The following is a 143,874-nucleotide window of genomic DNA, read 5'->3' as shown; positions in this document are numbered from 1 at the left end:
ACGGCCCTGTTACATCCGGTCCAGCAGGGGGCGCTGGTGACGACGGCAACACGAACGACCAGAGGAGACGGAGAGGGCGCAGCGATGGCGGTAGATTTGACTCCCCGCTTCAGAAGACTCAACAGCCAAACGAGCAGTTTTCGTGAAACGAGTCAACCTGGTCAGTGTTACACATTTCAAACTTTAAACCAATACATCGAATTACAAAATGTATGTGTGGTTCGATAAATCTGGGTAAGAGTGGCGACGCGTCTCCGGCAACCAGCACTGACGACTCCGTCTTGTCCCATGTGAACGAACGCCCTTGGGACCTGTTAACCAGTAAATAATAATAATAATAATAATAACAACAACGATCAATATAAATCATATGGTATTACAATAATAAGTAATTATATGTAATTAATAACGCAATATATTAAATAGACTTGGCGTTGACACGGCCGATAACTTCGCATTCTATAGCAATTTCTCTTTGCTTCGTTTCGTTTTGTACTGGAAATACTGATTTAGAGTTTAGAATCGCTCTCTCTATTTTTAATATCTCCGATCTTTCTTCTATTTTTAGTTCACTGACACTATAGTTGTACTACTTGGGTGTCAAATGGGATATAAATATAAATAAGATGTTTCCATACTACTGATTCTCAACCTTTTTCACATCAAGGATACACATTTGGCCTGGGCCCCAAATCAGCGAATATTTCTTCTGTTAGATATGAGTGAGTCCAAGCGTCCATACCGAATCTATACCGTAGTTCGAGGATAACAATGAAACTCTGATCAAAACAGTCGTTATTCTACGTGCTGTGATGGTGCCGCAGTCCTGTAAACTGTAATAATGGGAAAGTTTTACTAACGGTGCTCCTGCTTCACCCTGTGGAACCTCCTGCAGGACCCCTAAGGGGTCCCCGGAGCCCACCGTGAGAATTACTGTTCTAGACTGTTGATCCAATTTGGTCAAAATCATAAGCCATTTTTTTTTGTTGTTTTTTTTTTAATTGAACGCTCGTTTATTTGTATGGTATGTTTGGACCCATTAAAAATGAAGATATTTGCTAATATTGAACATCTGTTCTAAACCAGCAACCATCTGTCATTCATACTCATGGCACGGAACCCTCATTTTTATTTATTTTTTTTACTTATCATCAGGATTGTCTGGACCCTTCCGTGCCACACACCTATGGCGTAACATCATCCAGGCCCTCCGGGCTCAAGTGGAGGTGCGCCGGCGCCGGAGGCACCTACGCGTTCACGCCGACTGCTTCACCGGTTCGGATGCGGTGGACGCTGTGCTCAGTTATTTGATGCAAAATGTCGTGTTTTGCACCAGCGAAGTCTCTCGACTCAAAGCCACGCGGCTCTGCCAGGCACTGATGGAGGCAAAAGTGTTCGAGCCGGTGGGCACTAAACTTTTCCGCGGCGACAAAGAGGTGACCTTTGAGGATAGCAGCTGCGGTCTGTACAGGTTCCTAGAGTGCAAACATTTGGCCCTCTCTGCTGCAAAGCACTGCAGCCTTGACACCGAAAACGTGCCTCCAGAAGAGCTTGAGACAAAAAGGAGGAAGGGCTCCAGGTTGGTATTTTTACGATGCCCGTTTCCTTTGTCATGTCCAAGGTGGTGTGAAGGACGTAGGCCTGAGTGTATTTTGCCCGTTTGTGAAGACTGTTGCTTCATTGTCCTCAGGCTGAGTGAGCTGAGGACCATTTCCAACCCCCTGGCAGTAGGATCATCAGACAGGAGAGTGGAAAGGCTGCTGAGGACCGTTAATCTGCGTCCCTCGCTCTCTACAGCTCTAGACACCCCCCACTCCTCTTCCTCTTTCCTCTCCAAAGCAGGTCAGACTGACTATATATGTCATTTATATATCAAATGAATATTCTACGTTGGATGGCAAAGAAACTAATTTGTGACCCACTGTAGCAAAACCTGCATTGTCGCATATTTATATGAAGCAGCCAAATAAGTAGTGTTCTAGATTCGTGTTCCTTTATGGTTTTATTTTATCGCTCAACGAATTTTCAAAGCAGAGTTTGACTTATAAATAGCAGATGAATGTTAAATCGTGGAGTTAAATATTCTCGTTAGGTTGCATGGGAAAACACAGTTCACTTGCCGAGATGCAAAAGCCGATCGATGGTTTCCTTTAAAGCGACCGTCCAGGTGGAGATCATTCCTCCATAATCCATGTGATGTGAAGTCACAATGTGACACTGTTTTGATAGAGTTCAAATTTTAAATCGTACTACTTTTACACACACACACACACACACACACACACACACACACACACACACACACAGAGACATCATTGTGGAGGGGGCGTATACCACTGAAGAAGTCACTTCCGTAACTTAACACACTTAACTAACTAGATAAATAAAGTGAAATAAAATAAATAAATGAATCATAATTATAACAAGATTTATAATTACAGTAGTCATTATGACAGGTATAGCAGTAAAAACAGGAATAGTACAGGAGATAGACATACTAACAGGGTAATGCAAGCACAATATTATTCCTTTACATATTGTTACAGTGCACTCAGCCTTTCTGGTGGTTTACCTACACCATTAGTGGTTTATAGATACACACAGAAGCTCTACACACCCACCAGGGCCAGCGAACACAGCCAACAGCGCCAGGGAGCACCCAAGACCCCCACAGAACATAGCAGCTTCAAGCCTGATCAGCATTTATCAAAACGTAGTATTTATTTTCCTGAGATTAAACATAATCTTTTCTGAGGGTAAGTATGATGAAAGCTCTCTAAGCCACAAAGATACATCAGGAGGTTCCCCACTTTTCCAGCGAATGGCTCTACATTTATTTGCTGCAATTAGGGCTAGCCTGATAAAGCGAACATTGCACCTCATATTGACTGGTAAAACTGAGATGTCGCCCAGAAGTGCCAGTCTCTGGTTAGTTGGGATCGCCACCCCCATAATTATTTTTATGGTATCCAAGATAGACCTCCAGTATTGCTCCAGACATCTACACGTCCAGAACATAAGAAAAAGAGTCCCTGTTTCAGACCTACATCTAGGACAATATTCTGAGTAACTGCTACTAATCTTATGGGGGCGTTGAGGTGTTTGTGTCGACTGTTATAGGAGAATGATTGAGTTGTCACAAATCTGCTTCCATTCAGAGTCCCCGAAAGCATAGCCAATGACCATTTCCCATTTAGCCTTTACATTAAGAACTTTACTTTCTGTAAGGCTCATGAGTCTGTTAAAGGCAAAGGATAGAAAACTTTTAGAGTTATGTTTTTCCTGCATTATGATATCCATCTGGAGTTCCTCTAACGGGACAAGTTTCCCACCCTGCTGCACTCTAATATAATCTCAGAGACTGTTCAATTTGTTTCCACGCTGGAGGGTGTTCCAAGTCTTTAATCCATGTCCAAATAGCTCTGTATTGAGCAGCCAGATAGAATAAATGAAAGGCAGGTAGGTTTAGCCCTCCTGGCTCAGTGGGACAACATAGGGTTTAAAGCTTGACTCTAGGAACTTAATCCTCCACAGGCATCTTGAAATCGGTCTATCCAATTTTTTTAAGGAAGGCTTTCGGGATTCGTGTTGGGAGTGCTTGAAAAAGATAAAGGAATTTGGGTAGGCTATTCATTTTTATACAAATTATTCGTCCGATTAGGGATAAAGGTAAAGACTTCCACCTTTCCAGATCTACTTCCACTTTTTTAAACAGGGGGTCATAGTTGAGGAAGAAGATTTGGTCTGGCTTATAGGATTAACAATGGAAGGGATGTTTTCCCTTGGTAATACTCTGATTTGAGAGGCATTATTACATTTTTTTTTTGTGTTTACTTTGTCTCCTGAGATACAGCTATATTCATCCAATAGGGAGCACAGGGCAGGGAGAAATGACACCACATTGGTCAAGTACAACATAATATCATCAGCATATAGCGAGATGACGTGCTTTTCCTGTTTCACCATAACACCCTCTATAAAACGGTGTGTTCATTAGCAATGGTGAGAGGTTCAATTGCCAATGAGAAGAGAAGCGGAGACAAGGGACCACCCCACTGTGTATCACGTGACAATGGGAAAAGAGAAGAGATATTGGCATTTGTTCGAATTATAGCTGTTGGATTGAGATAGAGCATCTGTATCATTCGTATTAAATTTGTAAATTTTTGTAAAACGGCAAAAAGAAAGGACCATTCTAAACGATCAAATGCCTTTTCAGCATCCAGTGAAAGGGCCATAACAGTGGTATTGATTTTTTTGGCACAGTGAATATATGTTGAGGAGTGCATGCTCTCAAGTGCATGCTTAAACGTATCCATCAGTGGTGTAATCAGATTTGATGCAAATGCTTTGTAGAAGTCCATAGGAAACCCATCTGGCCCTGGCGATTTTCCTCCCTAAAGCTTTCCTATTGCACCTAGAACTTCCTGTTTAGTAATGTCAGCCTCTAGACTGTCCCGTGCCTCCGCAGTCAACTCCGGCGTGGTGAGTCCCGCCAAGAAGTTATTCATTTTATGAGTATCTACACCCTGAGAGGAGTAAGTTTAGGATTATGAACTACAGTGACACCATCTTTGATCTGAACTGAGGGGATACATCTTGAGCTGTCCTCATTTTGGATCTGCCAGGCTAGTAATTTACCACTTTTATCCCCGTGTTCATAATACTTTTGTTTAGTTCTGGCCATTGCATTTTCAATCACTCGAGTGGTTAGCACGTCATACTCAATCCTGTTGTCGTTTAGCAAGTCAAATGTCGTCTCGTTTTGCGTTTGAAAATGCTCCTTTTCAAGATTCTTAATCTCTGATTCAAGTGTTTTGGCCTTTAACAAATATTGCTTTTTTTCCCATGATGCATAACTTATAGTCTCACCACTTGAAAAAGCCCTTAAGGATTCCCACACAGCAGTTGGTGAGGCAGTCCCTTCCTTAATGCCAAGAAAACTGTCAATGTTGTTTTTTGATAACTTTAACATAATCTGTGTCATTGAGCAGGTGCATGGGGAATCGCCATAGCCTGACTACTAGCGATGTTCTTCTGAGCCATCAACAGCATAAGAGGAGCATGGTCTGAATGAGTTATAGGTAGATATTCACATGAGGATATGAGGTGGACTATTTCAGCGTGAGCAAGAAATATATCAATTCTGGAATAGCTTTTATGACCATGTGAGTAAAAAGAATACTCGCGCAACAATTTATGTCTTTCCCTCCAGGCATCTACAAGTTTGAAATGAAACATTTCTTTATGGAGTGCCTCAGCCGCTTGGGTTAGGATTCTGGGATTAGAAGATGACCGATATCTCCCTATAATAAGCTTATTAGAAGGACACGCAAGTGTGAAAAACAGACTTTGGAAAAATTCAGGGCAGTCATAATTCGGGCCATAAATATTAACTAGTGTAGTAGATTCACCTGCTATGGCACCTTTAAGGGTCAAGTATTTCCCCTGTTTGTCTTTAAAGTTATCCACATGCAAAGGGACATTTTTACTTATTTATGTGGCAACTCCCCTAGATTGGGATGTAAACGATGAATAGAAGATCTGCCCCTGCCATTGACGTGTCAGTTTGGCATGTTCAGCATCTGTTAGATGTGTCTCCTGTAGTAGAGCTATGTCTATTTGATGATTTTTCAGAAAGTTAAGTACCTTTTTAGGTTTGGACAGATTGTTGAAGCCATTAGTGTTCCATGTCAAATACCTAAGCGCTACAGTTGTCATTTCCTGTAACTATTTTTCCCATGAGGTAATATAAGATCCAATAAAACCAGTCAGGATATCTAGCCCAGGCCACTGCTTTATCTAAGCCATTCATTTCTATGTCCTGTACCATTGTTGTAGGCAAATATAAAAGTAGAAGGAAAATAAATAAGGAACAAACAAAAAAAAAAAAAAAAAAAAAAAAAAGTCTAACCAAACCCTGCATGCCCCCCTTTTTACTCCACATCCTCCCCAACTGGGGAAGTGCCAAAACCTTAGTCTTATTGACGCTTTTTTAAATGCAACTGTAACCCAACCTGCTACATTATTAAATGGTCCCAGTCCTCCTTAAAAACTGAAATAGTCTATTAGCCTCATCCACTTGTCATTTAGCCAAGTTTATAATAAAAATGTACACTCAGTTGAAGCGAAAACACAATTTAAATGTTTTATGAAGTAGGACAATTCCCTAAAATAACATCTAGGGAGGATATTCCGGCTACTCTCCTGGTGTGAGAAACCTGGAACATCAAACACACACAAACAGAATAGATAAGGGAACCACCTCAGGATATTTTCAATTCTTATTAGTGCTATATGTAGGTTATATCAGACATATACTGTTAACAACCAACCAACCAGTTTACAATTACGTTAAATAACTGGATACTACTCTACTCTGCAACAAGGCAACCCTTTACTATATCAAGCTGTTGATTATAGTTTATCAGACTGTCTTTGTCTAAATATTTGCATCTAGACAGGTTAACTGAACTATTTAGCAGCCTGCATATATCAATGAACGATCCCTCTAAGTGCAGTATTACTAAGCTGTGTGCACGGGGCACCCCTTGTGTGTATCAAGGGCACCTCAGCAACATTTTCTTTTCCAGTGTTGCTCAACTAGGTAGCAATGAAAGATGGTTGGAAACCATGTTGATCTAAAGAGATAACCAGAGAAAGGAAAATATATACCAACTTGGATATACCAACTTAGAGTAAACTGGTGCCTGCGCACGGTAACCATTTTGTTCTACCACAGAAGATTATTTTGCAGCATATGGTAAGAGTCTATATGTATGTTATAGCTCCTAAGCATCCCTCCAAACACATATTTGTAAACACCCGCCAGTAGACTACTTACATTAGGGATCCACGATGTAAATAATGAACAGTTCCAAACAGTGTCCAAGAAAAGAAGAAGCGGTCGACCAGGCTCGTCTAAACCGACATGAGAATGAAACTAAAACGGAATACAAAACAGTGCTCCTTCTTGCAAGACAACAGGGATCCCATTTGAAGAGTTAAGTTAACACACACACACAAAAATCCTCGGGCGATAAAAAATGTTTAAACAGCAAAACCGTGCTATTTGGCTTGTTAGTCTTGCAGCACGTTCGGGTGATATTTCTTCAGGTAGTTTTCAGCAGCTTGTGGTGTTGTAACGGTGCACCTTCCTCCCTCTAAATCCGTAGTAAAGGTGGTCGGATGCAGCAATCTGAAAGTAATGTCCTTTTCTTTGAGTTTCCTTTTCATTGGAGCAAAGGCTTTCCTCTTTTTGTACAGGGTTGTAGACATGACTCTGAAACTCATGATAGTGAAATTGCCATATTGAAGTGAGCTTTTGTTCCGGGCTGCATCGATGATCTTGAGGGTGTCGGGGGCACTGAGGAGCCGGATCACAATGGCACGGGGCCCGGAGCCGTCTGCTGGGCGCTGCGTCAGCGACCTGTGCGCCTGTTCCACTTCGAAAGTTTCCCCTTCTAAATCGAGTATCTTAGGTAGCCATTCCTGTATGAATGCCACTGTATTCTTCCCCTCCACTCCTTCTGGAAAGCCAACGAGCCTCAGATTTTGTCCACGGGCTCTGTTCTCTTGGTCGTCCGGTTGTTCTTTCAGCTCTCTAATTTCGCCCTCTGCAGTTTTTTTTGTCGTCGTCAAACTCCTGCTGCATGGCGGCTTAGGAGTCGTCAAACTCACGCTGTTTCCCCTCGATGCACTTGACTCGGTGACCAATTGCTTTGTTGTCCCTGGCGAAATTCTCAATCGTTTCAGACAATTTAGATGAACGTCCCTCAGTCGTGGTCCCAATCCTCTGTATTCCTTTCTCCATCTCAGATACGAACCATTGTGGAGGTTTCTCACTGGATTCGCCGCCATTGTGGCTAGTTTTAGCATTTGACGGGGGTACTTGCCCACTTTTCTCGTTCTTAGTTGTTGCATCTTCATTCTTAATAATAATAATCCCGTTTTCAGTGTTATCACTTAGTGAGGCAAGGGTGGCATAAAATGATTTCAGTTAAGAATCAGTAAAAGGCTTATTTTAGCGAGCTATTGAGGGGAGGTTGGCGCCACACATCCATTCTCTATGACTCCATAACTGGAAGTCTCAAAGTAAAAATTAAATTCAGTCAATACCCTAAAAGTATTGAATTACTATGATGGTATATTCTAAGTTTTAACCCCTCAGTTTATCCCTTTCTTCCCATGTACGCCCCACGCCTGTCCCCCCTCAGTGGTGGACGCTGTGTGGAAGCAGCAAACTCTGCTCCAGCTGCTGCAGATCGTGGATATTCCCGTCCTGGACTGCATCCTAACCTCCCCAGCCAGAGCCCCGCCCCAGGCCAGCAGCGTCCCCCTGGGCGCCCACCACCAGGATCTGGTCTTCTCCAACACCTGCCTGGACCGAGAGCTGCACCAGACCCTCAACCTCCCCCAGTACATCCTCTGCCTGACACGTCTCACTTTTGAAATGTGTTTGAATGTATTTAAATTGCAGTTAAAATGCTTTGGGTCATGACACGCAGCTACTGTTGACTTTTGACAACAGCTCCCACACAAATCAAACACCGTCATCAAGACTCTGTGCCGGTCTAGGTGAAACCTCTGTGTTTTTGGCAGAGTTTTTCTTCCCTTTTAACTTTGAGGCTGTTAGACCTTCAATTCTGTCTGTCTGTACAAGTACTGCAGTAAGGGTCTTTGTAACATTCAATCCGCATCACTTCCTGCAGTATGATTATTCTGCCAGTGTACTATCCAGTTTGCATTGTTTAATCGCTTTTACGCTCAAGAACGAACCCCGGTGTATCACATTCCCTTCCTCCTCAGGCTGGACGATTGGCTGTCGGCTGCAGCGGACTGCCTGGAGCTGTTCCCAGACCAGCTGATTGTGGCTGCAGGAGAGCAGCTGGGCCAGCAGGGTGCTTTGGAAGAGGGGCAGGCTGAGGGCGTGGCCACCCAAAAGAGGCTGCTGTTTGACATCTTGGCCAAGCACTATGCCATACAGGAGAAGGCTCCACTGCTTTCGGGACGCTACTTGGACATACATGCTGCAATAATGGATCTACTGGGTGAGGCTCGCCGCCATGAACGGGTCTTGACTGGAGATGCACCAGTCGACCGGCCATCAATCTGTTTGGTTTTTTTTTCCTCCATCAGTCAAGTTTATTTACATAGCCCTTAATCATAATACAGTCTCAAAGGGCTTCACAAACCTGAGAAGCGAACACAAACAAGTATTTAAAAAAATTATATTCGAGCAGAATCGAAAGCTAATGTAAATTGAACAAACTTTTTAAGCTACGATTTGAAATTGTAAGTGAATGTAATGCAGTTTAAGCCATACAACTTCAAGCCATACAAGTCCACTCAGCGCTACGGAACGCAGCACGTGTCGTTGCCCGCCAGCAACGTCACTGGGGGGGGTGCTGAGGCAGACACCGTAGAGCGGCGGACAATGCTCATTCACTTGCCTGCACAAAGAGGATGTATTTGGACGTATGTGTGCAACATTTTTATACTGCACACTGCATACTAACACTGCACAAAAGTCATTTTAGTGTCACTGTGCTGTCATCCAGTACTGTCCGCACCCCCAACACCCCTCTAGTGACCTTACAGCGCTCCATGCACACAAGCTGCATTGGAATCATTTCTCAAAACAAGTCAGACCATCGTGTTTTTTGCTTTAAATCTTGAAATTGTACAATACACTAGGATTGGTAAATTCAGAGAACTAATTTCTCCCAGAGGGATTAATAAAGTATACAAAAATTGAACGCAAAAACAGCTGCAGATGCTAAATGTATGTAGCATCTTTGTTTTGCTCGTTGTGCTTAATATGCAGTTGTTGCATCTAATTTCACATGGCTACATGTGAAATTAAGTTGAAGTTCAGTTGGGCCTGTCATGTAGTCATTCATGCATTCTTTTTTTTTTTGTCTGTTGATTAAAAAAAAAAAAGAAAAAAGAAAATGGGTATTGGAATCGGTCGATTTTCTAAAAAATATAATAATAATGGGAATCGGGCATGACAAATCATGATTGGTGCATCCATAGTCTTGATATTAATGGTTGCCTCCAGCAACCAGATTTGGCCCATTGCCGACCATCTTAGGCAGCCTGGATGCCCTCGTCATCAACTACGTTTCATGTGTAAAAACGATATACCTTTCTGTCTGTTTAGAAACTGAGAATGCCATAATCAGACTTATATATATTTTAACGTAGTGGCAATTTTGCCTACCACACGCCACCCAAGTGGCGTTTCAGGGACATCCGGCAGAGAGACACAGACGAAGGGGTAGAAAACACACAAGTTCATTCGCAAGGTGTGAATACCTGTGTCCACCTGCTCTGGGGCTTGATAGAACAAGCGCCAGAGCAGATGGACACGGGTAATGACAGGGCTCCTCTCCCCTGCGTGTGTGTGGGGATGGGGGTTTTACTTGTTGCTTGTTAGACCAACCGACGAGGAACAGGTATGCAGCCACTCTAATCCTGGGTCCCCATTGACCTAGATCCAGGTCAGGTAAGCATACCATCCCCGCACCACAGTAGTTTTACTAAGTTCGAACTGTATAACAATTTAAAAAAAATTCTGTTAATTAATACGTTTTTCCCTTTTGTGATTTCACTCTCTTGGTATTGACATCTAACTATAAAGGAAGGAATGTCTGTCCGTCTGTATGTCCTTTGATTATCTCGACAACCATTTATCCGATCTACTTCAGACTTGCCGGGTGTATCGCTGGGAACCCAAGGATGTTCAGTGTCGAATTTGCAATTTGGATACGCGACACTTGCAATATTAATATACTTGAAATAAATAGCGAACAACGAGCAATCGAGGGGTGGGGCTTCAGCGCTCAGAGTCACAAAGATTGTGTCTGACTGCAGCCAGCATCTCATCTTCCATTGTGTAAAACAGGACTGACACTTTGTTTGACCGTGCCACTATAAAGTTAGGAATCTCTGTTCTCTCTCTGAATGTGCTTCGATTATCTCGACAACCGTTTATCCGCTCTACTTCACACTTGGCGGGTGTATTGCTGGGGACCCAAGGACGTGCAGTGTCGAATTTGGTGCAATTTGGACACGTGTAATATTAGACTTTGAATAAACAAGTGAACAGCAAGCCGCTCGGCGGGGGCTTCAGGGCTCTGCTGCTCAGCTCTGTGCTACAGCGGCATGGGGCTTCAGGGTGGCAATTGAGTCACTTATGTCCTCAGTGCAGCCCCAATATGTAGTCAGAGCCAAAAGCACGACTTGGGTGTGTTTTTTTTGTTTTGTTTTTTTTGTGGAAACTTTACATACGCGTGAACTCAGACAAACCTGCGGAGGGGGGAGACGTTGGGGGAATAATAATGAAATGTGTATAGTTATGTAATTAGATGTATTGTGTGATGGAAAGTCATTTTTAAAGTTTTGCTCCTAAACTCCCACTCACTTGTCTTTTCAGATGCAGGGAAGGTGGAGGAGGCAATGAGGGCATCTCAGCTTTGTCTCCGCCTGCTGGAGACGAGTGTCAGGGACGAGCTCCGCAGACTCTTGGCCTTCATGGCGACGGCAGCTCAGCCAAGTGCCTGCCGTCTGCACAAACAGGTAGCTGACAATTGGAACCAGCAGGCAACCATACCTTGTACCACAAGCCCTCTTACAGTGTAAGACTGGTCTAGTTTGTTTGATGGATACATGAGCTCTCTGTTTTGGACGGCGAGAGAAAATGCAGATGATCAAGGCTTTGAATGATGTGTGTTATATAAGACAATAGCCTTTTTGTATCTTACGTAGCTTTTTAAAATACATTGTCTTGGGTTTTAATGACTCATTTAAAGCTCAAAATGAAGAGACTGCTCTTTAACTGTAATACTGTATCGTCAACAAGACCAGAGTATTGTGGTGTGCATTATAGCACTGTAACATTTTATCTGTAACGGGAGTGTGTCTGTTAAATCATTGTATGAGGGAAACGCCAGGGGATATGATTGGGGGGCATTATCCTGTGAATGACACCTAACCAATGGCAGACAACCTCTCATCGGTATAAAACCCTCTTCAGCAGAAGCAAGGACAGGCTGATCAGCATCACAGTTTTGAAGTGCGTTTCTGCAGAATAAATATCTTTAATACTCTCAGTTTGTTTTCTTGTAGCGAACAGGTTAACCTCACCGACCACGCAGTGAGCATTCTCCAACGGGACCGATTGGTGTGCTTTTTCACAGATCGATAACAGGGTCTTGGTCATCCGGACCTTTCAGAAGGCCATTGTCCAGAACCACGAACTTACCCGATCCCAGAGCGAGGCCCTGGTGCTGTTCCTCATGGATCACCACACTCAGCTCTTCAAGGTGCAGCACTTCTGTTTTTCTATCAATGGTTTGTTCTTGTGAAATTTGCGTTTCACAAAGACGTACTTTGGTTTGACTGGTATGTTTGCCCACTTTTAGAAAGCCGTACCATGTGTTAATAACTCAGTCGAAGCAGACAGCAGAGTGAGCTGTCTAAACTTCCTGTTACATGTATTATGTTGTATGCAACTGAGAATTTACAAAGTTTGTTTAGTACAGGCTGTGGAAAGCCCAATGTTCTCTTGTACACACTTGTTCGCAGACTCCCGCTTCCCTGATCGAAGTTGTAAGGAAGACTCTGAGGAATATGCAGCAGGGCAAAGACCCCGACACCATTACCAGTAAGTCAGCGGCGACATCATCAGAACAACACACAGAATGACTCAACCTTTCCCACTCCAGCACTGAATCTTGTGACGTGTGTAATGAATCATACAAGACATGCAACCAACGCACCCACCCCCCTTTATCCCTGTGCTGTGTCCTGCAGCGTTCACCTTCTGCCAGCAGGTGACAGCACAGCAGTATGAGGACCAGCGGGACGCCAGCACCCTGGAGAGCCTCAAGCAGCTGCTCCAGCATATCTCGCTCGGCGACAGGCTGCCCGCCAAGGAGCGTAGGCGGCTGCTCAAGGAGTTCCAGAAGCACCATCCCATGGTCTTCCTCCAGCACTTCTCCAGCACTTTTTAAGAGAACACCACACATATAAGATAAGACAACACTTTACATATCCCGGAAATATCCAGTGGTTTGAATGCGTGAGGGCAATTGAACCCAAGCCTGGTGCTTGTTTTTCCAATTTGAATACAAAGTCATTGTTTCACATTATTGAAAGCATGACGGGCGCTTTGAAGCTCATTTGAAATGGTACATTTATTTTCTTATCCTTTTATTCTTCCAGTCTGGACTAGATCAATTGAGAAATTAATTCAGTTTTATATCCAGCAATGTTTGCATGGTGCTGTTTGCTAAAATGTTTTAATTGATAAATATGATCTGATGGTGAATATAGAATATATTTTTATGCTGGTTTAAATATGGTCACCTGCTGTAGGTACATGAGTGATGAACACTTCTATCGGGTCTTTATTGTGTATAATTCGTAGCTGAGAACGTTGGTTCAGCGAATACATATCGATGTCATATCATCATATCAATCCACACATTTGGAATGTTGGGTATATGTGTTTGTATCAAAGATTATTATTTTCCTGTTTCCAACAAATGTCATTTTTGTGGTTCTGACCTAGAGAGGGCAAGAATTTGCACACTAGTCTGAAAATGTGGCATTAACTGGACATTGGAACATTGGAAGTTCTGGAAATATTCTCTTGCTCTTATAGGTCGTTGAATTTAAACTGCTCAGCTTTTGTAAACTACTAATTGGTTTCAGAATTTGATGTTGTTTACTTGTCAGATAAAATAGTAACTGTATATGAAACGAATTATATGAAAACACTGGACTATTTTTAACACTTACCATATGGGGATATCTTATTTTTAAATCGAGCACTGCTGTTTGAACTATTAAAATTAATCTTGATTTGAGATGGGGAATTAAGTATTTAATTTTTTAAGGCTAAACTTTGCTGGATTTGACCTATATGTAATTTAATTGTCTGCATTTATTGTATTTCAAATGACTGTTTAACACCATAGGTTTGGTGAAATGTTTTATTTTCTTATTCTAATTGATGTGACCTAGGAATTTAAGGATTAACGCTTGAAAATAATGGTTTCTAAAAGTAATTCAGGTTATGTTTATCACCATTTTAGTTTAAATGTGTGCTTTGCTGTGGAACTGCAAAAAAGGTTAATTTGCTTCTTTTTTTTTTTTTTTTTGTTTGTTTTATCGCTTTTTATTTCTTAATTTCACCCCTCGGCCTGACGCTAATATCCCGCCTTGGTTTTCGTTTCACTTTTTTTCTTTTATCGCTCTGAATAGTTGTGTTAGGATGCACTTTATGATCGTTGTACCAGCCATGACAAACTCAAATTCAAAACCACTAAATAAAAGCCTCTGTATTCAATTTGTATTTTTTTTTTATTGCATTTTGCGCTTGTTGTACAATTTTAGTTAGGATCGGTTATCAAGTAATTACAATAATGATTATTTATATAGTTGAAATATAATAATGAATAATGCTCAGTATATATTTTCAATTGAAATAACCTGCAGTGGATATTGTTTTAGGGAGCGCGTACGCGGTCTCGTTGGATGAAACGTCGTCACTGACTCACGTGACTCGCGTGGTTTAGAACACAAAACAAAAACCCACCCCGGAAGTAAGTCCGCTTCCTAATGCTAAGCTGCTAAGCTAACGTGCGCTGGTAGACATGGAGGCTGTTTTCCACAGCCGCCGCTGACAGCTGGATCACCTGAAAGTCTGCTTGGAGCCGGAGCAACACCGAGATCACAGTTGATACGAAGGTAAGGCGGCGGCGGCGGGGGTTGAGAGAGTGTCCGCTTTGACAACGCTGCTGGCGAAAGCAAAGCGCGTCGCTTGATCAGACGTTGGTGCCGTTAGCTTGTTAGCTTAGCACACCTGGCTAACGGTTAGCGGACGTGCTTGCGTTGTGGGTCCGGACGATTGGCGCAGCAGCAGCAGCAGCGTCGGCGGCGCCCGGTAAATGGATCGTTCACAGGTGCGAAGTGTTCTGCGGTCAGTTCGAAGTGTTGTAAAAAATAAAATAAAAAAATAAAGCCAACTGTGTTAGCAGACTCCGCTGCGGTCACAGGTGGATTTGAAACGAACAGTAGTTGAGCTGAGGTTTAGCTGTTTAAACGCAGGGATTGCGGGTGTTTTTACAACTCATGCCGTCCTACGCACTTCCCTACGTGGTGTTATAGAATTAACAGCTAACAATGATCAATACTTAATCTGAATAGTATTTTATTTGTAGCTTTATTGTATGTTGGCTTTTTTTTTTAAAAATTCTTACCAATATGCTCTGCCACTGCGATTTCTCTCCGGGGATTAAAATATCGATCTATCTATCTATCCCTCTATCTATCTATCTATCCCTCTATCTATCTATCATCCCTCTATCTATCCCTCTATCTATCAATCCCTCTATCTATCTATCCCTCTATCTATCTATCTATCAATCTATCTATCATCCCTCTATCTATCCTCTATCTATCTATCCCTCTATCTATCTATCCCTCTATCTATCTATCCCTCTATCTATCTATCTATCCCTCTATCTATCCCTCTATCTATCCATCCATCTATCTATCTATCTCTCTATCTATATATCTATCTATCTAGCAGGTTAAAAAGAAGCACGTAGGAGGTAATTGAGGGAGGGAAAGATGCAAACCTCCATGAAGTTGTCATCGCACTTTCGGGACCAGATAAACGGGCAGACCATGGCGTGGTGTCAAAGCAGGATCAGAGAGTTCCCCGTTTGATGTGGCTGACGCTGATTCATGCGGGCGACTTGCGCTCGAGTGACGGAAGTTTTGTGCTTTAACAACCCGTGGCTGTCTGTCTTCATGGCAGGCTCCTGTAAGCGCGCGCGGCGTTCGCCTAAAACAAGGTGAACGATTCGATGTTTTCCCAAGAACCATGGCTCAGTCGCTCCTGACGTGTGTGAAGTGAACGTGGCGTCTGCATTTGATGTGCATATTTCATTCTGTCGCTCGGTTCTCCGGCGTAGTACTCCGCTTTGGCTGATTTTAGGTTGGTTTCTCGTGGAGACTAGAGAATACTGGCAGATGTATCGATTTGTGCAGTTTTTCTTCTTTGTAGATTAGCGAGCTGACGGAGGCAGGCACTGTACATTTTTATTGGACGCTTGCTTGTCAAGCTAGAAAGTTGCAGGATGCCCCCTACCATAAGCTCTTTACTGGGCTTATGGAAACATGCACGGTTATATTCCTTGGTCTCAATGTATACGTTTCTTTGTCTCTCCCGCGCTCTCTCACTCTCAGCAGCTGCCGGTTCAGCCCCCATTATGGAGTCCATGCTGAACAAGCTCAAAAGTACCGTCACCAAGGTGACCGCCGATGTCACCAGTGCTGTCATGGGCAACCCGGTGACTCGGGAGTTCGAGGTGGGCCGACACATAGCGAGTGGTGGGCCTGGCATGTGCTGGAGGATCTACAATGGCACCAAGAAGTCCACTAAACAGGTGTGTGTGTGTGTGTTAGACTAGTGAGCAGCAAGGTTTTTAACCTGCTTTTAAAAGTGTTGAGTGTGGGGGCCTCTCTCAGGTTCTCGGGCAGGGTGTTTTCATTTACTTGGGGCATAGATACAGAAGGCAGCCTCCCCTGCTTTAGAGTTGGTACGAGGGATGGTTAAAAGACCACTGCCTGTGGGCCTGAGAGTTCTTGCTGGTTCGTGTGTAATGAGCATTTATTTTACATACTGCGGTGCAAGGCCATTAAATCAAACATTATACCTTCCTTGTCGCTGGCACATCATTGTTTCACTACAGAGAGGGAGGGGCTAAGGTGTTTTTAAAGCGTCTCAGAGCAATCAGGGAGGTGTGGCCAGAATCCTGGGTAGGGCTAGTATATTGGCTAACCGTACGGGGGCAACACTCACAATATTTTACATCAGAAATCTTAGTTAATGTCGCTTTAGAGAGCTATTGCATTGACTATGCATGTGCTGCTTATAAGTTCACTAAAACATCCATGTGTTGACTATCTACAATTTATTATATAAAAAAAAAATAAAAAATGCAAATTCTGGTGCTTTGGCCCTTCTATTCCCAGGAGGTCGCAGTGTTTGTGTTCGATAAGAAGATGATCGACAAGTACCAGAAGTTTGACAAGGACCAGATCATCGACTCACTGAAAAAGGGGGTGCAGCAGCTCACCAGACTGCGGCATCCCCGCTTGCTGACTGTGCAGCATCCCCTCGAAGAGTCACGGTTAGTGGAAGTGCTAAGGCGCGCGCGGCAATTTTCATGTGCGAGTGCATGCCGAACCCAATCAGGATCAAAGCACACTGGCCACTGAATAAATTATAGTCCTTGGATTCTCGCCTGCTCTCGCCCCCTCCCTTGGCTCATGTCGACTTTCTCTCTCTCTCTCTTTCTCTCTTCTGATGCTTTACTCACATTTTCCCTCCGGTCTGTCCTCAACATCACAGAGCAGTTGGTTCAAATTGAACTAATGTATTATTTGCACGTTCTCCCCTCAGGGACTGCCTCGCGTTCTGCACAGAGCCGGTGTTTGCCAGTTTATCCAACGTGCTGGGCCAGTGGGACAACCTTCCCAGCCCCGTGCCCACGGACATAAAGGAATACAAGCTGTACGACGTGGAGACCAAGTACGGCCTGCTGCAGGTGAGGGTTTAGGCCACAAGACGCATGGTGACGTGGCCAATCAAAGTGGCCCCCGCTCAACACAACACAGGATCAACGCGTGTTTTCTTGCTTCTGATTTGATCGATATTCTCCATCTTCAATCCCCCCCCTCCCCCGTCTCTCCCCCCTAACCTTAGATCTCAGAGGGCCTGTCCTTCCTCCACAGTGGAGTGAAAATGGTCCATGGCAACCTGTGCACAGCGAACATCATTCTCAATAAGAGCGGCGCGTGGAAGATCATGGGGTTCGACTTCAGCATCTCCTCCCTCAACCCCTCGGATGCGCAGGTAACGCTTTTTCCAGCAGGCCGTCCATGAAGATCGTTGGTGAAGTCAAAAGGAATGGCAAACTCTCTGGTCATATGCAATGCATCCAAAATGCTTTTATAATTTTATATATTAACCGGGGATATAATAAAATGATCGAAATGTTAAAACTTAAAGTGTGAATTTAAAAAAGTTGTTCTAATGTAGTAGTTATTAGCTTTTTTTCTTGTAGTTATGAGGTACCGATATCTAGTTGTGTACTCGTTGTGATTCTTTCATCATGGGTAGTAGTTTAAAAAATATCCCTTTTTTTTTTTTTGCCAATTCCCACATTTTTTCCCTGTAGGTTTTGAGGAAAGTCGCTGCAAAATCAAGCATTTTTGGTCGCCACAATCACAAAAAACAGCTGAAATCTTGGAGGGACTGATCAATTATCATTAGAGAACAGTCATGTATTTGAGTTTACAGCTCAAAAATCATGTTCTACTTCACTGTACCTCTTTTTAATATCACCTCTGCAGCGTTTGGATATTGCCGGCATCGGTTCTCCAGTCTGTGTCCGTAACCTGGCCCCTCTTTGTCTTCCCTCCCCCTCTTCAGCCCAAGTACACGTGTAAGGAGTGGGAGCCCAACCTCCCCCCGCTGTGCCTGCCCAACCCCGAGTACCTGGCCCCCGAATACATTCTGTCCGTCAGCTGCGACTCCGCCTCCGACATGTACTCGCTGGGCGTGGTCATGCACGCCGTCTTCAACGAGGGAAAGTCTGTGTTCCAGGTCAACAAGCACGACATCTTCAAGAGCTTCAGCCGGCAGCTGGACCAGGTGAGCGAGGGGGTGAGCGAGGGAGGCTTTCGGGTGGCGGGGTGGCTTGTCCTTTTTTTTTTTTTTGCAGGGTATCTCCAGGAATGTCTTAAATTCAGCTTTATAAATATTAGGCCTCAAAAGGCATTTGATAGTCTTCAATTTTGATTTATGAGGTTAACTTCAACAAACATTTCATGTGATTTTATTTATCCGTATCTTTCTTTTTTGTCAAACTTGGTCAAGTTCCTCTGCATCAAAGTCAACATTTCTGATGTTCTAAATCCTAATTCTTAACACAGTCCTACTTTCCTTCGTACTTGTCTTCGAGCTTATCTCCTCGAGATGAACCCAACTCACTTTCTACCTACCTGTCTTACTTATCTGAGAGGAAAAAGTGCGGATTTATCCCAGTTCCTTTACCTCTTACCCCGTGATCTGACCTAAAGGGAACTGTTCTAATATGTTTCATCATGGATTCATCGAATTCATAACCTACCCTATTTCTGTTTAATGCTCATCCGGTACCCTGTACCAAATATACAGTTACTTACCTGCAGTAATTTATTGAATCGGTCTTACATTTAGTTTAAATTTGTCCCAAGAAGTTGTCGAGAAGTAGCCAACGTCACTTTTCACTCTGCAGTTAAGCAACATCAGTCCCGCGCTGTTGAACAAGATCCCGGAGGAGGTGCGCGACCACGTCAAGATGCTGCTCAGCATCACCCCCAATGTCCGGCCCGACGCCGACCAGATGACCAAGGTCTGCACTCCGCGCTCCTCCGATGACGCGCCACGTCATCGTTATGTCACGCGCTCGCAACCCCGGGACTCAACCCGTCTTGCTGGTTCTTTTTGCGTTCTTTTTGATCCAGATCCCTTTCTTTGACGATGTGGGCGCTGTCACCCTGCAATACTTTGACTCGCTGTTCCAGAGGGACAACCTGCAGAAATCCCAGTTCTATAAAGGCCTGCCCAAAGTCCTGCCCAAGCTGCCCAAGGTAACTGCCTCCATTTGGCCCGAGACCAGGGCTCGATCCATAATACAATAGCGATAAACTGGTTGGGAATGATGCAGTCACCAATACTTTTAGTTCAATATCTTTTAAGCAAAAAGAACAATACATATATGAAACAGTCATATGCATATAAAATGGCTATGACAAAATGAGGTGTTTAAAAAAATATAAGTAAAGACCATTAACTGCTGTGGGAACAGATGTAGAAAGAAAAAAATTGAACATATTTCATATTAAAAAAAAAACAACTCTCAACTGCAAACAAAAAATGGTAATGCCACTCAACATAACTCTGAGGCCATTTTTCCAAAATGTTATTCATTTTTTCATAACTTGTGGTGAAATTGAGAAATTCAAAGAGAACTCCTCAGTGCTTTATTGAACAGAATTTCTCCAATCTACCAACTACCAATATCCAAACTGCTTACGTAACTGACACCTTGGGCCAAAATGAGTTTTATAGTCAGTATATTTTACAACTTTCTTTATTTGTAAGCGAAAACGTTAATGAGTTTGGCGCAAAAAGGTGCAAGTGCACAGAGCTGGGGTGCTCATGCCCTCCCTGCTCCTCTTTCCAGAGAGTGGTGGTCTATCGCATCCTACCTGCACTGATGTCGGAGTTCGTCAACCCCGACATGGTGCCCTTCGTGCTTCCCAACGTGCTGCTGATCGCGGAGGAGTGCACCAAGGAGGAGTACGTGCGCCTCATCCTGCCCGACCTCACGCCCGTCTTTAAGCAGCAGGAGCCCGTACAGGTAGCCACAAACACACACACACACCTGAGACCTGCTTTTCCCTGATGAGGCGTTGAATGCCTCATCAGGGCTTGCTAGTACAGCACAAAGCAGCATTACAGTTTTAGGATCAAGGTGACAATGGTGTGGGGGTTGTCGCGGCAACCCTGATCCTTGGCTCAGGGGACAGGGGGGGTGGTCTTGTCAGATGGACGGCGTGCTTGCAAGAATCTGCTGTGTCAAATAACCATGAGCAAGACACGGAAGTCAATCTACACTGGTTAATGTGGTGTGTTTTCTGGCAGATGGCCGCCGGAAAAAAATTAAATACTCAAAAAGCTGCATTTGTTAATTTCTGATGTAAAACGGCATTCCTTGCTCCTCTCTGGTTCTCTCTATCACACATATTTTCATCGCACGAGCAAAACAAATCAATCATCCAGGTTTAACGAGCGCGACACACTTTTCCAGATGCAGCGGAGGATTTATTTGAGATAAGTTGCACTTCTCCACAGCAGGGACTGAAAGACGACCCTTGACAAACAATCATGGATTAATGCACAACATAAAAGCTAACAACGTCACCAGGGGTTGGCGCCGTGGCGCGTGGGGACCTACGCAAAGTCACGCACCTCTGAGATTTTGGGACTCAATATTTATGAAATATTCATGACAATATTTATTTATGCGCAATATTTTAACTTTTTCCCGTCCTCTGTGACGGAATGAGCCGGGTGTTACGGAGCAGCTCAAGTCTGGTGCAGATATGTACAATGACACGCATGTGAAATGACTAAATAATACTAAAATTCTTATATCTAACAACCGACACAAAATTATTAAGTTTGATATATTTTATTGGCGTCATCACTTTAGCAACATACCAGCTGTTTCATTTTGCCTTACCTCTTTCTCACTCCGTTTTTTTTTTTTTTCCCCTCCCCCCCCGCGCCGATATCCGTTCTCGTCCACCGTTGTTCATCTGAACGCAGCGTTAGTTATTGAGCGTCAATAAACATTTAGTTTCCGTCTCGGCATCAAGAACCTCCCGTTTTCTACGCGCGGCCATGTTTGTTTTGTCGTTCTTCCGGAAGCCTCCGTCTTCTTCTGCTACTACTTCCTACTCCTCTGGGCATTTTTTTCTGGACTGCCCCCCCATCGTTCCGGTGAGTACTACTACTTCCTGGCTGGGTATTCTTTTTTTTTTTTTTCCCCGAAAGGCCCAGCGCCCCGCAAAGACGCCTGTTGATACTATAACAAGACCACCGATTGTTCAGTTCGTATCGATGAGACAAAATCTTAATCGATTCAATTCGCAGTTAATCGATAGTCGATTAATGGACTAATTTTTCTTTCTATTTTCCTCCTCTGCCTCCTCAGGCTAGCAATATGGTGAGTGGTCTCTGCTGAGAGTGTCTACTAAATTATTTTTGTTTGTATTATTTTGTACAAGTTAGAACACCAGATATATAAACCCTGTGTAATCCAAGCCTCCCTCCACGTATTCACTAGTGCACTGTTAATTAGTCCTGTGTGTTGTGTTTCCTGCCTGCGTCACCCCTGGCCGTGCAGATCCTGCTGATCTTCCTGCAGAAGATGGACCTGCTGCTGACCAAGACGCCAGCAGAAGACATCAAGAACTCCGTTCTGCCGATGGTCTACCGGTCCCTGGAGGCCCCCTCCATACAGATCCAGGTACTGGGTGCAGAACCCGGGGAATTGCATTTATTTAGGCCCCAGGAACTTATTGAGGCGTGCTGTGCCGTGACAAATGTAGTTATTTTTTTAACCTTAACTTTGCGGGTAGGAGAATGACAAAATGAAGTGCAGACCACAGCGTAATAAAATGGGGAAAAAACCTTTAATGTTAATGACACTGTCTATTGTATTGCCTGTCGTTTTGAAATAGTTGTGTAAATACTTCATGTCTCACGTTTAATAATCTTGTTATCTCTGCCCTGCCAGGAGCTTTGCCTGAACATCATCCCAACATTTGCCAACCTGATCGACTACCCCTCCATGAAGAACTCCCTCATCCCCCGCATCAAATCAGCCTGCCTACAGACCTCCTCACTGGCAGTCAGTTACCCATTTGACTCTGACTCATTTGTCACATTTCCCGCCTCTCTACCCTTATACAAACTCCCCTTACATCTGCAGTGGATCTTTGTTTTTGTGTCATTCATGAACCTACATTCCCATTTAAATGATTATTTTTATGGGAAACCTTTACTACCAGTCTGCCTTTAGTCTCATTCTCAAGATTGTCGTGTGCCTGCAAACGGTGCCACTATGGTGTTCAGCTTGACTTGTCTTCACGCCGGCCTGTGTTGTTGTTCAGGTGCGGGTGAACTCACTGGTGTGTCTTGGGAAGATTCTGGAATACCTCGACAAGTGGTTCGTCATCGACGACGTCCTGCCCTTCCTGCAGCAGATCCCCTCTAGAGAACCGGCCGTACTCATGGGCATTCTGGGTAAGCAACGGGCAAACTGCCGTTCCCCAACCTCAGCCGTTGATGTGATCACGTGATCAATAGCTTTTTGCCCTCTCCCCCCTCCCCAGGAATCTACAAGTGCACCTTCTCCCATAAGAAACTGGGCATCCCCAAAGAACACCTCGCCACCAAGATCCTCCCGCACCTCGTCTCCGTGAGCATAGACAACAACCTCAATCTCAACCAGGTACGCCCCGGCGCGACCAACCTCCGCGCTCCTCGTCTCGGCGTCTACTCTCCTCCCGTTGACCGGTTCTATGTTCTCTGCGGCAGTTCAACTCCTTCATGGCGGTGATCCGTGAGATGCTGAGTCGCATGGAGGCGGAGCACAAGACCAAGTTGGAGCAGCTGCACGTCATGCAGGAGCAACAGAGGTGACGGGTCGAATTAAATTCACTGCGTACTGAAACGGGCGCGATTTTGGGTAATGACAGCGGTGTGTTGAACCGGGGTTCCTATCCATTCACTGATTTCTGTCCACGCTTTGCCGACAGGAGCTTGAACATCTCCGGCCACGGCAACCATTCGGAGGAGAGCAAGAGCACACCCGGCTCTGGCAACCAGGTAAAGTCGTGAATTCGGCAGCAACCGGGAGCAAAGTGTAGAACTCGTGGCAAGAGTTTGGTTTTTACTCTTCAGCTGGTGAGTGCCGATCGGTGTTAGTTGATGTCTCCCGCTCATGTTTGCGTTTTCCGCTTTCAGATCGATGACATCTTCGGTGGCACGGGGGTAAATGGGAAAGAAAACGGACCTTCGGCGCAAGCTCCCCAACCCAACAGAGTACGGCGTAATCCGCACACGTTAAACCGGTTTTCTAAATGTCTGAAGGTGTTGGGTTTACTTTAGTTCGGTTGATTGTTTAGTTATTGGTTGAGTTTGCTTTTCCTTATGCAGATGTCACTGACGCTGGAGGAGAAGCAGCGTTTGGCTAAGGAGCAGGAGCAGGCGGCCAAACTGAGGAACCAGCAGCCCTTAGCCCCGCAGAGTGTCAAACCAGCCCCAGCCAGCAAGCAGGTGAGACACGCGTATACACACACACACACACACACACACACACACACACACACACTTCCTCATCACCTATAGTTCTTAATTTCTCCTTCTTCTTTGTGGCAGGCAAAGGATCTGACCAGCTGCCTTCTCAACAACATGACCTCTCTGAACAGCCTGTCTCTGGCCAACTCACCCCGGCCGGGCCCCGTCCACGGCTCCACCATCTCTGCCTTCCCCTCCCCCGCGCCCAGCCCCATGATGGGCTCCATGGGCGCCACCGTCTCCAACGGCTTCAGCCCCGCCATGGGTTACCAGGCGGCCGGGCTGGGGATGAGGCCTCCAGGCCCCGGCCTCTACGGGGGCATGGCGACCACCACCAGCACCCCGAACTTCGGCGCCCTCGCCCAAAGCCAAGGACCCCGCGGGCAAGCCGGCAAGGCTCCTGACTTGTCGGCCCTGGACAATCTCTTCACCTCCAACAAGCCCAAAGTCTCGCTTAACCAAATGGGTCCCGTCCCTGGAACCAACACCCCCTGGCTGAACCAGTTTAGTTCAGCTCAGACCACTCAGACTGCCCAGGGTGTGCCACTGGGCATGGGAGGGGCCCCCAGTGGGTTTGGGATGCAGGCCAACCCTTTTTTCAGCCCACAGAACTTTTCTCAGCCCTCCCCGGCCCCTAATATGAACCAAACTGGTCTTAAACAGAGCGCCTCTGTCAACAATGATCTCAAAGACTTATTTGGATAGATCCAAACGACAAGACGCTGGATATCAGCCTTGAATTCCGACAGTGAAGGACCATGTGTTTGAATGTGATAATTATTCATTCTGTTTGAGGGTGCTGGATTTTTTTATTTTTTATTTTTATTTTTTTCCCGAACCTGATTTGAATCGCTGTTCTCACACTCATCCTGTTGAACTGGCTCTTTGGCCTCACTTATTACCTTTGAAAAGTAATTCCACAACAATTTAACTGGATGGAAAAGGGTTGTGTTGGATTAGTCTAATTCTGTATTTGTGTTCTTAACAACACTGGGATTTTCCTACTGTTTTGTACTCGAGTGTTACTGTTGACATTCATTCAATTTGCCCACAAGGTTATGTGTTGAAATGCATGATCAGAAATATACTCGCCCGTCTTGGACTTTCTGGGTCGGGATTGGCGCTTGATTGTTACAGACATTTGTGTATATCAGTTAAATTGCTTCATTTTAATTTGAATACTTTTCTGGGTGAGTCACCTGATAAGTTAAGATACGCCATACGTCTAAAATGCTGAGAGCATTGGCTGACAAACGAAGCATCCATTGCGTTGTTGGAGCAGGAAGTGTAGCCCTGGCGACTCTCAACTCACTCGTTCACGGTCTGAACGGCGGCGGATGTAAGCCCCGTTGAGCGCCGTTTCCACGGAGACACATTTTGCCACCACAGCTCTGTTAGTGGAATCCGATTGGACTGATAATCACACTTGCACTTCGTACCACATCATCTCTTATCCATTCACATGCAGGTTAACAAGGGGTGGTCTTAAGGGTTCTGCTGGTTTTTTGTTTTTTTTTGAGGGGGGCGGTTGTTTTTTTTTTTTTTGTTTTTTTGTTTTTTAAATGCGGTTGTATACGTACAGTGTAGCTGTGTCCTCATGAAGTTTTGAGCTAGACACGTATCACTTGGTTAGGCTTGTGTGCCTTACACGGGTGCATCATTTTACGCCGAAGCAGAGTTCTGTAGATGAAACTGGAGTTCAATTTTTCTTTATTTCTGATTTGTATATCTGATTTGTCTGTCTGTCCTATCGCCATGGAAATCTGTTGTTTTGTCGCCGCGTGTTACTGAACTGACCAAAAACACAAGGAATTATGACTTTTTTTTTTTTTTTTTTAAGCTTCTTTATCACAGTGATTCCCGATAACATCCGGTGACCAATGTTACTTTGAATTCCAAGACACCAGACAATTGATCTATTAAGTTGAGCACTTTTCAGCTTGAGGTGGGGACCTTTGCTGTTGATATTGTGAAAAATAATATAAAGTAATTTAGCTGTGGACCACTCTGCGAGGGTGTTCTTATGTTTTAACAATTGAGGGGCCTTAGGTGTGATGTGCAATAATCTTCGTGATGAAGCCGGTGCAGAGACACGACGCGATTTTAAGGGAATCGAGTGGCCTTCCGTTGGTTCTCCCCTTCTTTGCACTGACCTACTATACCTGCCTGAGGTCTGTGAGATTTACAAAAGAAACAAATTTGAACTCTTTCTCATTCTGAACTTTTTAATGCGGATTCTGCTGTTTTTGGGGTTTTTGAGATATGCCATGAATGATGTCCAAGATACCACTGTAGAACTATTGATTACATAATGGAGTTTCATTCACTACAATGGATGTTATTTACCAAGTGTTGTGATTTTACCAGTACGAGGTGAGCTTTCAATTCACACACAGCGAGGCGTCATTGGCCTGTGCAGCAGGACGACCCTTTTCTCTCTCCCCTCGGACCCCATCTCACTTCACCATGTCTTCAATTGGCCGAATGCTTTTCTCGCCTCCATGGAAGCCCCAAGAAGACAATTTCCATTTTAATAGTAGCTTGCAGAATAGAAACGAGCTTTCGGGGCTGGGAAAGCTGGCCGACCCCGAAGCAGAAAGCAAAAGCATATTCTTCTACGAGAATTGAGATCCTTTGTATACTACTGCTGTTCTATAAGTTATGTGGCCTCGACGAACCTTGTCTTGTGTGTTAAGGTGTGTTATCCGAGGTGGATCAATGGAAATCTGTACATATATATACGAAAATACACAATCTAATATTCTCAAGGTGTGATCCTTTTTTTTTTTTTTCGATTTTGTATTTTTCATGGTCCGTGCACAGTCTAGTGATTATAGAAATGGTCAGTATACCATTTCTATTGTAATTATATCTATTACATGTATATTTATCTGTTGCAGGGGTGTCTGATTCTTGTTTTGATCAAATAGTTCACAGAAGCAACAAATGTGAATAGAAGTGACTCAAGCGTGGCAAATATTCTCTTTTAAAAAAATACCTTAAAATAAGTCAATTTATTTATCCCGCATTTTCAAATGCGAAGTCCGTCCCTCGTGACCCTTCACCAGAAACCACCCATTTATATTTGAGGGATGTCTGTGTCCTCCTGTCCTCGAGGGGGCAGTAGTCAGACCGTGGAAGCAGGAGGCGCTCGGTTAGGTTCCCTTGGAAGGGAGAACGGGAGGGATCGAGGTGCACTTCATCAGGATTAAACAAAACCGTTAAAATAATAAAAATAAATATAAGGGGGAGAAAGATGGAAAACACGGACCACGTGTACACCACTATGAACAATAATACTCACAACCCTCTATCTACATTTACATTTAGTCATTTAGCAGATGCTTTTATCCAAAGCGACTTACAAGGGAGAATAACATTCAAGCTACATTGCAACAGAAACATTAGTGTAACAATAACTAAATACTGCTAAGTAATTTTAAGTTAGGAGAGGAGGTGCTCTCTGAAGAGCTGGGTCTTCAAGTGCTTCTTAAAGACAGAGAGGGAGGCCCCTGCTCTGGTGGTTTTTGGCAGCTCGTTCCACCAACGTGGAACTACAAATGAGAACAGCCTGGATTGCCGTGGAACCTTCAAATAATAAAGGAACCTTAAAAGTCAAAAGGCTCTCTCTCTCTCTCTGTGACTCTTTGAAAAAGCAATATGTGGTCGTTTTGCCTGGCAGGGCCAGAACCTCAAGAAGAAATACAAGGTGCTCCATTTACTTGGACTTTATTTCATCACGATATAACATCGGATTTACTGATATAATATGAGATTATCCTCCCTTCTCTCTCCCTCTCCTAAATGGTTTTCAGGAGCTGAAGAACCCTCCAGCGGGGGCGTGGATGTGCCCCGAGGCTGGGCGGTGCTACCAGCTGCTGGACGACGCGGTGGAGCGTCGGCTGGCCGGCAGCGCGCCCATCCTCAAGGTCTCCCCCAGGGACGGCGGAGAACATTACCTCGCCGCGCCCAAACCCCAAAAGCGCCGGCTCTCCGGGACGGCGCCAGGTTCGGAGATCGAGGTTTCCCTGAGCGGCGAAGACGCGCCGGGCCGAGAAGAGGAGGCGCCGCGGGGAAGCAGGGAGGTTCGCCATGCAAGACGCGGAGAACGAGCGGCCCTCGCTGGAGAGCGAGCGGGCCGCCGTGGAGCGCGAGAGGCGGCTGGCGGGGTCGGAGAGGCCGGTGCTGCAGCGGGAGAAGGCGGCGGTGGGGAGGCAGGCGGCCGCGCTGGAGCGGGACCGGGCCTCCCTGGAGCGGGAGAGGGCCGCCGTGGAACGGGAGAAGGTGGTGATGGAGAGGGAGAAGGCCAGAGCGGACGCCGCCAGGGGCCGCCTGGCACTGGACGTGCGCCGAGCCAGGCTGGAGAGGGTCGCGGCCGACGGAGAAAGGACGGAGAGCGGCGCGGCGAAAAGCAGAGACTGCGGCGGCACAAAGGACCCTGAGGCCGTGAGCCGGCTGGAGCGTTTCCTCAATGCGTTTGAAAAGCTTGTGGAAAGTATTTTTGACGGAAACAAGAAGGGAGCGCCATCGCTTGCCGTGCCAATGTGCTGTCAGGCAACTTGCAGAGAAATGATTGGTTTGATATGTGACCACACGCCTTTTTAAGCGACTTTCAATATCGTTATAGCTATCGTCCAACTGTCTGAGTAGGTCAAAACTGGAAGGGCCGCTCTCCAGATTTACTCCCACGTTGTTGCGGAGGTGTACACTGTTGGGCCTCTCACATTATATTAAGTCGTCCCTTGAACCATGAGTCGATAAGTCGTCAATGAAAACGTTAAGCCACCCCAGGTGTGGAGAGGTCATCAAAACAACTTTATTCAAATGTGGTTATTCCATACAGAGCACACAATAGCGAGCTATTATTGTTTTTTATTACCCCATTCACAATCAACAACCCCCCCCAATCCCCACTCCAAATCCAACAATAATAGACTCTACATTAGAGTGTTATTTATAGGCTATTGTGCATGGTTAAAACATTTTGAAATGAAATATACCAAATATTGCAATTTGTGTAAAAAAAAAAAAAAAAAAAAAAAAAAAGTTTTTTTTTCGGAATATATATTTTTATATTACAGTACAGACTTTACAACAAATGATTGTGTTTAAATGCTTATTTTATTGCATTAAAATACTCAATTTACCTTTCATTAAGCTCCAGCTTCAATACGGTTATGCTAGACTAATGCACATGTATCTCAAAAGTGTTAAATTGGGCATTAATATTAATATTAGAATTTCTTTACAAAACAAACATATTTAAACATTTCTGGATGTCATTTCCAGTCTCGGAACATACACAAAACCGAAACATGCTGGCTGTCTGGAGGGTTTCATACATTTTTCTGAATGTCTATTGTCTATTGTTTGCTCTTTTCAATCTTGCAAAAAAAAAATGCAGAACAGTTTGGATTCTGAAAAGAGGTTGTGTGTCCTAAACAACAATGAAGGATGACAGTGTGTGTGTGTGTGTGTGTGTGTGTTGATCCGAAGGTGTGTGTCCGGCTGTTAATCCGGCTGACAGTGTATGTCGAGTGTGTTATTTTTTTTTTAAATACAGTTAACGCATGTACAGTTGCACTAAGCTGTACTTTGCACATGTGTCAGGAGGCTGGTGGTAACCATCTGTGTTTGACCATATCGCTAATCTGTAATTCAATAATTAGGCTTGTGTGTGGTCTAGTATGTGCAAAGAGCCGGGTCTGTGTTTGATAATGTGCAACAGGTTGTTTATATAGCATCTCTGTGTTTAGATTAAATCCCCGATGGGTATGCGGGGCAGGCAGATGTAAGCCTGTGGGGTCCGGCTGAGGTTGATGGGGTTGCCGTCCAAGCGGATGTCCTCCAGCGCGTTCCTGATGTAGTTGAAATCTCTCAGGTTGCAGAACGTGTCGGCGTGCATCATTTGGATGTTGTTTCGCTGGATGGGGAGAAACAAAGGAATGTGTGAGCAGCCGTCTCCGTGGCTGCTGAGGTAGTCTAAGAATAACGACGGTCAGGTGTTTCCCCGGAGCAGAGGCTCGCAGGTTAAAAAGCCTGCGAGCCTCTGCTCCACTCCGCTCATGGCAGATGGTTGAGGCCTTGTACGGTGCATGTTTGTTTGACTGCACAGCTGTGACTTTCCCCTTGGTCTCTGTGATGAACAATAGTTCCCGACTCCAATGGTTAATAATAATGATATTAGCTGCTACATTTGCGACCAGAAACGCGGTACCTGTAGATGCAGAGATCGCAGGTTGTCTGGTAGAGGCACAGGAATATAATCAAGGTGGTTGTCTGTTAGGTACAAGTACAGGAGGCTGGCCATGTCCTGGATAACAACAAGAAAACATGATCCACATTATATATATAAGAGCAAATGTAACAAGGTTGTAAAAAAAACAACAGCATCATTTATAAACATTGCAATAAAAAGCGGCAAAATAATTGACTCAGTTTCCCCTTAAGGCCTCCACCCACCTGGCCTTCATTCCCTTTATTAATATGTCAGATTGTGCAGTGGGAAAATCCTCATCAGCCTTAACCTGTGGGTCTTGAAGCTACTCCGCTGTGATATTGGGATTAGTTGAAAGACAAGGCTGCGTCCCACATAAACTGACCCTGCTGTATATGATGCTGAACCAAGGCATCCTGGCACATTAATGAATGGTGTAAGGGAAACTGGCACACTAGCATGTCATTGTTTCATACCAGGCTCCTATTGGTGATTCACCAGCATTTGCGGCATTGTAGCACCAGCCCCACTGGAAGATTATGGCCAAATTTTTTGAAACTGAACTTTATCGGAGCCCAAGACTCAAGTTCAAGTTCAAGTTCAAGTTCAAGTTCAAGAGACTCAGCAGGTAGCAGGCAATCGGCCGTCCCTGACATTGCCATATTGAACGACCCAAGACAGTGGACCATCAGTCACGACTATTTTGTCCAGTACATCGATTTTTCGTCCGTCTAAATACGCCACAATAGCACATTGTGTGGAGAACTTTGTCCTGGGATCATGGACAGTATACAGGAAGTCCCTGCAATCACGGACGATGCGGCATCAACTGCAAACGACTGGAATGTTACATTGCACATCTTGCAGCTTTGCCTACCTTGAATGCCTCTTTGTGAATTCCCCTGGCGCCGATGTTGTTGTGGCTGGCGTCAATCAGAGTCATGGTGACCGGCAGGGCGGGCAGCTGCGAGATGTGGTTCTCCCGAATCACCAGCTCCTCCAACGCGGGCAGAGCCGAGAAAGCGTTGTCGTCAGTGGACATGATCTCGTTGGCGGTCACGTCGATCTTCTTCAGTTTGTCTGGTGGGCAGATTGAAAGAAGGGGGCAACACACTCTGAGACAAATGACTCCAAAATCAACAAGGGATGAAACAGTGCTCACCTTTTTAATTTTGCCTGTGGCCGATCAAGTCTCGGACATTCAAATGAACTTACTCATGGAGGCAAAGTCCGATTTGTTGATCTTGGTGATTCTGTTGTAGCGAGCGTAGAAGTGAGTGGTCTCTTTGGGGAGAGGTGGCACACTGTCCAGCTTCAAGTCGTCACAGTAGACGGAACTGCCAAGGCACGTGCATAGCAGGCATGTCGGCATACCTGAGGCACAGGATCAAATATAATGAAGGACAGAGAGAGGGAGAAAGAGAAGGTATTAAAAGAGAAGAAATACATTTGAGCTGAGCATTGGTTGACCAGATGCGATGAAGACATGAATCCAAAATAGCCATCAGTGACCTTCACCACAGGGCTGGGATAATCCAAGTTATGGACCAGGACTTTGGATGGGATGAAAACCCACAATCCTGAGCACGGATCACTACATTTTACAGGTGCCTGACCACCCTTCGGGTTCCGAAAAGAGCGAGAGCAAGGTTCTTCATTACTGACCTCGCCTGTCAACTTCAGGCTCGTCAGGCTCATCAGGCTCATCTGGCTTCTCAGGCTCCTCGGGCTCTGGTAACCCGGAGCCCACTGACCCCTCTGTACCCCCAGTACCCTCCTGAGGGGTTGTTGGTGTAGTTGGAAGCAGCTCCTCCTCTTGTTAGAGACAAGATTAGGTGTTACAGAGATGGGTTAGACCAGCGGGGACATGGATGAATCTGACAAACAGAAGCCCGCTGTTTGTCTCAGTGATAAGTTACATGAATGAGCGTCATTAGTCACTGTTTCCAACAAGACATTTAACTACAGAGTGTAAGTTAAATCGGAAAATGGGTTTGCAGTGTTAATCAAATGAAGTATGCCATCTTCAGTTGTTGTTATATGCAATGTGCTTGTTCGCAAAACCACCTAGAACCTAGTCGTTACCAGCGGTGTCTTGATTTTGATACTGGGTAAAATATTGTCCAACTTTGCGGGGCATTCGTCAAATTTTTCCCACGCAACTTAGCAAAATTGTATTTGTGACGACCGTACATCCTGTGCTCTTCTGACTTGGATACTGACCTTCATCAATGTCAGGGATCAGTACGACCTCAGGCTCCTCTGTGTCTCCAGAGCCAGAGGCCCCTGAGTCTCCAGAGGCTCCTGAAGCCCCGGAGGCCCCAGAGGCTCCGGACTCTCCAAAATCTCCGGAGTCCCCTGAGGCTCCTGAGGATCCCGAGATCTCCCCGGATGTACCTGATGCCTCTTGGGGTATAGTGACGGGAATGAGGGGCAGCTCCTCCGCTTCTTAAAGCCGAGGTGGGGGGTTAGGGAACGAGTTAGGAGAAGGGCACGATGAACATCATATGAAGCCACCAATCACACTCACAGATGAGATGAGATTAGACACATGGTTAGGCAGACAATGGGAACGAGAAACAGAAAAGACAATGACAAAATAGAAGATTTGCGTAAAAATGGTATTACCAGACAGAATGGATTATCAACATTTAACCACATTTAATTAGAAAGTAGTTAAATGGACAAGAAATAACAGAATGACTGTAAATTGATCAAGTCAGGTTATTTTTGTTATTTAAAGACTCGCGTTTAAAATTACCTCTAACTGAAAAACTGTTTTTATTTTCCTGTTCCTGAAATAACAAGCATCCTTAAACACTCTACTCTTCTACTCTGTATAAGTTTAGGTACTAACCTCCAGGTATCAATGTTATCCCCAGGTCCCCGGACTCGCCAGAGTCCCCAGAAACCCCGGTGATTCCAGAGCCCCCTGAGCCCTGAGCATCCCCAGAGATTCCAGAACCAACGAGGTCCCCAGAGCCCCCAGAGCCCCCAGAGCCCAAAGGAAGATCCCCAGAGCTCGGGAAGATTTCTCCAGAGCTCCCAGAGCCCACAAGGAGATCCCCAGAGCCCAAGAGAAGGTCCCCAGAGCCTAGGAGGAGGTCCCCAGAGCTCCCAGAACCAAGGTCCCCAGAGGCTCCCGGACTCCCAGACCCCGGGAATCCCCCGGAGCCTGGGGAATCTCCAGATCCTGATAGATCCCCTGATCCCCCAGAACTGAGGAATTCCCCAGAACCCCCGGAGCCTGGTAAGAGGTCACTTGAACCCTCCAAGCCACCGGAGGCCATCGGGTCTCCTGAACTCTCGGACCCAGAAGCCCCAGAAGCGCCTGAAACACCGGAGCCCTTGGAGTCCCCGAAATCCCCGGAGACATGAAGGATGTCAATGGGCGTCAGACGCAGCTCCTCCTCTTGTTAGAGACAAGATTAGGTGTTAATAAACAGACAGATTAGACCACAATGGACCAACATGGAAGCAGTAAGTTGATGACGACAATGATGATTAGATGACGTATTACTGTAGGTGTTGAATGGACACAATGAATAAATATGACACATTTAACCAATGACAGCTAGTTAAATGGAACACATGCACAGGAAAACGGCAATGATTGACGGAGGGGCGTTTCCTTTCCCAGGGCCGTGGTGTAGAGGACAGTAGTTTCACCCTCCCGTGGATAAAGTAAGAATCACAACAGCGTGAAAAAAGGTCGCTGTGTGTGCTTATTCAGACCTTTCTGTGTGTTTGGGCCCATAAGGACCCCAGAGTCTCCGGAACCCTGGGGGCTGAGCTGTGGTTTCAGGGGTAACTCTTCCTCCTGCTCTTCCTCCAGTGAGGCCTCGGGTACAGGGTAGCTATAATCTGGTGGGGGCAGTGTTCCAATTTCTATCTGAGGGCACAAGGACAGAGGAGCCAATCTATGTATCAATCAATCAAATTTGTCACAGACGGCTAGTGAATTGAACAGGAAAGCAAAAATGCCATTATATTACGTTTTGTCGTCATGATTTGTTTTGCGTAACAACAAACAAAATTCACCCTGTTCGTCTGTGTTACTTTGAATGCACTTTGATTTGCATGCAAACAGGATACACAAACAGGAAAATCAAGACTGGAGTGATTATATGCAACATGATGAATCCAACAGATGAGACACAAATCATTCACACAGTTGGCTATCATTATTATAAAAAAATATTGAGAAACACGAGTGTAAAAGATCCACATTTCCACTTTGGGTACGTAGCCTAATATTTCCAACAAGCACTATTGGGCACTGACAAGACAAACAATAATATGGGTATCATACTGAATTTTGTGTTTTTTTTTGTTTTTTTTTTGATCCTCCATGTGAGGAAGATTCTGTGAAATTTCACCCGTCCTGTTTTATTTTATTTTTAATTTTTTTAGACCAAAATATAATATTCTGACCAATAAAATTAACATTCCTTACAGTCTGACTGAGACACGTTACTGACAAACAGCTGCTAAAGAATCACGATACGTGGAAACGATCATTTGATGTTGAATTAGAAAACAATAATGAATTAGTGATCATGTGATAGCATATACACCAATCCATCACAACATTAAAACCAATGACAGGTGAAGTGAATGACATCGCTCATCCTGTTACAATGGCACCTGTCAAGGGGTGGGATATATTAGGCTATAAGTGAACAGTCAGTTCTTGAAGTTGATGTGTTGGAAGCAGGAAAAATGGACAAGTGTAAGGATCTGAGAGACTTTGACACGGGCCAAATTGTGATGGCTGGACGACTGGGTCAGAGGATCTCCAAAACGACAGGTCTTGTGGGGTGTTCCCGGTGTGCAGTGGTCAGTACCTACCAAAAGGAAGGACAACCGGTGAACCGGCGACAGGGTCATGGCCTCATGGGCTCATTGATGCACGCGGGGAGCAAAGCCTAGCTCGTTTGGTCCGATCTCACAGAAGAGCTGCTGTAGCACAAATTGCTGCAAAAGTTTATGCTGCTATGATAGAAAGGTGTCAGAACACACAGCGCATCACAGCTTGCTGCGTATGTGGCTGCGTAGCTGCAGACCGGTTAGAGTGCCCATGCTGACCCCTGTCCACCGCCGAAAGTGCCTACAATGGGCAGGTGAGCATCAGAACAGGACCATGGAGCAATGTTAGAAGGTGACCTGTTCTGATGAATCACGTTTTCTTCTACATCATGTGGATGGGTGGGGTTAGGGTCTGATGGAGCATCTGTGGGATGTGCTGGAACAACAAGCCTGATCCATGGAGGCCCCACCTCACGACTTCCAGGACTTAAAGCATCTGCTGCTACTGTCTTGGTGCCAGATACCACAGGACACCTTCAGAGGTCTGGTGGAGTCCATGCCTATATATAACATCCACTTAATTTAATGGAAAACAAACTTATGTCAGGATTAATTGGGAAAGGTACATTAGAGTTACAAATAATTGTTCGATTTGTGGTATCGTCCAAAACGTCAATTTTGCATCCTGGAAGGGGATGTGGTTGTTCCTTACCTGGGAATACAATATGTTCATATATTTTTTGAAATCCATATCTGGGATAACTGCAACTTATTTATTGATTGTAGTGCAAGCAGAGGCTTCTGTGAAATCTCTTCACCTTCAATCAGAGGGTCAAGGCAATACAATCAAGGTTTGGTGGTTTCAGGTGGATATTATTGTTATTACCCTTCAAAGATCTTAAAGTATGAGTAAAACTCCTTGGGTCAATGGAAAAATACATTAATATATACCAATGCTAGATGTGCATCATGTCAATAACTCATTTCTGGCTTTTTATTGAGAAAGTCCAATGTTGAAATTGAATGTGCTTACAGGCAGATGAAATACTGCCTCCTACTGATAAGAAAGAGGAATTTCAACACCGGACTCACTTTAACAATGGCAAATATTAGCCATGCAGGCTTTAATTTTAGCAGATGTTCTCTTCCTCTCCGAAATGCAGTCATATGGTACTGTGTGCTGCGGTAAAGGTCATACCGATGGTGAATTTGAGACAAACTGCAAACGCGCTTCAGGACCTGGGGCACGATGAGCTTCCAAGTCGGGTAATTGCAATGAACGCCAATCGAGCAGCGTCACATCGGTTTGTGAGGAAAATAACAAGATTCAAGTATAAGCAAAGTGCTGAAAACGTGTGAACTCAAAGTGCTCAGGCTTCTCCTTCTCATTTTCCATGGCTGCCACTTGGGTGAGTCACTCCGATGAGCCTTGCCCCAAATGCAGCGCTCTAACGGAAGTTTTATCAGCGTCCACTAGAGGGCGACGGACACCCACAGACAGGCCCAGGTAATACCTGGCACCGAGCTCAACAAGGCTGAGTCAACCATCCTGAGAGGGAATGGTCCTTGTGGAACCAAGACACACATGGTAGCAGCGAGAATCCATACTTCACCGCTGCACTTTCAACCACGGCGTTCAGCTTTCCACAAGTTCACCGAGAGGCACCGGAAAGCGGCGAACGGCGATCGATACGGTTCATTGGCAGCACACGGAACGCAGGACACGCCAAACAAACAAATGAAAAAACAAAACAAAAAAACAACAAAAAAAAAACCAAACACAAATCTGCCTTGTTTTTTTTTACCGTCGGTATTTCTTCAATGAGGCATAAAGCAGATATCTGGAAGCGATCGTCGCTCTGGCCATCTTGGCAAGAGACGGTTTGGGGTATAACAAGGTGGGCCTTTGAAACGTCTCGCACAAGGTTCGCTCCTTGCAGCTCGGCGCTGCCTTTCCCTCCTCCCCAAAGCAAACACACCAGTCCCGCGGGGGGAAGGCGAGGTGAATGCCTGGCCGCCCGAAATACGGAGGAAACAACTTTCTGAGAAACAAACACCAGCTTGGAGGACGCACGGGGTTAATTTTGCAAGACACCACGTTTGGGTTGCAAAATATGAAGCGGCAGCGAATATCTGGAAGACGAGAGCCGTGAACTGGCCTTGATGGGCCTATTCTGAGCCGTAACCCCCGCCCGAGAATGGATCATTTTGTCACCTAGAATTGAAGAATCGACATAAATGATTCCCCCCCGCCGCGCGCAAATGGATGAAACTCACCAAATATTCGTTTTCAAACATTCAACACAACGCCACGCCGTCCCACGCGGCACGTCGTGATTCCCGGGCCGATGAATCTCTGGAGCTTGACCCCCAGAGCGTTAAAAACGATTAAAGGGATTAAAACCCCAACACCCGGATTCACCCCCTGCTCCGGCTGGCGACCGACCACAAAAAGAAAGTCGCACGAGGTTGCACATGCGACTTCCCCCGAGGAGAACCGTGAAAGAAACGATGAAGACTGCTGAGAGTTAATTAGAACCAGTTGGAGTCGCGAAAAAGCGCTCCGGCTCCTTCCGGCCTCACGAGACCCGTGAGACCCTCAACAAAAGACCGACATTCGGTCCCGTGCAACTAAGTAAGCAAGACTTTTTTTTAATTTTTTTTTAACTGCTGCGGGACCTGCTTGGAGAACGGCTGGGATAGGAGGCGGCGGCGGCGGCGGCGGCAGCTCTCTGTCGGAACACACTCGATCCCCCCGAGGAGAAAGCAGAACCCGTGGGAGAGATCTGGACGTGGAAAGCGGAGACTCAGCATTCCTCGTCATCATCATCATGGCTTCGTTTCTCTCCTGACTCACGGCATGTGTGTGTGTGTGTGTGTGTGTGTGCGTGTGTGTGCGCGCGCGCGCGCTTGTGTGTTTAATCGTTTCAATCCGCACCCTAATTAAGCCCCCCGCCCCCCAACTCTCTTTGACAGCCCCACTATCTGGAGATCTACTCTCTGACCTTTCAAGGAGACACCGTGACACATCCTTATGCAATACAATATCAATCAACACCGCGGCGATGGCGGTTCCCGCTTTGAGCATTTCCCACCGTCCACCGCTGTAGGGGGGGAGGGAGAAGGACGCTGAGGTTTGAACCCGGCCGATTATTTCCCTGCTCCCCCAGCCCGAATTACCACAAAATCTTATGTAACGTTTTGCGTGGAACCAATGGCATCCAATGGTAAACCATGACAGCAGCACACATTCCCATGCAGAGCTGCTTCTCGCATCAAGTTCCTCCAGCCTCGCAACGCGTCGCCCGCTTTGTTTCTCAGAATGTGAGAGTATAACGCGAGACAGCAGCAGGCCCTACGTGAGCCAGGTCTTCTGGGTGGGGAGTGAGCTGAAGGGAGCGAGGTGCGAGTGCATTCCAGATCAGGTTAAGCCTGAGAGGGCGGCCCCTTCCCGGGAAAGAAATCTGCCCCATCACGGTCCGCCCTCACGCCATCCTGACGGCGCTCTGGCCGGAGCGATAAAAAGAAATCAAACTTGGAACACGGAACTTGGCTCAGGCCGGGCCTTCCAAACGCCGCGGCGCATGCCTGGCGCCGTCCGACACGCCACATCTCGGTCCGGCCCGAGGGAGCGGCCGCTGGCGTCCGTTCTCCCTGGATGCGGCCTCACCCGCCGCCGCAACCCGTTCCTCACTTCGTCGCTCAGGTTGCAGCGCGGAGCCGGTGCGCTCCAGCCTCTGACGTGAGCCGAGGCTCCGATCCGTCCGCCAGGCGGTGAACCGCTTGTCCAGCAGAAAACAGCTGAGGTTCTATTACTAATACTCAATTCTGATTGGTCGACAGCTGCATCAGCTATCTCTGAACAACGACCGCTGTTTTGCGATAGCGACCGGCTGGCCCGCGCATTATCTCTGGAGGCCTTGAGACTGTGTGATAATGAACATTTATGCATTGATGGTGACTTCCAACTGTGTGATGTATTTCCTCTTCCTATAAACACTATCAAGTTGGCTGTGAGGAAGTGTGGCGGAAGAGGACCTCCATAGGGTTCCATACATGTGAATCAAAAGCTTTTACACAAAATCCTCTCCTGGCGCTTGTGGCGCATCTCTTTTTTGGAAACTCGTGAAAATTAAATCAATATTTTTGTGACGCCTCGTTGAAAAGGAGCTTTATCGCCACGCTGAAACACGGTGCCGAGCCAAGTCCCACCGAGGTCTACTCGCTGTGTGGGCTTTGGCCGATTTTTCCCAAAACAGCCGTAACCTACACAGGAATGTATAATGCAAATTCTACAATGCCTCATCTGATTCTGTCTAGTTCCACCCTCTCATTCTGTCTGAATGAATAAATGATGCATCTCCGGCCGGTGGCGGAAAAATAGTCCAATAATCCAAACTTATCACGCTATCATGATATGAATTATTCACATTCACCTTATTGCTGTGTTATTCCCCCCCAAAAAATAGGACTCTGCAGGCATTTGTGTGAGATAAAATCATCAATCAATCTTCCGTCTGCCTTGATATGAGGTGTTAAAAAAACGATCAACCCTCAGAGATTTATTTGAGCAGATAAATCAGCCGAGGAACCTCCCCCAGGGCCCAGAAACGGCTCGACTCTGCATGTAGAACGGATCCAGCCAAAAACGGGGTTTTGAACGGCACACACAGCGTGAGCAGACAGGGGATGGCACCGCAATGGGAGTGGGTTTGAATGATGGACGGAGCTGTAGATCGGGAGCCGGAACGGCTCTCTACTCCCTGAACTCGTTGAACCAGCGTCTGACCGGAGAATTCGATTCCTTCGGTCAGAGGACGCGACAGAAGTGGCGCGTCAACCCGATTCAAATAAAACGGATTGCGGGAATGTGGTATGCGTGTTTGGGGGGATACGTCACTTCCTGTGACTGGAGCAGTTGTACCCACGGCATCACTAAATGAAAGGGCCAAGATCAAGACATTGGTTCATTTCTAACAGTTCCAGTTCCTCTGAGTCAGACGTCACTTCAACCGCTAAAGAGGTGGAAAAGGAACATTGAGTGTAGGAGGGACGCCGATTCTCGAACGTTCTCAACAGATCCCAGCGTGTACCCGGGAAAATGAAATTAAACGACTCAAAGATTCAGATTCCACCGCCAAAGGTCATTTATTTCACTTGGAAATATGAATAAAGCCCAAAACGTAGGGCGCAAATTAATTGCACTGGCGGGAAAGGCTCGGGGGCCGCCTCGTCTCTTGGTTCTTACCTGGGGGTCGTCGATCAGGCTGTCCTCGTAGTCGTAGATGTCCTGGTTCTCTAGATCCGCATCGTAGTTGGTGCCGTAGTACGACTCGGATCCCGCTTGCCGGGAGAATCGGGGCGAGGCCACCGCCACCTTGAGGACGAGGAGTCCCAACAGCAACCGCACCAGCATTCTCATAGTCCACCTGGGGAGGGACGGGGGGGAAATGGGCGGTCAGTGGAGAACCCGGGACAACCCAGCGGAGTGGACTTCACTGTGACGTTGGTAAATCTGCGCCATGAGATCAGGAAATCAACATGAAGAGCTGAGGCGTCCAATCCGACCCACGGGATGATTTGGGAGGAAGCAAGATGAATAAAAATATATATTTTTTTATAATAATATGAATAATATTTAATGTTAACCATTAAATATTATTCATATTATGACAAAAAAAAAAATTGTATTTATTTTTATTTTATATATTTTTATTCCCCGTAAACCTTCAAAATGAATAACATGAAAGACTCAATATGAATGGCTCTGTCTCATGTTCTCATAAGAAGCGTACATTTTAGTAAATATTGACTCTTCTCCTTCAGTCCTCTCCTTCTTCAGGAAACAAAAATGAAGTTCAACTCGACTTTGCTAAATTAGGTTCCTTCACTTGGCGAAATTCCTTTTGTTTTTTTGTTCTTTTTTTTTTCAAATTTCAAGGTAAAACATCTGAAGGTCCCTGTGAGCTGCAGACAATCTGAGCAAAGTAATAAAAACAATTTAAATAAAATGTCATATCCAAGCCCAAAAGTGTTTTTTCGGGCACCGAGTACAAGTAATGTATTTGTTTGTGTTGTAAGCATCGGATGAGACCAACGTTACCATGGCGACAGGAGGCTATGCCGACGTCGTGTACGTTTTCGAGGAAGAGGGTACCCAAAAAAGGGAACGTACCGACGCGAACGGAATTAACTCGCAAATCAGACTTCATGTCCGGTCGCCTGACACCGGGGTGGACAAGGGCAGAAGTTTGTTTGTTTGTTGACTTGCTTGGATGGGATGGATCAGGCAGGATCAGCTCGTTTGGGGCAGGTAGGGTTAGGGTACGTCCATTTGAAGCAGTCTGGTTTGAAATGTATTGTCCACCGCACCGGGGAGCCTGGGCTACTAACCCTAACCCTAACCCCAGGACGAGGGACTCCTCAGCTCATTAGCCAGGTGCGGACAGTCGGCCGGGAGGGAAAATGAACGGCCGTCTCCCTCACCGTTCAGCGGCGGCAGCCATGTTTAGATCGACGGCATGTTCAGGGGTCAGAGGTCAGGGACGGTCAGTTAACGCGCCATGAGAATACTGCCGATCGGACCGGAGCAGGGGTTCTTTGGGGGGAAGATCTGGCCGATCTGGATTTGATTTACATCCTCGAAACCAGCTCAGTTTAGCGCACGCAGATGAGATCATGTGGTTTGAAAACCCGGTGGAGGGTATGGAATTGGGGTAGCGTGTTTTGACAATGGCACCTGACTGCACCTCTGTGCCGAAGGGAACTTGTGGTCATTTGTTTTTTGTTTTTTTTCCTTCCCCTGTGCAGGTGTAGCAACAGCTGAGGCCGAGGCAATAAATTGATCGTGTGGATCTCGGGTCCAGGAGGAGGGAGAGAGAGAGAGAGAGAGAGAGAGAGAAAAAAAAGCAGAGACGCTTACATTTCGAGTCCTCTGGGCTGGGGCAGAGAAGTGGAGAGCGAGGGAGGGAAAGAGAGAGGGAGAGGGAGAGGGAAGAAAAAAAAGAGACGGCAGCGAGATGGAGAGAGAGGGAGACGTGGACAAGGCGTTGGCCCTCAGGGTTAGATGGAGAGAGCTAGACTGGGAGACAGCGATAGAAAGAAAGGGGAGGGGAGAGAGGGAGGAGGGGGGGAGAGAGAGAGAGAGAGAGAGAGAGATGTTTCTCGCTTGACTCGACCCCTCGCCCCTTCACAGAGGCCCTTTATGAGCGCCGGGTCCCTGCCTGTCTCAGCACTCAAGCTCAAAATTCCACCGAGGTTTGTGGACAGGATGGCAGTGAGTTACGGCTACAAGGAAAAGCTCCATTCAGCACCCAAGGTGCTCAAACACACACACACACACATACATACATACATACACGGACACACACACACACACACACGTGCACACACGGACAGACACACACGCGCGCACACACACACGCGCAGACACACACACACACACACACACACACACACACACACACACACACACACACACACACACACCCACACACACACACACACATGCACACTTGCAAAGTCAAACAGTTGGACACTCTCCTCCAACACACCTATCTTTCAGAGAGACCTCTGCTCCGCTGCTATTTTTGGGATGCAGACAGATAAAACACAAGCCATGAATCGTGAATCGGATATTGTGTCGATATGCGACGCTCGCAGTAATCCCAGATGAACGGCGCAGAAACAGATCTTTTTTTTTTTTTTTTTTTGGTCCGGGTGACTGGTGGGCATTTTTGCCCCAAATGGATTTTCTGTCACTCTTCATAACATCGTGAAGCTATGAGGTCCAAGCTGAAAGAAGGACTATGCTTAAGACAGAGGTGTGCCTTTATGTGGGCCATCATAGCGTACAGTGTGTGGAAACTGTGTGTGTGTGTCTGTGTGTGTGTGTGTGTGTGTGTGTGTGTGTGCGTGTGTGAGTGCGAGCGTGTGTGAGTGTGTGAGTGTGTGCGTGTGTGAGGGTGTGCGAGTGTGTAGTCTACAAACTGCCTCTGTGTTATGTTTGGCTTTGCATTGGGCATTCCTGATATCCAGTGATTCTTCCCCCTTTTCCCTTTAAAGCCACAAACAAACTCGACTGACTTCCCTTCTTTACTGTACCAGTCGAGACGCAAATTGGTGCATCGGTAAAAAAAAAAAAAAAAAAAAAAAAATCCCAAAACGGTGATGGGGGTGGGGGGTAGGGGGGGGGTAGGGTCATCAATTCTATTATCATAAGGTTAGGAGAAGAAAAAAAGCCAAACCGCCAAAACAAGACAAGATGGAACTATAGCACATCTCTATTTGCAGCTATGGCAAATTGAGCACAAAGGCAAAGTTAAAAGGCGCATTTCAGGTAGAATTGTCCAGAGCGGCGCATCTGATTAGGAAAAGTTCAACCTGCTTGACGACGGACAGGACAGGAGAGTCATGCAGCCGACGTGAAAAAATAAACAATCAAACTGCAAGACATGGCACAGGATAGATGCAAGAAAAACGAAAGACGTGTGTCAGTTTTCCAATGTGTCACCTGCTCAACACCTAAACTGCCTTGTCACAAAACAGCAGGCCATCACGATAATGACTGCCACGCAAGGAAAACAACGTGCTCCAGACGGATACAGAAGTCCATGAAATTTATTACCAACAGTCACCGCTATTCACCCGTTAGCCTAGGCAGCTTTGGTCGCAGCCATCCTACAGCAAAGCCCCCTTCAGGAGGGTCTCAGGTGGGTCTTTCCGCCGCCACCAAAGCCCCGTGGAGCCCGCGTGAAGATAGCGTTGGGAACACTTACCTCTGTCTCCTGCTTTCCCGAATGGTCCCTTCAGCCGAGATGGAGATGCTGAGGGCTCGGGGACCTGGCCAATGGTGAGGGGTCGCGCAGGGTGCCCTGAAGAAGGGGAGGAGGGCGTGTGTGTGCTTTAGGTGCGAGAGCGGGGGCCTGCCGTCTGTGTGTGTGTGTGTGTGTGTGTGTGTGTGTGTGTGTGTGTGTGTGTGTGTGTGTGTGTTGGTGTGTGTGTGTGTGTGTGTGTGTGTGTGTGTTGGTGTGTGTGTGTGTGTGTGTGGGTGTGTATGTATGTGGAAGGTCTGTGCTCTTCAGCAGACCTGAGTGCCCTGGCGCTTATGTGTGAAGGTAGGCACTGAGACCGGTCAGAGAGCAGCGCATTGCTTTTGGTCACCGCAAGTGCACCCACCCCGTCGCATTTCCCACACACCCACATGCACGGATCTCTCCAACTAACACACACTCACACACATGCACTTGCCGACGCATGCATACGCTAACCTCGGACAGAGTGTGAGTGTTGGAAGACCCCGCTCTCCTCCCCCACCAAACTCAACATTCTATTTCATCCCCTATCAACAGTACCCTTTATTTTTCTACAGAAGAGCCCAATCAAAGCAAAGTATTTGTCTGCCTTATCCTGAGGTGAAACTCTGGCGTGTGCTTCTTTCATGTATTGGGGGCGGGGGGTAGTCCACAGGGCCCGGCACACAATGGGGCCTCTGTGAGGAGCCCCTGTTCGCATGGTGCTGAGAGGAAGTCCCTGCGTGGAGGAAGGCCCCTGCTCCCGGCCGCGCCGCGCTCTCTTCATGCGCGTCACCGACGGAAAAGAAAGGACGATGGATCGCGGCCTGATCCGGGATTCGGTGTCGAACCGCCTTCCGCCTTTCGGGCGAAACACCAATCGCAGATCGGGGATCGGTCGGCTCGATCCATCGGTCGGAGGCGGCGGGTGCTGCGCGAAAAGGGGGAAAATAAAAAGGCGCCACCTGGAATCTCCTCCCGAAGAGACGGTCTCTTAAAATACCACTTACACGCGCGCGGACAAAGAATCCTTCTGTCTTCAGAACGTACGGGGAGCTGTTTCGCGTGTCGTCCACGTTGGCCTCAATTCCATTTAATCTCCTGGCTGTTCGTTTTCTGTCACTGCCTCTTTGTCTGTCGGTCAAACTGTCTTTGTGTCTGGGCTCCCTCTCTTTTTTTTTCCACGGGGGTATTTGGGTAATATTAGAGTTTGTGATGAATGAGGGAAAAGGGACCCAGCTGGAATGTCGGAAATCGTTCTGCACCTGCTGTAGGCCGCAACCTGTGTTCAAGTTACTTTCGCTACAGATCCTTGCGCCGGATTGGCGCACGAATGAGCCAGTACGGCGTAAAAACATGCACGTATGAATGCTACGCAAAGGGGCCCTCGAAAAACATTCAGGTTTCAAACTCTAAAATAGACACGATAGAGCTGGGAAATGGAATACCGTCAATCTCGTTGTTTTGTTCCTTCCTCTATAAAATCCCCCGACGAAAAACAGAAAATCGGGATTTGGGATCAGGTGTGCATAGAAAACTGCATTAAAACCAATGATCAGCCAGCCATCCTATAATCTATATATATAAATAAAAAAGAAATCATGAACAAGTTGATGAGCTACAGTGTATGTGTTAATTGACATAAACACCAATCCTTTCAAACTACTTTAATATCTTCAATCTGCGATGGGTGTTTATGGTCCTGAGCAAAAACGGGAGGGATGTGTGTGAGTAATTCCCCAAATGTATGATTTATGTATTCCACTGAGAGCGAAAGTGTTGCCGCTGCAGTGTGCCGGCAATATTAAAGAAATAAATAAACATCGGTTCAGTACCTATTTATATATATTCATATACATATTTGTTTTATTCAAATCAATGACGTTACAGTGACATTTCTAAAAACCAAAACAATAATCAAAAGCATTGTTGGCATTTTAACAAATTGTTGACACATTTTTATAGTGAGTATGCTAATGAAGAACAAATGATTAGTCTTTGAGTTCCCATTATTTAAAATTAAATAAATTACTTTACTTTGTACTTGTTTTCAAAAGATAGCCTATTCTTCTTCAAACGAACCCGTCTAAAGTAATGACAAGTTATACAAATAAATACTTAACTAGGAACGATAGAAAAAGCTGAAAGGTGATGCATTGGGTATTCTCTGACAAGCGTTGTCCCGGTAAAACAAAGACAAGGACAAAGAGTCAATGTGCTTTCAATACGTGCGCTCACTTCCATTTAACGTCATGCATTCAGTCCAGGCACAATTAGAGCTCAACAGAGTATTTTGTCACTTTTTCTTCATGCATTTTGACAACCTGACTAATGAGGCAAAGTAGCAAAATAGACTTGAAGCGTGAAAAAAGCATAAAAAAAAATAATTTCCTTTTATTTTCAAAATTCTGCGACACTGATGCAAAATTTAAGTGAACCGCATTTGTTTTCTCGCATGCAAATATTGCCGATCGTTGTCCAGGGTCTTTCGGACAAGTATCCGATGGGTAAAACCTATCGCCACTGGGAATGAGTGTGGTTCCCTCTCAGATGACGATGGAGGTCAGTAGACGGAAGCACAGGATGACGTCGCTGGGGATCGGTGGCTTGATGTCGTTGCCGTCTAGCCGCAGGTAGCGCAGTTGAGGAGCGCTCGAATCAACCGCGGCACCCAGTGACACCGGGCAGATATCGGAGCCGTTCACACCTGCAGAGGTGACGCAAAAATAGGGAACTGGTGAGATTTCTTAAATGAATCTGTCGTAATCCTTTCGAGTGTGTCTAATAGATGCATGAAAGCAATGTCTACACTTAATAGCAACGTCAAAAAGCTATCTAGATTTCCTGCCGTTAAAATCTCAACCATCCAGACTTAAAACCAAAGCAAGACCCTAACCTTACACAGTCAGGTTGTTACTACGCTCTCAACCAATGGTTATACTGTATATACTGCATTGGAGACAGATAAATGTGCCAATGTCATGGTTCTCTTGCTTTTGAAAATACAATCTTGCCAAATGTGGACTGAAAGGGCCATAAAGGGTTTGCATTTTTCATTGATTATATCCAATCACTGCCACTGAAATTATTTCAAAGATTCAAATCTTTAAATTTAGACCATACAGTATAAGTGTGAGAGCGCGGTTGACCTGGACGAAGGAGAGATACTAAGTTGTGTCATTGGCATTTGAGGCCGTATGAGGCGGTGTGAGCTTAAATAATCACAGACTTACTCTTAATCTTGTTGTGGTCGAGATGTAGATGTTCAAGGCCTTTGGGAATAGTGGGAACCTCAGTCAGCTGGTTGTGGGACAGCTGCAGGTCCAAAATGCTCGAGATGTTGAACACATTCCGGGAAATCCCGCCGTCGCCGAGCTTGTTGCGGTTGAGCCTGACGAACGCCATCTTGGGCAAAGACTTAAAGTACTCGGATGGGATCCTCTCAATGTTGTTGCCGTCCAGGTAAAGCTGGGTGGTGGAGGGTGGGAGGCCCAGGGGCATGTTGTTCAGCTGGTTCTTAGCGAGGTTGATCTGCACCAGGCTCTTCAGACCCTTCAGGCTCACCCCGGTCACGCCATCGTCCATCAGCTTGTTCCCCTGGAGGTCCAGGAGGTTGAGCCTTTCCAGGCTGGAGAAGACTCCCGGAGGGATCTTGGAAATGCGGTTACGAGAGAGTCTCAGCTGCTCAAGGCTGGACGGGAGGCCAGATGGAACAGATGTCAGGAGGTTGTCATCCATGTAGAGGTGCGCCAGATGAGACATTTCCTTGAGGGCACCTTCCTCTACCCCATCATTGGTGATTTTGTTGCGGTTGATGTTAAGCCAGCGCAGCTCTGTGGCATTGCGAAGGGCATCTTCAGACAGAACTTCAATGAGGTTGTTCTGCAGGTATAGGTACTGCGTGTGTGGGGGGATGTTGGGGATGTGCTTGAGGGCTCGATTGTCACAGTAGACAGCACTAGGAAAGTTAGGCGGGCAGCGACATTGCTGGGGGCAGGCCTGGATTTGGGCCAAAAAGTCCTCATAAGGCATGTCTTGAGCCAGCACTGGTCCGAAGAGAAAGAAGACAGAGAAAAGGCTCAGGAGAGGGGCCATTTTGATGCTCAACCTATGGAGGAATAAGAAAAAAAGTTAAGTAATAGACAACTCACTTTATTACCTCAATGACCACACAAGGGATATAGTACATCCCTGCATGCTCCAGATATCTAAAATAAAGAGGAGCCGATCGTTATAGAAAATGCACAACATTTCAGACTTTGTGGGAATAGGATCACACCATAGCTAATGACTTACACTCCATTTGTACTATAAATAATGCCTGTTTACCTTTTGCTGCAGGGTGTACACATGCAATGACGTCCTATTTTACAGGCAGTGTGCACAGTATGTGTAAAATTACATATATTTATAATGCAAAAAATCTGTTCAGCAAGTACATTATTGATTACCGTGAACACAGTGACGACGGAAAGATTTTCAAGAATTCTACTTAGTCTGTGAATGATGGATAAACCACTTTGAGACTGGATACAGTGCCAGGCCAACTTTAATTGGATTAGTACTTGGCTGGACAGCATTGTGGCTGTGCATCAAGGTAGTACACTCCATGTGGCCGGCCATTTAAGGCAAAAGGGCAATTTACCGTACATCATGAATTGGGGCCTAGCCTGTTTAAGCCAAGCATTGAATTAAATGAGGGGCCTGGTAAAGCCTTTTTTAATATAAGGGTGAAGCCAATGCACAAAAGACAGATCCCAAGAAATTGGCATATGTGCCTAAACACACATGCATACACAAATTGCAGTCAACCATGGAATAATGGACAAATTCATGGATACAAATGAAGTTATTTTTACTACAGGCATTACAAGTCCAAAGTGCACCAGTCAGCCAGGTAAGGTGGAGAAGAAGTACTGAGGAAGTCAATAAATAGAAAGTAGGCAATTTAGTGAGATTGACACTGCTTGGGAGGCCTCTTGAACAGAGAAAACACTGAACCAAGTCAACTTTGCTATCTCTCCCTCCTGCTATGCCCCATAATTCTGTAATGGATTATTCTCAGCTGTCATCTGGAATTGGTTTAAATTCTTGGCACTTGCTCCGTTTTTGTCTGGAAGTCATTTCGGAAAGGGCCAGCCTTTCCATGGATGGGCCTACATCAAAGACGGGGTCTGCACACCTGCTTTTAGGGAGCTACCCCTGCCATCTTGTTCCTAACTGTACCGGGTTCAGAGGTGAGCAACCCTGCTTCACCTTGGAGCGGGGTTGCGGGTGTGGCCAGAGGAAAAATAGTCCACACGCAACCGGACCGCTCTGCATTTACTCAAATAGGGCCTCGCCTCTGTATAAATGTTATCAACACGTACATCATACCAGGACCTGTACGAAATTGAACACATCTTGCTCCCTGCAAGATAAACTTGTTAACAATTCTTAAATAAAGTCACAGGACAAAAGCAGAAAAAAAAAAGAAATCGATGTTCCCTTGGGATGCAAACATTCTCTTAGCCCTAAGACAGTCTCACCTACCTTAAATGTTGCGTGTTTCTCGTATGTCGCCTGTGTCCTCACTCAGCAAGATGGCAAGAGTAGTCCCAAAATGCTGAACACCACTCCCTGACCGGTATTTGTACCCCCGCCGGCTTCATTCAACATGCGCCAGTCCCCCCCGTTGATGACAGACAAATCTCAACTCGTCCAATCAGACAACTCAGATCCGAGGTCACGATCTGGTGGTTGGACACTACACTAAGCCATCTTAGCTTCAAACATGGCCTAGTTCGAAACAGGCTCAGGCTCACATACAGTATGTGCTGTTTGATGGCTAACCTGCACACATCTCTCCCTCCTTCACTTGGCACCGTTCTCTGTTTGTAAGTCTCCATCACAAATCCCCTGGAATCCTTTGCTGCCCTCGGTGCTAATTTTGTGCTGCAGCTGTGGCGGTGAGTTTCAGGTCAAATAAAGACCGTTAGATATAAACTCAGGTGTATACATCAGTACGTTTTTGTTAATGATACATTACAATACATACATAACGTTGTTGGCAGCTATCGCTTCAGTGTCCCAGCATGTGGAATCTTTAAGAGCGTTCTTGTTTCGAATAGCGATGGCAAAGGCCAGAGGATTATCCCGACTGATTGGTTACGTGAGGATGGGAGCATTAAAAGCCACGCAAGGCGACCGTAGAACATTGTCTTATGTCCTGAGAGGCGTAGTTGTGATCAGCGGTTGATCCAAAAGAATGACTTAATAAAGTACGGGACACGGCTGTAATCCGCTGGCTTCAGCCAGATATCCAGTCGTGGCTCCTCAGAACATCTTTAGAGACGGTACAGTACATTTAAGACGTGCACACGGCATGCGAGTGGAGAGAGTTCTGCGACATTCACTGTGGGCAACCGACATCAAATACCAACCTTTAGTGACATCATATCAAACGGTAGCCTCCTTGTTGTTCAATATAGTGGATATTAAAAGGCTTTGTCTCAATCAGGGCTATTAAGTTGCTATGGACGAATCCGGCAAGCAATTTATGCCCTTCAATATTTAGCGACGTGCCAAGACATAGAGTTAATCAGTGTACTGAATGGAGAAGTGGATTGTCAAAGTTTCATAGCAGCCTCCACTGACAGATCGAAGTAGCCTACGTGGATGGTATTTAATAAAAAGAATACTGGCTTATGACATCGGCCTTTGGAAAAGACACCACTAAGAAACAAGTTTCAGTAGTAGCCCTAGACATCCTAAAACGACTTTGGTAGAAAATCATTATCAATAGGTTGGATTCGATCATTTCTTGTGTCTAAACCGTACACATTATGAAAGTGATTAAAAATGTTAAATATTCAATGAAATATTAAGAATTATATACAATTAAAAATATACTATATATCTACAGGCAGCAATAAACAGGGTCCAGTTTAATCATGTTTGGTAGATAGTACCGGTTTCCCAGGTCTGGTTAAACACATTGTATTGCACTTACGTGACTGAATGTTCCTCTCGTGTTGTTCGGTTTAAATAGGCGTTTTCGCACCACAGGAATTTTTTCATAGTTCTAAGAATTTTTGGAGGGACCGTCCCTTTTTTTGTGTCCCCACTGCAGGAACGAGGAAGTAGTTCTTAGAACTCTGTTTGGAGGAACTTTTTTAGCTCCTACCCCAGGGCAGGGACTGACCGGGACAAGAGGAACCGTCGGTGTCGTAAGTGCCGGTGATGGGTCTGGAAGTAGGTCCACGGTCCCTCGCCCCTGAGGACAGTCCACCTGGTCGAGTCACATTGCTCTGGGTGCGGAGCAGCCTACATACTGTACACTGAGCGGTTATAAAAAATAACCAATAAAAATAGAAACAAGAAAGGTGTTTTAACAATTACGATCATTACTGGATCACGCTATGCGGACACTAAGGAAAGGTTCATAGAACTTCCTGCAAAAGCGCCTTCTGTGACCGATTACGCTTTATCGGGGTTTTGTTAAACGTGGTTTGAGTGACAGTTTTCCGAGTTTTCACTCAGCGCAGCATCGGCTCCAGCTGTCTGTCTACGCGTCTACGTGGCTGTGAACGCTATGCTGCCCACAGAGTGCAAGTCACCGGATGCGAATGACTTCCGGGAGACGAAGCTTGGAGTTATATGACTTTCAGATGATGATGTCACAGAGCACCCCTCTCCTGAAACCGATCAAATTGCGTCAGTGTTCTTCAACTTCTGGTAAATTTACAACAGTTTTTTTTTTACTTATTTCTGCTCCAAATGTACATCCATATTGATCAAACTTGAACAACAGACCTCAAACATGTCCGTGTGTACTGGGGTTGCCGTGTTTCAGATACTTTTAGCCCGAAAAACAGCAAGAATGTAATAAATAATAATAGGGTTCCAGTAATGGAATCCATGGTGTTTTGTTGGTGGCCAAGATTATTTTCTAAATCATCTGTTATTGGGAACAAAGCTCTATCTGATTATGATTTTGATGTTGTGGATTTTGCGTTTGTTTTTTGTTTTTCCATATATATTTGTTACTACAGATCAATCGGGAACAGCAGCAGAGACAGTTCTGCAGGACACCATGGCCTCCTGCCAGAGTGTGGTGTGGGTCATATTACATCCGGCTTCAGAAGTCCCCTAGCTGCCTCGGATAAATGCATGTATGCATTTCAAATATTGGAATTTCCTTTCAAGAATTTTGAATAAATGTATTAGAGAATTCAAGGACTCAATGTGGGCACTATTCCACATCTGTCTTGTTTTTATAAGGACTTTTCACATCAACACATGCTGGATGCAAGAGATGTGCATTAAAATCAACACTCAAATCAACACTGAATAAAATGGCGAGAATGAAATCAGAGTCATTCCACTGTGGTTTATGCTGGTCTTGCATTATTATTTTTTGGTTCAAACACTAATCATAAGCAGTGATTGCAGTTACTAGGTAGCTTAACATTTGCAAAGGAATAGCAAAAATCTATGAAAAATATTCAGACTGCAGAGAATAATGACTCGACTCTTTGCAAGTAATGAATGGAGAAAGGAACACATTTCAATAAATGATGACTCGGATCTTTTGCAGCACAGAGGACATTTTACTGAAGGAAAATGTTGGCTTCAGCCTACTTGACGGACTAAGGAGAAACACATGTATAAAGAAAAATAACGCTTCTTTCCTGGTTTCAGGGGACTTGGTGTCTAAGTCAACTACGTAAATGACACCAGCACATTTATCTTCTTTTCAGGTCAGTTCTGATTGACGTTTTTTACAGAAATCCAGTCTTCTAAACTAAAGCACTTGGATGTTGGAGCAATTACTTTAATCATTCATCAATCAATTTTCTTCAAAGAGAATCAGGCAAAAACCACATTTCATTATGATAGATTATTTGGAATCCCTTTCCAAATGCTGTTTGTGATTTCCTGAAACGTTATGTATGTGAATGATCAGAAACCGTACTTATTGACTTTTTGGAATGTTTATAGGCGGCACCACTGTGAATTACACAGTACACGTTACATTTGAGATAGAATACAAAAAACAACAATCCCAGCAGATGTCATCTGAAACAATCTGCCCGACCAAAGCATATCAGACTCAAATACTGTAGAGGATTAACCAAAAAAGAAACCTGTAACCGTTACCTGGTGTGCATGGGTCGCATGGAGCCAGTGGATCTTTGGCCAAACCTCAAGGTAGCCTGGTCCTTGTATGACGCCTATCAGCGATTATCTGCTGTCTCACCGGTCTTCCTACGACTGTTACCTGGCCTTATTTGACTTGAATAGTTGTTGGTATGTTGGTCCCCCCCCCAAAAAAGGAAAAAAGGCTGCGCCTTGGGCATGCACTAGTCGAAAAGAACCAAACAGATTGTGCGCTGTCAGGGAAAGTCGACCGGGGTTTGAGTTGGGATGTCCTTGTGGAGGTTGCACAGGCTACTTTTTTGGCTGCCCGGCACCCCCACCACATGCTTTGGTCTCCCTTTTTTGTGTGTAAAAGTGAAGTCATTGGCGTGGCAGTGGTGTAAAACTGCAGATGGTGGTGGTGGTGGTGGTGGTTGTGGGGGGATAAAAAGTGCAGCCTTCCCTCGCAGATGGACAGCAGCACTCAAGTCCTCGGCTGGTAAACGAAGGGTGGGCTGACTTCATGGGGGTGGTGCCCCTGACCTTTTAATGGCTCATTTGAGCACCTGGGCCTCAACCTGTATTTGCTGACTGTCAGGTGAAGCTATAGGTTGGAGCTGATGGGTGGGGGTTCACTCCGGCATTTGCAATACAGCCACCTTTTTGGAAATAGACAACCCATTCACTTTTGCCACTGTGTTGATCCAGCAGTCGCGGCCAAGGCACTGAGCAGCTTAAAGACAAGGCCCTGCTTCTAATTTAGTTGCTTCAGATTTGATTGGATTTTTTTCAAATAGCAGTTTCTTCCCCCTCTTTTATCATTCCCCTGTCATCCCCTTTCCCCTAGCATTCCCCACTTTGAGTTTAAGTGTGTGTGAAAGGCCAAGATGGCCCATCTGGATCCCACATCTGAGACGGGAGCGCCACAAAAAAGACAGTCGATCGAAAGATACTGTAGGTGCAACGTTGGGGAAGCGAGAAGTTGGAGAGAAAGACGAAAGAAACCGAGACTGAGAACTGGTATGGTTCGGTGATTCCAGAGTGTGGTTAAGAAACAGATATGGGTCCAAAAGGGATGGAGGGAGGGTGAGAACAGCTGGAGAGGGACCGTACTGTGTCCTGGTCCTTGGCGTTGGATCGCAAGGCCATAGCAGCTGATTATACTTTCAGGATGTGAGCCCAAAGGTTTTATAAAGGACTTTATTGTCTGACAGGGCAGCAGGAGCTGCTCATATAAGGGGATAGCCAGACGGAAGAGGAGGAAATTGTCCTAAAGCTAGGATTGGCACAAGTGAGCATGTACTGTAAAAACATGTCAAATGCAAACACAGATGTAAAAAAACACATATAACATGGTGTAACAGTGATAGGCATTGGGGCGATTGGTAGTTTTGCACCATTTCACAGCGAGCAATGTAACTGAAGCAGATATTTTAAGGGCACATTTGAGTGTAATGGTATCGTAGTTGTGGATTCCTGAAACTATTTTTTCAGCGAACGTTGAAAGACTCCCACTGTGTTGCATTTCCACTAGTGGGTCAAATTTGAAATATAATTGGCCTTAACAGCCTGTTCTAATTAGAAGAATGGCGTGGAACATCTGGCAGCACTTAAAATGAGAGCTATTAATGCTGTTTAGATAATCAGCTACTCACCCTAGCCTGAAAATACTGTCTGTTCTAATGGGAGACGTGTGACTCGTCAGTGGAAACCCGGGTCCCGGCACATATGGTACATATCAACCAGGCAAAGCCGCTTTGCAACAGGCCGTTCAGCGCTCTGCAACTGCCACATTTACAGAGCATTAAGCATTGACATGTGATCGGAAATCATTAAGGCCCGACTGATGTGCATTTTATTTTATTTTATTTATTTATTTTCACCGATACCGGGACCGAGTTTAGAGGGCAAAAAATTCCCATAACCGATATTATATGTTGATATTATTTTAGACTAATGCACTCCTGGTTTCGTTCCAAAAAGACTTTCTAAGACATTTTAATGGCACAGTTTAACAAAATGTCAATGATTCAGTCCTGTGTTCCACAATTAAAGATTAAACTTCGGGTTGAAGTCACGCACCGGGGAAAGACAATCTTTGTGACTCAGTTGCCGAGCTCTGAAGCCCTCACCTTTACCAGTGAGTTGAAGTTCTGGATGTTGCCATGTAAATAGACAGGAATATCCGTGTATTATTCCATCATTTTATATCCCATTTAGAATCCAAAATCAAAATCAGAAGTTAATTACTCTTTTCCCCGCATGAGGGACCATGAAATGTTTTGAGTGTGGACCCGCTCCGTGGGGACCACAGTAGAGAAGCCCCATGCTCCCTGCCGGGCTACGAACCACTCCAGCACCGCCCCAAGCCGGTCTCAGAACCGGAGGAGCGTCTCCGCTCCCCGCCGCTGAAGGACCGGTGCGTGCACTGTGCATCGGGCACTGCTGTTGTTTTATTAGCGGGTTTACCCGGGTTAAACCCGCTAATTTTAGTGTAAAAACTTGGATATAATGAACTCAAATAACAGTAACACAAATCATCATCACCAGTTATCATAAAAAGCACTGGTGCTCTCACCAGTGTTCTTTATAGTATGCAAATGTTCATTGAAAAAATCTAAAATTAAAATAGCATTTTAAAATCCCTCATCTTCATTCATTACTGTTGTATTTTTGTCTTTTTTTAAAACAGATACAGCACAGGTCAAGCAGTGACAGGGCATGTTGCTTTAAGAAATTGCATTGTGGGTAATGTAGGAGCCCAAAGTTTGAAATCCATAAATGCACAGGGTGTTTCGGAAGGGAAATTGGAGGGAGGAAGCCAGTTAAACTAGTTTAAGGTTGGATCACACAGGACTCAACAAGGCACTGCTCCTGGTGGGGAGAAGCATGTGAGAAGAATGCTCTCATTGCAGAACCACAGAGAATGTTGAACATATACTCATGGAAAATGCAATAAGTACAAGGAAGAGAGGGAGCGGCTCCTCCTAAGGATCGGGGAGACAGGTAGAGATTGGAACCTGGAGGGAACACTGGGGACAACTGGAGAAGGGGTAATGGGCGCCGAGAAAGCTGTCGTCGAATTTTTTGAAGGATGCAAGGTTATATGATAGGGTCTAGCTAATTCTATATATTTAGTGTTAATGTATCGATCTAGGTTGTTTGTTTGGGTATATAGTATTTCTCCATTTCATAATGTAGTGTAAATATCTCTGCATATTCCGGTACAGCAGGTGGCGCTATGCACCTTCAGCCTCAATGCTTGCAATCCGCTATACAACGACAAAAGAAGAAGAAGAATGTAGGAACCGTGTTGTCTGGCGGCTGGAGGACGATGGCGGAGAGATCGCTGATGAGAGCCCATACACGTGTTGCCTGTTATTACTTTGTCCTCAAAATTAGAAAGTGGCTGTCCTCCTACCTGCAGTCTGGTGTCTCCGTGGAAGGAAATCACTCCCTGTGGACGTTCACAACAACACGTTCCATTCAAAGGGATTAAACACCGCATTTCCCTCAGAGACATTTCATCAACTTTTTTAACTTTTGGGACCAAAATAAAACTGACATGATTCAGACCTGTTGCCCCGGAGCTGCAGGCGAACTCCATGTGTGAGGACACAAACACTGTATATGTTTTTGACTGACTTGGGGGTGAGTAAGGAATGTCAAAATTTTAATTTTAAGCCCAAATCCCTAGCAGGGGTGAATATCATGTTATAGTAGGAGGCCCCTTCCTGCAGTCAATTCCCTTGTACTAGTGATGATACATCCTATGTTGCTGGTGAATTTGCTGTGGTTAAACCAGCCATTCCCAAAGTTAAGAATGCCGCTCCCCAATTTGAAATCTCAAAATCTTCTGCGGCCCACCCAAACCTTTGATCACAAAGGTTTGGGTTTGATTACAACACTTTCAAAGTCATCAGAGAGCTGTGCTGTTCACATTACACAACTTTCATTGGGAATCTTGAAGACACGACTGAACGGCGACAGGGGGTCGCACAATACGAGATGTTTCGCCGGGAGGCATCCTAGATGAGTCCGTCGGTCTCCAAACTATGCTTTGTCACAAAAACACACGGGAGGAGCGACACCGGAAAGGACGTGGTACCATGCGTGGGACAGGATTATTTTCTCTGCAATAAACAAGGGGTCCACGTTGTTTGACTAGTAATTATTATAATAACTTATACATTTTTTATAACAATAAATAATATAAAACTACTACTACTACTAACACTACTACTACTACTAATAATAATAATAATAAGGAAATATATTATTATTAGTTATTGATTTATTATTATTAATCCATAAAATGTCAGACAGCACTTCCGTCTCTCCTTCTGGACTCCTCCCCCGCACTCCGCGTCTGCTCTCCTTGGCTGCAGCTGCTTGCATGGCTCCCGGACAGGACCAGAGATCTCGACTGCTTGATGTCTCCCGCGTCTGCGTTATGTGAAGGTGGGTCGATGGCACTGCGGTGCAAATTGATAATCCATCCACATACACATAACAATTTGTAAAGCAAAAAATTTAAATTTAGGGTTTACAAATAAAAAAAAATAGGTCAGATTAATGAAGAATATGTATTTTAAATGCCTTGGCTTTGTCTTATTAGTTCTGGTTACTTTTTTACAAAATGTAAATATTTAATCATAAATATTTTATGGTAATTTCAAACTTAACGACCAAATAGAAAATTAAAAACATTTCATTTATTTATTGGAAGTGACCTCTCGCGGCCCACCGGCATAACCTTCACGGCGCGCCAGGGGGCCGCGCCCCACCCGCTGAGAAACACTGCCTTAGACCACTGAGAACAACAGTGCTTTGCCAAAATGTTCAACAAGAACAATTGAAGTGTGTATGCGGCCATCTCGGAAGGTTTGCGGTCGATACACGAGACGGAGGTGGGGGATTTGCAAAATCCGAAAACATTCTGAAAGCCGAGATATTTGTCCAAACCCTACAACCCCGCTCTTCCTCGGGGACCGGCAGATATTTTCCCCGACCACCAAGTGCAAGCCTGGGCAAAAGCTCAACAGTTTACTTTTGAACCAAGCCAGCGGCCACCAGAAAGCATGGCGGGCAGGTCATTATCACAATTTTGTTTTGTTTCGGAGTAAATCAGTGCATCCGCGAAGCAACGGATTTGAGTCTGCAACCCCAAGCTCGGGCGTGGTCACCGCCCGTGGAGCTGACACACCTCCCGACGGTAACAGCGGTCTTTGTCTCTAAACTGCGATCACAGAACGACGTCGGTCTCTGGAGCCCAGCTCTTCCAACGCGGCCACATGTTGTTTAGTTTGAACGGGAACATAATGCTAGATCGACTGCGCAGTAGCTGCTAATTCAGCTCAACCTGTGTGTCCTTTGCTCTTTAGTTATGCATGTAAGTATCGCATTTGTTTCATTTTCGTTCTATTAACCGATCGGTCGACCTGTACAATTGACACGGCTTCACTACTTATCGCCGTTTGGCCCCCGCTTTAGCTGGCTTTAACATTAAACGCTTAGCATTTAGCTTCAGCACTTTAGAATCTTCTATCGGGTTATTCGCGAAACGCTGCGTCGTTTTCTCCTATCGTGTCTGATGTTAAAAGAAAACGTTGAAAATGTTTGCCTGCCACCAAGTGACAAAAGGTTTCTTGTCTGTTGATGAACAAAATGTCTCAAAATTAGGGATTGATTCCATTTCATTGTACTCAAGTTGACAGGTTGTTAATGGCATTTGGAAAGAAATTATTAAACGTTATCCGACCATATCTCTTAATAATATTGTAGAGTATACTGTATGGTGCTTGTTGACGTGATGACTCCATCTACTTTCCATTCTCGTGGACGATTTAGCCCCCTCGAAAGCAACCCCCCTCCCCCCGCCATAGTTAGCTGGAGCCAGGCCTGTGTTAACCTGTGTTTTACAGACTTGTAAACATGCACTCTCAATTCCCACAAGCAGAGTTGCAGTCGTCTTAAAAAGCGAACTCGTACAATGTAAGTTGGAAACGTTGTTTATTTAACTGTACCCTCAGTAAATTCACCAGCAGTTACTGAGTCATAGGCCACAACAAATCACGATGAACCGGAAAGGGAATCAAACAGAAATGTAATATGCTGATAACATTGATACAGCATTTGATTGTCAACATGGCACGGTTGAATATAGGTTTTTTCGTAGACAAGCATGTATCAAACATGGTAAACAAGGTAACAATGAACGCGCCATAACTGCAAAAAAGCCATAGTTTATTTTCAGATAGAGAGTTAATAAGAGTTTTTACCAGTAAATGCATGCACATAATGCAAACGTGTACAAATGAGCAGTATGTATAACAGTCGTCAGCGATGAACTGGCTGCGTGAAATCAAACAGACTCAAATGTGTTTTCTGAAGAAAAGAAAATGTCAGCAAGCTCAGCAGAGATATGCAATGTAAGAAGCCATTCTATTTACATAAGGATAATACCAGTGTTTTTTATTCTTGCCTTATAATGTACTGCTATACACTATCAATAGTCCCCCCCCTCCCAATTTAAGCATTTGCTTTTATTGACCCTAAAATGATCCTTTCAATGAAAAGGGTGAACTACGAGCAAACAATGCAAGCCCAGAAAAAATTGGAAGAGAAATAAATTCCAAAGCCCGGGCTTATTTCAGAGGTGCGCCAAGACTCAGAAACACTGGCATGTCCTTTAAAACAATTGGATTTGTTGGAAATGTTGAAAAAAGTAACTTTCATAAAATCCCGCCATGAATTGGATAATGGAGAAAAAAAAAAGCTGAATTCTGCTGTTTTACTTTTTATTATCTCCACCATTTGGCATTATACGCCTTAACACAAGTATACAAACTAGCTTTCTCCTTGCCTGCAGGTTTTTCGCACAGCAACATAATATCTAAGGTACTCACATTAAAAAGCATAACGATAAAAATTGGAACATACAAAGACAGACAACACAATTTATGACACAATGATAAAGACATGGAGATGCTTGCTTCAGTCAATGTATACTCCATTTTGTCTGTACATACAGTAAAGCAAAATACAGTATGTATTTTTGGAATGTATAGTGTGTATTTAAGTAAAAAAATCGATTTGACCAAAAAAAATCTAGTAAAAATTCAATGATTTAACTATTTTTCAATATACTCGCTTTCTTATTATGGTAAGCTTTGCACTAGCTTGTAGAATAATTTGCCCTGTACAATACTGTCCTTCAACAGACACTTTTATACATAAAGGCATTGGCCAGGAAAGTGATCACAATGAGATGCCCCAAAATTGCATATACTACTAAGCATGTCAAAAGGTGCAAAGACATGCATGCTATATGGAAATCAGGATATTGCTACAAGAAAATCCAAAGGGCTATGGGTTTAGTTTAATCAAGAGAGCAATAGAGGGACGTAGAAGGATACGAGGGATGTCTAAGGGAGCTCCTTTACTCAAACATGATGTCCGTGACAACGCGCAGGCAGCTGGAGATTTCAGCAGGCATGTCGCCTTGGGTAACGTTATTACCATCCAGACGCAGGTGCTTCAGTTTGGAAAAGCTCATGATCCCAATGTACTTGCAGAAGCTTCCAGTTTCGATCTCTGCAAGGATTTAAAAAGGAAGGGAAGTAAGTGACAGAAAGTAAAAGCTGGAATGGGCTTTGTTCTTTAACTCATCCATTCCTCACATTAGATATGCGCCCTGAAAACGGCTTGTTGCAAAATGTCTATTCATTGAGCAAGACATGGGAAGATATATGGTATGGCAGTTTTAAGCGGGCATCAAAAAATACAGTGGAAGATTGGCATCAAGCCCACTTACTGTTGATCTCATTGGCCTGTAGGTATAGCTGCTCCAGCTGCTCGTTGATCTCAGGGACTGACTGCAATTTGTTGAAGGACAGGTCCAGCTCCACCAGCGATGTTGCGTTAAAGGCTCCAGAGGGGATTCCTGAGTCCACCACCTTATTGTGGGACATCCTTAGGTACTTCAGCCCTGGCAGCTTGTTCAGGTAGCCTGCTCCAATACCATCAATGTCATTGAAATCGGCATAGAGGATTTCCAAGGAACTGGGGACCCCAACGGGAAGCTTCTTCAACTTGTTGTGACTCAGATCCAAGGACAGCAGCTTCTTGGGTCCCTTAAATGCCCCGGAAATGGCTTCGGAAGTCAGCTGGTTGTCCTGGAGGTTGATAGAAGTCAAGTTCTCCTTGTCGCTCAAGAGTCCGGAAGGGAACTTGGTCATCTTGTTGTGCATTATCTTCAGCTCCTCCAGGGCTTTTGAGGGAGGTATCACAGGCTCTGTGAGTTGGTTGTTGCTGAAAAACAGCTTCTCCAGGGCGGTCAGTTTGTCGATGGTGCCTGCGGCGATCTTGCTGTTGGTGATCTGGTTATTGTCCAGAACTAGCCAGCGGAGATCAGCGGTGACATTATCAAACACCCCAGCCTTGATCTCATCAATCTGGTTGTTGTGCAGGTACAGGTACTTGATCCCAGTGGGAACGGCAGGAACAAACTTCAGTTTGCGGCTGTCACAATACATGGCACTAGGGAACGTGATTGGACAGTCGCACTCTTGGTTACAATTAGGCCCAGATGGCCCATGTTGGGAAGAAGGGTGGTAGTCGTAGTCGTCAACCTGTCCTAAGGCCAGACTGACCAATGCCGCCAACAAGGGCACACGAAGAGGAAACATGGCTTCTGTGGTATTTAACCATAAAGGGGGAGCAAAGGGAGGAGACAAAAACACAAATATTTTAGGTTAGCAAGGTACGCACTTGAATCGGAGGCTGAAACATGAAATTCAATAGTTTCAAAACTAAAGTAATCAATCGAAGAAACATGCAAGAAACATGAAAGTTGTGTGTAACAATCTATACTGTAGAGTAATATACTTGATGTAGGGCATTTTGATAAATGTATTTCAGAACAACATCTGGAATTCATTGATTTGTAATTATAGTCCATCTCTGTCACACACAGACATATAGAAACACCCACAGCACACACCACACCTCCAAACAGCCACTCCCCCATCCTAACATTAAAAAACTGCAACGTAGGCTAGGGAACCACAGATCACATAAGACAGTTCATGACATATGCGGTGTCATTATTATTATGATGAAATTATTGATTGATTGAGTGAAAATAGACAGAATCTGTACATATAATTCAAAACACAAGGTGAAGCATAATGCACACCACATCGCTCACAGCTTGACATGAAGAACTTCACAAAAATGTGGAAATTAATTAATTATTGCAATCTTGCATTGCTATAGGCTACATGTATGCTTATTCAAGTATATATTAATATACATACATGTATAAATCATTGCCATCATGTTAAAGAAAAGACTAAATACATCAATCATAGCCTGTGGTTAGGTTCGCGACCTATTTTGCATAGATGAGGGTGACATTCTTTAGTAATAGTGGCTTCAATTACAGCTATAAAGACACTGCATGAAGAAGAAAAAACAACATGGGAGTCTTCATAAATGCAGGCTAGCATGATATTTAACCGCCTTTGGTTTATGTAGCCATGGCGTAATTTCACTGGTGAGCCATGCAAAACATCCTAAAAAGCTATGGCAGGCAGCCATCCATCAATACACTATTATTTATACAAGAGGTAGATGAATGCGTCCAAGTGGTGTTTTTCCTAAAGTTATTTGCAAATCGCCAGACTTTATACTGCTCCAATATCATTCACATATTGTCTCACTCACACACTGTTGTCCCTTCCTTTTCCATGGAAAAACCATCGGCCGCTGACCTGGAGCCCTAGCGGATGCGGCTGATAACCTACCAGTCCAAACAGCCATAATCAGACGGGAAATCGAAAATCTTGCGAGCTTACCTGTTGTTCTTGCTCCTCGTGCGTGTGGAGGTGGAGGGCCAGTAGGTAGAATGCCGTAGTGCTCAAAGACTAGGAGTCTCTGGAGGAAAAAACAGAGTGGGAGCGAAGGACAGAGGGGGAGGAGAGAGAGAGAGAGAGAGAGAGAGAGAGCGAGAGAGAGCGAGAGAGAGCGAGAGAGAGGGGGTAGATGGAGAGAACGAGAGACAAAGAAAAAATGAGTGGGAAGGTTTTCTCCAGCCGCTTGAACCGCAATCAGCACCTCACAGAAGTCGAAGGTGTCATCGGTGAGGTTGTCCTCTTGGTTGATTTCCAAGCTGTACGTTCTGTTGCTAACCGGAGGCAGGTGCAGCGGGGCAGCCTGAGATACCGGGGATCTGCTCTCTCCTTTGGAGACGAGTGAAGAGAATTCCCCTTTACACCACCGAAGAGCGCCCTATATAACTCATCGACACCAACTCAACCACCCGCCGCCCCAACTAATTTCCCACAAACAATCCCCTCCCATCATGCAGTCCCATACCTCTTGCAAACAAACCACCTATTGTGCATTTAGTCTTCAAGCTGGTCTTCGAGCCTTCCAAACAACCCAAAATGTTATTTTATTTCTCGTAAAAAGACCCAATGGTGCTACCGAGACGGGTCAGTTGGAATTGCGTGTGGAAAAATATATAACAATGCCTGGCTGCCCTTTGGCCCAGACGCCACAGTTATTATTCAGAGTACATTCTGCAGAACTACTTGAGCTGAAAATGAGGCCTCGGAAAATTTGACCAAAACGCTTTGGGAGAGGGCCAGGGAAGACTTGCATAACACTCGGCAAGGACCCACCTCTTCTCCCCCTCTTGTCTCTCTGCCTTTCTCCCTAATGTGTCTTTCCAGGACAAAGCCGCTGTGGAGAGAAGGTAAAGGCAAAAGCAGATGCACGTCCAATACGTCCCACATGTCTTCACTATAAACCCTAACCCCCCTCCCCGCGCCGTTCCTCTGACTGACAACCCCATGTTTCACCCTCCACATTCCTTCAAACCACCTTTGTACACATTTCTGGGGGAGTCAGCCAAATGTTTCCCCCATTTGCTGGACGTGCATCACGCCGTCAAAAGCGGCAGGAGTGGTGGTCTGGACTTAATTGGTCGCAGACCAAGGTGGTGTATTACATTACGGGCAAACTACTCTCTTGGAAGCCATGATAAATGTGCTAAAAAGTCTTCAAATCTTTTTCTTTTTTAGTTTACATTCCGCAGTTCTCCCTGTGGTTGTATCAAATAGCATCCATCTTGGAGATAGAAAAAAACATCGCAAAGACCGAACAATTAATTTAGTCGCAGGATAAATGCTTATTTATTGGTCCCCATCAGCCATACCTTTAACTAGAACAACTCTGTATTACCAGCCACTTCTCCCTAGTGACATCTGCTACAGCGATCCACTGATGGACGACCTCAGTGCAGAGCCGTTGTCCGAAAGTCTGTTAGGGGATGGTGGGATTGACTGGGGTCAAGTATTTACTGGCCCTCAACAGTCAGTTAATTCATATTCAAGACATTGTTAACAGACAAAGGGCCCTGTGCCACTTTCCAAATGTATCTGAACTTTCTGTCTGTTTCATTAAAGGATGAAAGAATCATACCGTGACAGTTCCAAGGATCTAGCAATAAGATAAGATAGGATAGGATAAGACTTTATTAATCCCTGGGGGAGATTCAGGGTAGATAGTTGATGATAGATGACAAAGACAGGGTTGATTGGCCCAAGGGCCGATAAGGGCCACCCCAGTTGATCTTTTAATGCTTTTAACATGTATTAATTCGTACCTGAACGGCTCTTGAGCCCCATAACCAGCATGCGTTGCAAACTCAGTAAATGTAGTTCTGAGTCATACCATGAACTAAAGAGAAATGATTCAAAATAATTACCAAATAAAAAAAATGAAAAAAAAACCTTTCCATTGCTCTGCCTTTTCCGAGTGTATGTTTTTTATTATTTTTTTTCTTCTGCTGTTATTGGAACCGTTTCCACTTCCAGTGTTTGGACGTTTGGACGTGTTGTTTAGTCGCTCTGTCTCACCACCATGCAGCGTGTTGACGTCCACCTCATGCCCTCACATCCGCTCCATCAGACCAAACAGCTGACATGGGACATCCAAAAACGTTTGCCCTCCCTTAAACGCTGAAATATTACCACAACCACAGATGGGTGGTATTTCTGTGTCTCCTATTTGAAATTACTTTTGACTATTTTGTAATCGTTATTTGACAGAGCTGGAAAAAAATCGAATGTGATTTGTAACAAGATACTTTGCAGTGGAGTAATTTTGTATTCTCAAAATACTTTCTCCATGATTCATAAAACATTGAAAAAGCAAGCCAGCACACGCTTTCTGCCACAACCTGTGCAGTGGACAATCCATCAAGGTAGACATTTGATCCGAACTGCAATAACTATCTAAAATATATCTTACTTTTTAGAATATACACAAGTTGAATGCCATAGGTAAGGGCTAAAGATTAAAACAATCCATACATGTGGCCCAGTGGCTAAGGAAGTGAGTGAGCCAGTAAGCTAGCTATAAGACTGGTTGGCCATGGGTAGCCAGCAAGTGTTAGCTAGATCTATCATTTATGTCTGACTACACATTGCATAATACATGGTGGTTAACATTATAATATATCAAGCTGGTGACGCTAGCAAGATATTAACCGTGTCTTCTGGTTCAGTTTATACATAGCACAGTCAATGATGCTATCACCATTACTCGCAAATAATATATTTCCCATTTATGACAGTTAATGCTGTCTATTTGTAAGAAAAATATGTTAAATTACATTACATTAAATATACAATTTTCAAGTATGCCAAGTTTATTTTTTTCATCTACAGGTGGCCTGGTAGGGGGTCATTCCTATGTTCCCAGGGTCCTATGTTCCCAGGGTTCTATGTTCCCAGGGTCCTAAGTTCCCAGGGTCCTATGTTCCCAATTTCCTATGTTCTTAGGGTTCTATGTTCCCAAGATCCTATTTTCCAGGGTCCTATGTTCACAGGGTACTATGTTCCCAAGGTCCAATGTTCCCAGGGTCCTATGTTCCATGGGTCCTATGTTCCCAGGGCCCCATGTTCCCATGGTCCTATAATCCCAGGGTCCTATGTTCCCAAGGTCCTATGCTCCCAGGGTCCTATGTTCCCCAGCTCTATATAGCGTACAATGGGAACCTGAAAAAGGTGTTATCCCTCTCTGTATTTGCTTAATATGTCATGGGCTATTGAAATATATATATATATATATATAAATATAAATATATATAAATATATATAAAATAGTTTTTTTGTTTCCCAGCACTGCCATATGTCTCTCAATATAATAGGCCTACACTTAAGGAAACTTATAAAATGGCTGGAGTCATGAAACCCCAAAAGGTCATTGCTCAATGGTTCCTTAGGTGAAAACTAGCCTACTATAAATTAAATCGAACTTATCCAGTTTGTTTTTGCCTCCAGGTAGCATATGCTAGTTTATTAGACAGACATCACTCCTGTCTCCAACAAGGAGACGGAAGTGAAGGGAATTGGAGGCCTGACTACACAGTACAATCAGGGCTTCAGACAATTCACGTCAGACTGGAGAGCTGTTAGCCGGTGCGTCATTGAAATTACGTAGAGTGGGTGATTTAAAGCTGGAGTTTGAGTTAAGCATAAGTGAGGGCTTGGACATGTTCGTACTTAACATTTTGTTCATTTTTTGACTGTTAACTGTGTTTTATAGGCTACAGTATGCTCAAAATAGCACATAATGGGAACCTGTCAAAGACATTCCCCAGCTTTCACTCTGGTCCTGAATCAGTAGATCATAAAGATATTCTGTTTTTATGTAATCCACATTCATATCTGAAGGCTTTCTGTTCACCAAGTCCACCAAGTCCACAGCCAGTCCTTCAGTCTGTTTTCAACAAGTTCATTTTAGCCACAAGAAGCCGGAACTATCATTTAGTACAGTCAATGCGTCAAACAGAGACCTACACCTACATTTAAGCTGGAGATAGGCTTCAGCAAGATTGAAGCTTGAAGATTCACTGTTAGCATGGGAATCTAGAGTAATTGGAACGAAATTATGCACAAATATAGTTACAGATATGTGGCAGTTTCGCCTACCAGGCGCCACCCAAGTAGCATATACAGGGACCTCCGACACAGAGACACAGAACACAAGGTTGTAGACACACCAGTTTATTGTAGCGAGAAGGCTAGTTAGAATTAGCCCAGGAGCAGATGGAGGTGTGTCATGACAGGGTCTCCTCTCCTGAGTGTGTGTGGGGATGGGGATTTTACCTGTTGCTCGTTAGACCAACCAACGGGCAACAGGTATGCAGCCAGTCTGATCCTGGGCCCAATTACCTAGACCCAGGTCAGGTGTGGCTGCTCAAATCACACCATCGGCACACCACAAGATATTAACTTTAATCAGAAAATCAGAATGGGTGTTTGTTTGTGTGGGCATGTTCAGGGAACATACCATGGAGTTGAACATAGGACTTGGGAACATAGGACCTTGGGAACTTAGGACCCTTGGTACATGGGGCCTTAGGAATTAAGGGCCCTGGGAACATAGATATGCTCCCACCAGGTGGACAACATGTCTCATCAAGTAAATAATGTTCAAGCAGAACCAGCAAAAAACACAGATGGAACAACAAATGGAACCAAGTATAAATCTCTGATGTTAGATGGGAAGTTCTTCAGCATGGTCTCTCAAACAACCAATGGGAAGGTTCAGGAAGAGTGTCAACTGTGCACCAAAAAGAAAGTAGTAATATCTGGAACTCTGGAAGGCACATCAAATTTCAAAACTAACCTGAAGCAACTGCACCCTGAGAGTCTGAATTATTTTGAAAGGCACAAGGCAGAGTTTACTTCTTGGTGGTAAGAAGACAAAGACAAACCGACAAAGGCGGACCCGCCTCTTTGAACACACAGTTACACTGGGTAAAATAGAGTCTCTCATTTATTTTTATGTAGTGGAGGGAATGCATCTTTTGTCCACATTTGAACAAACTGAATTTGCTTAACAGATTCATGAATTAAGCCCCAATGCAACAGTGATTTCCAGACAGACACTGCGAAGGAAAAGAAGCAGATTTCAATGCCAAAAAAAGGGATGTGAAAGAGAAACAGTGCAATGTCTTTGCACCACTGCTGACATCTAGTCCACTAGTAAGACTTGCTTAATGGGTGTAACAGCAAACTGGGTCAAACCAGATTCAACTGAACATAAATCAATTGCTCTTGCATGCAGACATTTTCCAAATCCACACCAATAACTAAATAAGTACATAAATAATGGGAACATAGGACTTTGGAACATAGGGTCTTGGGAACTTAGGACCCTGGGAACAAAGGGCCTTAGGAATTAAGGGCCCTGGGAACATAGATATGCTCCCACCAGGTGGACAACATGTCTCATCAAGTAGATAATGTTCAAGCAGAACCAGCAAAAAACACAGACGGAACCACAGATGGAATCAAGCCTAAATCTCTGATGTTAGATGGGAAGTTCTTCAGCATGGTCCCTCAAACAACCAATAGGAAGGTCCAGGCAGAGTGTCAACTGTGGAACAAAAAGAAAGTAGTAATATCTGGAACTCTGGAAGGCACATCAAATTTCAAAACTAACCTGAAGAGATTCCACCCTGAGAGTCTGAATTATTTTGAAAGGCACAATGCAGAGTTTACTTCTTGGTGGTAAGAAGACAAAGACAAACCCACAAAGGCGGACCCGCCTTTTTGAACACACAGTTACACAGGGTAAAGTAGATTCTCCCATTACTTTTTATGTAGTGAAGGGAATGCATCCTTTGTCCACATTTGAACAAACTGAATTTGTTTAACTGATTCGTGGATTAAGCCCCAATGCAACAGTGATTTCCAGACGGACACTTAGAAGGAAAATAGAAGCAGATTTCAATGCCAAAAAAAAGTGATTTGAAAGAGAAACAGTGCAATGTCTTTGCACCACTGCTGACATCTGGTCCACTAGTAAGACTTGCTTCATGAGTGTTACAGCATACTGGGTCAAAGCAGATTCAACTGAACGAAAATCAATTGCTCTTGCATGCAGACATTTTCCAAATCCACACCAATAAATAAATAATGCATAATCCATAAATAATAATAAAAATGCCTATTTTTATTTTTTTAATCAGTTCTAAATAAATAAATATAGTTCAGTAAATAAATTGCCTTTCATTTTTAAAAGGACGTTTTTAAAAAGACATTTTTTATTATTTCCAGGCAAATTAATTTCATAATTCCTCATTTATTTATTTAAGGGGACTGTTATTTCATAATGCCACGTTAATTTTTTTCATGGCACATGATGATGAATAGGGCATGGTTATCTCACAGATTCAGAGCCAGAGGAGAGAGGGGGCGGCGCCGCAACAGTGGTAGGAGTGATTGCTCGGAGCTGGTCCTCAGCTCCCAATACCTCCTCAGTTGGAGCCAGTGGCCTGTAGGGAGCGAGCCGGTCACGGTGGAGGGCCACCACCCGGTTCTGCTTCACCAGCCGCACCCTGTACACCACGTCCGACAGCTGTATCAGCACAATGCAAGGGCCAGCCCACTGGCTCGACAGCTGGGGGGAGAGGCCTTACTTTCTCTCCAGACAGTAGGCCCACACCTGGGTCCCGGGTGTAAAGTCTGTTCCCTAGCTACGGAAGTCATAGGCCGGCTTCTTTCGGGACCCAGTGTTACTCTTTTCACTCCTTATGTTTGGACACAAACTCCGTTCCCCAGTCGACTTGGTGTTCCGGCCACCCCAGGGTGCGACTTGTCAAGCAGAACCGTAATCACCTCCCTCCTTACCGGCCCCTGGCTCTAACCGAGGAAGTATCAGAGCTGAGGACCAACTCTGAGCAACCGCCACTGTTGCGTAGGTGAGCGCCAACAGCAGCACGGTTTTCCACGTCTCTCCGCCGGGTCTGAATCTGTGAGATGACCGTGCCCCATTTATTTGCATATAACAATTGGAAATGTGGCATCATAAAATAAAAGTGCCATGAAATAAATAAATGTACCATTATGAAATAAAAGTCCCCTTAAATTAATACATGTGGAATTATGAAACCAAAGTCCCCTGAAATGACAAAAACAATTTTTTTGAAAAACATTTAAAAATGACAAACTATTTATTTATTTATTTATTTAACTATATTTACTCATTTATATATTTATATTTACATTTATTTAGATATTTATTGCCTCATTTATATATTTCAGGATTTATTTTATCTGCATATTTAGTTATTTATTTAATATTGACTTAAATGGCGTTCCACAGAAATCCACTGAGATGTCCCACTCATACTCTCCGCTTAGCATGTAGCGCCGATGCAAAGCAAGCAATGAAAGGCTCTCCCACAGTCTCCTGCCTGAACAACTCATCCACAGGAAAGTGCTCACCTTTGTGGATTGCATCAAAAACACCCAAGGCAGCAGAGCTCCTATTGGAAGTGACAAAGGAACAGTTGGAAACACCTTGCCCAACACGTTAGAATTCTCTGTACGACAGTTTGGATCGGCTGCGCCGTTTAAGAGACAAACTCCCCGAAGTGATGGCAAAACGTCGGCTCCCTGCATTCGAAGAGGTGGAGCTTGACTACCTGGGAGAGTACTGCAACATCCCGAGACGTACTGTCTTGGCCATAGATCGGCTACAGTGTCAGGTGTCCTGATACTAGTGTACAGTATGTTGAACTCATTCCCACCCTTCTTGCTGTGCAATCCAAACTCCACGACCGACAATCCTCGAAACCTAAGGCACACTTCTTCCTTGGGGGGCTTTGGGAAAAGGTTCTGCAGTCTTCTGGGGTCGACGATGGATGAGAACGAAGCCATCTTGGCCACGGTGACTCACCCGATCACACAATGCGCTGGCGACCACCACGATTGTCAGGAGAAAGAAAACGGCAAATTCACCAGCTCACACTCCACCCAGCTGAGGAGCTCGTCCCGGTGGCAGAGAGTGAAGCGGCTTCCTGCTACGTTCGAGAAGACTCCTTTGTTTTCTCAGCTGAAGAAACCGAAGTCTGGCAAAGACCAGAGATCCCAAGCCACAGCAAAGCTGGGTCAGAGACCCTTCATTTTTTCGGAGCGCATCCGAATGGACCTGTTTTCTCCGGAGCTGTACCCACTGATCAAGCTCCTTTTTGCTCGATTAAACACAACCCTCCCCTCTTTAACTCCGCTTGAGAGACCGCTCTCATTTGCGGGAATAATATTCCATCCGCACAGGAGGCGGTTAATGCCAGAAATGTTTGAAAAGTTAGTTGCTCTGAAAGGCAACTAAACAAGGCCACTTGAAGTGGTTGGGTCTCGACTGCCATGTCTTTGAATTGGAGAGAGAACACGTTTCTATATACTGTACAAGACATACTGTTTTCAGTATTATTTTTTATTTTACTTTTTTCAACAGTTTTGCTTCCTTTGCTTACAATTGTAGCATTCTACCTCCTGTTCCTCCTTCCTGTATGGTTCAAACTCTCAACAGAGCCTTGATCATAAAAATCGGAACGTTCTGGCATTTTTTACAAATTCAGAATGCCAATGTTACAAATGAATTTTCCTTTATTTTAAAATAAATACTTTTATTTGAGGGGTATTTTGTATTTTGTAACATGATACATTTCGCTGTTACCCCATTATGCATAGTGGTGCATAGAACTGGAACAGCATGTATCAAGATATTAATTTGGATGGTTTTCCTTTTGGGTACCTGGAGCCACACGTTGCTCCCTTTCTCTGCAGCTGCAACAGTCCAGCAACAGTCCATGGACATGGGATAAAATGCTTTGTTTGACAGTACAGTATGTATTTTTCTGTTATATTGATGATATTCATAGACATTTGCAAACATTTGATATTGATTCCCTTGTGTCAACTCCATGATAGTCAGACAACATATCAAAAACCGACCTCGTCGATATTTAAAGCTGCATGTGATGACTTTTGGTTGGAAAATACTGACTTCTAAATACTTCTAAATCTATAATTGACCTTACTAGGCCCCATACCATCACCATAACATGTCACAGAAAGTCCTTTAGAGGCTGTGTACTGGGTAGTACACTGACGGGAAATATTTGAGGAGCACGGGAAGTAGCGCACGGAATTGCGTGTCCAAAATATCGGTTCAGAAACCGAATGGTTATTCGTGCCGAGTTTGATGGAGGAAATTCTTCAAAGTTGTTTAAATGATTTGTCGGGATTTGCTTGTTTGGAAATTGTAGTTAAACAGAACAGCCGCTGCAACTGACGACCTGAGGGAACCGCCAATGTCCCAAAGCTATGGATTGACAGTCAGCAGACCATGGATGTACATTTTAATCACATTATTTTCCAAAGTAGTATATTAACCACTTGCAGAGCCACTGGTTAACCGGTTTCCCCGCTGACAGGGAGTTTCAGACAATTTGGCGCCGCTTTAATCAGCTCAACGTGGTCTTACGTAGTGTTCCCTCCCATCCCAACGCCACCGCTCTATTGGATTAAGGTGAGGGCACGACATGTGGTTTACATGGAGAATATCAGAGCTGAGCTCCACATGGGGCAACGCAACTGGAAATGTGCTCAACGTTAAAGTAACATCATTTCAAGTGGAGGTCTGATGTGACAGGGCAAACAAAAATCATGCGATTGGATTAGGAGCAAAGTCAAAGGACCATACCGCTCTTTTCACTCGTCAGCCAGCACACACTATATTACCCCATTTTCCGATGATTGCTCACAGTATTCGATTTTTGAAAATCCTCTTGATTTTCAGGTTTTGGAAAATTGGAACGATACGGGGATACACATTATGGTCAAATTTGCTGTATTTCGTATTTTTTTCATTCCAATGGTGTTTCGGCCTTTTTCAAAATGCAACGGTTACCATTTTTGGCAGCAGTACCGGGAGATCAATTCAAGAACTTTGAGTTAGGTTTCGCACCATATCGTTCAAATGTATTCCGATGAGACCGGAAATCACTAAAAAAGTGAGCTGTCATCAGGAAAACGGTCCTCCTCAGGAAACCAGATGGACGCACAGACATGTGAGGAAACATGGAGATATTTTGAGACGTCTTGGCACCGGCACACAGAGGCTTCCAACAAAGTCTTAGACGGCGCCCAGACACCACCTCCTGTTCCCCTCATGTGGTAAACACTGGGCTTAGCGGGGAGAGGCTCATCCTCTGGCAGGCCTCGCCGCCTCGGCCCCCACGCCGACATGCGAGCTGTCACATGTGCTGCAGGGCCAGAGCCGGCGTGTCCCATGACTCAAGCACACACACACACACACACACACACACACATGCACTCACGCACGCACGCATGCACGGACGCACACACACACACACACACACACACACCAAGCTGGTTAAAGGCTGGACGCTCTGCGTTTTGGGGGCTGTGTTTGTCTGGTCCCTGTACTAAGGCTTAAAACGAATACCTATCTCACGCATATGCACACACGCGTGAAAACCCAAAGACACACCCATATTTTTAAGCAGAATCAAAGGCTTTTCAAGAGGACACAAAATTACGAGGACACAAAATAATCAAGACGCTAAGTTATGAGATTCATTTTGATATTATGAGGACACTAAATTCAGCTTATGATCCCAATGTCCTCTTGATGCTGGTGGGTATTCAGGTGGGTTTAAACCAGACTGTATATTGCCCACACACACACACACACACACACTCACACACACACACACACACACACACACACACACACACACACACACACACACCCACGCACAAACACATGGACACACAGGGGCATATTCACATATCTACAACACACACAAAACACAACACCAACAGTCTCACACACATGCAAAACCAACACACATCCTTGTGACACACACACACACACACACACACGAACACACACACACACACACACACACACACACACACACACACACACACACACACACACACACACACACACACACACTCCCTCATTATCGACGTGTGTCTGTGGTCACACTGGATGCTCAGCAGGGTTCTAGCCCAATGCTTCACCACATGGCGAGAAGGCTCAGTTTACCTCGGTTACGTAAGACAGACACTTAACACACAGACAGACCAACTCACACATGTACACACACACACACACACATACACGTACGCATACACACACACACACACACACACACACACACACACACACACACCCATACCGCCTTTGACGCTACACGCATGCGCATCACGCTTACACACATTAGCACACACCTGTAAGAACCCACGCTAAGATGCAAAGATATGCACAAACATGCTCTGACCCAGAAAATATTTTTTTCCCTTTTCACACAGACACATTATTGGCTACAAGCCAGTACTTAGTAAATAGACGGGTGTTGAGGGGATCAAGTTGCACGGGGCTTGCGTCTGGATATGATGTATGCCTCGGTGTGCATGTATGTTTTCGAGAGAGAGAGAGAGGGAGAGAGAGGGGAGGGGGGAGAGAGAGAGAGAGAGAGAGAGAGAGAACACATTCAGGGGAGAAGGCGGGAGGTGCACTACCGTGATCCACCACATGGGGGCAACACATAGAAGTGTACTGACTGTGTGCGTTGCCCCTGCCGGTTGAGCCCACCCACCAAAACCTGCGCCACCAATCAGGTCGCACAGCTCGCGTTCCGAGCCAACCAGAAGTCATCGCTTCTTTTTGTTTGTTCAGCGCTTCTTTTTATAGCTTAGCCACCACCGGCACAGTCTGTGTCATTTATCACCAGAGTTTTTCTGCTAATAGGTCTGAAAGGTACTTCACATAAAACTTTTCGGTTTACGTGTAATGGAGAACAGGGGAGTCTGTGCTTATCCTGCCTCTGCCTGGTTCTTACTGTGAGGGAAAGGCCCTTTATTTGGGATAAATGGCTGTGAATCTGGTTGTGTGCATTATTATTATTAAAAAGAATAAATAACGAAGTATATCATACTCCGTCGCCATCAGAATACATTGGCAACGGATCAATTGAAAGAGAATGAAACTGTCAGGTTGTCTTTGTCCGTCTTGTTTAGTCTGACCAGCCAAATAAACAGGTCGTTTTTCCCCTGTCCTCAGAGAGAAAGAGACGATATCTTTTCATTTATATTGCCTTTTTCTATTTTTTCTTTTTTTCTTTTGCCTTTTTTACAGTCTAATAAGGCGGGATTCATTCTGCAACACACCTCCGAAATCACGGCCCTCGCCTAAGTCCTTTAAGGAAAAGGGTCAAGGAAGCAGCTTTGTGTCGTAACGTCTGGCTCTATCTTCATCAGTACCAGATGGCAGGAAAAAAAACAACACAATTTTATTTTGAGAAACCGGACAGAGCGTTTGATGGAACGCAGAATTTATTGGGGAGAAATGAAACGTGGCCATCGGGTTGAAATGTGTTCTCCACTCCTGAAGACATTTTAGACTTTTTATTCAACCATTCTTTTATTTATTATAGTATCCCAGGTAGTGAGAGGTCATACGCAACGTCAGATGTATTTCAACTGTAATTCTGCTCAACTTGGCAAGTTGGCCACTAATATATCAAGAATATAGACCTGCAAGCGTAAATACAACTTCTATTCAATGGAGACCCTGTGGTCAGATTTATAGAGTCATAAAAAAAAAAAAAGAGAAGCTTAATTGCAGTCCTTACAGTCCTTACTTCAACATTTGGCGCTTATTGCTCCCAGTGTGCAGTCTCCAAACCAGCCCAGACAATAGCGATGCCCATTCCAACTGACTGGATGGTTAATGGATTCAAGGCTGCTTATAAATAGATGAATTTTATTCTTTGGTGTCATTTTCACTTTTATAATCTCTAACTATATCTATAGTGCTGTGTTGGTTTGGCTGTGAATAAACCTTATCGTACGACTAGAGGTATAGTACCGGTAGTCGCGGTCTTGCTCAGTGTTTCATTGTTAGGAGCATCTCACCTGTTTCTCCTCTTGACCTTGTTCACCTGGTCACTCCATCCTCCGGGCTGTGCTGTAGCCGTGACGGCGCCATCTAGTGACCAGGAGCCCCGGTGCCCGTTGATGTAAGGCTGCTTGTGCTTGCTACACCCATCAAAAACTTGCTCCTTTTTCATAAGTCATTTTATTGTTGTTCAGGACACCTTGGATGGAGCCCCTGCTCCTGAAAAAAGGAACACCTTTGTTGCCGATATATTAAGTCCGAGCTATGGTAAGTGCTTGTGCCTTTAAGCAATGAGAGGTGTTTTTTTTTTTTTTTTATACAGCATTTATATACAGCGTCTATACATAAAACATTCACACTAACATAGGTGCTGCAGGCATGCCAGTCTACATACACCCTCCAATGCTTTGCAGACTTTCTTGATAAACAAAAAGAACAATAAAGATGTAAAGAAAGAAGAATAAAGATGCATTCCAGAAATGAAGAAACCACCTGCTTTGCATTAAAAGGGAGGGGAAAAAAAACAAAAAAAAACCAGCATAGCATGCATATAGATCTTTGGGAATGGCTTCTGTTTAAAACATATAAGGTTTATTCTACATCTTTAGAAGCTGTTTTCACCATTGGTTTTCAATGAAACATTCAAATACGGGCAGTAGATGGAATGTGATGAAGAAATACATTTTCAATAAATTGAAATAAACGAAAAAAACGAAAAACTCCCAGAACTACATCGACACTGAAGCAAAGCACAAGAAATTGCACGGTGATACAAGACACAACACTTTTATCTCTACTAGAATCGAGGACAGTAAAAATAGAAATGTAATATTCTTTTTAAAGGAGTGCAGTATGGTAATGACACACTCCCAAAAATGCTATTCCTACAACTAAGGTAATACATAGAACAGTCTAGCATACCAGTTGGTTAAGGTATTGTAAAACCCGAGTTAAAACCCCTTCGCTGCCTGCTCTACAGGTCAGCCTCCTTACATTAATCACGCGGTGGCTTGGGGTTCAGAAAGCCTGGAATTGTAGCTTGAACAATTTTCCGGTTCATCATTTTGCATCTGTGTGTTTCGTTTTTTTTTATTTTTTATTTTTTTTTAAGTGACGTATTCCGAAGCTAGAATACCTCATAAACTGAGGCGAATGATCAAATGCTCAAATCTCCTGTGCGGGATGATGACGATTAACCTATTATCATAAATGCCGCCGTTAACGGTGGACGTAGCTGGTGACGACCGTAAGCTGTGAATCACTCCCGTAGCTTTGAACGCCGCGTCCGCGCGGGTTTTTCCTAACGCATCCGAGTCGTCGGGCGGATCCTTGCGGATTTAAGGAAATTGCCATTTATGGGGGAAGGCGGGGGGGTTCGTAGATCAGTGTTGTGGGGGGTGGGGGTGGGGGGGGACTGTGGTCGAACAGGCACACGTTTCATACGCTCAACACCTTTCGCGCACTCATTTAAACAAACGCACACGTTTCCGCCGAATGGGGGCCAAACGGGGCGGGGCGTGGTGGGGGTGGGTTTGGGGGGAGGGGTGGGGGTGGGGGGGGGGGGGGGGGTTGGGGGCGCTCTACTTCTTCCTGTAGTTGCCGAGCTGGATGGCGGAGCGGTCGAACACGCAGCGGAAGGTGATGGGCTGGACCTCCCAGTAGGGCACGGGGTTGCTGAACAGGCTGATTCCAGAGTACATGGCCTTCTTGGTGTTGTAGCTGGGAGGGCAGAAGTCTTCTGTTCCGACGGCCGCGATCTTGTTGGCGTGAAGGTAGACCACCTGGCCGTGCGGCGCGAAAGAGAGAGAACAATGGGGGTCATCGAGGGCCACTCAAAGGCTTCAAACAAACCGACGGGTCCGAACGGGCTGGGCTAGGGCTGGCGTTAGGGCGACATATCGACCCGTGAGAGCCCTAACCCCGACCCCAAAATCTCCTGCACGTTGATGCGTTAGAGTGAAATGGACGACATTGCGAGGTGTGCGTGTGGTTGTTCTGCTCTCCCCCTCCTCCGTACCTGGATGTACTTGTGCTCAGGCAGGCCAGGGGGGACGCTGTTCAGGGCGTTGTTGTCCATGTGCAGCTCCCTCAGGTGGGGGACATTGGCCAGGGTGCCGTTTTCCACCGAGCTGATCTCATTGTAGCTCAGGCCCAGCCTGCGCGGCGTCACAGGCGGGTCAGAAACGAGATAGGAAGGAATGTCGAAATGCAGGAGAAGGCAAGGAGGAGAGGAAAAGCAAACGATGTGAGTCATTAGAGAGTGTCGCAAAAGACTTTCCAGCCTTGAGAAAACAGACCTAGGAGTTGATCCGCCGCCTGGGGAATTCTCGTTTAATAGCCTTGATTTTGTAGCTGTTGCTTTTACTGTTAGTCACAACCTTTGACCTTAAAGGGAATGAAAAGGAGTGTAGAGCACCTCGCCATTAGGACAATATTTATTGTACACCCGCAAAAGCTGATGGAGCCAGACGATAAATAAACGATGGCATCCCGTGTGAATTGAGAGTGCAATAAGCAAATGACAATACGGAAAAATATCCCTGCCACCGACTCCGCCGACTGCACCGTCCTGCCGTGTTGCTCAACTCTGAGAAAGTGGAAAATTAAAGCGTTGTAAGCCCTCGTCCCTTCCAACATAAACAATTTGTTCTGCATGAAAGTTTTCTTTGTTTGAGATTGGAATGCCTGTTACTAAACCCCCCCCTCACACACACACACACACACACACACACAGACACACACACACACACACACACACACACACATACACACACACACACACACACACTTCCCCACCATCTGAGCGATGATCTTCATAAACATAGCAGGTCCAAATTTTATTTTGTAAGCAAAACAGTGATTTTGATTATCCCAAAAGTACTGTTTGGGACTGTGCTTTTTTCACGCCCCTTATAATATGAAACCATGTCATCGTGCCTTTGTGGAAAGTGGAGTCCAAACATTTAAGTGAGAGTGTAAGCCACCGGCTGGATGGATAGACAGATAGCGTTTCACTGTTGATAAATAAATACAAATTTTTTTTTTTTTTTTTTCCAAAAGGTTCATTACTTAGCCAGGTTCTTCAGGCCATTCAGGCTCTCGGCGGTCACCTTGCTGATCTTGTTGCCGTCCAGGTGAAGCTCTGAGAGGGAGCTCGGCAGTCCTGGCAAAAACCACAAGGCGTCGGCGTGAGCGGCGGCATCGACAAAGTGGCAGGTGCGCCGCGAGGCTCACGCGCACAGCGGCTTCTTTCAGATTATAAGGTGCTATCTATCTAACCTCCGCTGAACCTCACTTTGGTAGTGTGTGGAAAGTGCACATTTGGTTCTATCGTGTAAAATACATTTCTTCCACTCCGGCCATTAACTAACATCCTTTTTGTTTTACCGTAAGACATTTCTCTTATCCCTTTTTCTCAGCGTTTTTTTTTATGTATTTCTTTTTATATATGTTTAAGGCTGTAAAAGAAGTGGACATTCTCTCCATCTTTCAAAATGAAAATAAGAATATAACCAATTATGCCATTCTTGACTCTGGTAATAGAAGTGAACACACCAACATTACGCAACCTCTTAAAAAGTTCCTAATTGTATCAAATAAATATTTGTGCAGAATGTTCAAATTTATTTGTCCCACTGGATGCTAATGACCCAAATTCCGTACATCAAGAGAATTCCGTTTTTTTCAAAACCTTATAACTTTTATCCGTTTACTGTTAAATATTGAGGCCATCGTTCCGCTGCAAATCTCAATACAAGCACTGCATTCTTGTGGGAGAGGATGGTTGTTTTTGGCCGAGCTCAACCGGATAAAATTCCAATTAAACCACACCCGTCCATTTACAAGGTATTTGAGGAGATGTTTTGTCCGAGAGGGGGGAAGGGTACCTTTGGGGATGGCTGTGATGTTGGTGTCTGCGATGCGAATGTACGAGACCCGTTTCAGGTCGCCGAAAGCGTTGTCCTCTATTGCGGAGCCCTTCAAAGGGTTGGATCCCAACTCTGGAAAGAAATGACAAATAAAAACAATGAACAGAGATGGTGGAGCACGGATGGAGGGAAGTTGAGGTAAGGAGACGCCCAGAGAGAGAGAGAGAGAGAGAGAGAGAGAGAGACGCACAGACTGCATTTAGTCATGCACCATCTCCTCTCAGGATGACAAGATGAGTAAATAGTTTGCTTTAGCCAAGGTGAAGCGAGCGCGGGCATCGCCGCCGTTTGCCGCAGTGAATATTCCGATTTTTTTTCAAGACGGTAACATGATGGATTGCGACATTTTCGGGAGATTAGTTTCGCTCTTTTTCGTTTCCGCTTCGGCAGGCTGGGGTTACTCCGGAGGTCTGGGGAAGGATGAGTCGCGTTGTCAAGCTGAGGACCGAAGGAGTAGCCAAGGAGAAAGACGGGCAAATAATCACGGATTCCTTTCTTAATGCGGAGCACAGACGAGCAGATGTGCAGACGAGCAACGTTGTAGGATACTGTACAAGCGACAAGCCGCTATTTTCAAACCAAATAGGCCGAAAAGGTACAAGGGGAAAAAAAAAACACGATGCACCGTTAAACTGAAAACCGTCTTGGCCCTGATCGAGAACATTCTTCTCTTGATTTGTTTGCGGTTACCAAAGTTATGAGGATTTCGGCTCCCGGGGAGAATGATGGTGCTTACACAGAGCGGGTGGGCGCACGATCCAACGTTAAGCCGCGCATTCCTCTCTAAGACGTCCATGCGATCGGAAACAAGCCGCTCCGTACACGGATAGGCTCTCCCCTCGGAGAAGCCTCCTGCTCCACTCACCCATGACGATGACATTGGACATGCTCTGGAAGGAGGCCTTCTTGATCTTGGTGATCTCGTTCTCGTGGATGCGCAGCTCCTGCAGGCTCTTGGGCATGTTGGCGGGCAGGTCCTTCAGCAGATTTTTGGACAGGTAGAGACGCTGCAGCTTGGTCAGAGGGCTGAGGGCCTTGGCGTGGATGATGGTGATCTTGTTGTTGACGAGGATCAGGGCCTTTGGAAAAGATTCGGGGAGAGAAGTGCGGAGACTTCAGGAGTGTACATTTCGGGAGGGACTGGTGGGTACATATCCCGGCTAACTTTGACGACCGACCAAATGTCCCAAGCAATGTTTTTTATATACAAAACCCCAGAACTCCTTTCTCCTTCGCATTCATGAGTGAGCTAAGCAAGTTGAGATTGAGTGTGAGTTATAAGCTACCGTCGGAGAATGACTCAGCGTCGTCTTTGACTTTTGCGATGGCATTTCTGTGGTTCGGTCAAGTTTGTTATACAGCCTGTCAAATAGAGTCGTAGATCTAACGGAGGTCTAGGAAATCCACGTGCAGCTTCTAATATTAATCCAACCCAATCCAAGAGAGATATTATTCCACACAACGTCAGACATTCTGATGAAAGCCAAGGCCCTGTGATGCGTGAACCGAATAATTTGATGATCTTTCACCCTCATGTTTATGTTTGAATGTATGTTTATCGTGTGTCTCAAATGCGGTAAATACTCTAACCCCGTCAGAAGGGAGGCGTCGGCGCCACAGAGACAACTGTTATCCGCTTCACCAGTAATAGCACTTTATCAGGAAAAAAGTACTCCCACTGCATTCCGATCTCATGCACAGCATGCAGATGGGAGGAAATGTGGGGTAAGTGCTGTGTCCTCTTTGAGAGGCCAGTCCTGTTACAATGCTAACAAGGCTGGCCATCAAACGGAGGTATTTATTACAAGCACAAAAGCTGCATGAGGGTTTAAGGCCCAAGAGGCGAATAGTTTCCATGCACCTGGGGACGAAGGGAGCGGCGCTGTTAGGATCCAATGGTTTAGGTCATAAATGTGGAATGGAGCCTGAGTGGAGAACGCGGAGCCTTCATGTCTCAGGGCAACTGAGAGGATATTTTTTTAATCCGAGGGCGCTCATTGTTTTTATGAATGTGCATCCATATGGACGGTTTACTGACCGCACCTACTGCCACTGCCACCTGCTACGCTGCTTTATTATATTGACCGTGGCTGCCTTTCACTTTGTGTGCATTCTTGCAGGCAAGGGCGGAAATTAAATAAATAAACACATTAATAAACAGATATACCTATGAAATAAATAAATATGTCTATGAAATATCCTTAAACCAATAAATTAGTCAATAAATATAAAAATATGTAAATAAATGTAAATATCTATAACATATAAATGAGTAAATATAGTTCAATTAATAAATAAGACTGCTTTTATTCATTTAAGGGGGCTTTTATTTCATAACACCACATTTCCATCTGTCGTATGCAAATGAATGGGGCGTGTTTATCTCACAGATTCAGAGCCAAGGGGAGTAGGCGCTACCGCTGGCGCTCTCCTACCGAACCTCAGCTCCTGATACATCCTCGCTTGAAGCCAGGGGCCGGTAGTGAGCGAGCCGGTCAGGGTGGAGGGCCACCACCTGGTTTCGCGTGACCAGCCTCAACTTGTCGAGACGGTGTCCGTGTCCAAACATAAGCACTAGGCTTTACTCTGCACTCCCGCAGCGCTTACGTTTGGACACGAACTCCGTAGCCAAGTGGACTTCGTGTTCGGGCCGCCCTCGTGATCCCCAAGGTGCGAGGTGAGCCGGGCCTGGGCTACCTCCACAACCTCCGTGAAAGGCTGCGGGAGGTCCAAGCCTTACGACGCCCACTGCCCTTATACAGACTTTGCACCCGGGACCCAGGTGTGGGTCCGCTGTCAGGAGAGAAAGAAGGGCCTCTCCTCCAACCTGTCGAGCCGGTGGGCCGGGCTGGCCCTTGCACACTCCTACCATTGTTGCGCAGGAGAGCGACAACAGCAGCACCGGCTCCCCCTGGCTCTGAATCTGTGAGGTAACCACGCCCCATTCATTTGCATATGACAGATGAAAATGTGGCATTATCAAATAAAAAGTCCCCTGAAATGAATAAATGTGGCATTATGAAGTAAAAGTCCCCTAATATAAATGAATGTAGAATTGTGAAAATGAAAGTCCCCTGCAATGAATAAAAGTACTCTTTTGAAATTCGCCCTTTTTTAAATAAATAACTAGGGTAACTAACAGGATTTATCTCATAGGCATATCTATTTATTTATTTATTCATTTAATATTGACCAAAATGGTGTTCCAATGGCGACTCCGCCACAAACAATGGAAACAGCAAAGTATAGAGGAGCACATGCATAACACAAATACATTGAATGGAGGTTTCTTATAAAGTGCCAGCTAAATAACCGTGAGGCAAATGATAACAAATAAACAAAATAATCTTACGGGTTCACACTTAAACTATAGCCCACCGTTTTGGGAGATTTTATTTTGCCAGGACAGTGAAACAAAAGTCCAAAATGGCCCTTTATTTTGAGCTACACCACAACACCCTGTTTTACACAATATGTCTTCATTTTCATCTTAGCGTTGGCATTCGTCATTAAGCGGCGGACAGTTCTTACGTGCAGTCCCTTGAGGTTTTTGAAGTCGCCCTCCTTGATCTCGGTGATCTTGTTGTTCTGCAGATCCAGCAGCGTGGTGTCGCTCGGGATGTCATCGGGAACACTCGTCAGACCTGACCAGAGAACAGCAGGAGAGAGTTCCCTTTGTGATCTCCTGGTTTGCCACCATTAGAGATGTGTTTAATGTGTGTTTGCGCGCGGGGGTGAGCCGGCGGAGGCCCTGGGCTCTGCGCCGCACATGTGTTCTCTCGCTGGGAGAATAGGGAGTTTGCGCCGGAGCGTGACTGACAGCCCTGGTTCTGGTGGCGAGGGGTTAACCGCACCGTGACCTCAACAGGAAATTGACACAAAATGGCAGCCTCCCGGTCTCCAGCTTCCCCTGCGACCGAGGTTGGAGTCCACGGTGGATTTTCGCGATTGGATTTGGATTTTTCCCTTTCTCTTAATATCGTCATCCTAAATGCCAATGAAGTTTTTTGGAAGTTCGTAAAAATTTGACCGAGTAGATAATATGTGATAAAAAAGTGCGCAGAGAAGAGGAACCACTGCCGATTAACCTTACTCTTAAAAGCCCCAAACTATAGACTGAATTAAAGTGTAAAATCTCATAAAGTTCTAAGATTGTTTGTGCAAAAGCTGCACCCTATTCACATGAAGATGAGGTGGCGACGGTCATGATACACACATGATACATCTGCACGCTTGCGAAAAGGACAAATTCACCCCCCAATGACCTGGATGGGGACAAACTAGGTTACAGATGCTTGACCCACATAACCAAAACCTCAAAACACAGATTTTCACGTAAAAGAAAAAAAACAAAACAATAGCCGAATGTGTTGTGCGGTGACATTCCAGAACCGCGGACTGACTCTTGTGTTTTGTCCGGAGGCGCGCGCGGTGGAAATTGTCCCCGAAAGTAATTTCCTTTGGAGTAAAAATCGCTGCATACCTGCATACACTAAAATAGCTCTGCTAAGACTTTGGCGGATCGGAGATTTATTGGGTTTTGCGGCACAAAAAAAACAACAAAAAAACTACCCTCGACTGTTTTGCTCTTTTGCTCGCGAAATAACACCCAACGGGAAAGTCGAGATTTCTGAGGACTGTGTGTAGAGTTAAACTGTTTGATCACAGGGGGATTAAATGTTCTGTCTTCCAGGTGCACATACTTTGCAAACACTTTGTCCCGGAAGCGGCCGACTGTTTTGGCCTCGGCGAGCGCTGCCTTTCTGTCGACTGTTCTGCAGTCTCTCACAGCTGTTCTGCGGTTGATGCCTTCATTGCGTTTCTACTCTCTCCCTTATCCCTCCTGACCCCATCGTCCCTTCTCTTGTCTTTGCTTCCACCCTCCGTCCTACACAGTCATCTCTCCCCCCTTAGGCGGAGCCCTTTCCTGGATGTCATGGAAGGTATTATAGCCACAATAAAAAAGAGAATCGTCTGTGTGTGTGTGTGTGTGTGTGTGTGCGCGTGTGTGTGCGCGTGTGTGTGCGTGTGTGTGCGCGTGTGTGTGTGTGTGAAGCTAAATGGAGGACGAGTTGCAAATCAAACGTGGGTGGATATTGAATTCCGATCTTATCTCAGTTTAGGATGACATTTAGGATTTTCTTTTTGTTTTTCGAATTGTATTTAGCACAAAATCCCATTATTATCCTAGGACAAGAACTTAACTGCGACCGAAGAGTCATAACTCCAATAAAATATCCCAAGAAGAACGTTCCGAGTTTGAAATTCAAGGTTTCAGGGACCACTACTAAAGAAAAAGATGCCTGTAAACTGTTAGAATCACAATCATCTCCTTAAGTTAAGGTAAGATGGGAGGTCTAAAATAAGATGGGACACAGCCGTGAGTTTAGGACTTTCCTCTGTAATAGCAAGATACGATTTTCCCTGTCTTTGAATTGAAGATAAGATAGGATTGATCTTATTTCCCAATGTGGTCCCTTGGTTAACTGAATCGAAACATTAAACTTGTGATGTCTGGATATAGATCGACAACGATGGTGCGGGTGGGGTGGGGTGGAGGTGGGTGGGTGGGGTCTATCAAAGCGGGCTCTCAACTTCAACCTCCATTGCCGTCCTTCTAATGAAAGTGGGGTGATTGGGACACCAGGCGCGTGATTGGACCGTGGGTGGTTTGCTTTTCACATCCCGGCATTAAGGACAGTATTTATGTAATTTCCTCTCTCGCTGTCTCTGCGCTGTAATTTCAGAGGATAGATGGAGGGGAACTCTATTTATCTGGCTCCACCATCAAAGCTCTGATGGCCCGGTGGGATTTGAGTGCCTTTGAATTCCTTTGTTTTTTTTTTTATACACATGAGAGCAATTGTGTGCACGCAAGTGTGTGTGTATGTGTGTGTGTGTGTGTGTGACTTGACTTTTACCCAAAACTGGGCAACACGCTCTTTTATATCAAATGTTTAAACTGCACACCTGTTTAAAAAGGTATTAAAAATGGAAAGTTCCACCTCCTGAGCAGCTGAGGTGTGTCATGAGGCGGTTGGCGGACCGTCTCACTTTCTCACCCAGCCGTCTGCTCTGCCTGTAAAATAAAGTCGTGACTGTGTATAAGTTATTGTATCTGTGCATTGCTCTGTCCCCAATGTGTCGTCAATGTGTCCTTGCTGTACAGTGTGTTGTGCACATATGTGAATTTGTGTGCATGTGTGTGTACCCTTGCTTGCGTAGGCGTGTGCATGTGTGTGTGTGTGTGTGTGTGTGTGTGTGTGTGTGTGTGTGTGTGTGTGTGTGTGTGTGTGTGTGTGTGTGTGTGTGTGTGTGTGTGTGTGTGTGTGTGTGTGCGACGGCATGTGCATTGCCTATGAGTGTTTGCGTGCAGAGCAGCAGGTCTGGGGAACAGATGCCGGCTCGGGGCCAGAGGGGCCGACGCCGGAGATGAGAATCCAGCGCTTGAGCTCTCTCTCCTGGGAGAGGCCGCCGCGAGCTGGGGCCCACGGCTGGAGCGGTGAGGTAATGGAACTGGCCTTTTCCTGAACATCACTCTCTCCATCTGTCTTTCTGACTGCCTGTCTGACGCTGCAGCCACCTGTCGCTCTGTCTGTCTGCCTGCACACTTTACTCCTTCAACAACTGTTGACCGACGTGAAAATGCACCGTTATTTTTATCATTTTTCATTAGATGATGACAGTGGAGTTGGTATCTGGATGATAAATTCCAAATTCCGAGGTTGAAAAATGTTATAAATACTTATGATGACCCTATTCGGGGCATTATCTTTGCCCAAATGACAATGGACCAACCTCCAATTTATTTGTCAGTTTTACCCCCAATGTTTGTGTGTTTCTCGTGTAATCTTAATCTTCACCACCAAAAAACTGAAGCCAAAGAAAACATGAAACATGAATTTTCAATAGCTGCACTATAATAAACCCAATAGTATAATGGACAAATTGAGTCTGGGAACTTGGGGTGAAAACCAAACCAGCCAAATAAGGCCAAATTAGCCAAACAAACAAAGAATTATAAAGTGGATTCCTTTAAGGATTCTCAAGTGAAGCCATTGTTTGAAGGGTTTTAGCGAACCTGACTCAAGGCTGTCAACATGGCATGTGACTGGAGGAACTTGGGCGAGCTCTGGCTTTCCTCCAGTCGCTCACACTCGGTCAAATAAGACAATCATCGTAGAGCGAGAAATGAGTTTCGAATGGGGTTTTCGAAGCATGTGTTCATCGCACCGAGGCGATGTTCTCTGGAGGAATTAACAAGACCGTGACTGGCAGATCAAACGGCCCACAACAATTGGAGCGTCCCCTACGGAATTTGGGGTTGGATGCGGGAGACACCTCCATGGGAACGAGCAAGACAGACCCTGTAAAATCAATCACTGTCTCTACCGGGAAAACGACTCAACCCAGTAAAACAACTGTACTTACATAACCAAACTCAGCTGTTTAACCTCGACCAGAGGAAACCGAATACAATACCAAGGCTGTGGAAAAGCAGCTCTATACGGCTGGAGACTATAAGTTGCAGACCATGACCTGGCCATAACCCATAGTCTTCAGTGGGAATGTCCTACCGAGATCGGAGCATTGCAACACCCGCAGGTGGCACTGGCAGCGGAAGGGGCATTTGGGTCCCTCGGGCGCCCTAGGACCGAATACAGTGACATCGGGACCCAGGGTCGGATCGCCAGAGCCCGGCTCGTCCTCCATCATGAAGTCCAGGAAGCCGGACTGGCGGAAGGGCAGCGCCCAGCAGGCGGTGGCCAGGAGCAGAGAGAGACAGGCCGATCTCATGGTGCTGCTGGCAGGGAGCCTAGGAGGAGGACAGAGAGGGCAAGGGGTCAAAGGTTGAGGTCGGAGCCCTGTGATTTATTTGTAATGCCTTGAAACCTCTCTCGCGGCCGGGCCGGCGACTGTGCTTTAAGTACCCGCAAAAAACATCACAGAAAAGACAAACGCACAGAGAAGAAAGGCTAAGCAGGAACCAATGAATGTTATTCTCCCTTGTAAGTCGCTTTGGATAAAAGCGTCTGCTAAATGACTAAATGTAAATGTAAATGCAATCATGGTCGTTTCTGCTTACTGGCGGTGCATCAAAGGTGGAGGGAAAGAGGGATCAAAAGAAAGGAAAGAGTGAGAGTTTGCAACACTGGCAAAGCAAACGCAAGACACATAGAAAAATGAAGACCGAAAAGGGCAAAGGGTAAAAGTCAGAGGTTGAGGGGCAGAGGCCGCACAGGCTAAGCACCGGGGCAGGAGCCGTTTAGTGGGTTCGGTCAGATAATGAGCCATTTAACTTGTCACCTCCAGTCGAAAGTGAGCGGGGACGGTTTACAGCTTGGTCCGAAGGAACATTTATCAACGTCCCCACTTTGGTTGAGGGAAAAAACCGCCAGCTTGCATTGGAGTTGTTTAAGTATTAATTACGGAATTATATAACAAACTAGTTAAAATACCTCATGCGACAACGCACGGCTGTTTCATTTGAAAGAAAGAGGAGTTTGACTTTTTGTTTTTGCAATGCACAAAATAATCCGTCTCAAAATTCACGACTGTAGATGCATGATGCAAGATCCTTAAACTGTACATATATTACGGTTAGATTTTGTTTTGTGCAGTACTTGCCAATGATCGGAGGGGAGCAATGTACTTTCCAGTCTAGGAGGTGTACTTTACTGAACAAAATAAACAGCTATTGTCGGATACAGTAGAAGTATTTATAAGTGCCAGCGTTCGTTTTAAAGGAGATCATCATCATTTTGCGATCACCACAACCCGGTTCTTTCTCTCTCGCTCTCTCTCTCTCTCTCACACATACACACACACACACGCACACGCACACACACACACACACACACGCCCACAAACACACATACACACCCACACACTCAGATGCAAAGCTGGAACGCAAAAAAAATTGCCAGCGTCACAAAGGATCTGGGAGCAGTCGGTCCTGCAGAAGAACTTAGCCTAAATATCATGACCTGGAGGGAGGACACAACTGAACCCAGACCAGCTGGCAGCAGCTGAAAGGGACACTGGACTGGTTTGTATCTGGCTCAATTGCATCTGTATGTGTGTGCGTGTGCGTGCGTGCGTGCGTGCATGCGTGCGTGTGTGTGCGTGCGCATTTCAGAATGTGTCTTGCAGTGAATTACATGAGCGTGAACGTGTTTCAGAGTTAAGTTAAAGGTAATTATGGATGTAATGCACAAGTGTGTGAGATAATGGGATGAAAAAAAAATGGGAGTCTGTGGGCTGACTCTGTGTGCATCCAGCGTGAACCCGACGTTCGGGGTTGCATCAGGTCAAGGGGATCATGCTTTGAGGCTACAGAACCTCTACACAAGGAGTAATTACAGCCCTAACCCACAAGACAGAAACCGCAGCGGCACACTGTACAGCTTCGCTGCAGTACTGCCATTTCTTCCCTTTGTGCAGCTTTTGAAGGCACCCGGCTTTCGGTTCAGCGAGAAAGATATTGGCGAAATTTCTCCTGTGAAAACAACGGGGTCTTTGTTTGTTAGCACGCAAACCTGCCCGAATGGAGAAGTCAGCGCGTAGAACTTGGGAGTTTTTGTTGCGCCGTGAGTAATGTCTAGTTTCTGTTTTTTCGGGGCGGCATATTTGCCATTTCGTGTCACTTGGAAACGTGGAGGCTCCATGAGAGAGGGTGAGAGCTGTTAAAAATGAAAAAAAGGAAAGAGGGGGAATCAATCCGCAGCCACGAACTCTCGACGGATCCAGGAAAGCGACTGCATAATCTTGGCTTTGTCAGACCCCCTTATCGGAGCGGAGCTGAAGCCTCCGATCTAATGCGAACGCCGTCTGCAGTCTTGGCCGCGGCACATTTGCTTGCAGGGACGCCGGATTTGGCGATCAACACTTTCCCGGGGTCAAACGGTCTTTGTAGGGATGGAGAGTCGCTTTCGTCAACTCTGGTGTCTGTAAATCAGGTTTGCAACACATGCTGGGGGATTAAAAAACCGCCAGGAGAGTCGGCGAGAAGGATTTTAAAAGGCAATTTTGGAGGCTTCCCTGAATTTTTCCTGATAACCGCAAAAATCTTGCGCGGGCGCAGGTCCTGTTTCGGTCATTTGCGTGTGACCTTTTGGACCCCTAAATCCCCCTTATTCTGACTTATCGCCACAGGCCCATAAAACAAGGACACACAGGCGAGGAAGCCGTGCAAATGAAAGGAAACAAAAAAAAAGTTGCGGAAGATGGCCCCCTCCTGTGTGCCCTGCTCCTTTTATCCAGGTCCTTAAACTTCTAATGCAAACTAGAACTAAACCCTGCAGACAGGGTGAGCGGAGAGCAACAACACTGAGATCACTGAGGACCAGAATCTAAAAGCAGCATCCCTCTCGTACCTCAACACTGATAATACACCTCGACAGAATGAAAGCAGAACCCCCCCAAAAAATGTTGAAAGACGTGTGTTTTAGTCCGGCTTTAAAAAAAATAAAAACACAATGTTGCCGTTTGGTTGGAGGCTGTGTGAGGTCCGTCTGAAATGCCGACCCGAGTGCAGAAGTCTTCACAGTTTAGATAAAGCGCGGAATGTGTGGAGGCAGAGATGTCAGACAAGCCGCCATTGCCCCGGGCGTCGCGTCTCTAATTTAGCTGTCTGCAGCGGACCCTCCCCACCTCCAGCGGAGGTGGAGGAAGTGCGGAGGATGCGGAGCACGACGCCACCCGCCCCCCCCACCCCCTCCTCCTCTACCGGTGCACCTGGTGCATCCACAGCGGAGGCGAAATCCTTAAACAACATATTGCATGTCGGAGTGTACGTGTGTGCCTGTATGTGTGTGCGCACCAGTATCTGGAGGGTTAACATCAGAGCGTGCTGGAACATGACTCAACCGCACGACTCCAAACTTGCCGCCGTCAGCAGTTCTTACACTTCCAAAAAACGAGTAACTCTTTCAAGTGCAAAGAGGCAATTCTGATAAAAAAAACAAAAAAATGTGAAATAAAATAAAAAAAATGTTGGGTTTGTTTGAAAACTTCGGCATTCCTCCTTGTTCCGCGGGACAAGGGTTAAATTAATATGTGATACAAAATTGATCCCGGAATGCGGGAAATAAAACCTCCTGTTTTTCGGGAGAGGAGCCAGAGCCAAAGGTCATGCGGCTCATCAATCAACGTCTTTCTACAATTTTCCTTTGAATTCCAGAGAGAGAGGAATAGAGAGATTTGATATGATACTGGAGGTGCGAGAGCAATCATGGCGAACCACCTTCCCTGTGCTGCAGTTCAATGCAAAATACATTATGTTCCGTAGCGGTTTGTCACTTTTCCGACACATTTCAGGCTTTTTCACCGTTTTGTTGAATACACCACTTTGTTCAGACTTGCGGCTGTCTGTCGTGATAACAACGGGAGCTTTACTTCACTGCACTTGCCCCTGCGTTGGATGAGTCCCTCCAATTACCCCAAAATCGGGCATTGCGTGTTGAATACTACACGGTTTGTGTGTGTGTGTGTTTGTGTGTGTGTGTGTGTGCGTGCGTGTGCGTGCGTGTTGGTGTCCGTGTGTGCATGTGTGTGCATGTGTGTGTGTGTCACAAAGTGTGTGTGTCAAAGCTTTTCTCACTGTGTCTTTCGCACCGACACAAACCTTTAGTGTTTGTGGACTGATGCCTGTTTACCACAGAGGGAGGGCGAGGTCCTACAGGCACTGTATGTATTATTCAGGAATTATGATTATCTATGTTGTGCATGGCTTTGGAAAGACAAAAAATAAATAAACAATTTATAAATATTGACAGATTAATTTCTTTGTCTTCAGACCTTTGCCTGGGCCCCCATGTGACCCCAGGCAACTGCCTCGATCTTGATGTTGCTCCAACACCAGTCTCACACGCATTTTTTATTCTATGTTGTTCCTTGGAAAATAAATCTGCCGCTGTATACGCAAGAATAAGAACCGGCCTCCCAACAGAGCTCTGGCATTAGGTGCAGTCGGACAGAGGTATTCGACTAGTCTTACATTCTGGGCCATGAACATAAGAGCTTCATCGGGACCTTCTTTTATTGAAAGACGATGCTGGAATTTCCAAAGACTTTTAATGACAAAGGCCCCAAGCGGTGGCTAAGGCAAACTCAGCTTTTGACGAAACTGAGCTTTTTTTGGGCCCCAGAACAGAGTTTAGAGGGAGGGGTCAGAACTCGGCATGGGCATGTGTGTGTTTGTAGCGAGTAAAATGGGGAAAAGAAAGGACTTCAAACAAGCAACCACAGTCTATCATCTATCAGATTCCTCCTCCTCCCTCTCCATGCACCGCGAGGGGTTGGAGGGGTTGGAGGTCGATGGTTCTGCTTGGAGCCGGGCCCCTGTCTGTCCTCCTTTCCGTTCCTCTATGCCTTAACTCTTAACTCACCCTACTTCTCTCGCTGCCATTGGCCAGTGTTCAGTTCATAATGAGTTCCAGACAGGAAGCACAGAGCGCTGGAGACTCACAGTATCCATCAGCTCACATCCTCCAACTCTTAATTCTCCTAGCTGTCTTACTCCAGATCTCGCCACCGAAACTCTGGTCTAATCAAATTATTCAGCCACCTGAAGGGCTTGGACCCTATCACCCCCACACACACACACACACACACACACACACACACACTCGGACTCTTCAACCCGGTCCACCTCCCCCATTTCACCCCAAACTCTCCGCAGCTTGTGTGTGCCTTCTCAGAAACTTTGTCAGCCATGAATCTTGGGATGGTATTTACAAGGCTACAGGACGTTTGAAACACGTGTTTCCTTTTTGAACCTATCAGAGAGTCAATTTGAACTCCATGCTCCACACGATCTGCCGAATCTGTGTACTTTCCGAGCTCAAACGTGCGCGGCTGGAGCCGCGCAACGTCGTAGCCGTCAAACGGTTTTAGGGCCAAAAAAAATCTGCCTTCACCGGGAGTTATCCCGAATGGCTGTTGCTCAAAAACCGGCCTCGAAAGTTGACCCTTTTTTTGGAAGATGTGTGAGGTTCAAGCCGCGTCCTTAAGTCGCTGCCCCCGGGGGCACTTGGACAAGTCGCAATCTGTAAGTGCATGTCTTTATTTAAGGTTTTCATGAAGTTGAAAAGCCAGAAAAAAAAAGAAGCTTTGTCAGACCCCCAAACCATCGGCAGGAGATCAGTGCAGGGTCTCTGAGGCATGCATGGCGTTTGGAGCTGTAGCATGAGAACGCCAGGGTGCGGTTGCACCACATTTCAGCTGTTCCATGAGAAGACTTGAAGCGCTGCCATTGGCCTCGGCCCCGACCGTCCGCCATCCGCACTGCACAGACGTGGACAGGCAGCCCAAACCTCTCTCTCCCCCTCTCTCTCTCTCTCTCTCTCTCTCCCTCTCTCACCCTCTCTCCCTCCCTCTCTCCCTCTCTCTCCCTCCCTCTCGGTCTTTCTTCCTTTTCCATCTCCGCCCTTCTTTGGGTCTCCCTTCCCCTGCTTCTGTCCTGCCGTCAAATGCATGTGCAGTTTCTCTCTCTCACTCTCTCTGTCTCTATCTGACCTCTCTACCATAAAATGCTGGCTAGAAGGACTGACATGTGGAACTTTTCAGTATTCCAGTGAGTGGGGGAAAGAAGAAGAAGAAGAAAAAAAAAAAGAGCCTTTTGTGGCCAATGTCCATTCAACTCCATTGTTCTTCACTCTTTCAACCCGGACCCAGTTTGTGTCAGAATGGGGAAAAAAAAACACAAAAAAACGCAGCCCTAGGGTGAAAATCTGGGGCTGTTCCCGTTTAAACCGTTAAATATCAGACTTCCAATGCGACGTTGGAATGAAACCTGAATACACAAGCATGGTCTAGTATAGCACTTATAGGTTTACTTCTCTGTTTTCCAAATGTAGCCCTCCATTCCATAGACCTCTCTACAAATCTCTGTCGACGTTCCTTTTAACCTGTCCACGTCCATACAGAACAGCGGAGCCCTGTTACGTTTTCCCCTGCTGGCATTGGGGTTGTAATGAATTATTTGAGTTTTGCGCTCTCTTTGATAGAGGAAGCTGTACAATTACCGGATTATTAATAGGATTCTGTGTTGCCAGGTCCTGTTTTTTTTTTCATGCCCTCTTCAAAGCCTCCACCTTCTAGTCGCCCCCGGCAGTGTTTGGACCTGTGTGCCTGTCGCGAAAACAGAGCGGCGAATGCAGAGCAGGGGCGGAAAAAAGGTTCATGTTGATGGGAACCAGAGCTACAGGCAGACAGATAAGAGATTGGGGCGTTTGGGCTTGAAATGGCCTGGTCGCCCTTCCCAGATGGACTGCTGAAATGGAAAGTCTGAGAAAACAAGAGAAACACAGGCTTTTCCAATGGAAGGCTCGACAAACAGTAATAGGCTAAGTCCACACAAAGAAAACCTTGTTGTTATTTCAGCTTTTTTTTTTTTCTCTCTCTCGCTGTTAGATAGGGGGAACGACAGAGAGAGAGAGGAAGAGAGAGAGAGAGAGAGAGAGAGAGAGAGAGAGAGAGAGAGAGACAGAGAGAGAGAGAGAAAAGGGAATGCAGAGAGAGCAGGAGAGAATGAAATTGAAAAGAAAAAAAAAATCTCCAAAATTTTGATAGAAAGCCTGGGATTAATCAACATCTGAGAAGAACACTTTTCCACTGTGGTCAAAAGGTACAGAAGGGGCTGTAAGAGCAAATAAAAGTTTGAACAGATACAAGCCTCCAAACTGTCTAAACAGCTCCAAATGTTCCTCGGGCTATTGCATTACTGTTTTATAGAAACAAATGTTAGTGGTTTGTACTGTATGTCAAGTGATAAACTGACCAAGCCAGAGTTATTATATGAGACAAGGCAGTAAAATAGCACATGGATAACGTCCAAACTACCAACAAACTATGTCAAAACACTTAAATTGAGTTCATTAATTGCCAAGACAAGCAACAAACTAGAGGCGGCATCCTAAAAAGGGAAACTCAGAGTCTATCTGAAAGGATAACGTGGTACTCAGTTTGGTTTCGGAAATGCATGGGTGATAGGCAAAATGTAATTTAGTCATTTTTTGGCACGGGAGTAAGGGACCAGCCTCGGTGGTGCTACCACACCCCCTTCTATAGCTGCTGCTCTTTCCAATGGGCTGTCTGCAGGGCCTGGGAATAATTAGAGTTTGGGTCCAAAAGCCAAAAGTGCTGTGGGACCAAGACCAAGCAACATATCTGGAACACACACAGACACACACACACACACACACACACACACACACACACACACACACACACACACACACACACACACACACACACACACACACACAGGCTGCAGGGAGTTATAGAGATATTTGAACCAAGATGCACTATAAACCATATATAGGGGTGTTAAACATATGCCTTATGCACGTCTATTGTTGTAACCGTGCACACAGTCATATATAAACATAGGCATGCATGTAACCCCATAGCGGGAAAAAAAGGAAAGCACACAGGCACAAATCCACAAGCACAGACACCCAGAAACACATTGAACCCCTGACATGAGCACTTGATGAATGATATCATGACCAAAGAAATCCCTTTGAAATGGTGATGGTTCAGCAAATCGAGGTAAAACCCCACCAACGCAGGACAGCAAAGAAAAAAAAAATCACAAAAAAGACACCACGCTACAATGGACCGCATATAAACCTCTTGAAGAAACAACATTTTTCTCTAAAAAGTGGCTCCACACCCCTATGTACCGTTAGTTAGTTAATTTGTTAGTTCGTTAGTTAGTTAGTTAGTTAGTTAGTTAGTACCCCCGCATCCTCACTGCATTCCCAGGGCTCCTCTCCTCTATCCATCCATCCAACCATCCATCCATCCATCCATACCATCCATCTATCCTCCCTTCCCTCAGTTCAGTCCGTCCTACCTGTTCTCGATAGAGGAAGGCGAAAGAGAGTAGAGCGCACCAGAGGAGCTTGACTCCCAAAATCCAGTCGAAGGGGGGGACCGGAGAGTGTGGAACGCCTGCGAGGGCCTTTACGGGGTAATTGAACTCAGAGCGCGTGCAGCCAAGACCAAGCAGGTGTGCTCCGTCACGACAAGAAGGGGAGGAGAGAGGATGAGGGAGGGAGAGAGAGAGAGAGAGAGAGAGAGAGAGAGAGAGATAGAGGGAGGGAAGGAGCCTGTGACGCTCCAGCTCATGGAGCCGAGACAATTGGTGGGGGGAACTTTCTCTGGGACTTGCCTGCGCTGCTCCGAAAACAGCTGGAAAAATGTGGAAGGGAGGGGAAAAACAATCCGTAGGAAGGAAAGAAAAAAAAAGAGAGAGAGAGAGAGAGAGAGGGGGAGAAACGCAGCAGAGTGGAGGAAAGAAGAGAAAAATCCAAAGAGTGGAAGAGAGAAGAGGGAGGAAGAGGCCGCGAGTGAGCTGAAGCAATAAGCTTTGACTCGGCAGGCGGCCACTGTCACTATGTCATCTGGTAACACTAAGTACCCAAAGGAGAGCACACACACACACACACACACACAAATGCACACACACACACACACACACACACACACAAACGCACACACTGAGAAATAAACAAAGGCCCACACTCATAAACATAGGCAAAACCTCTCATTCATTTTCAACCCCCGTCCCCTTTCTCCCTCTCTCTCTTTTTCTCCCTCTCTGTCTTTCCCTCTCTCTCTCTCTCTCACCCCCCATTCCTCTCACTCTATCTCGATTCTCTTTTTCTCATTCATTCCTTTGGAATTTGTGTGGGTTCCACTCTGAAAACCCCTCCATCCCCTCACCCCCCTTTGTCGAGTCCTTTACCAAGCATTCAGCCCAGCGCAACTCTCCCAAAAAGGGCCTTTTTGCCATTTCCCCTAATTTTTGGGGGGGGAGAGGTTTGTTTGGGTGTCCTTGGTGGACGGGGGTCCGTTTGAGTTCATTGTACAAAAGTCAAAAGCAGAGGGGGTGGGAGGTCGGGAGGTGCAACGCTGTGTAACCGCTTGCACTCGGCGGTATCACATTTTGGAATCTGGTGCATTGCTCGGGCTCGGGTAATGTTGCTGTAACCCTCGAGTGCGTTTGATAAAAGACAGCTTGGCCGTTCCCAGGGAGGTTCTGGTTACTGTGCCCTTTGGAACCGCGCTGGTTGGACCGGTCCTGCTCCGGCTCAGCTCCCTTCGGTGGTAAGAGGGTGGGTTTTTTTTTTTTTACCACCACCTGTGCGCCAAAGAGCTTCTCTTCTGCCAATTAGTCCGTTGGTAATGACCATTGGTCATTTTCAGTTGAGCCTTACAATTGATAATCGAATCTTACAACAGGATCCATGGACCCTTGGACCCAACCTCGTCTAACCTCATACCTTCACTTAGCCTCGTCTAAATTTATACCTAAACTTAACCTTGTCTATCTTTATACCTAAACTTAGCCTTGTCTAACCTTAAACCTAAACTTAGCCTCATCTAACTTTATACCTAAACTAAACCTCGTCTAACCATATACCTAAACCTAACCTCGTCTAAACTTATACCTAAACTTAGCCTCGTCTAACCTTATACCTAAACTTAACCTTGTCTAACCTTATACCTTATCTTAACCTCGTCTAAACTTATACCTAAACTTAGCCTCGTCTAACCTTATACCTAAACTTAACCTTGTCTAACTTCATACCTAAACTTAACCTCGTCTAACTTTATACCTAAACTTAGCCTTGTCTAACCTTAAACCTAAACTTAGCCTCATCTAACTTTATACCTAAACTAAACCTTGTCTAACCTTATACCTAAACTTAACCTCTTCTAACCTTATACCTAAACTTAACCTCGTCTAAACTTATACCTAAACTTAGCCTCGTCTAACCTTATACCTAAACTTAACCTTGTCTAACCTTATACCTTAACTTAACCTTGTCTAACCTTATACCTAAACTTAACCTCGTCTAAACTTATACCTAAACTTAGCCTCGTCTAACCTTATACCTAAACTTAACCTTGTCTAACTTCATACCTAAACTTAACCTCGTCTAACTTTATACCTAAACTTAGCCTTGTCTAACCTTAAACCTAAACTTAGCCTCATCTAACTTTATACCTAAACTAAACCTCGTCTAACCTTATACCTAAACTTAACCTCTTCTAAACTTATACCTAAACTTAACCTCGTCTAAACTTAAACCTAAACTTAGCCTCGTGTAACCTTACACCTTAACTTAACCTTGTCTAACCTTATACCTTAACTTAACCTCGTCTAAACTTATACCTAAACTTAGCCTCGTCTAACCTTATACCTAAACTTAACCTCGTCTAACTTTATACCTAAACTTAGCCTTGTCTAACCTTAAACCTAAACTTAGCCTCATCTAACTTTATACCTAAACTAAACCTCGTCTAACCTTATACCTAAACTTAACCTCTTCTAACCTTATACCTAAACTTAACCTTGTCTAAACTTATACCTAAACTTAGCCTCGTCTAACCTTATACCTAAACTTAACCTTGTCTAACCTTATACCTAAACTTAACCTCGTCTAACCTTATACCTAAACTTAGCCTCGTCTAACCTTATACCTAAACTTAACCTCTACTAACCTTATACCTAAACTTAACCTCTTCTAACCTTATACCTAAACTAAACCTCTTATAACCTTATACCTAAACTTAACCTTGTCTAACCTTATACCTAAACTTAGCCATCTCCAACCATATACCTAAACTACAAAATATCGAACCTAGTATCTGACTATAATGATGTTTGACCTTACACCTCAACTTAACCATCCTTAATGTGATAACAACCATTTAACTGTGACGTAGCCCCGAGAAAATGCCACATAAAGCACAATGACAAGCATGGAATATATAAATATTTATAAATGGTTTATATGTTTTGTCTGTAGTGTCTTTGAGTTTATATGTTCTGTCTGAAGTGTCTTTGAGCAAGTTACTCAACCCAACTCCCGTATTTCGTCAATCCTCCATGTGTCGAAATTGGAAAAATCGAGCTCATCAGAGATTCCAGGTCCAGTCAGGATTTTGTCATGAATCGAATAACGGTGACTAATATTTTTTTCCATATTCCCTTTAACTCTATCTCGGGCGGATGCTGCCGCTTTGAAGAGACTGGAGGGGAGGGTTAGTCCAACGCAGAGCGGGTCAAATGAGCGATGAGGCGCGAACATCTGCTCCGGGTGTGGAGGACGGGTCTGTCAGAAAGAGGGGGTCTTCCCCACTCCTGAATCTGTGGCTTAATTTATCACTTGATTTTGACTGCAGACATCAAAAGGGACGATGGAATGGATACGCATTAGAATCCTGAGAAATCATGATGAGTCCCCCCCCCCTCCCCTCTCTCTCTCTCGCTCTCTCTCTCTCTCTCTCTCTCTCCGTGAAAGTCTTTTCCTGCTCCAGATTTTGGGACTTGAGGCGTCAGATCGCGGGGAGCAGGTTTCATCCTGCCTCAGCCTCCACTTCCTTTCATAGGAGGCAAAGGGCAGACCACACACACACACACACACACACACACACACACACACACACACACACACATGTGTGTGTGTGTGTGAGTCAAAATGGTCACGGGCCAACTCACAACTCACCCGAGTCCCGGGACACTTTAATTTGTGTATTGATGATCGGTCCCACGTCCCAACACGCTTCTTCGTCCGTGTGAGATGTTGGAAAGCGATCAGATGTTCTTACGGGTGGAGACACAGACTCATTTCGCGTTAATCGACAAAACGATGATCTCCGATGAGAGGGGATCATCCGGATGACAGTGAACAGTAACAAAGGCTTGAATTCTGCGAGTTTGGGGATTACGAGGAATGAGAGGAAGGAAGAAAGGGCGGGGCTTTCCACCTGGAGCCTGCAAAACGATATAAGTGTTGTATCATGCAACACAGATAGGAGGGAGGAGAATCTCAATCCAGTAATAGTCCAGAAATTGTCTGCGTCGGCGAGAACGTGAGCGAAAGTCGCCCGATTCGCCGGCCAAACACTCAAAATGACGACATTTTGTTTCGCAAAAATAGTTTTAGCGAATAGACCTTTGTGCGAACGGGTGGGTGACTGGGGCGGGAGATTAAAAAAAAAAAAAAAAAAAAGAAAAGCCCCTTTGCATCCTTCCATATCGGGCCAGAGCAGGTCGCCGGCCGATCGGGTTCCCGCTCGGAAAGAGGCGTTTCATTGATTCCTCGGAGCGGCTTATGCCGAAAGTGGGGAGGTAGAGTTTCTGGGACCCAGTGAAGGGAATCTCTGGTGTCCCTTCCTCCCACAAGGCTGCACTTTGCCCAAGAATTCAGGCGTTCCACTCTTACCTGCGATATTTCAGAGCGTTGCTCCAGACGTCGTACAATGCCCGTCTCTGATTCTATAACCTTTGAAAACACCACCCCACCGCCCGGACAAAGCAATCGGAACAATATAAGCAGCATAGGAAGGTTGGATGTACCATGTCGGACTGCCGTCTTCCTCGGAAAGAGCAGATTATCATTTGTTTTTTTCGGACAGATTTCGCGGGCCGCCGGCATGTGTGTGAGGGAGGGAGAGGAACGTTGAAAGGGAGGGAGAGGAACACTGAGGTTAGCAATGATTTCCCAGTATCTGTTCCCCTTTGGGGTGAGAAAGGCGTCCCGGGTTCAGGCATGAGTAATTACTGTTTCCTCCTCTTATCAACGCGAGGACAACTCCGCAGAATGAAAAACAAGTGTGCTGCTAATGTGTGCTCTCCTCCCGAAAGGGTAGATTTATTTTGATGATGGGGGATGAATCCTCATTTTATCTTCTGGGACATAAATGTGTATGTGTGAACACTTTCAATGTAATTGACGGCGCGCGCGCGCGCACGCACACACACACACACACGCACACGCACACACACACTCTTGCCTATGCAAATACATGAGGACACAAAATAATTATGATCTTATGATCCCAATGTCCTCTTGATGCTGGTGGGTATTCAGGTGGGTTTAAACCATATATGCCCACACACACACACACACACACACACACACACGCACACGCACGCACGCTCACGCACGCACGCACGCACGCACAAACACACACACACACACACACACACACACGCACACTGGAGGCTACCTGCACACACCGATGCCGCCTATTAACACATTGAGTGAGATCCACCGTCCCTAATCCCCCCGTTCTGTCTCTGATCATTTCAACCGCTTTCTCCTCAACTGTTTAAAACTTGGTTTCTGAGGGAAAGTTTAGCCCTCCTTCCCCTTGGCGATACGGGGGCCGTTTTAAATTGCTCGATTCTCCTCTCCACTGGCGTGCGGAGAGTTGGAGGCGAAATCGTTTTGGGGGCCATTAAAGCCGGTCAGTGATGCCCTGAAGTCAAACGATGTATGAAAACACTAATGACAAAAGCTATTCTTCTCGTATAGAAACCTTATTACGTCTTTTATTTTTAGGCTGTGGCAGGTTGGATTGATGAAAGCCAGAACGTCAGGTTTAGTTTCATTAAGTGGCTTCAGGGGAATGCGAACGAGAAAATATGACTAGTATATACGACCGCATTTCACTCATACTGCAATCTAACTACATTCATGTGAATCTATTTCACACCTTTGCCACGGGCTCCAGTGTGGAAAAAGAAGTTGTTGGCTTGAAGTAACAGTAACAACCAATCTTTCCAATTTAAAAAAAATATTTTTGAACAATATTCTAATATTCATTTATGTTTTTATCATTTTTGTATCACTCTTTTTTGTTTTTACTATTATTGTATTTTTAAGTGTGTGACATATTCTCATACTTTTATTATGATGGTGGGAGTCATGTTTTATTGTTTTTTATTGTTTATTTGTTTTTGGTTTTTTTTACATATTTTTGGTGGAAAAATCTACCTAACAGAAATTCAATGTTTCCAATTGAACCAATTAAGCAAAATTACATATTGATAATTTTTTTGTGCTCTATATAAATCATATATAATAATAATAACTTACATTTGTATAGCGCCTATCAAAAAACCCAAGGTCGCTTTACAGGAGAGGGGCAAGGGGGGCGGAGAGACAGATTAAGGGAGAGAGGAACAAAACAAAAACAAAGGAATATCTAAACTAACTAACTCATGGGGAAAGGCCATGGTGAAAGGACGGGTCTTGAGGGTTGTTTTGAAAGTGTCCCGGTTTGGGGCGTTACGGATTACGGGAGGGAGAGAGTTCCAGAGGATGGGGGCTGCCACGCCGAAAGCTCTGTCCCCGAAAGTTCGTAGTCTGGCACAGGAGTTGGACAACAGACCCATGTCAAGGACCGCAAGGATGGAGTGGAGGTCTATACCAGGTCGGACAGGTATTGGGGGGCGAGTGCGTGAAGGGATTTGTATGTGAGGAGGAGGAGTTTGTAAGAGATGCGGAACTTGACCAGGAGCCAGTGGAGGTGGATGAGGGTGGGGGTGATGTGCTGCCAGGGCTTGGTGCAGGAGTCCAACCGGGAGGTGATCAAAGCGTGGATTCAAGATTCAAGATTCAAGATTCAAGATTTTTATTCGTCACTTACATATACATACTTTCATACATATATGCAGTGAAATGTAATGCAACGCACCCGGTGATAACACACAATATGTCCTAGGAAAAATTTCTAGTAGCCCAACTAACTGACTCCTAAAACGTAATGCAGTAAGTCGAATACTTATAGAATAAAATGAAAATATATAGAATAAAATAAAATTCAATAAAAATAAAATGAAATAAAATGGAATAGATAGAGGGAATATGCCTATGTTTATGGAATAGGCAATTATGTATATACAGATATGTGCATTATGGATGAGGGTTTCTGCCACGGAGTCTGAGAGCAAGGGACGGAGACGGGAGATGTTTTTGAGCTGATAGAAGGCAGACTTGGTGATGGATCTGATGTGTGACTGAAAGGAGAGGGCAGAGTCCAGGATAACATCCAGGGCGCGGACCTCGAGAGATGTTTTGATTGAACAGCCGTCGACGAGGAGGAGGAGATCTCCAACCTTCCGGAGCAGCGGCTTTGGGGCCACAACCATGAGCTCTGACTTTTTGCTGTTGAGTTGGAGTAGGTTTGTTGTCATCCAGGTTTTCATGGCATGGAGGCAGTTGAGGGGGGGGGGGTGGATGGTGAGGTGCTGAGATAAAGCTGTGTATCATCAGCGTCGCAGTGGAAGTTGAGACCATGGTGACGAATGATCTGGCCGAGGGGGAGCTGGTAGATAGAGTGTTGGACCGAGCACAGAGCCTTGAGGGACGCCATGGTTAACTGGGGCATTGGGGGAGGAGGAGCTGTTGATGTTGACAAACTGAGTTCTGTTTGATAGATATGATTAAAACCATGAGAGAGCTGTACCGGTGATGCCAAGGAGGTCGGATAGGCGTTTGAGGAGGATTGTGTGGGAAACCGTGTCAAAAGCAGCGGAGAGGTCCAGGAGGATGAGGATACTGATGTTACCGGAGTCTGCAGCGAGGAGGCGGTCGTTGGTGATCTTGATTAGGGCGGTCCCTGTGCTGTGGTCTGCTCTGTAGGCTGACTGCAAGGGTTCGTGGAGCTCATGGTTGGACAGATGTTGACGGAGCCTGGCAGCCACTGCTCTTTCCAGGGCCTCACCGAGGAATGGAAGGTTGGAGATCGGCCGGTAGTTGTTAAGATCGTCAGGGTCCAGACCAGGCTTCTTTAGGATGGGAGTGATGGGAGACGATTTTGAGACTGGGAGGAACTGTACCATATGCCAGAGAGAAGTTGATTATGTCTGTGATGGAGGGGCAGAGGTTATGAAGGCAGGCTTTCACCAATGCCGTTGGCATAGGGTCCAGGGAGCAGGCTTTGGCTTTGGCTTTGGTCACCAACCACGTAACTACTCCACTAGGGAGAAGGAAGAGAAATATATATTATATATATATATATATATATATATATATATATATATATATATATATATGTATATTTATACATGATATATATTATTATTATTATTATTATTATTATTATTATTATTTATATGTTTATTTATCAATAGTAGGAGGAGGAAGAGGAAAGTTAAACTCTATCACACACCTGAGTTCTACATGTGGTAGTGACACAGACTGGGACTGCTACCATGACCGTTCTCCAATAGATAGTGTGGTGGGGTCACTCCCTCATTTACTCCGCCCACATGACAGGACCCAATCTACTGTTCCAGTGGTTCCCAAACGTTTTAAAATTCGGTACCCCTTTCACACATTCAGCCTCCAGCTGCATACCCCCTCTAGCACCAGGGTCAGCGCACACACACACACACACACACATTAACACTATATAAGATACGTATATTACACAGCCTATATATGACTAGTTATAGATCATTTTGCTCTTTATTCAGCCATCTCACATATACAATTTGTGAATTGTGAAGTTTCAGTCTTAAATCGTTTTCCATTCAGTTAAGATTCAATTCATTCAAGCGAGAAAAAGATCACCCAAATGTATCGACCAGTTTGAAAATTGAAAATTGAAATGGACTGGAATAGACAGGCTGAGGATCGGTCCCGAATAATTATTTTCACCAATGTCCCGAAAAACAATTGAACCATCCCAAAGTGAACATGGGTTGTCCCAAATTTAAAATGTTGTTGTACTTCACATTGTGATGACTTTATACGTTATGATTAGTTGAAAGTCATCCCTAGTGATTCTTGTCAGAAATGCAAGACAATTCAAAGGATCAAGAAATAAACAATTGTGTTCTTATATAAAAATTTGCTTGGATACATGCATGTCAACTTAATACTGTATATACCTTCTTTAACCAATATACAGTAGATCAAGGCTAGACCAGTTAGATGACAATAAAAAACACTGGCATTCAAATTAATTCATTTTGCTTGCACTTTTAATTATATTTCTTTATAAACTTTTTTTTTTAAATAACATCAAGATGTCTGGATATCTATATCATGTACCATGTAAGGCAGGTGTCTCCATATTCACAGTCTGTGCTGTGATGCAAGTCTGACGAACGACTCTTTTTACCCAGTGAACCGTCAGGAACGATTCGTCTCGAAAAAAGAGTGGAAAACTTTCATCAGCAGCGGAACTCACCCCTGGGGCTACGCGTAACCCCAGTTTGGGAATAGCTGGGCTATTCGAAAGAGCATCAATGCAGGCCGCTTCTTCATCCACACGTTCATCATCCACACGCAGGCCGACGAGAGCCGTTGAATCTGGGAAAGTACCTGGTCGGGGCTGATGGAAACTGAGCAGCCCAGCGTGTCTTTCTGTGGTCGGCTCGGCGATGGTGGCACTTCTCTCTAATAAGCTTGAATGATGTTTGAATTAAAGAGAGCTTTTATGTGGCTTGGTTCACATTGTGAAGGGTCAGTGAAGCGCTCTTTGACTTTCTCCATGTGTGACACCGGTGAAGCCAGATGATGGTTATGAACTCCCAATTATGCAGTCGCACACGCTGGTTCCATTAGTAACAGGTTTATTTTCTCATTTTCTCGACGGCCTCCGCTGGCTGTGGCAACCATCCTGATGGGCCTATAACCGCACAATTGAACAGTGTTTCCTTATCAGAATCTCGTAAAACGGTTACGAAACCTCTTGCAAACATGCCCGGATGAGAGATTGCCATCCTATGCCGAATGGGCCCCGACTGTGATTGCGGCGGACGAGCCAACAGGACTCTTTAAAGCGCAGTCTGTACGCCAAGAGCCCATCCCTGGCTCCTCCAGCGCCTCACCGGGAGAGACACGGAAGAGCTGCTATTCCCATTTTTGACTCGGCTGCCCCCGGACGCGGTGGTCAAAACAGACGCCGCGGCGTTCCCCCCTGCCCCTTCGCTTCTAGTTCACTTTCTCTCACACACATTGCACGCGGGGACGCTGCAGAGGCGACGGCGGAGGCGGCCAAACTGTGGAGCCCCAGGCTAGGGGTACTGTGGGAAATGACCCTCTTTAGACCAATCAAAGTCGCGCTGTGTGTTGACGTGAATTGATATGGTAATTAGGACGAGGGGGGATCCCGTCAGGGCGGCTTGCATTTGACATCCTTCATTTTAAGTCATGAGGGGGCCCAGGGAGAGAGGGGCACCCACACGCACACACACGCACACACACATGCACACGCGCACACACACACACACACACACACACACACACACACACACACACACACACAGGCACGCACACACACACGCACACGCTCACAGAGTGTCAATGGCAAGGCCAGAATGATAGTCAGATAACCCATTATGGCAGGATAAAAATGGACTATGTCATTAGTGAGGCCTCGTGAAACTTGCAACTTGCAAACAAACGGTAAAGTTTCACCCCTGTGGGCCGTGACGGTCACATTAACAGCTATTAATTAGTTTGACTGTTCACACACACTCACGCAAGCATGCACGCACGCACGCACGCACACACACACACACACACACACACACAAACACACACACACACACACACACACACACACACACACACACACACACACACACACACACACACACACACACACACACACACACACACTCACACATATGCATATGAAACAGCCTTGAATTCAATAGTAAAATGGACTCATCAATGGATGAATGATACCGAAGGCAGAAATGGAAAAAGGTAAAGAGAGTAATTAGGAAGAACCGGGACTCTAGATGTGTGGAAGTGTTCATGCTAATCCCATTATTTGGACTCCATCACCACACATTCAGTCAAGCAATTCGATTCCATTCACCAAACGGAGCTGAATGTATCCACCAAGGACACGTTCTATTCCCGTCGGGATAATAACCTACGACCATTCAGAGGTGGCCGTACCGAAAAACCAAACTGGCTCCGGCATTCAGCGTTTCTGTCCCGGTGTCCCACATGCCGGTCACAAAAACACTCGCATAGGAAATGGAAACAGTCTCTTAGGCGGCGTGCTGGTCTAAAATGGCTCATTCAAGCGGGTAGGGGTGGTGTAGGGGCTGGGGGCAGGGGGGTGGACTTTTCCTCTCCATGGCGACAGACTCCCGCTTGGTGGAAAGCAAAGTGAAAGAAGAAACGCTTTCCCAAACGGCCAAGTTTACATCACACCCTGTAATAAAGGAAGGTAGCGGGGAGGGGGAGGGCGGGGGGAAGCGGGCAAACACAGCTGCCCGGGCAGCGAGCGCTATACCATTAGAGCGCTGATTAATTGTCATTGCACGGTTTTTCAAACGAGGGGAGGGATCCTGTTTATTACAGAGCAGGGTTTGTTTTTGAGCATTGGCGAGGTGCGGGGGTTTCGGGGGGGATCGGGGTAACAACAGCGGGGGCGTCGATTTTCGATGTGATTGTATATCTTTAAAAGGATAACGACCGGTATGAAAAATTGCCCTGCGTCATTATTTATCCGCGCAGGGGTTGTTTTCACGTGCCAACGACGCCAACCAACCAGGGGGAAAATGAGAGCCATGTCGTTGGGCCACTTTGATTGCAAAGAAATGGCGGTTTTGTTTCCTTAGTGCAGAAAAAGGAACTGCTTTTTCCTCAAAATCTGACAAATCAATTGATGGCACTTGAGATTGTCATGACTCATGTATCTTTATTCCGGAAAAAAAGATGTGGCTTTTGTCCACGGTGAATAAGGTCCCAGAAAATCCCAAACTGCTCATACATACAAAGTATTTATAAGAGACCAAAAAAAAAACAGAGCGCATTTTTGGTCTCTTGAGGTGGTGGGGTTTCATTTTTAATCCGAGGGTGCTGTTTATTTTTGTGAATATTCATCCATATCGACAGTTTACAGTGGAAAGACGGTTCAGAGGAACACATGTATAACTAAAATACATTGAATGGCTGTTTCTTAAAGTGCCAGCTAAAAACATGACATTTTTTTAAACGAAATTCACCGAAGCATGCTGTCTTCATTTGGTTTTGGTTATTTTTGTGGGTCTCTATTTTGTACCTTCTCCCCGACTTCCTGTTATTTTCACTCGGGCATGTTCAGAGCCCAAGAGAGACAGCATGACTGCAACCCTCCCCCCCCCACTCCCACCCCCACCCCCACCCACCCCAAAAAAACAAAACAAAACAAAAATGGCAAATAAACATCCAGGATGATCATAATGCGCCGCAAGGCTGACTGTGTAATTATAATGCCTTTTTCCATTATTCCATCCATTATTAGATTTGTCAGTATTTATTGTCTAGCACACAAATATATCCATCTGTTCCACCCATCTGATGCGATAGGAACTCAAACCTTCTTCACTGACCACCTGGTAATTGTTTTCTGACATTTTATTTCATTGTAAACAAAGACCCTTCCCCAAGCGAACGTTTACAGGCCATCTGTCTCCATCCTGTCGAGCGTTCACAGATTTCCCCCCCCTTTTTTTTTTTTTTTTTTTTTGTTTGCCTGCAGTTCCAGCAGTTCACCGTGTCCCGAGCACAAACCGAAGCAGCAATACTGACCGCTCTACGTATGAGTGGCATGGTGACGAAGGTTGTTTTTAAAAACCTTGTTAAAAAAAAAAAAAAAAGTATGTTCTGAGTTATACTATATGAGCAGGAATCGTAAATTCATGTGAAGGGATGTTGCCAGTTTTCCATGCAGAAACATGTCAAAATAATTGTCGGTGGGGAGAGACAGACCAATCAAAACTATTTTTATTACATAGGTGGTGAATGAAGACAGGAAGCTGCGTGCGCTCAACGCGCGGCGGTGCGGCGCGGGGCGAACCGCTGCGTTGGGTCACCGTTGGACCAGACGGCGGACGCCTGGACGTTTGTCACCAGAGCGGAATGGCGAACGACCGGCACACACCTTCCCGTCAGAAAGCCTTAATTGTCACTCACGGCGACGTCAGATCGCCCCGCCCGCCCGCCCGCCCGCCCGCCCACTCGCGTACGTGCGGGTGTACGCTGGATGTTTGAGGGACGCCATTAATCTCTTGTATGGTTCTGAATGCGCTTGGCGAGCGTTTCTCTTTCCAGCGTGGTCTGTTTTTTATTTAATGGGTTGAGTGGAGCCAGTCAAACAGCTCTCCCTCTCCCTCTGTCTCCCACTGCCAACAAAACGAGCAAAAACACTCCCAGAGCCACTGGGGATTATGAGGAAAGTATAATGCGGCGGTTGCCAAGTGCCTACACTGGACGAGCCGGAGGAGACGCATTTGTAATTTCCCCTCGTCTTCTAATGAAATGTCATGGGAACGCGACAAGGTAAAACGGTTCACATGGCCCTGCTCCCGAGAAGTATCAGTTGGACCCGTGTATTTCAGCTTGTTCGAACTTCAAATGCCTTCTGGTTGATCGCAAAAGCTTGTTCTCCACGAAATGCGTCCATCCGTCCCAGTTTGTTTCTGTCCCCGTGGCGCATCCCGTCGTCGGCGCATCTTTTAAGCAAAAGCGATGTTTAACTTCCACTGAAGCCGCTCTCTTCCCTTGAAAACATCTCCACTTCAGGTCTTTTTCAGAATTTTTCTCTTGAGCGTTGTTTACTTTTGATGATTGCTTAATCCTACGTGGCCTGTATTTCCCCCAGACGTGCGGGGTCTTGCTCGCGGTTTTTCTTCCCTCGGGACAGAAAATGGAACCGATTGCAACAGACACGTGGCCTCTGAGCCCTCGACCGATAAATGAAGTGAAGCGGGGGCCCCGAAAGCATTCTGCGCCGCATGAGAGTCAGCGAACGCGTCCACCTCCTTGACTTGTCTGAATAACAACTGCAGCTGGGGCCGTGCGGTCTGAAGACCCTGGATCGCGGTCATGCAGGGCTTTGACAATTGGCCATTGGAGGCCAGAGCTCGTTGGCTCCGGTGATATCATCCAACATGGGAACAAATGGACTGCATCTACGAACTGAAGCCCTTTTCTGATCTTGCGACCACTCAAAGCGCTTTACGATTCATACCTCACATTCACCCATATTCATGCATCCGTTCTTTCGGCGCGCTGCTGGGGAGGGGCACGGGATCGGACCGGGAAACCTCTGATTACTGGACAACCCGCTCTACCTCCTGTGCCACGCTGCTTCAAACTTCAGAAAAACATAATGTATGCCCCCATAATGTTGCCAACGGTAGATGGGCATGATTTGGTAGTTCCCTTGTGGGCCACAGCCCATTTAGATTTGCAATTCTCAATGTCGGTGTACTGGATAGTACACTTTGATGTGATTTACTTATAACCAGTGTTGGGTAACATCGCTTTTTAAAGTAACTTGTTACATTACAAGATTACTGCCATTTAAAAAGTAACGCATTATGTTACATCATTACTTACCGAGAAAAGTAATACTTTCGCGTGACCAAAAATGAAAAACCCCCATTTCACTGTGATGTTCTTCTCCCTTTCACCCCCAAATTCAAAATAATGCGAATACTTCCACGACGCCAAGGCCGTCCTCTCTGCCAGATCGCGAGCTGAGCTCCACATGGGCGTGGACGCGTTCGGCAAGTGGCAACGAAAAGTGGGTCGGTTTGGACGATCTAAAGCTGAGCTTTCACCTCGAGCCAATCACGTTTGTCGCCATAGAAGGAAGCCCCGCCCCCTCCCTCGCAGCAGACAGGCAGCGTCTCAGACTCAGACTGGAAGGAGAAATGATGTATCATTGACAACAGGGCCACATACATCCGTAGTTTGGCTTTTTTTTGGGGATATCTAAGTTCTGACCAAAAGCAGATATATATAATAATATCCATTAAAATATGACGACGGGACGTGGCGACGAAGACAAGCCACACACTTAACGTCATTATTTATTTATTTTTTTAAATAGCGTGACACATGAAAATCTATTGATGGGACTTATTTGTAGCCTACTTTTCAATATAAAATATTCAATATTTAATTATACTCATTTATCTTCCAGGACCGGCACCAATTTTTTCTAACGGAAACTCTGGTGCAAATGCATCTGGGATTTGGCAACAAAGGGAACAGGGAAATACATTTTGCCAGTAAGGGATTGCTTATTTGAAGACATGACTAAATAAATGAGTGCCTGAATTGCAAAACTAACGCGTTATGTTACTTGTTGCAACAACGAAATAAAAGTATTCTAACGCGTTACTTTGTCACTTTGCAAATTAAAAGTTGAGGAATGAGAAATATGAGTTTATTAACAGTTTGAACCACTCACATTGGACATTCCCAAAAGAGGCTCCTTGTATCTGATTAGCTGTCTGGACATCGAATACCACATACATCCATCAATCCATTCGTCCATCCATCCATCCTTCCATCTACTCATCCAACCATCAATCTGTCCTTCTGTCCGTCCATCCGTCCATCTATCCCCCCCTCCCTCCATCCATCCAACCATCAATCTGTCCATTAATCTTTCATGCATCCGTCCAACCATCTGTCTGACCATCCATCCATCCCTCCCTCCATCCATCCAACCATCTGTCTGTCCATTTATCCATCCAACCATCTATCTGACCATCTGTCCGTCCATCCACCCACCCTTCCCTCTACCCATCCATCCCTGCCTCCATCCAACAATTTGTCACTCTTCAAATTTGTTTACATTACAAATAGATCTCAATGAATGGTAGATTGTTGAGAACAGGATCGGCACTTTGGACAGGACTCACTTTTTTCCCGAATGTTCTTTTTTTTTTTTCGTCTCATAAACAAATAACTTTTAAAATATTTGTGGGCTTCACGAAACACACAGACAGACACCGGCTTCTTTTCCCACATGACGCCAATATGGAACATTGCCAGTAGATTTATGGCTTTCAGTGCAAGTGGGAGTTTAGTTTGTTCAAAGAAAATCCCAATATAATTCACTTTTTTTCTGGCAGTGAGGAAAACAGTTTAAAACTTCTCTGAACTGTTTACAGTATAAGTATCCGCTGATTGGGCATATGTATTTTGTTGATAGTACAACCCTTATCCCCTCATCGCCTAGTCAGCCAGATATTTTGTCAATTCCAGTGACGCAGGCTGAGTTGATCCTCCAAGCTCAATTGAGGGTCTCTCATCACACAGAAGGGGCATTAATCCATAATGACAGTTTTCAAACTCTGAGCTATCACCTAGTCAGCGATTTCCGGGGGTATGGAATCTACCTCGCCTCGAACCGTCAAGACCAGGCTTGAAGAGCGTGTCGCAAGAATGCCGCTATCATTACAGCCCCATCGTAGCCTTTCACATAAAATGTTGATCTTTTATGCATGAATTGAGAGCTTACAGAGGCATTTACACCAATCAGACAGGTGAAGTGAATAACATTGTTCATCTTGGTACAATGGCACCTGTCGAGAGGTGGGATATACTAGGCAGTAAGTGACCAGTCAGTTCTTGAAGTTTATTTGTTGGAAGAGGGAAAAATGGGCAAGCATAAGGATCGGAGCGACTTTGACAAGGGCGAAATTGTGATGGCTGGATTCTGTCAGCATCTCTAAAACCGGCAGGTCTTGTGGGGTGTTCCCAGTAGACAGTGGTTAGTACCTACCAAAAGTGGTAGGTAGGGTCAGGGTCATCCAATCCCACAGAAGAGCTGCTGTAGCACAAACTGCTGAAAAAGTTAATGCTGCTATGATAGAAATGTGTCAGAACACACAGTGCATCACAGCTTGCTGCGTATGGGGCTGTGTAGATGAAGAGAGTGCCCATGCTGACCCCTGTCCACCACCAAAAGCCCCTACAATGGGCACATGAGCCTCGGAACTGGACCATGGAGCAATGGAAGAGGTGGCCTGGTCTGATGAATCATGTTTTCTTTTACATCATGTGGTGTGTGTCGTTAGGAAAGAGATGGCAACAGGATGCACTATGGTAAGAAGAAAAGCCGTCGGAGGCAGCGTGATGCTCTGGGCAATGTTCTTCTGGGAGAACTTGGGTCCTTGCATTCATGTGGATGTTACTTTGACACGTACCACCTACCTAAACATTGATGCAGAGCAAGTACACCCCTTCATGGCAACATTATTCCCTGATGGCAGTGGACTCTTTCAGCAGGATGATGCGTCCTGCCACACCTCCAAAATTGTTCAGGAATGGTTTGAGGAACATGACAAAGAGTTCAAGGTGTTGACTTGGCCTCCTAATTCCCCAGATCTCAATCCGAGCCAGCATCTGTGGGATGTACTGGAATGACAAGCTTGATCCAGGGAGGCCCCACCTCTCAACTTCCAGGACTTAAAGGATCTGCTGCTAACGTCTTGGTGCCAGATACCACAGGACAGCTTCGGAGGTCTGGTGGAGTCCATGCCTCCACGGGTCAGAGCTGTTTTGGCGGCACGGGGGGAAGCTACACATAATATCAGGAAGGTGGTTTTAATGTTGTGGCTGATCGGCATGTGCTCTGAGCCATTTTGAGATCCTTGGTGTATATAGAGCTGTTAAAAGACGTCCACTTTTCATAGTAAAATTTTCTGCAGGGATCTGATTGTTGTCCAACAGCAGATCTTTAGATATCACTCCAAGTTTAATTACACAGGGTGGCCAAACCCATCCATTAAACTGTCCTGTCAGTTCTCGCACCCTGGCGATCCCTAAGCCGAGATCTGATGATTGTGCAGAAATTAGGTAACACTAGAGATGATTGCCAGCGCACTAAATTGCCTGCGTGGCATATTCAAAGCTTGGTTTGGGCCTGTGCTACAAGATACAGCTCAACACAAAATAAAGTATGAACTTAATCGGAATTTTTTATTTTAATTTATTCATTCCCAAGGTTGTCAGGGTAACCCAACCTCGGTGGGAGAGAAGCCAGAAAGATGAAACAAAATGTTGCACAATGTAATGTTGATTTTTTTTTTTTTATTGCGTGTGATTTTGAATTGTTTCAAATGAATGCAGACTGGTTGGCAAACTCATCCCAGACGAGGCTCTTTAAGTGTAAAAGCACGGTTCATCTTTCTCAAAAGAGATTTGAAGGTTTTTTTTTGCAAATTTGCGAGATCTGTTGTGTAGAAAGGCAGACAGGCTATAAAAGGGTGATGTCTTGAGCAGACTACCTGATGCACTTGGGTGTCGTTTGGCAGATCAGCAGCAAAGCATGTGCGACTGGGAAAAGCATTAGAGACGGAGGAGCTGCCCTGGCATCGCACGCCTTCCCTAAGAACCCTGGCAAACAAAGATCATGTCTAACAAGGACTGATCTGTATCTAAGTCTAAATGTGTCTGGGTTATGTTATTTGTGTGGTTGTGGTTGTGTGTGTGTGTGTGTGTGTGTGTGTGTGTGTGTGTGTGTGTGTGTGTGTGTGTGTGTGTGTGTGCGTGTGTGTGTGTGTGTGTGTGTTTGTGTGTGTGTGTGTGTGTGTTCCGACTTGTACTCATGCTATTCTCATGCACCCAGAACATATTTAAGAAGATATTAACTCAAATATTATTAGTAAAAAGTACTTCTCCAAATCACATCTTTTTTCCAATTTTGAGATATTTACTGATATCCACTGCAATACATTGATTCCCCAGTCACAGACAGACATTTTTACCAAATAATGATAATAATAATGATTTTTGCACAAGGTGTTCAAAATCAAAAACGCTTGTTAAAGGAGGAGAGGTCACTACAATGGTTTAGTCCATAATAATAATAATAATAATAATAATAATAATAATAATAACAATAATAATAATAAATAATTAATTATTATTATTATTATTATTATTATTAATAATAATAATAATAATAATAATAATAATAATAATAATAATAATAATAAATGTAATAATAATAATTACAAAAATAATAACAACAATAATAATTAATAATAATTTTAATAATAACAATAATGATAATAATAATAATAATAATAATTATTATTATTATTATTATTATTATTATTATTATTATTATTATTATTATTATTATTATTATTATTATTATGCTTTAGCAACAGATTTGTAGTAGATTTAGTAGCAGACGGAAATACTCACATTCCAAATATTCACAAGTCAGCCAGCTTTGTTACTATGGAGGGAACGCAAATGTCAAATAACTACATAAACAGATGTTGGATACTGCACACACACACACACACGCACGCACACACACACACACACACACCCACACACACACTCGTGCCTATGCAAATACATGTACATGCACTTGGCTGAACGTACACACAAACATCCAAGTCTTCCCAGAAAAGCACACATTCACGCACTCACACACACACAAACACACACACGCATGTGTTGAGCACAGGAAATAAATTAGCCAATATTTGAGGAATGCACAAATCCAACAGAGATAGGTTCCGTTTGGTCACTGAGAGGTTTCGTGTGATGGTCCAGACAGTTGTTTTTCAGAAGGTTAGATAACTTCCGAATCCTTCACCATAGCATGGTTATTTGTATTCGACATTGTCAGGGGAGCAGAAGACATGAATCTTAAACAAAAATGCTCTGAGAAGAGCGTATTGCAATAATGCATGTATATACTTTGCATGCATATACCACATGAACGCATGGATGTATCTTCTTTGTAGTTTGGCATCGCCCCTGGCTCGGGTCCCGCCTGTTTCAGCTAGAGAATTGGTTCTAGCTTTCTCATTGTGTCCCATGACCAAGGGTTCCTGTTTGGTTATTGCTAACAGACCACTGCAATCCATTTCGATTTTTATCACTGACCCAGAATCGTATTGTGTTTCACAGAGCGGAAATCACTTGTCCGGTGGAAAATATCAAACATTTCACCAAAATATATGGAGTGGTACACAGCAACTTTGAAACCTAAGCCCCGTTGCCCTCTGTTCATAGAACTGTGTGATTCCCTTTTTTTTCTGGAAGTGCTGCAATGCAGATTGAAAATTATACTTTTTATAATCAGAATAACAGCACTGTTATATCTGTTTCTTTACTGAGGTAAACAATCTCTGGACTTTTGCTATTTTCTGCTATCTGTTTGACCACATCACTTTTCAGCAGAGTGACTACCACACCATGGGTTGGTTGTCTGTACTGTGCATGTGACGGTCAGCCATCTCTCTGTGCTCTGATCAATTTAGGCCGGAGGTCCTTAAGTCTTTGATGCAATGAAATTAGATGACACAGAGGGTGCCCGGTAGCCTGCTTCATCAGTCAACACACTTTCTTTGCTTACCCTGGTGCTTTTTGCCAGAACTACGGCAAGACTGACAAATGGGACCGTTTTTATCCTGAGAACGGTTACCGGTCGTTTGAGCCATCTGCATGTTTGCATTTTGTCTGCCAGGGAATAGTGAAACGAGTTCCCTTTCCCTTTCAAGTTTGCTTTCACTGTTTTTAGTTTATTTCTTCAGTCTGTGTGTTGGGCCACAAAGGAAACCGGGACGCTTGTTACAGAACATGAAGATGGTGGATTTTGGGAGCGCAAATCAGTGGGCCATCTGTTGTTTTATTGCGCAAAATCCTGGTTGTTTCCATTGTTCTAGTCATAATATTGCTAAAAAAAACCACAATGCTTGTTTATTCGATTTAGAAGTCAGAAATCTCCATTTGCCATGTTATTATCCAATATATGATTCAATTTTAAGGACCCCTAAATGCATATTCTTTATTTGTCACTGCAAGGAATACAACCACAGTTGATAAATTACAAACTTCACAACAGATGGAAATGGTATTAGAGCCACTATTGGCAGAATCGCGTCTTATGCCAAACTATTACATTTGTGATACACATGTTGGAGAGCCACTTCAAAACAGGTTGGCGTATGGCACCAATTTCCACACTGACGAGAACGGGGGAGATGGACGCTAAGAAGATAGTACGAGAGAGCGACAGACAGACAGAGAGCAAAGGACGGGGAAGAAGCGGCAGCAGATGGCGTTGGTGGAGCCCATTAGGTGTTGGCCACATCTGTTGAGTCGTAGACTCTTGATAATCCATCTTGCGGTCGCTGGAAAACCATCTTTGCATGGAGCGAGGAAATGTGGTCAGACCATTCTGCTGCGTTCCCATACAACTTTCCAAAATGCCGGGAACGCTCCAAAGCTTTCTTCAATAGCCTTCCAGTCCTCCAAAAACAATTTCGGTTCTTCGGTCCATCCCCGACCAGCCCATTGGTAATACAGCAACCAATGTAATGTAGGGAATAGGTGGGTGGGAAAACGATGTGTGACTCTAGGACTACTTATCATACCCTCCTGCTCTGGTTTAGAAGCCGTGTTTGACTGTCAAGAGCCAGGATGGATCTCTCTGTTCTGGAGAGACTGGTGGGCCAAAGGAGAGGTCCGTTTCTCTTGGACCGGGTATTGTTTACTCTCGAGTCTGGCCCCAATTCTTTCCACATATTTGAAGTTTTCAATAACCGTGCGTCTTTCGAACGGACTTTCCTCCCTGAGCGTGACCAGATGGGAGAGGTGGACACATAAACCTGAAGAGAGGTGCGGCTGCCGGGGTTTCCACCTTCCCACTCACACCCTTCAAGGCGTAATTATGTCCTCACATGGCCGCTGAAAAACTACCCACACCTCGTAAATGTGACAGTTTTTAAAGAAGTGCGATGATTTATTACTTAATATCTGCAGCGCTAAAGTCTTCCCCTTTAATAATCCCAGTCACATGAAGAAACAAGTGAGTTTTTCATTAATTGGTGGGCGTTTGCGGTGCTGAAAGGCTAATTATAAGTTTCATTTTATAGATATGACCAAAACTTTGACAACCCCGACAGCCGGCATTGCTGCCAATAAATCAGCTCATCCATTCTTTAGTCTATCCACAATTCATGGAGCAAACACCATCAAACTGAACAGTTTTTACGACCATATCGTTGCGTGTATTAAGGCTTAACAGGCTCCTTTGTAGGTATTTTGCAACTCCTCCTTATGCTTATTCTCACTCAGCGATGTCTGAGCCAAGGCCTTGACCAGAGAGAAATCTGGTGAACGTTAACAAAGGCAGTGGTTTGTTAGAGCTGAGTCAGAGAACATCTTGGTTTCATTAGAGTTCTCGGAACCCACGGAAGGTACGGCAAGCCATTACGCAGTAACAGACCGAAGGGGGAAAGAGAACCATGACAATAAACGAAATAGCTCGAACAGCCAATGACGCAGCCGTGTTAGAAGATGATCGGGAAACTATGAGACATTGTGTTTTGAGCTCAAACTTGGAAACAGAGACTGAAGCTGATCAAGTGAAATTCCAGCCCTCTGGCATTGGGCCGGGCAAAAGAAATTAACAAGTACTCAGAAAGTGATAAAAGATGTTGCAATATTAAATGGAATGCACAACATCGTTTTATTTCTGGATCCCAATGTTTATCTTGTGGTGTCAGAAAATGTATTTTATATGAATATGTCAGAGCACGAAAAAAATATTCCTGGAAAATAAACTGGAAAAAGTTTTTTTTTCTTTTTACGTTGTACATCCTAACAGAAGGCATGGGAAAGAACATTTTGGCAAAACCTGGCAAAAAAAGAAAGGTGCATCAGAGTTTTTGTCTCTTTTTTTAATGGACGTTTTTGCTCTGTTCTGCCAAAATTTTCTTTGCGGTTAAATTAGACACATACGTATAAATGGACATCTCGGACATATATTAAACAACCGTCAGTATCAATCTTCAGGCATCTCACTGTTATGTTACGTTGTCTCCATGTTACATGCATCCCTAACACAGCTTTCTTTTGTCCCTACATCCCCTTTCTGTAAACTATAATACCGAAGAATGCACCAATGCGATGTACATGTGATGTAGCCAAATTCAAATGAGCTCCTTGCTGATGCAGCGTTGGCAGTGATTCAGTGGAAAGATGGTTCAAAGTAATCTTCATCGAGATTGGATGCTTGAGTAGTGCCTGGGGTAACGGCTGGAAAATGCCAGATACGAGAGCTAGGGACAGGGGAAACTGGGAGGAAATGTGTGCACATCCTACAGGAGGACGCCGACCTCACATTCATTACCTGCTAACTAGAAAACATCAAGTCATATGTGAGGCATATTTTTTGGGTCATATCATAAATGATGGATATTTTTATAAAAGCCTCATTTAAACAATGTTCACACAGCACAGACGACGAGATAGATGAGTTAAAACAATCATATGTGTCAACTTGTGAGCATGGACACAGGACATCTCCGTAATTAAGTTCAAACGTCATCATGGATTACACCCCGCCACTTGATATCTGTGTTGAGGCAATGGCATACAAGATGGTATCGTTAGTATAGCCATTTAAATTACAATGCTAAGTTAGGAAGGACATATATAATTTATTTGTAAGGTAATCAGTCATGGCCCCAGTATAGATCCCTGTGGGACTCCTGTACCCATCTTTGGGATCATGATTCAATAATCAAGTGTCCTTAGTTTTTCCATTGTGATCTACAGTAGGTCAAACCAGAATCACCTAAACCCAAGGAAAACAAGCCTCAATGTATTTGAGGTCGAAGTAGAACGATTAGAAGATTGTGTTATTTTCCAGAGCACCTCCGCTGACATCGCATTTTGGAAGAGAAGACTGGTAGTAATTAGATTTTGCATTCCTTATCAACCTGATGACCTTCTTCCTGTTCTGTCTGGGGCTCTGACAGTCAGTCTTATTGCGAGTAGATCGGAATGAATCATTTTAAAGTAAAAAAACAAATTTGAGGCCGGTGGATAAAGATTGCATAAGTTATCAATCTTTTGGTGAATTGCCCTTCTTTGACAGATAATAAATGTCCGTAAGTAGTCCAGCTAGTATAGCCCAATGGAAAAACTTCGCTTTTCATTATCGCTTTTCTTTTTCTGTGTGTGTGTGTGTGCGTGCGTGTGTGTGCGTGTGCGTTGGTGTGTGTGTTTGTGTGCGTGCCTTTGTGTGCATCTACACCCTATTTCACTTGAAATGGGATCTTCCTACTCCGTCTAGACTTGCCTGCTTCTCATCAAAGCTCCGCGCCACCCATGTTCTTCATTAACCAACCTCTCTTCACCACCATCACATCTCCCACCACTCACAATAAGGATGTATAATGTGATCGCCGTCGAGAAAATCACCCGTAATTTACCTCCCTGTCGGTTCATTGCCTGGGCTATGTTTATGAATGTCAGATTAAAGAGGCATAGCAGGAGGAGGAGTGGATGCGAGGTCCTCTTTCAGCAGTAGTTCTTGGTAGAGCAGGACTGCTCCCATGTTGGTTGCCGTTATGCCACAGTATTATAGGTCTCTTGGATGGGCATAATGATGTAACAGTGTGTGGTAGACTACCCACGGATATGGGTCCAGGGAGATTTTTCAGGCGGTGAGGTGCGGACGCAGCGGGATTTTTAATTAAAAGTAGCAAACAAACGGCAAGACGTGCCAAAACGTGAGCATAAAGCGCTGTCGGATTAATCAGTCAGGGTCCCAGCGCCTCGCGATGCGGTCGGCGGGGTCTCGTCTCCTCCGCGCCGCGAGACAAAACAACCCGCGAGAAAGCTCTCCCAGCTGGGTCCGTCCATTCGGCGCTAATGAGGCTGATTAGGCTGACCCCGGCACAGCTGCGCCACAGCGGGAAGACGCCAGCGCCGTCACCCGCAGACCGTGGCCGGGACCACGCCCCCTCGTCTGCCGCGCGGTGATTCATGTTGGAGGGTGCAGTAGTTCTTTCCTCACTTCCCATGGCCTTTTAATGACTTAACCGCCCTGGTCGCAGTCGCTTTCGGCTTGTTGACATCAAAGCGGGAAAACAATGGCTTAGGTAACGTCTGCTTCGTAGCACGGAAAACAACGCGTGCGTACGCACACGCCGCTCACGAGCTTTCCTCATAATAACTCCTTTTGTAATCACTCGGCGTTTGACTCAGCCCCTGCCCCCGCTACCGGATGGTTTCCGTACGGTTTGGTTACTGGCATCATAATGGTCAGCGTTATTCCGACCAGTCTAGACGCACGGGTGCTTTCTCCGTCGAGGAAACGGGAGAAGCGCTTCCTGTGCCGACATGGTTTGCAAACAGCCATCGGTTTTGGGAATTAGGGAAATTGATTCCATTACAGACCACTTAGTATGTTAACAACTGCAGCCTTATACGTTTCAATGTTTGTCAACATTCGGGCTTGAACGACATCAACTGTAGAACAAACCCCAAAACATTCGGATTTTATCTTCTGATAGACCGGCAAGCTCAGTCGAAGGCAACGATAGCATCAGTGATCTTTTTAAAGGAAGCATGAAAAGAAGCACTTCCTGTAGAGGAGATAAGAAAAGCTCCCCCAGAGATAACGGACACTGTGAAAGTGTATCCCAAGCAGCAAGTGGAGGAATGCCCGGACTTTCTGTCTATGGCCGACAGGCTTATTGGGCTTTTTAATCCTCACTTTCACTAGTTTTTAAAGGAAGTAGAAAAACAGATTAACCTTTGACACAACACATTTTAGAGAGGTCATTGATGTATTTGAATTTCAATTTTTCAATTTAATTCAAAATTTCAAGAGGTTATTTTTCGTATCGGGCTTTGGAAGTTACACCCACAGCCTTAGGATCCTTGGTGACAGTAATTTGAATCATTTAAATATACTTGACCCATGACTTTTTCTTATTATTTTTCTTAGATTTCATATATATATATATATATACTGTTTATATATCAGCCACAACATTTAAACCACCTGCCTAATATTGTGTAGGTGGCCCTCATGCTGCCAAAACAGCTCTGTCCCGTGGAGGCATGGACTCCATCAGACCGCTGAAGGTGTCCTGTGGTATCTGGCACCAAGATGTTAGCAACAGATCCTTTAAGTCCTGGAAGTTGAGAGGTGGTCCCCATGGATCAGGCTTGTTGTTCCAGCACATCCCACAGATGCTGGCTCGGATTGAGATCTGGGGAACTTGGAGGCCAAGTCAACACCTTGAACTCTTTGTCATGTTCCTCAAACCATTCCTGAACAATTTTTGAGGTGTGGCAGGACGCATCATCCTGCTGAAAGAGTCCACTGCCATCAGGGAATAGCGTTGCCATGAAGGGGTGTACTTGCTCTGCATCAATGTTTAGGTAGGTGGTACGTGTCAAAGTAACATCCACATGAATGCCAGGACCCAAGGTTTCCCAGAAGAACATTTCCCAGACCATCACGCTGCCTCCGCTGGCTTTCCTTCTTTCCAAAGTACATCCTGTTGCCATTTCTTTCCTAATGACACACACGCACCCAGCCATCCCCATGATGTAAAAGAAAACGTGATTCCCCAGACCAGGCCACCTTCTTCCATTGCTCCATGGTCCAGTTCTGACGTTCACCTGCCCATTGTAGGGGCTTTTGGTGGTGGACAGGGGCCAGCATGGGCACTCTGACCGGTCTGTGGCTAGACAGCCCCATACGCAGCAAGCTGTGATGCACTGTGTGTTCTGACACCTTTCTATCATAACAGCATTAACTTTTTCAGAAATTTATGCTACAGCAGCTCTTCTGTGGGATCGGACCGGGCGGGCGAGCCCATCAATGAGCCCATGGGCCCATGACCATGTCGCTGGTTCACTGGTTATTCTTCCTTGGACCACTTTTGGTAGGTACTCACCACTGCATACTGGGAACACCCCACATGATCTGCTGTTTTGGAGATGCTCTGACCCAGTCGTCGAGCCAACACAATTTGGCCCTTGTCAAAGTCGCCTGGGTCCTTTTTATTCCAGCCCATTTTTCCTGCTCCCAACACATCAACTTCAAGAACTGATTGTTCACTTGCTGCCCAGTATTTCCCACCCCTTAACAGGTGCCATTGGAACGAGATGAGCAATGTCATTCACTTCACCTGTCAGTGGTTTTAATGTTGTGGCTGATTGGTGTGGGGGTATATATATATATATATATATATATATATATATATATATATATATATATATATACGTATGTATATATACGTATATATACACGTGTATATATATATATATGTGTGGCGCATGCAGACAAGCTTGTGCACTTCGGTCAGATTGGCTGGTAATTTCACTGTGGCTTTTCACAGATTGTGGTGCTGAAAAACAGTGAGTGACTGCCACCCACACTGAACATACTTAGGGTCAGGCGATATTCCTTAATGGGAATACAAATGTGGAAGACAAGAGGGAATCAATTCCATACAAGGCTGCTGGAAAGAAGCACTGCTCTCACATGGAAATGCGACATATCTCCCCCTCCACACCCTCGTCCTGGGGACGCTAATAGAACAACCACTAATGGAACATAGATTTTGGTTGTAAGTGCTTTGTTTTGTCAATGTATCAATATAGATATATGACAGCATATCGTTGTGTCTTTCTTTGCGATGGCGACTGGACTTGCATTCACAGATGCAGATGTGCTCCGTTTGGATCTGGAGCAAGAGCTGCTGTCCTTCTGCAAAGCGAGAACACACGTTGGCCCCCTTGTGGAGCCCCCGAATAAAGGAGTGCACGCTCGGTGGATGTATGTATGTGTGTGTGTGTGTGTGTGTGTGTGTGTGTGTGTGTGTGTGTGTGTGTGTGTGTGTGTGTGTGTGTGTGTGTGTGTGTGTGTGTGTGCGCGTGTGTGCGCGCGCGCGTGTGTGTGTGTGTGTGTCTGTGTCTGTGTGTGTGTCTGTGTGTGTGTTTGTGGTGGCGCTGGTGGTGGTGAGTGAATGGCTTTACTGGATATGGATGTGTGCTCCTGATGTGTGCGTATGCATGTCTGTTTATGCAAGTTGTAGAGTTTGACGATATACAGTTTGCTAGTCTGCGCTCAGTGCTCTCATGTGTTGGTTTCCAGGCCGGTAATACATTTAATACACATTTAATATGTGCGCGTAGGCGCTTGCGCAGAGTTTATCCTGGAAGTGTGTATCTGTGGCATGTGTATGTATATATGTATGTGTGTGTATATATATTATATATACATGCGTGCTTGCATTAAGTGCAGGTCTCAGCCAGGAGCAGATGATGGACTGTGTGTGTGTGTGCGCGTGTGTGTGTGTGTGTGTGTGTGTGTGTGTGTGTGTGTGTGTGTGTGTGTGTGTGTGTGTGTGTGTGTGTGTGTATACAGAGGTCCGTCTGGCTCCCATGGTTTCTACCTCTCTTTCCCCTCCCTCTCCCTCACTCTCTCCCCTCCTTCATTCCTTCTCCGTCTCTCCCGCTTGTCTCGGCTAGCTCAGGCGCCCTCTTCCTCTCGCAAATGCAATAGCATCAGAGGTCCATTTTAACCTTTTGCAATGAGGCTATATCGTGTGTGTATGTGTGTGTGTGTGTGCGTGTGCGTGTGCGTGCATGAAGGTCGAGGCAACAGTCCTCTATCAAAAATGTGTCCAGTTCCCCTTTATATGGCGATAAAGCCCCGGTTTGGTCCGTTTGGCTCTCATAACATCTCAAAATCTCTGAAGACACGAGGTAAAAAATCAAGCCCTAAGTGGTTTCGTGGCGTTTTAAAATGTGCGTGGGTCGTACCGAAGGCCGCTTAAACCCAAATCATCAAAGAGGCCAGTCCTCCCTATGCATAGAAGGGAGAGAGCGTCCAAGGTTCACCTCATCTGAAAAGAAGGCCAGTGGCTGGATGGAATCATGGAAGCATCCCATCTGCCTCTCTGTCTGTTTGTCTGGCTGGCTCGCATCTCCTAGGGTGTGGTTTAATATCCTGTTCCCTCTGTTCCTCTCCTTCTTCTGCTTATCCTTTCCTTCCCCTTTCTCGCCAGGATAACCTCTGAAAGGCAATGGGAGGAAGAGAATCAATCACAGGAGTCGTCCCGAAAGTCCTCTTCGAGTGTGAGAGCTGAACGAGTTGATTTTCTCCCAGAAAATAAGTGTTAACGGTGTCAGTTCGGTGTTTATTTTATAGGTTTCTTTTGTCGCAATTTCCGATTCCTTAGGTTGTAAACTAACAAGTAAAGTTAGAGATTAAAATGAGTCATATCCAGACGGGGGTATTTATGACAAGCTATTTGAGTCTCGGCACTTCAACTGTTGTGTCTCAACAACAGCTCCTCTCTCCAAAGAGAGGAGCAGCGTTTGAATTAACGGCGTCGTGGTTTTGGCTGGAGCAGCAAATTAGATGTCACCCACGTTAAAGTGGTGAATTAAAGAATATGAACAAGGAAAAATGTGTTGGTTAAGGAGGGCGTGGAAGAAAAAGTAAACACACATATTTTAGACAGAGAGAGAAAAAAAAAAGAAAGAAAGAAGTAAGGTAAGGACATTGGGTGAAGAAAGGAGTCTATAAAAGGAGTGTATTAAGAAAGGACTTAAGTGCAGCCAGTCGGTCTTTATGACAAAATAACCCCTCAACGGGGCAGTCTGGGGATTATTCTGTGACAGTGACCGGCTGGCTGGCCCGCTGATTACATGGCTTCTTACTTCATCAAAAAACGAACTGAGACGGAATATTGATTTGAAATAATTTTATAGCAAGTACGCGGGTTTAAGTATGGTTTGAGTCTGCCTAGTTTCTCTGCCTATGTAAAACCAGGCAGAGGGGTGAAGCAATAACTTCCCGCTGATTACCGCTATTGACCAATCGGAATCGAATAAGAACAAAGAAAAAAACGTCACTTGGGTGAGGACATAGATAAGAAACAGGCAAATGCATCTAGTTCACTCTTCCCCGCAGAGGGAAATAAAGCCCCAAATCAAGGCGTCGGCACGCGAGGGACGACAAAGGGGCAGAAAAGGGAAACCACCGTGCGTGTCGGGTGGAGGTTCCGCCGAGAGGTCCAAACGCCTGCGACCAGCGATCCCCGGGAGGGGAGACAAAAACCCTCCTCCACCTCGGGATAAGGTTAGATACGAGACGCCATACGGCGCGGAGCACGTCGGTGCGGGACGCAACGTAAACACGGCCGCCTGCCAAAAATGAGTGAAGTAAGGGATGTAGGTCAGGCTCCATCAGGGGAGCGAGAGGTTTAAAAAAAGACGGCGAACAGCTCATGAACGGCACCGGTCTTCACACGTGGACAAACATATTTGCGTTGAGACCAAGAGACGCACATTTCCACATATGGACCCACACACACACGCACGCACCAACGCGTGAACACACAGACATGCACATCCCATGATGCACCGGAACGTGACGGCAAATGTGTCATGACGCGAGTGCTCAGGTGAAAGCCCGCAGAGCGAAAGAGAGGGAGGCTGCGCGCCCGTGGAAGATGGGTGGAGGGAGACGGAGAGACAGAGGGAAAGAGAGAGAGAGAGAGAGAGAGAGAGAGAGAGAGAGAGAGAGAGAGAGAAGAGGGATGGGGGAGGGGTGTGTGCAGCCGGGTGGCGTCGGACTACGGGGGTCGGGGTCCTGTCGGACCGTAGGGAGGTGCTGGAGAACTTCCCTTCCCTCTCCAAACCTCCTCCCGTCTGGTCAACACACTGCCGCGTCTGGATCCATCCTCTACCCCCCTCTCGCCCCCCTCTCTCTCGCTCTCTCGCTCTCTCTTTTTTCCTTCTTTTCCCTTCTCCCATCCCTCTCCTCGCCCTGTCCTCCTCCTCCTCCTCCTCATGCTCTTCTCCTGCAGGCCCTGTGGGTGCGGTGCCACGTGGCCGAGCAAGGTTATTAAAGAGAAAGAGAGAGAGCGAGAGAGAGAGAGGGAGAGAGAGAGAGAGGGGGGAGGAGGAAAAGGGAGGGCCAGGCACCTCCACGTGGGCTAATGCATTTTCTCTCTGCTTCTTCCTCCCTGACGGGTCACCCTATAGGAAAATCACAGCCTTTCCAGCGGAGCATTCGGACCTTCTTGAAGAAGGAGTTTCCGGAGCATCCGCGCTTTTCTCCCCGGAATGCGTTTGCACGCGGCGCACGCTTCGCCGGCTTCACCGTCTGCTGTGATCCTTAAATACACCCGCTTCCACCGCAAGACAAACTTCCCGAAGAATATGCATTTTAATTGCCGCAACTTCATATTTGGCCACTGGAGCTCGGCCAGGTGCACTCCATGGTCCTGAGGAGCTCCCTCTATATAGACAGCGCTTTCTGGTGCACCCACCGCCTATACATTAGCGCCATCTAGTGGCCTGTCTGTGTATAGCACTCTACCCTTTGGAACGTCAAGTCATAAATAAGAAATTGTGCTCGAAGTAAGTCCCTGACAGATCTCGAAAGTGTTTCACAGATTTCAATTATTATTATTTTTTGCCTCTGATTAACTGAATTCAAATAAATTATCCACCCTTTACATATTGGATCTCTGAAAGTCCTGTGTGCTTCTCCTACTAATACGACTACCGCCCTCAATTATCTTGCATGCATTATTTCCAAAAAGCATGAACCAACAAAAACATCCAAATTCACCCCAGAACATGTAAAATACATTGTCTTTCTTTTCATTTAACGTGATGCCTATGTTATTACTGAGCAACAATTTATATCCATGTTTGGCCCCTGTTAATTCAACCTATAGTTTTGTCAGAATCTCACATGAACTTCAAGTGTATGTATTTGCACAAGTGACAGGTTGTTTTGAAGCTCGGATTCTTACCTAAAGTGGTCAACAGTGGTGGGTCACAGATTCACATTTAATGTCTGAGACACTACAGGCCAAATGATCGACAATATGAATTAGATGGAGCAAAAAAAGGTGAACTCTTGATTCACGTCAGAGGAACTTTAAAGAGTCTTCACAAGTAAGGAATATGGATTTCATGTTTATTATGCGCTCCTAACATAACAGGAGTCATGAGCATTTCACAGCTGAGGTTTGTTTTGGGGATAGAAACACAAATAAACAACCCAACTACTGCATGGACTTTTTTTTTTTTATTTTATTTTTTTTTATGTTGATATCATCTTAGCATTTAAAAACTTTTCTGGAGGAAACTGTATATCCGACATCTTTATTAAATTAACACAACACATTGAAATATTAACAGTAATTCAACATGTACCTGTTTAACATACATCAGTACCACTGATCTACGCAGACACAACAGGATAAGTTGGCCTTGTTGCCTTTGACCCTTACCACCGTGTTTCTGTGCTGAAGTGTAAGTCAGAAATAAATGGGGTCCAATTGGTTGATTTGTCTGATGGTGTCAAAAAAAATCAACAATTTGATAAAAAATAAAAATCGAGAAGATTTCTGTTTTGTTGTTTTTGGCGGCGCCTGTGGCAAAAAGTGGTAATCGCAGGTGGGTTTTTGGACCTCACTTCCCAGAGATCCAAACAGCGTCGCCTGTGTGACGTCAGTCGATAGTTAGGACTGCTGGGGGATGGAAATGTGTCCCTAACTGCACTGTTTGTGATTTGAATGCATGATGGGAGAGTCGTCACAGACAGCCGGTTCTTGATACTCAGAATACTGCAAATGCAAGGGCTTTCATAAGTGGGCCATAGGCTCAAACAACTTGTGTTGCCTCATTCCGTGGCAGTGACTTAACAGACATTTATTTTAAACGGAAAACTTTGAGACTGGCACTTTAAGTTTTTAATCCTTCTAATATCCTGCGTTTGATCGTTATTTCCCTCAGTTGGTCAACCCAAAAGCTCAGAGTTGCCTCAACATGTATAAACAAACAGAGCAGCAGAGAAACAGAGAACAGGTTGGAATTTAAATATCCAAGAACCAATGTCTTGACAGGTACATATAAACTGTGTCGACAGTGATATTTCCTCCTTCACGTTGTAGATCCTCAGTTCAGTAGAAGTGCACCACCTGGAATCCCCGTAAGCACCTGAACGCCCGTGCGTCCAGGTTCCCCATGTCTATCAAATTGTGTTCAAGCTGCACACGCACCAGCCCGCTGAGTCTCTGGGTCTCGTCATCCCAGCAGAAGGCGTCGTGAGGCACCGACTGGATCCTGTTGTGAGCCAGTGCAGCCGAGTGCAGGCTGCTGGGCAGCAGTCTGGGCACTTGGCGCAAGGCGTTGTGACACAGGTCGAGCTGATGCAGTGCAGGCAGTGTCCTGAAAGCCCCCGGCGCCACCCTGAAGATCTTGTTCTTTGCCAGGCCCAGGTGCTCCAGGTTGGGCAGTGTGCGGAAAGTAGCCGTGTTTATGGACGATATGAGATTGCCCTCCAGATTCAGGGTTTTCAGGGATGGGGGTAGGTGCCTGGGCACCCGTTTAAACTGGTTGCCTCCTAAATTGAGGCTCTCCAGGTGAGTAACATTTAGCAGAGACTCCTTGAAGAGGCCTTTGTTGGTCAGTCTGTTGCAACTCAGATCGACAACCACCAGCTCCGACGTCCCAAGGAAAGTCCCCTCACGGAAATGCTGAATGAGGTTCCCCCTGAGGTACAGCTCCTTGATAGACCATGGTAGTCCCTGAGGAACAGCGGCCAGCTGGTTGTAATCCAGGTTCAGTGTTCTTAAGTTCCTCAATGAAGAGAGCACTCCGTTAGGCAGTGATTCTGACCCGTTCCCCAGGCTGTTGTTGCTAAGGCTGAGGACCAAGATGCCTGGGCACCTACCCCAAGCTGCCTGTGACATTACTTTTAGGTTATTGTTGTCAAGGTGAAGCTCTTCGAGGGACGCTGGAAGGTCAGTGGGCACACTCTCCAGGAGGTTCCGGTCCAGGTAGAGACGCTTCAGAGCTGGGACCCCTTCGAAGGCCCCCTCAATGGTCCCATCCGTTAGCCTGTTGTTGCTCAGAACGAGGAGCTCCATAGAGATGTATTCCCTGAGAAGGTCCAGTTGGATGCTGTCAATTAGGTTATGCATGAGGAGGACGTACCGGGCATTATAGGGAATTCCATAAGGCACCTTGTCCACGCCTTTATCTGAGCACTGGACCACTCTGGAACACACAGGCAAAAAGTACACTTTTAGACGGAGGTTACACTGTTCATTGGTGATTTCTATTTGTGTGAGAAAACTGATGGTGCCTTTGACACACATGCTATAACACTTCACAGTTAGTGACAGGGCACCAGTGATTCTAGCATAGCATGACGCATTGATAAAATATATATTCTTCTTTGGGCCCAATGGGCAATAAAGACATAAATGGGGAATAAACAGGTCTTACCTTCCATAACAGGCACACTCGAGGGGGCAGTAATTGTCCTTAAAGAACGGAGAATATGTAGGCGTGGTTAGCTCTTCCTCCTTTTTGTGTGGCTTTTTGGTTTCATTGCTCTTTTTTCCTTTCTTCCTTTTTGACTTCCCTTTGGACTCTTTCTTTTTTGACTTGTTTCTCCTGCTGCCTTTATTAACGCTTGCATTTTTCATCAAAGTGGTTTTGCCGGCCGACCAGGGCGTTTGTGGCATGGCTGAAGGTTTGCTCACCTGTGGTGCTTTGTCGTGCTTCGGTGTGAACTTGGTCTCCGTTTCAAGTGATCTCAGGTGACCTTTAGGTATCCCTGTGGATCTTGACAATTTTGACTTAGGTGTAGGTTTACCGGCGGAGTTGGAATCTTTCGAGGTTGGCTGAAATGTGGTTTGAAGGTTTTGGGTTGTGAAATGTGCTTTTAGGGTCTCTGGGGTTGTTTCTTGCTCCTTGGCTATGGGTTCCTTGAAAAAGGGATGACTATCTATTGGTTGGATGACAGTACTTGTTTTGTTCTCGAGGCTAACTTTGAGTTTTGGCAACCCGGCTGAAGGATTGTGCGGACTCTGTAGAAGTGTTTGATATTTTATTTTATGTGTAGCTAGCACTTCGGTAGATGGGGATTTCAAAACTTTGTGGTTCATCCTGACGTCTTCGGCTTTTTGGAGGCTGATAGACAATGTGGCAGTGGGCTCGACTTTAACCTCCGATAACTTTTGCTTGAAAGGAGGCTGAGATGCATACGGAACCTCAATAGGATAACTGTCAAAGACGAGGGCAGACTTCTCCTGTTGTCCGTCCGGTGACGGGGCTACGACCTGGCCAGTGATGGAGGGAGCTGAAGGAGTGCCCGAGTGGTGGATGGTCATGGGAGTGACACCTGGGAGGGAAGAGGATACTTGAGAGGGGAATGTTTGCGGAGCTATGCGTAGAGCGACTAGTGGTGGCGCTAAGAGATGGTAATCACTCACACAGGGTGGGGAAGTAGGAGGAGATGGAGATGGCGTGATAAGCCTTAGTGTGGCAGAGGTATTCATTTCCCCCTCCTCCGCACGCTTGTATGAAGCCGCGCTAGTGGGACGTGTGAGATGGCCGACGCCTTCCTCCGCTCTCTCTATTGCCTTCCTGGCTGCTGTTGCCGCTTCTCCCCTCTCTGTTTCCTTAATGTTCTCTCCTTCCTTAACAGTTTCGACAGGTTCCCTCCCAACTTGGTTCTTTCCGTCTCTGTATGTGCCTTCACTCCCCTCCTGAAGATGAATCCCTGCCACCAGCTTATTCGCTCTCTCTTCTTTATCCATCCCTTGTTTCTTCCTCTCTGCTCGTCCTCTTTCCGTGGCCCCTGGGACCGGCCGACTGCCTTTTGTCTCTTCTTTCCTCGACAGAGAGTGAACGTTGAATCTTTTCAACATTGCACCGTCTCCTTTGCGACGTTTTGCCCCGTCTTTCGCTGTCCTCCCCCCTTCATGTGTCCCTGTTCCCTCAGCGTCGCTGTCTGGTGTCATCCCCTCGTCAGCCCGTCTTTCTATCTCTAATTTCACCTCCGTGAATCCGTCGCGCATTCTTCTTCCTTCCCTTAAGGTCACATTGTCAGGGAAGCTCTGGGGACCCGCCCCGTCCTTTGCTTTTATCACATCTCTAAAGGGGCCTCCTGTCTTCCCGTCAAAACCTGCTATGTGATTACTGACTCTCCCCCTCTCCCCGCCCTTCGCCTCCCACGGGTCCTTCCCTGGAATTAACCCCTCACCTCCCCCCCTTTCCTTCGCCGCCGTATCGTCGTCCGGCCGCCCCACCTTGGCGGATATCCGGGGCGTCAGTCCAACATTCCCCCATTCCTCTTCTGTGCTCCTCTCCGCGGTGGACAGGGCAGCCGTCTTCTCCTGACTCTCTCTCCCCCGCTGCAGTGCCGTAGTCTCTCCCCCTACCCGGGCACCGGCCTGTCCCTCGGGTCCGAGTGTCCCTCTGCTCAGCTCTACGGCGCAAACAGCAGCCTCTATGTCAGTCATTCCACACCAGGATCGATGACAAATTACTTTTCATTTCTTTTCTTTTTAATCGATTCTCTGTTTGGCTAATCACGCTTACTCTGTCACTGATCTGAGCTGTGCATTCAAGTTACATGCTTGACTAGATTTAGCATTTCCATGGAAAAGGATCATTACATGATTCTCATTCAAATGTTAATTAGCTATTGTTGATAGAAAACAACAACTGATGTCTAAACTGATGCCAACTAGGTAGTGTTAACTAAACAATAGATAGATGGGTGGATAGTCAGATAGATAGATAGATAGATAGACAGATAGATAGATAGATAGATAGATAGATAGATAGATAGATAGATAGATAGATAGATAGATAGATAGATAGATAGATAGATAGATAGATAGATAGATAGATAGATAGATAGATAGATAGATAGATAGATAGATAGATGGATAGATCAACGGGACATTACTCACTAGGCTCCAGTACATGGCAGTATCCCGTCATTGTGATGAAGATAAGCAGCAGAGTAAGTGCTTCCATTCCACCTATAAAAGGATGAAACCCAAACAGCAATAACATCCTGGTGTCATAAACAGTGTTTTATTTATAATAAAACATTATTTACGAGCCATTCTCACCTGGAATGACCGTGGCGTCCCTCTCAGTCTGAGCGAGGTTCTCGTATCAATGTCAAAACACAGGCCAACACAACCTGCACTCCTGACTTCCTGCCTGGGGGTTAATAAAGTGTCATCGGATCTTATCTGATTTCCCTGGAGATGGAGACCAGCCTCTGAGCAAAGCGGTCCCACCCGAGTGAGGCACCCCATGATGAGCACCCACGTGCCCCCCAATATGACACAAACAAATAAGCTCTCTCTCTCTCTCTCTCTCTCTCTCTCTCTCTCTGTCTCTCTGTCTCTCTCTCTCTCTCTCTCTCTCTCTCTCTCTCTCACTCTCTCACACACACACACACACACACACACACGCACACACCCGCGGCTCCGCCAACATGAACAATAGGTGGCTTTAATGGCCTATTTTAGAGCCCCTTCCCTGTAATTGGAATTTTCACACACACACTCCGGGCTGTCGTCAAGCCCTGCGGGTGAAGACTCTTCGAATACCAAATATCTGTACGGGAATTCTCACACCTACCCTCCATGGCAGTGGAATCCAAAAGACCAATAGCAGGAAGGGGAGGGGGGCGGGGTGTACAGTAAAAAAGGGTCAGAGGTGAGGGCTGGGTGGTTTTGCGAATGGTTTCTGTTTGGCCCCCTGACTCCACCATCCCAGTGCTTACACAGGCAGTGACAAGCGGTTCTTATCTTTCAACTCCACTCAAAAAACAATAATTCCGTTGAGGCCAAAAAATATATTTAAAAAAAATGACATATGTCACATAAACTCAAAAGTCCAAAGACTTTGAACATCAAAACATTTCCAAAACATTTATCCTTTAATATCTTAATAATATAGCTGATCCAGCTCTGCGCGGTGCATCTGAGCATCTATGAAACTCGACATTTCAAAGGATTTCTGAGAAACATTGTTGCGAAAAGGTCTCTGACCATCTGGCGAGAGAAGGAAAAGCCAGATCTCTTCCGTTAAGGGATATTAAAACGCATCTGACAGTCAAGAAAAGAGGATTTGGGGATGAGTGCATTTCAGAGACGAGACAGATGTGCTTCAGCACAATGCGCAAAAAGCACAAACACAAACTGGGCAACGTTTTCCACCTAAGTTGCATTATCGGGACAAGGATATAAGATAAAAAACAGGGAAAGTGGATTTCTCATGCCATGACCAAATACAATCAAATCAGCTCGCAAGTTTGGGAATCACAATCGTATAAGAAACAAAGCCACACATTCCCCTACAAAGAAAGCAGCTATGCCGTATTAATTAATGTTTAAATAAACCATGTACTTGATTTTGATTTATATTTATTGCAGCAAAACTCCTACGTGTCGTTAAAATTCCTCATAAAAGTCACCCGTCTAGCTCTATGACTCATGCTTATTTACTGTGTATTTTATGAGGCTTTGTTGACACTGGCTGAGGGTTTACCGAACGTATTTCTTCAGACAGATAGCGCTCGCGGTGCGGAACATGAGGGAGTGAATCACCTTCATTCAATATCGGCCGACTGAACAGGCCTGAAGTTTGTGAGTACAGCGCTGGAATTACTCAGCAACAAAGACCTTTCCATGCATGGGCCTACAGTACCTATGGCTAGCCTGGCATCGCCAGGCCAAATGTGTATTAGTCTGGAACCTCTCTGTTCATTTTCAAGTTCCAAGGGGCGTTACCAACAGGCGCAGATGAAAATGTCTCTGGAGGCAATTGGATGGACCTACAACCAATCAGAGCATTGGCTAGACCTACAACCAATCAGAACATTGGACAAACCTACAACCAATCAGAGCATTAGATCGACCTACAACCAATCAGAGTACTGGATAGACCTACAACCAATCTGAGCATTGGATAGACCTACAGTACAACCAATCAGAGCACTGGATAGACCTACAACCAAGCTGAGCATTGGATAGACCTACAGTACAACCAATCAGAGCACTGAATAGACCTACAACCAATCAGAGCTTTGGATAGGACTACAACCAATCAGAGCATTGGATAGGACTACAACCAATCAGAGCATTGGATGCACCTACAACCAATCAGAGCATTGGATGGACCTACAACCAATCAGAGCATTGGATGGACCTACAACCAATCAGAGCATTGGATAGGACTACAACCAATCAGAGCATTGGATGCACCTACAACCAATCAGAGCATTGGGTGGACCTACAACTAATCACAGCATTGGATAAACCTACAACCAATCAGAGCATTGGATGGACCTACAACCAATCAGAGCATTGGATAGGACTACAACCAATCAGAGCATCGGATGGACCTACAACCAATCAGAGCATCGGATGGACCTACAACCAATCAGAGCATTGGATGGACTTTCAACCAATCAGAGCAACAAAACGTCTGATGTCGCGCTGAGCGAGTGAGTTGAGCTTTTTAGAGATAATATACTGTTCAATTATTCTAATACTGTTGTGACAGAAGAATCTTAATTCATAACACGGCACAACACACGTGGTGACGATCACACACGCTTCATTTTTTAATTTTTTTATTATTATTATTATTCTTTTTTTTACCTGTGCTGTCAGCATGCTGGGCATACAACACATCGTATTTGTGTCATTGCATCTTGGACAGAGTAAGTCTGCAAGTGGAGTTCAAGTTCTCAACCTGCAATGCAACTCTTTATTCATTCTTAAATCACCAAGAGCAGCTGCAATAACTCTGTCCTGTGGACGACCTGTAGGATGACAAGAGCACAGTTTTTTGGTTATACAGTACCACCACCCACCCCCCTCTTTGGAGAACTATTTATCATGTTTGGGTCTATAAACAACTGATCACTACTCCAAGAGCAGGAGATTCACCACGGGTGAGACGATTAAACGCAGAACCAGACAACATTTACAGGAAAACATAAACATTGGACGACAACATGTATTGAAAAACAATTAATTAGGTCCAGGAAAACAAGAACTGAAATTGGGCACATGGCCTCTTCCTGTCATAGTCACACACTTCAAATGGTGGCCGGTGACATTTCACTGCAAATATGACCGTATGTATATGTATGTGACAAATAATCTCTTGAACTTAAACTTGAAACTCTGCTTTTAACCCATCCTGGCTTGTCCTTCCTCCGGGGGGCGGCCAGGTGCAGTGGGCAGCAAACAGTGACGCCTGGGGACCAATTACAAGTGTCCATTGCTAGTCAGATGATTATTCTGCATGTTTTTGGTGGGGGTCGTGACTGACGTTACAAGGAGGAAACCCCATGTGGGCACATGCAAACTCCACACAGAAAGGCCCCTAATCAGGAAATAACCCACAGGAGCACGGCGCCAACAGGGCCCCGGGCGGGAATAAAAACCCCAGGGCTTCTTGCTGTGAGGCAGCAGTGCAATGCATTGTGCCACCGTCCCCATGTAGGGTAGTGGATTCGACAGAGCGCTCCACGTCAGCGGCATCCATCTTGGTAAGGTGCGCCAACGGCTCTTCTCTGCATCGTCATCGTAGCAAACCCCATATTAGACAAACGGTTGCGATTGACCCTGGCATGGAAACCTGTTTGGACGGGAGGGTGGCCAGACGTATTCTGCAGAGCAAATGAAACATGAGTTGCAGATGGGTCCTGCTCCCAGTCTAACTTATGGCAATATGCAATTGATATAGAACCGTTAAACATGCAGGAAATTGCAACATCTAGAGGACAAAATGTGAAAATAACATTGTGAGACAACATTATGATAATGTACCGTTGGCTGCCGCACGGGGGCGCCACACACCATCCCATAATAAGGAAGAAGCTAGAATTGCATAATAGAGCCTGAAAATACAGAAGATGTTCATTCTAGTGACCATAATAATTTCCCCTTTTGGGGAAACAAAACGAAAGGAGACGTCTCCCAGCCGGCTATAGGAGTGTGTGTCCAGAATACGAATGTGAACATCAGTGAAACACTTGGATGTGTGAGAATCTAAGCACGGCAGTGTGTCCTAAACACTAGGATGTGTGTATTTCCTGGTTTCATGTGGAGGGTGATGTCATGCTCAGGAGGGGTGGTGTGAAAGACAACAATAGTTAAAGAGGAAGGGTGGGGTGGTATCCTCCTATACCTGCACCTGTTGGTACGGAAAAATTCTTCTTAATTTCAAAGTTTGTGCGTGTGCGTGTGCGTGTGCGTGTGTGTGTGTGTGTGTGTGTGTGTGTGTGTGTGTGTGTGTGTGTGTGCGTGTGCATGTGTATGTGTGTGTGTGTGTGTGTGTGTTATGTGTGAGGGAATGAGAGAGCTCCCTGTGTTCTTTCTGTCTTCCATAGAGAGAGCACATCTACGTATTTAAAAGACCACTTATTTTGTAGGACAACAGCCATTGTAAATCACACATTTTTTATGGCCATAATAATCAAGTAACAGATTAATGGCTGGGCTTTTGGAGCTCAGCAATAAATACATAAATAAACCAATAAGGAAATAATCTTCATGTCATCTGCCTCAGAATATACTTCATCTACGTACATTTTAATTTTAAGTGTGCTATGATCACGTGGCTGCCGGGGTCAGAGCAGGTAAAACGGCCTCTGTGTGTGTGTGTGTGTGTGTGGGATAGAGAATGGCTGACGTGTGGTGGTGGTGGTGGGGGGGGGTGATAAGGAAGTTGCCTTGGCAGGTATTAGCCCCCACCGCACATCCCCACACACACATACACACACACACACACACACACACACACACACACACACACACACACACACACACACACACACACACACACACACACACACACACACACACACACACACATTAACCCATCTGCTCAGAGGCTGTCTGCTGGAGGGGGGTTAACAGGGGCAAAGGGCAAAGTTCACAGACAGTGATCAATTTATTGGCTGAGAACCACAGACCCACATTTGCATGTGCGTGTGTGTGTGTGTGTGTGTGTGTGTGTGTGACAATGGACACTGGACATTCAACATCTTCTTTGTCTGACCCATGATCCTCTAGGAGCCTTTCTGTGTGGAGTTTGCATGTTCTCCCCCTGTTCACATGGGGTTTCTTCCACCTAATGTCAGTAAGGACTCCCACCAAAAACATGCACACATCACCCTTGGATGGACATTTGGAAACAGGTCCCTGGGTGCGTCCACGAATGCTGCCCACTGCTCCTGGCTGCCCCCCCAGAGGAAGGACAAGCCAGGGTGAAATGCAGAGGCCTCATTTCACCGGCCGCCACCCAAAAAAGCATGTGTGTACGTGTATATATATGTGTTGTAGTGTGGTGTGTCATGTGACCAAAAAAGATTCTTCTTCTGTTATATCATTATTACACACACAGCCTGGTGCACTACTTCAGTCTGGTCCCGGACACACAACTCGGGCATCCAACCTTTCCCCGTCGTCTATTTTTTACCCCCTTTTTCAGCCTCAGACGTAATAACTCTTGAAAATCACCCCGGCTGTAGCTGCAAACGCCAACCCTTCCAATTTAACAGCTCCGCTTCTTTTCATGCTATCAGATGTGTAATTTTCCACCTCTGATAACGGATTTCTTTCCGAGTGAATAGCAGGCAGTGTCAGGTCAGCGCTCGGTGGGAGGATCGAGCAAATATTAACCAACACGGGGCTGATGCCAGGACCTGGTGTCGGCCTGGCGAGCCCATGGTACGGAGGGAAGCGGTTAACCTTTGCATTGCGTTATTTTCTCCATTTTTATTTTGTGAGTTAATAAACATGCAGATGCCACTTTTGTATGTATTTGATCATGCCAAAACAATCTTTGGGAAAATGCTATCTGTTGCATGAAAGGTAAGAAAAAAAAAAAAGCTGTTTGAGGAAGAACGACCAACCAATCCCATCGAATCTTGTGAATCCTGTGCATAGAATCGCATTTTGTATATCCTGTGTATTTTTTATATATTTGACCATTTCTGTTTTGTAATTCTTTCAGCTATTTGTGTTTATTTCGCCATTCTTATTTTCGTTCATTTTACCTCACTTTAATTTCTGTTTTAATGAATTGATTATTTAGGTTTTTATTTTTGTTTTTTTAATTTTATTTCGTTTTATTTAATTTAATTAATCTATTTATTTTATATTTCAAATGTTTTTCTTTTTTTCTTTAATGCTAATCATCTGCAAAAACGCTCCAATTTTGTCACCATGACAAAATGTGATATGATCACATATTGTGGTTATGGTCATTTAAAGGGTACATGGTGTGTGTGTGTGTGTGTGTGTGTGTGTGTGTGCGTGTGTGCGCGTGTGTGTGCGTGTGTGCGCGTGCGTGCGTGTGCGCGTGTGTGTGTGTGTGATGTGTGAGGGAATGAGAGAGCTCCCTGTGTTCTTCCTGTCTTCCATACTCGTGAGTTCTTCTCCAAGAACATCACAATATTTCTCCTGCAGATACGGCCACACAAAGCGCTCCCGGCCCTGGTGAAGCGCCTGCAAATTAAAAAAAAAAAAGGGAGTGTTTTTATTTTATTTTCCCGCAAAAGAGCTCGTCTCCGTGTCAGTGGGTTCACCACGGCCAGGAGCGAGGGAGCGAAGGATGGACGAGGGAGGAGTGGAAGAGAAATCACATTGGAAATTGTTTGACATTTTTTCCTTCTCATCAGAGATTCAGCTTTCTAGTGCTGGCTTTATGTCTTTAGTTGGTTGGTTAATGTATTCATGTTTTTTCTGGGTCACTTATATATATTTATATATATTATATTTTTTCCCATATTTTTTTTATTTCCATTGCAATATTATGTCTATCTATCTATCTATCTATCTATCTATCTATCTATCTATCTATCTATCTATCTATCTATCTATCTTTTCAGGAAAGCAAGGTGGCCAGCGAGTCTTGTGTAGCGCTGTCACTAGGTCAGCTTACGAAGCAAGCGCCTCATAATCATCCAGAACGAGGACAGGTCAGTGCACCCGGCAACCAGAAGGAAACCATAATATCTCTCTGTTTCTGAGAAACTGAAGCAGATACAGGGAGCTGGTAAGTTCCGAACCCCATGATAAATAAAGTTGAGGCGGATCACACATGTCGTCTTGTCCGCCTGTCGGTCTTTTGGATCCATCCACTGCCTGCGAGAAAAACAATTTAAAAAAAACCAAAAACTCGCTTTTGAGACATATCAATTGGTCACACACACACACACACACACACACATACACATGACAAATAATCTCTTCAATTTGAACTTGACCAAACTTTTAAATACAAAATTAATTTTGTATTTATATATGTATAGGATTCTTCAGAATATACATCTAAAATACAAAACAAAAATGACTTGGAAATGATTGAAAACAACATTAAAAAGTATTTTTGCTTGCCAGGACACTAAATGTCCTCATAATCCAAATTAATGCAGGTATTTTGTCCTTTTAAACCAAACACAAACACACACACGCACATGCACACACGCACACGCACACACACGCACACACACACACACACACACACACACACACACACACACACACACACACACACAGTGGGACGCTCCCCTGCAGAGAGGACAGTGATCAGTGGGTGTAGCCTTGACAGAAAATAACATGTAAAGGCGGCCCTGACATTTGGTCGCCAGATCTAACACCACAGCATGGGTGGCGGGGGCAAAGCTGCTCCCTTTGTCCCCAAAAACTGCCCCATTGTCCCGCAGAGTGAGTCATATGCTACCCAGAGCATTCTTAGAAGTATAATGTGTGCATGTGTGTGTGTGTGTGTGTGTGTGTGTGTGTGTGTGTGTGCCTGTGAGAGTGCGCACATGCTAGTCCATGCTCAGGAAAATCTGTGTGTGTGTGTTTGCGCCTGTGTGTGCGTTTTGTGCCCACTCGGCAAGTTATTGATTGGGCCGACAGCTGCCGACTGTATGCCGCGTGACGCCTGTGTCAGCGTGGCCAAATCGTATCCATCAACCTCCCTCCGCCGTCCCCTGATATTTCACTGTCCGTCAAAAAGTAAGTGAACATTTGGGATTTCTCGTGGCTCAGACAGATGGACAAACGAGGGGCCTGGTGGACAATTCTCGCAAACTATGAAGAAATCCCGCGTGTCGAAATTTCTTCACCAAACATCCAGCCGCGCGTTCTGATCGGGTGGCACGGCGACGCGAGCCGGGGGGGCCTCTCTGTGAACTCGACCGTGTTCTCGCAGAGAGGCGCGGGTTCACGCCGATGGGTTCGAATCGCGCCGCGAGTGCTTCCCGGCGAGAGGAACGGAGAAGCCGGGGGTCGCCGTGCATGAAACGAGTCTCGAGGCGTGACGCCCCCGGTGCATATGCGGACCACATAGCTGACGACAGCTTCCTCTTTCCGATGACACATAGCGGCAGCTGTCAACGATGACTCCGGCATCAGGCTTGACGGTTTATAAAAAAAAACAAAAAAACAAGCGAAGAACATGTTCCCTTCATGAAAAAACAGAAAAACAAAAACATTAAAATAAATAAATAAATAAATAATAATAATAATAATAACAACAACCTTTATTTGTGTAACACCTTTTGTACACAACATTCACCTCAAAGTGCGTAACATTCATAAAAAGCAATTGCATTGGAAAGTAAAAGCAAAGAAGTAAAATGCATTTAATTAAAAAGTGCACAGCTTTCATTATAATAACTGCTGTGCCGTTTAATGTTTAACTTGCTGATAAAAAAAACTGCTGGAAAAAAACAAAAAACAAACCCTCATTAGAGGGTGATAAGTAGGAAAAAGAACCCCACTGACCCCCTGCGATTCCACCACGGACCCCAGTTTGGAAACCCTTGTGTCAACAGATAATGGGAAATTTCATAGTCCAGGGTCCGGGTGTTTTTTGTGAAGGGAAAAAAGCAAAACGTGTTTGTCCTCATTCCTAAATTCACTTTTGTGCGACTCTGTGCGCACGAGGAGGAGGGCGCTCACAAGGCGCTCGCACAGAGTGGGGCCCTTGTTGTTGCGTCCTGCTGGTTTTCAATGGAACAGCTGTGTGAGGGGGAAAAAAAAGAAAAAGGAGTCCCGCTCCAAACTCGGCACAGGCCGCCTGGCAACTGCCCTCTGATTGGCCCACATTCTGCCTCCCTCGGCCAATCAGGAGCCCACGCCGGGGCAACAGGAAGCGGAGGGGAGGGCGGACACGCGGGGGGAACAGAGACGACAATCGTGTGAAAATGTGGCAGTGAAAACAGTCTGCAAGGAGTTTGGGGGGCAAGGCTCGGGCAGCCGGGGGGGGGGGTGCGGTTTGGAAATGCAGAGCGACAAAGGGATTTGAGCACGGCGAATAATCGACCTTCTAATAAGCTTTAAACTTCCCTTTCTTTCGACAGATTTGCAACAGAAAAACCTCGAAATAGTGTTTGAAAACAGCGGCAAAAACATATATAATAAAAAAAAAAAAAAAACAACAAGCATAACGGAGGTTTATTGGTTAACTTTGGCAACTTTGAAAACTTTCCAGACTTCCATATACCCCCTTTGAAACGACTCCTATGGCTCCGACCGGGGCCAGGCCTCGCGTGGTCTCAGTAATTATATATATAACGTTGAGGATTTTTCCCCGTTGGTGGTTTTCGGCTTTGTCTTTGGCAGGCCGAGGCAAGCCACGACCGAACCTGTGGCTTTGTGCAGGCTTACGGTGGGATTTTGGCCACATCTCACGGGGGGATAAGACGTGTTTGCCTAGCAGCCGCTGTGACGCACGTGTTTGGTGGACGCTTCTGAGGTGCTGCGGAGCGGGTGGGCGGGTTATAAACAAGCGCGCACAATGGGAACGCGTGCGCGTTGTATGTGACACTCCGGGTGCACACCGTGCCTGTGTGTTCCCCGTGAGCCTCGAGGAGAGGGTGTGTGTGTGTGTGTGTGTGTGTGTGCGTGTGTGTGCGTGTGTGTGTGGGAGAGCGTGTGTGTGTGTGTGTGTGTGTGTGTGTGGCTGCGCATGTGTGTGTGTGTGTGTGGAAATGTGCGCGCTCGTTTGAACGCCGCGTCCGTGTGTACGTGCGACTGCGTGGGCGGGCTGCGTGCAGACACATCCTGTAACCACCAATCAAAAGGAGGAGGGGGGGGTTCCACGCCGTTTCCCGTCAGCCCGAGAGGGCCCCTGTCCACGCCGCCGAACAACAAGAGCCCGAGAGGAAAAAAAAACAGGGACGCTTAACTCAGCGAGTCCGGGAAGCACCGCGCCATGTGGCGAAGGAAAAAAAGAAACTGCTCGGTAGTTAACACACACGCCGTGGTAATTGGTGAACATGCCCCCTCACACTGCCGGAAAAAACACCCAGAAGGTCTCAGGCTTTTGTTGAAGACGATACATCAGATTGTACATCGACCATTGGAGCGTTTTCCAGTCGGGTTGGCGTCCCGACGGCCAAGTCCATCCCTGGCCGGGTTTAAATCAGTGACGCAAGATTTGAAAAACGATTCGTTCGTCGCGAAGAAATCCGAGAAAAAGAGCCGAAAAAAGAGCCGGAAGCCGCGTGAACCCAAAAAGATTCTTCAAACGCCGCACATCTTATAACCCGAGTCAATCGTAGAAGAGCCGAATCTCCAGAGACAGCTCTACCTTCCGTCGCTAGCCTCAATGCGTCGGCTGGTTTTGTGCAAGTGAAGGGTGTTGGCCTGTTTTGAATGGATCTCTAACCTGCCATCTGTGTTTTTATAATGCTTTTTTTTTTTCTTCCGTTTTTCGATTGTATTCCATGCTTTTGATCTTCTTTGCGTTCATGTAATGATGCCTAATGCAGCGCACTAAGAATCGCCCTTGGGTATAAAATATGCTGTACAGATAAACTTGACAACAACTACTCGAGAAAACCCCACCATCACACATGCAGGCTCCTCACACACACGTGCGCCGTCAAGCCACAGGGAGGGGTTGACGTCACGGCACCCCGCGGGCGATCCTGACTCAATGGAATGGCTCATTTGCGGCGCGGCCCAGCGACCCGGTTGATGGTGGATCGGGGCAGCCAGCCCCGATCCTGGCGCCCCGCGGCTCTGCAGGCGTCCTCGTTTGCCGCCGCCGGCGTTGAATAACAATGCTGTGCCGGGGACACGTGTTCACCAGGCGACGTGACCCCGCGTGGGATCGCCGTGTGCCGCTGGAGATGATAATGAGCCGAGGGAAAGACACAACGGCTCTGATATGACGGCCGCCGGCACACAAACTTGATAACCCGACGCCTATTATTTTCAGATAAAGGATTGAGGTTTCGTCTGAGACGGCTTGAGTCTTGGCCTTTAAGGTCAGTGCCGACAATAAGTCAAAGTCCTGCGTGTTACTTGATATTTTACCTGGAATCCACTGATCAATAAAATTGGCTGAAATAAAAATGTTATGCAATTGCTTCACCATAGAGTGTGTGTGTGTATGTGCCCATGCGCGTGCGTGTGTGTGTGTGTGTGTGTGTGTGTGTGTGTGTGTGTGTGTGTGTGTGTGTGTGTGTGTGTGCGTGTGTGCGCGCGTGTGTGTGCACCAGAGCCTAATCTAGTGTAAACACGTTCACACTTTACATAACCCCGGCAGATGTCAGTTATATTCTTACATCAACTGTCTGCCTAAAAAAAAAAAAGTCTTTCTGTAAAACAGTTTGAATCTCATTCTTTGTTTTTTGTTTTTTTTTGTTTTCAACCCGAAGGGGGGAGTTAACCTCGGGATCAGCCTCCGTTTGGAACGAGGGGTGAGGCACCCGGTCCGACCAATCGCGACGACGGGAGCGGAGGGGACCCGGGTCCCGCCTCGACCTGCTCCCTCTCAGATGCCAGACAGTCGCAGCCTAATCCACGTGCTCCGGTCCTGGATTACCACGTCTGCCGCTCCCACCCTCTCTGCATTATGGAAATTACACGCAGGATTATTTGCCCCGCCCCCCCCCACCACTAAAAAAAGGAAGAAAAACAAACAAACAAAAAAAGAAAATGAACACACCCACTACAAGACC

General features: G+C 45.4%; 7 protein-coding genes across 9 annotated transcripts; 2 read left to right on the top strand and 5 right to left on the bottom strand.

Moving 5' to 3' along the window:
* Positions 1-66: 66 nt before the first annotated feature.
* Positions 67-14,340, top strand: depdc4 (DEP domain containing 4). The gene is made up of 9 exons (XM_080022049.1): positions 67-160; positions 1,156-1,579; positions 1,691-1,842; positions 8,217-8,418; positions 8,809-9,050; positions 11,441-11,583; positions 12,204-12,329; positions 12,592-12,670; positions 12,820-14,340. The coding sequence occupies exons 1-9, from the start codon at positions 85-87 to the stop codon at positions 13,017-13,019; spliced, it is 1,644 nt and encodes a 547-aa protein (XP_079878175.1). The 5' UTR covers positions 67-84; the 3' UTR covers positions 13,020-14,340.
* Positions 14,341-16,289: 1,949 nt separating this feature from the next.
* scyl2 (SCY1 like pseudokinase 2) lies at positions 16,290-24,706 on the top strand (the record flags this gene model as incomplete). Its single annotated transcript, XM_080022106.1, has 18 exons — positions 16,290-16,466; positions 17,056-17,213; positions 17,486-17,630; positions 17,789-17,938; positions 18,518-18,739; positions 19,365-19,481; positions 19,594-19,719; positions 20,316-20,492; positions 21,852-21,863; positions 22,044-22,166; positions 22,437-22,550; positions 22,813-22,945; positions 23,035-23,153; positions 23,240-23,340; positions 23,461-23,530; positions 23,669-23,746; positions 23,861-23,980; positions 24,083-24,706. The coding sequence occupies 18 exons, from the start codon at positions 16,290-16,292 to the stop codon at positions 24,704-24,706; spliced, it is 2,766 nt and encodes a 921-aa protein (XP_079878232.1).
* Positions 24,707-28,855: 4,149 nt separating this feature from the next.
* On the bottom strand, positions 28,856-44,027 carry epyc (epiphycan). 2 transcript variants are annotated; one of them, XM_080022519.1, is made up of 10 exons: positions 43,805-44,027; positions 40,276-40,456; positions 33,954-34,110; positions 33,076-33,630; positions 32,442-32,663; positions 31,884-32,033; positions 31,434-31,592; positions 31,096-31,298; positions 30,219-30,314; positions 28,856-29,924 (listed from the first exon to the last, which is right to left on the bottom strand). In XM_080022519.1, the coding sequence occupies exons 2-10, from the start codon at positions 40,447-40,449 to the stop codon at positions 29,754-29,756; spliced, it is 1,887 nt and encodes a 628-aa protein (XP_079878645.1). In that variant the 5' UTR covers positions 40,450-40,456; positions 43,805-44,027; the 3' UTR covers positions 28,856-29,753. The 2 variants fall into 2 exon arrangements, with proteins under 2 accessions (XP_079878645.1, XP_079878644.1); XM_080022518.1 differs by having other exon boundaries at positions 28,857-29,924; positions 32,442-32,666; positions 43,805-44,020.
* A 1,650-nt stretch (positions 44,028-45,677) lies between these two features.
* kera (keratocan) lies at positions 45,678-53,108 on the bottom strand. The gene is made up of 3 exons (XM_080022561.1): positions 52,961-53,108; positions 47,053-47,927; positions 45,678-46,526 (listed from the first exon to the last, which is right to left on the bottom strand). Exons 1-3 carry the CDS (start codon positions 52,978-52,980, stop codon positions 46,366-46,368), a joined length of 1,056 nt encoding a protein of 351 aa, XP_079878687.1. The 5' UTR covers positions 52,981-53,108; the 3' UTR covers positions 45,678-46,365.
* A 5,826-nt stretch (positions 53,109-58,934) lies between these two features.
* On the bottom strand, positions 58,935-63,242 carry lum (lumican). 2 transcript variants are annotated; one of them, XM_080022551.1, is made up of 4 exons: positions 63,134-63,242; positions 62,800-62,878; positions 60,756-61,634; positions 58,935-60,535 (listed from the first exon to the last, which is right to left on the bottom strand). In XM_080022551.1, exons 3-4 carry the CDS (start codon positions 61,627-61,629, stop codon positions 60,381-60,383), a joined length of 1,029 nt encoding a protein of 342 aa, XP_079878677.1. In that variant the 5' UTR covers positions 61,630-61,634; positions 62,800-62,878; positions 63,134-63,242; the 3' UTR covers positions 58,935-60,380. The 2 variants fall into 2 exon arrangements, with proteins under 2 accessions (XP_079878677.1, XP_079878678.1); XM_080022552.1 differs by lacking the exon at positions 63,134-63,242 and having other exon boundaries at positions 58,935-59,834; positions 60,358-60,535; positions 62,800-62,929.
* A 12,661-nt stretch (positions 63,243-75,903) lies between these two features.
* On the bottom strand, positions 75,904-95,745 carry dcn (decorin). Its single transcript, XM_080022437.1, has 8 exons — positions 95,534-95,745; positions 87,249-87,487; positions 83,203-83,315; positions 80,537-80,750; positions 79,630-79,743; positions 78,812-78,905; positions 77,760-77,898; positions 75,904-77,523 (listed from the first exon to the last, which is right to left on the bottom strand). The coding sequence occupies exons 2-8, from the start codon at positions 87,466-87,468 to the stop codon at positions 77,323-77,325; spliced, it is 1,095 nt and encodes a 364-aa protein (XP_079878563.1). The 5' UTR covers positions 87,469-87,487; positions 95,534-95,745; the 3' UTR covers positions 75,904-77,322.
* A 32,266-nt stretch (positions 95,746-128,011) lies between these two features.
* LOC307246644 (podocan-like protein 1) lies at positions 128,012-131,365 on the bottom strand (the record flags this gene model as incomplete). Its single annotated transcript, XM_080022630.1, has 4 exons — positions 128,012-129,110; positions 129,342-129,683; positions 130,107-130,242; positions 131,107-131,365. 4 exons carry the CDS (start codon positions 131,363-131,365, stop codon positions 128,012-128,014), a joined length of 1,836 nt encoding a protein of 611 aa, XP_079878756.1.
* Between the last annotated feature and the right edge of the window lie 12,509 nt (positions 131,366-143,874).

Source organism: Zeus faber (assembly GCF_960531495.2).
Source record: "Zeus faber genome assembly, chromosome: 21".
Classification (NCBI taxonomy): domain Eukaryota; kingdom Metazoa; phylum Chordata; class Actinopteri; order Zeiformes; family Zeidae; genus Zeus; species Zeus faber.
The sequence above is the reverse complement of the archived record's forward strand: the minus strand, read 5'-3'. Positions and strand labels throughout refer to the sequence as shown.

Excerpts from the sequence above, each read along its gene's own strand:
- depdc4 (XM_080022049.1), top strand. The coding sequence starts at position 85 with ATGGCGGTAGATTTGACTCCCCGCTTCAGAAGACTCAACAGCCAAACG. Across the intron at positions 8,419-8,808 it reads CAGACCCTCAACCTCCCCCA|GCTGGACGATTGGCTGTCGG; the intron begins GTACATCCTCTG and ends CTTCCTCCTCAG. Across the intron at positions 11,584-12,203 it reads CCTGCCGTCTGCACAAACAG|ATCGATAACAGGGTCTTGGT; the intron begins GTAGCTGACAAT and ends GCTTTTTCACAG.
- epyc (XM_080022518.1), bottom strand. The coding sequence starts at position 40,449 with ATGAGAATGCTGGTGCGGTTGCTGTTGGGACTCCTCGTCCTCAAGGTG. Across the intron at positions 32,034-32,441 it reads GATCCCTGACATTGATGAAG|AGGAGGAGCTGCTTCCAACT; the intron begins GTCAGTATCCAA and ends GTCTCTAACAAG. Across the intron at positions 29,925-30,218 it reads TGCGATCTCTGCATCTACAG|CGAAACAACATCCAAATGAT; the intron begins GTACCGCGTTTC and ends CTCCCCATCCAG.
- lum (XM_080022551.1), bottom strand. The coding sequence starts at position 61,629 with ATGTTTCCTCTTCGTGTGCCCTTGTTGGCGGCATTGGTCAGTCTGGCC. Across the intron at positions 60,536-60,755 it reads ACAGGCCAATGAGATCAACA|AGATCGAAACTGGAAGCTTC; the intron begins GTAAGTGGGCTT and ends AAATCCTTGCAG.
- dcn (XM_080022437.1), bottom strand. The coding sequence starts at position 87,468 with ATGAGATCGGCCTGTCTCTCTCTGCTCCTGGCCACCGCCTGCTGGGCG. Across the intron at positions 78,906-79,629 it reads CATCACAGCCATCCCCAAAG|GACTGCCGAGCTCCCTCTCA; the intron begins GTACCCTTCCCC and ends GGTTTTTGCCAG. Across the intron at positions 77,899-78,811 it reads GGCCTGAAGAACCTGGCTAA|GCTGGGCCTGAGCTACAATG; the intron begins GTAATGAACCTT and ends GACGCCGCGCAG.
- kera (XM_080022561.1), bottom strand. The coding sequence starts at position 52,980 with ATGCGACCCATGCACACCAG. Across the intron at positions 47,928-52,960 it reads ATGCGACCCATGCACACCAG|GTTGAGCATCAAAATGGCCC; the intron begins GTAACGGTTACA and ends ATTCCTCCATAG. Across the intron at positions 46,527-47,052 it reads CGACCACAACAAGATTAAGA|GTGTGAACGGCTCCGATATC; the intron begins GTAAGTCTGTGA and ends TCACCTCTGCAG.